Source organism: Nerophis ophidion, linkage group LG16, assembly GCF_033978795.1.
Source record: "Nerophis ophidion isolate RoL-2023_Sa linkage group LG16, RoL_Noph_v1.0, whole genome shotgun sequence".
NCBI classification, from domain to species: domain Eukaryota; kingdom Metazoa; phylum Chordata; class Actinopteri; order Syngnathiformes; family Syngnathidae; genus Nerophis; species Nerophis ophidion.
In genome coordinates this window covers 15494726-15638904 of record NC_084626.1, presented here as the reverse complement: position 1 = coordinate 15638904, position 144179 = coordinate 15494726, and the positions used below count along the sequence as shown (strand labels likewise).

The following is a 144179-nucleotide window of genomic DNA, read 5'->3' as shown; positions in this document are numbered from 1 at the left end:
ACCCGACCTCTATGGCCCCTGCTATGGGTGGTGAGCCCATTGGAGGGGTGACCCACGTTGCCTCTTCGGGCTGTGCCCGGCCGGGCCCCATGGGAACAGGCCCGGCCACCAGGCGCTCGCCATCGTGCCCCAACTCCGGGCCTGGCTCCAGAGGGGGGCCCCGGTGACCCGCGTCCGGGCGAGGGAAATCTGGGTCCATGCTTTTTTTTCGTCATAAAGGTCTTCGAGCTGCTCTTTGTCTGATCCCTCACCTAGAACCTGTTTGCCTTGGGAGACCCTACCAGGGACAACATAGCTCCTAGGATCATTGGGACACGCAAACTCCTCTACCACGATAAGGTTGCAGCTCAGAGAGGAGATATCTGCTTACTTTCTCTTTTAACAGGTTCTAGCTACACTTCTGTTAAAATGTAATAATCAATTGTTCTTCTTTTGTTTGATACTTTACATTAGTTTTGGATGATACCACAATTTTAGGTATCAATCCGATACCAAGTAGTTACAGGATCATAAATTGGTCATATTCAAAGTCTTCATGTGTCCAGGGACATATTTCCTGAGTTTATAAACATGATATAAATTAAAAAAAACAAACGAAAAAAGATTGTGTGATGTTAAAAAATATCGATGTAATCATAGTAGCATCGACTAGATAAGCTCTTGTACTTGGTATCATTACTGTGGATGTTAAGTGTAGATCCACCAATGGCGTTTGTTTACATTCAGGTATGGCGTAATTAGCGGTGATACCGGTGAGCTACGGTGTGTAGTGAAGCATGTTTAGCTATTCCTCGTCCTGCAGGGATGATACTTGCAAAAAACTCACTTTATTTGTCTCCATGGAGGTGAGGATTAGTGATTTAAAAGTAGCTACAACACTGCAAACTGTCTTAAAGCACCTCTTCCTGAGGGCGTTTCAGTGTCATAACTTCACCTTCAACTTCACCCAATTTTATTTACTATTGCGGTACCATACTGTACAGATGAAAAGAAGTTTACAAGCTAAAAGGGGGGGATGTACAGATGTTAAGTACAATATCACATAGCGTCCAGAATGGGCACCGTGGAGTAGATTGTGTGGATTAAGAGGTGGAGGAAGAAGAACGAGTAAAGGGAGCTGTTTGAAGTTTACATGAAGTCTCTGGAGTCTGCTTTCATGCATATAAACACTACCACAACACATACTAACACCGGTTTAGCGTACAACCCTCCATGACGCAAAACAATAATCATCTGAAATTTAAAATTTCTTAAATCAAGAAAAATAAATTGTGGTAGTCGGTAACGGCTTAACTTTTAGATCAAGCAGAGTAAAACAATCACTCAATTTTGAGAAAAAAAAGTATGGTATCACCCTGTAAAATGTAATTTCCAAAGCTAACCCCTGCGTCTGATTAAATATGTTCATTAGCCTGCAGGTAAAAAAGAACTGTTGACACTTTGGAGGCTGTTGCACCAAGTGGATTGAAATGAATCATGGTTCCCTCACAAGAAATGTCAATTAAAGGATTATCAAACTTCTCCAAGAAGGTGAATCATTGCACGTCTTGCAAAAGATGTTGATTGTTCACAGTCAGTTGTGTCTAGAATCTGGATCAAGTACAAACAACATGGGAAGGTTGTAAAATGCTAGCATAGTTGTAGACCAAGGAAAACATCCAAAAACTTTAAGGATTTTGTCTTGAAAACAGAAAATGTACAGCAAAACAAATGAAGAACTCAAGTGCGTACACTGGAGTCATCGTCTGTGAGCGAACTGTGAAAAAAAATGAAAGAAAGTGGGATTTAAATACAGAAAAACCAAACCAAATCCAGCATTAACATCTAAAAATAAGAAATATTGTTAGGATGGGCGAAGGAAAAGCAATCGTATGACAAGCTGAAAGTCATACTCAGTGGTGAATCTTCAATCTGCATTGAGCAAAGTGAAGACGTTGGAACTTCTAGTGAGACTTCCGAAGACGACTGCCTGAAGAAAACTTGAACATTTCCACAGTCATTGATGATATAGGGGCTGCATGTCAGGTAATGGTTTGACATTTTTGACACGTCTCTTATTCCATCAATGGAAAAGATGTTAGGGGGTGATGATATCATTTTTCAAAATGACAATGCATCTTGCCATAGAGCTAAAACTGTAAAAAAAAAAAAAAAAAAAAAAAAAAAAAAGACCTAGACTTAGACAAACTTTAGTGATCCACAAGGGAAATTGTTTCACACAGTAGCTCAGTAATAAAGGATGGAAAGGATAATGCACTAGTGTGCACAAAAAGAGGGCGAAAACATACATAAGGTCAATATTATGACCGGAAAATAGCCCGAATTTTAATTCAATGTGAAATGTGTGATCAAAATAGAAGAAAATGGTCCATGACGAGACTCCAACCTGTAAAACTGATCTGACAATAGAAATCAGAGAAAGTTAAATCAAGATTAATAAAAAGTAGTGTTTTTCCCCCATTGTCCATGCCTCAGAGACTGTTAGCAGTTATAAAAGCTAGAGGTGGTGCAACAAAGGGCCATTGCTTTTTGGAGTGGTTGCTGTTTCTTTTTCATGATTCCATTGTTCATTTCCTGAAAGTTGAGTGATTCAACAAATTTTTCACTCAGCTTGATTTAAAAATGGAAACCGTTACCGACCACCCTAATTCATTTTCCTGATGTATCTATGTTATCTATGTTTCTTAAAGGCATAAAGTTGCCCTTTGACATTATTATAGTTTTGTGTCATGTTTATCTGCTTTTTTTTCTACAACATTTAACAAATACGTTTGTAAATGCAAATCCTCCAAATCGGCTGATTTCCTCATTTTTGACCAAAGAGTTGTACATACATTACACTGCACCCTTCCTGTCAGAGCGCACGCCGATGATTGCACAAATTGAAATGTAAAGTGTGTCGGGATAAAGACTTCATACTTTAAGACCAAGAGGCTGAGGTGTTAGCTCAGCGTATGCATGCTGGGAAAGTGATCCATCATGAATAACACAGGAGGAGAAAGTGAGGCTTAAAGTTACGTCCGAAGGGCATGTACCTCCTGTCAATCAAAGAATGACACTCACACAGCATTCCTCCAGACCCCCCCTTTCCCCCCCAGTGAGGACACCATATTAAATTTTAGCAAACAATGTTTGCTTTGGCATCACACCACGCTCACTGAAAGGTTACGTCTACAGCAAGAGCAGCAGGGAAGACACGTTATTGTGTGTGTGTGTGTGTGTGTGTGTGTGTGTGTGTGTGTGTGTGTGTGTGTGTGTTCTGGCAATGCTTACTTAATGGGGACACCGCTCTGTTTAGGGGACCTCTGACGGTATGGGGACAAAAAAACAGGTCCCCCAAAGCAGTGGTCCCCAACCACCGGGCCGCGGCCCGATACCAGGCCGTGGCCTGATTGGTACCGGGCCGCAGAAGAATTTTTTTATTAATTTTTATTTTAAAAAAAATATATATATATATTTTATTTTTTTTATTTTTTATTAAATCAACATAAAATACACAATATACACCTACAATTAGTGCACCAACCACAAAAACGTCCCTTTTTCATGACAAAGAAAAAAAAAAAAAGGACACCCCCCCACCCGGTCCGCGGGACAAATTATTAAGCGTTGACCGGTCCGCGGATACAAAAAGGTTGGGGACCACTGCCCTAAAGGAAAACCTTTTTAAATGTTAGTCAGATCCATTCTGAAGAGGCCTAAGTGATTTTTAAGCTTTAGACCATAAAACATATTTACTGGTTGGTTTGAGTGTGAGACATTTAAACAGCAGCCCTCTCATCAGGCTGTAGCTGGTACTGCACTCGCTGCTGTGATTCACATACAGAATGTTCCATCCTTTTATATATGGAAGTTGGAGTTATTCTATTTCCATCCATCCATCCATTTTCTACCGCTTATTCCCTTTCGGGGTCGCGGGGGGCGCTGGCGCCTATCTCAGCTACAATCGGGCGGAAGGCAGGGTACACCCTGGACAAGTCGCCACCTCATCGCAGGGCCAACACAGATAGACAGACAACATTCACACTCACATTCACACACTAGGGCCAATTTAGTGTTGCCAATCAACCTATCCCCAGGTGCATGTCTTTGGAGGTTATTCTATTTCGTTCTAATAAAAACCGGACAAATACTGAGCACTGCCAAATCAACATCAATGGGCAGGAAATACAGAGAGTATACTCCACAAAATTCTTGGGTCATCATTGACGAATACCTCAATTTCAAATGTCACATTAGCCATCTGTTAAACAAATTATCCAAATATGTTGGCCTGTTCTTTCACCTTGGTCATTATCTTCCTCTTTATGCTCTACTTACCTTGTACAAAACTTTCTTTGAACCACATCTAAACTACTGTAATATCATCTGGTGTAACACCTTCCCTACCTACCTTCACAAATTAAAATCCATGCAAAAGAAAATTATACGGGCCCTGTCATGGTCCAAGTTTAATGCCCCCACTTGACATCTATTTCATAAATATCATCTCTTAAGACTGACAGAGTTCAATATTTATCAAAATGCTTGTTTAACCTATCAAGTCATTTACAAGCTGAATCTTAGGTCCTGTAGTTTGGTTCCTATCTACCATCCCCAGCATGCCCACCACACTTGTAACTTAGATCTGATAACAGGTAAACATCGTTAACTGGCTTGCACCGCTCACAGTGTCGTATGCAGGGGACCAAAGATTTGGAACCAGCTTAATGAGAGCCTCAAGATGCTGTATCCATTCTCCAACTTCAAATAGAAACTGAAAAATTACCTATTAACCACATATCTTTAAAGGGGAACATTATCACAATTTCAAAAGGGTTAAAAACAGTAAAAAATAAGTTCCCAGTGGCTTGTTTTATTTTTCGAAGTTTTTTTCAAAATTTTACACCTCCCGGCATATCCCTAAAAAAAGTTTTAAAGTTCGTGATTTTCGCTATTTGCGGTGCGACTGTCCATTTCCCTGTGACGTCATACAGGGCTGCCAATACAAACAAGATGGCGGTTACCACAGCAAGATATAGCGACATTAGCTCGGATTCAGACTCAGATTTCAGCGGTTTAAGCGATTCAACAGATTACGCATGTATTGAAACAGATGGTCGGAGTAAGGTGGCAGATAGCGAAAACAAAATTGAAGAGGAAATTGAAGCTATTGAGCGAATAGCTATTGACGCTATTCGGCCATAGCATAGGTGTACCTAATGAAGTGGCCCATAGCATCGCCGGTAAAATGTGCAGACCAAACGATCAGGACTTTCGCATCTTGTGACACTGGAGCAACTTAAATCTGTTGATTGGTAAGTGTTTGTTTTGCATTAAATGTGGGTATCTAGTTTCAAATGTACATACAGTTAGCGTAAATAGCATGTTAGCATCGATTAGCATAGCATGTTAGCATCGATTAGCTGGCAGTCATGCCGTGACCAAATATGTCTGATTAGCACATAAGTCAACAACATCAACAAAACTCTCCTTTGTGATTTCGTTGACTTAATCGTTGCAAATGCATCTGCAGGTTATCCATACATCTCTGTGCCATGTCTGTCTTAGCATCGCCGGTAAAATGTGCAGACACTCTGGCTATTCAATGGGGGTCTGGCGGCAGATTTCTTGCCAGTGGTGCAACTTGAATCCCTCCCTGTTAGTGTTGTTACACCCTCCGACAACACACCGACAAGGCATGATGTCTCCAAGGTTCCAAAAAAATGTCAAAAAATTGGAAAATAACAAGAGCTGAGACCCGGTGTTTGTAATGTGAAAATGAAAATGGCGGGTGTGTTACCTCGGTGACGTCACGTTCTGACGTCATCGTTAAAAGACCGATAAACAGAAAGATGTTTAATTTGCCAAAATTCACCCATTTAGAGTTCTGAAATCGGTTAAAAAAATACGTGGTCTTTTTTCTGCAACATCAAGGTATATATTGACGCTTGCATAGGTTTGGTGATAATGTTCCCCTTTAATGACTCATGTGGGGTAGACTACTGTTGGGTTTTGCATGGTCGAATGAATGTATGTATGTATGTGTATGCTTGCTTTAGTACTATTATCTTGTGTTTATCATATAGCGTTGTTGTTGTTTTGTTTTTGTTTTTTGTTGTTGTGCTTGCTACCATGTTTGATCTTTCTATGTAAATATTGTCCTTTGGACCTCCTGTCAAAAGCTTCTTCTATCTTATTTGGGGGACCCTTTCACGTACCAACATTTTTAAATGATGATATTCACCACTATTGTAAATGTTGTATGGTATTGTGAATAAACTTGTAACTTGTGAAAAAGAATGTTGTTTCAACGTTGGATTTGTGTTGTGGAATATTGGTTGGGAAAATGACCAAAATTCATTGGTCAAATCAATGTCACAACCTGACATTAAATAAATAAACATCTTCAAAAACTTCATTACTGCTAAATGGCAGTTTTCAGTCATGTCACAGAAGATGCAGGATTTGCTTGAACATTTAAGTGGTGAAACTTCCTATAAGCGGACAGCTTTAGTGCTGTATTCTGAGGATTATGTCATATATAATTTAAACTTTTTTTTTTTTTTAAATGGTCCTCAGTAGTCATGTACAAATTTGTGTGAATTATGCAATTGTGGAGAGACGCAGCCGACGAGCCGACAGCAGGTTGGGACAAACGGTGGTCCTGCCCAAGATGGCGGCCAGGAGGCGGAGCATGCAGCATAGCACAGAGGCGGGGCACGCCTGGATTGACACTGCAGCCGTCAGAGTCAGGTGCGTAGTTCACACACTTGCTCTCAATCCCTACATCTTCTTCTGCAGCATAAAAGTGGAGAAGGAGGAACAATCGGGGCAGAAGTAGGAGAGGAACCACCCGAGAAGGAAGACCACGAACGCGACGAAAGAGACCCGGAGTGAGATGAGCCCCCGCGGACGACGCAGCCACCGGCCACCGAAAGGTGCGCCGCGACGAGCAGGAAGAAACGGCGCGCTAGAAATTGGCGCGACCGACTGGCAAGAAACTTTGTTTATTGAAACAATAAACCTGAGTCAAACCTGCTACGATGCGTCCTGTATCAATTGTCACTGCAATTCACACGATGACGGCTGGAGACCTGTCACAGCAATATCATTTAAATTTGGTCCCCGTGAACGATATTAACTATTTTTTTCCCCAGGGTCTTTAATAAGAATGATCAGCACATTACTTCATCAATCCAGAGATTTAAGACATGTATGCGCTAACTGGGTAGTGGCCATTTGACCAAATTTTTTTTTTATGCCTCCACAACCTGTAGAAAGGGTGGTTCCCACAAGTGATGATCAAATACTTGGTCCCCATTCCAAATGATAACCAGTGTGTGTGTAAGCGTGTGTGTGTGTGTGTGTGTGTGTTTGTTTGACATTTGAGGCTGCCTAAACATAGAAGTAGACAGATATTCCCACTGACGTGTCAATCAATCAATTAGTTGCCACATCTTGAACACTCAAAACATGACCTCATTGATAATGAATTAAATGTATTCAATGAGATATTTTATGCTCGTCTGGCAATGTCAGTAGAAAGACAGGAAAAAGGGCCTGATGTATTAAAATCTAAGTAACACAGTCTTGCGATTTACCAAGACTGTGTGCTATTGTGAAGTAGTGCAGATCACTTTAATCAATGAGGAAATGGAATCACCACGGAAAAGACTCATTAATCTTGTCATGCTGCTACTTGTGGCATTTTGTTTTGTTTTTAAATATGCGGGTGCCATGTACTACTTTTTGTGGGAATTTTAAAAGCAGTCCAAAGTGCATCCACAACAGAACCCATTTTTTTTCCTCTCAGTATTTCAGACCCCAACACGTGCTCATCGAAGATAGGCTGCATTTACTTGTGCTCGAGACGCAAAGAAATGCATACTTAAATAAGTTATTTTAATAATATTCTATGTGAAATAAAAAAAACATTGACAAAATAAATACACCAAAACGCATCAATTTAATTTGTTTTAATCAGCCTTTTACGTTCTTGAGCAACTACAAAAGTATAAAATGTTGTTGATGAATAGACAATATGTCTAATATTTTTAATTATTATTTTATTTTATTTTTTGTCCTGTCCAGCTTCTCAGGCAAATTGTATACAAACATTTGTAGTTGATGTAGATGCCCATATCGGCTGTACAGATTTTCTTTACAAAAGAGAAGTGTGGGATACTTCTCCTGTTGCCCTATTTGCATTTGACTTTATTAAATGTTTATATATTATTATTTGGTGCAGCCGGGCCAGAGTAGGATGGGATAGAAAAAGAAAAAAAGAAGAAGACAGAGGGGGAAATTGTGGGGACAGGAGGGGGATTAAACAGAGAGACAAAAACAACATCAGCAAGCTCAACAACAAACCCCGGCCGAGTCATAAAACGACTATAAAAATGGGACCTATTACCTCTCTGCTTGACACTCAGCATCAAGGGTTGGAATTGGGGGTTCAATCTCCAAAAATGATAACCAAACGCGGCCACTGGTGCTGCTCCCTGCTCCCCTGACCTTCCAGGGGTTATAAAGGGCGGTGGGTCAAATGCAGAGGGTAATTTCACCACACCTAGTGTTACGAGTGGGGGGGTCGCAGCTTGCTGCGAGGTTTGTTCCACCGGGATGCAAACGGACGACTCCGGGCGAAAGCATGAGGTAGAAACATGATTCAATCTTCAAAACACGTATCAAAAACAGAAAATAAGTTGAAGGGAAAAGGTTCGAATCGCATGTGAAGCTAAGGTACAAACTAGCACCGGAAGCATAAATTAAAGCCAAGAAAAATCAACCTGTAAAATATATATCTATATATATATATATCTATATATATATATATATATATATATATATATATATATATGTATATAGTGTAGTAGATCTTGTTTTGTTTTTTGGCTGAGACCAGGGATCGAAAAGGCTGGTGACCACTGCTTTAGTAAATCAGGTCCATTATAAAGACACCCATGCTATTTTGTTAAAAAAACATGTCTCTACCAGTCGAAGAAAACACGTTTTTTGCAGTAAGAAATAACTGCTGCCCACTGGTGCCTGAAAATCACATTGTGTTGTAACAAGTGGGACTAAAGCCTTAGAAGCAGGGGTCCAGCGTGAACGCTAACAGCATGACACATTTATGTTCGTCCTCACGCATGATCAGCTTGTTTTAACAACCGTTACAATCAATCAATCAAAACAAATTAAACAACAAGCATGTTTTTTTCCCTTTGCTTATCACCTCCTAAAGTGTTTGAGAGCCATTTTGCCGGATCGCGGCCATTTTACTTGGTTTAAAGCCCTCAAAATACACATAAATATATTTAGTATTTTGACTCTAAACCTGACAACAAACATATTGAACAGTGATGTTTTTTTACATTTGAAAATATGAGCTGTCTCTCAACTTGAAGTTGCGAGCATGAATTTGACCTACAGGTATGTTGCGTGATGGAGGAAGAAAAATAAAAAAGAAGAAAAACAAGCAAAACAAAAAAGGGAAAAGAAAAATAAGACGGAAAAGAAGAAGAAAAAGAGAAAAAATTAGAAAGAAAAAAGAAGAATATTAGAAAAAAGAAAATCAAAAGATAAAGAAAAAAGAAGAAAGGAAAAGGTGGAGGGTAAAGGGGAAAAGAGGGAGAAGGACAGAGGAAAATAAGAAGAAAGGGGGGGACCTGCTGAAGAAGGAGAAGCAGAAGTAGAAGAAGAATTTAAAAGGGTCATATTGTGTGTTCTTCTATAGAACTGAAAATAAGAAGCAGAAGAAGAAGGAATACCAGAAGGAAATGGAAAAGGTTAAGAAATAGAAGAAAAAAGTGGAAGAAAAAGAGTAGGAAAGAGTGTAAGAAGAAGAAGAAGAAGAAGTGGAAAAAAAGAAGAATTAAGAAAAAGAAGAAGAAGAAGAAGTAAGAAGAAGAAAAAAAGAAGAGGAAGAAGAAGAAAGAACAGAATGAAATGGATAAGGATAAGAGGTGGAAGAAGAAGTGGAATAAAAAGTGGAAGAAAAAGAAGAAGAAGAAGAGAAGAAAAAAAATTATGATAATAATAATAATAGTAAAAAGAAGAAGAAGAAGAAGAAGAAGTAGAAGAAGAACTAGAAGAAGAAGACGAAGTTGGGAGAGTGACCGTGCCGGCAACCTGAGGGTTCCTGGTTCAATCCCCTTATTTGAGTTGTTTTAACTCAACATTTTTGGTTAATTTTTTCAACCCAACTTGTGCGTTGAATTATTTAACCAACAAGTTGAGTTATGATAACTTAATGTTGGGTTATTCCCAACAAAATTATTGGGTTAAATATTCAACCCAAAAGTTGAGTTATGCTAACTCAATGTTGGTTGAACTATTGGGTTGAATTTATTCAAAATAAAAGCTGAGTTGTGCTCACTACAATTTTGGGTTATTCCCAACCAAACTATTGGGTTGCGCAATTTAGCGCTCCTTGACCCAATAATTGGTTTAAAATTATACATTATACTGCTGGTTTGTCCTATTCCTTGCTAACTACTGATCAAAATTATTGTTGTTCCATTAAAATCTACTCAAAAGCAAGATATGAGTGATATTTTTTTTTACAAGAATTGCCGTGTATGGTCATAGTCACGGTCGCATTTTACTGCGTGAATTGTTCTCCCAGGATGCAGACGGGACTCCGGAGGCAAGGCGCAGGTAAGGAAATGATTTATTGTCCATAAATCATGCGGGATACAAACAAAAGAGCACCAGTGTGCCGATAGCACGGAAAGCTAACAGAATAGCGAACGAGAAAAGCTTAGCATGTAAACAGGCAAACAAAAAGGCGAAGCTTAGCTCAGGAATCAGATTAGTAGCCGTCGTAACAATTCCGTGGAAGCAAATAAGAAAGCCCGACTGAATGTGGTGAAAGGCAGGGAATAAGTAGCTCTCTGATTCGTACCCAAGAGCAGGTGAGCGTCCCGAACACTAATCAGAGGCAGGTGAAAACATTTGCAGCCCTGGCAACTAAAACACAAACTCAGGTGTGCTCAAAACAGGAACTGAGGGAGTCAAAAACTACACAAACATGATCTGGGCAGTGGGTCATGACAATAGTAGTCCTATACACCAAGCTCAAATATGTTCATGTACATAAGATAAGTGATTGTAAATAATCAATCAATGTTTATTTATATAGCCCTAAATCACAAGTGTCTCAAAGGGCTGCACAAGCCACGACATCCGCGGTACAGAACGCACATACTGGCAAGGATGTTGTGAATGTGTGTGTGAATGGGTGAATGTGGAAATACTGTCAAAGCGCTTTGGGCTCCTTAAAAAGGGGTAGAAAAGCGATATACAAGTACAAACCATTTACCAATTACCATGATATAATGCTATTTCTTCTCATGCCCCGCGTACTCCTATTTTTTACCTTATATTTCTTACTATTTGGGAAGCACTGGCATAGCATCATGTCTACTTACGTACATTACACTTATATTCAACTTTCTGTTTACTACCTACTAACCTATACCTTACGACTAACCTACCGACTTAATTGTGCACTACACTGCAGATTACATCACATCATACACTACATTGACAAAAGTATTTGGTCACCCACCCAAATGATGAGAATCAGGTGTCTTAATCACTTGGCCCGGTGTATAAAATTAAAAACTCAGGCATGGAGATTGTTTCTACAAACATTTGTGAAAGAACGGGCCGCTCTCAGTGATTTCCAGCGTGAAACTATCATAGGATACCACCTGTGCAACAAATCCAGTCGTTACATTTCTTTGCTCCTAAATATTCCAAAGTCAACTTTAATATAAGAAAAGTGAAAAGTTTGGGAACAACAGCAAGTCAGCCACCAAGTGGTCGGCCACGTAAACTGAGGGGTCGGCGGATGCTGAAGCACATAGTGCGAAGACTTTCTGCACAGTCAGTTGCTACAGAGCTTTAAACTTCATGTGACCTTCCAATTAGCCCACGTACAGTACGCAGAGAGCTTCATGGAATTGGTTTACATGGCCGAGCAGTTGCATCTAAGCCAGGGGTCTCAAACTCAATTTACCTGGGGGCCACTGGACGCAGAGTCTGGATGAGGCTGGGTCGCAGGAAAGATTTCTTAAAAAAATGTTGAAAACTCCTCAGCAGGTCTAGTTGAATAATGACGTTTCAAATTGTATTCCTTGTGCACCGCAACTTTCTCTGTGCAAATAAGATACGGCGGAGTGCCCCTGTGCTCAACAAAGAAATATTGCATCTCCCACTTTTCCTGGAATTGTGTTTGCTCATCACTAACCTTTCTCTTCAGTGCAGGCTTTGAAAATGACATGTTTGGGGTTGTGGAATATATTTGTAATTAGCCGACGCACGGACAATAATGTTATTTCCGCAATGTTTGTTGTTCTGCTTTTCCTCCCTACAGCAACACGGCGGTCGGCGGATAATAGCCGGGAAAGAACCGGGATAGCGAGCGCCAAAAAGTGACGACTCCCGGAATGTTATCCGGCCTGATATAGAAACATATGCATGTGAGGCAATGCAAATTAAACAATAAAAAAAACAAATAATGGTTTGAATTGGTCCAGGTTATCAGGTTATTACTGTGTCACGGTGTGACTGCAGCCAGGCACAAAGTAAAACCCTCGTCTCCATGGCAACGTCTCGGTCGCTTTCACTCATTTGCCGCTTTTCCACTAACGCAGGGTTAGGCAACCCAGAACGTTGAAAGAGCCATTTTGGACCAAAATAACACAACGCTGTCAAGCGCCATTTATATAAAACTTGCGGGCCGCACTAACATTAAATTTTATTATTAATGTGGGGGCCATAAAATAACGTCTCGAGGGGCGCATGTCTGAGGCCCCGGATCTAAGCCATACATCACCAAGTCCAATGCAAAGTGTCGGATGCAGTGGTGTAAAGCAGTGGTTTTCAAATGGGGGTACGCGTACCTCTGGGGGTACTTGAAGGTATGCCAGGGGTTACGTGAGATTTTTTTTTAAATATTCTAAAAATAGCAACAATTCAAAAATCCTTTTATATTTATTAAATAATACTTCAACAAAATATGAATGTAAGTTCATAAACTGTGAAAAAAAATACAACAATGCAATATTCAGTGTTGACAGCTAGATTTTTTTTGTGTACATGTTCCATAAATATTGATGTTTAAGATTTCTTGTTTTGTGAAGAAATGTGTAGAATTAAGTGCATGAATCCAGATGGATGTCTATTACAATCCCCAAAGAGGGCAGTTTAAGGTGATGATTACTTCTATGTGTAGAAATATGTATTTATAATTGAATCAATTGTTCATTTTTCAACCAGTTTTTAGTTACTTTTATATCTTTTTTTTCTCCAAATAGTTAAAGAAAGACTACTACAAATGAGCAATATTTTGCACTGTTATACAATTTAATAAATCAGAAACTGATGACATTGAGCTGTATGTTACTTCTTTATCTCTTTTTTTCAACCAAAAATGCTTTGCTCTGATTAGGGGGTACTTGAATTAAAAAATATTTCACAGGGGGTACATCAATGAAAAAAGGTTGAGAACCACTGGTGTAAAGCACGTTGCCACTGGACTCTAGAGTAGTGGAGACGTTTTCTCTGGACTGATGAATCACGCTTTTCCATCTGGAGGTTGCCAGGAGAACGCTATATTTTGGACTGCATTGTGCGCAGTGTGGAATTTGGTGGAGGAGGAATTATGGTGTGGGGTAGGCTTGTCCCCTTCGTTCCAGTGAAAGGGACTTTGAATGCTCCAGGATGTCAAAATATTTTGGACAAATCCATGGGGTGGCACTTCAAGTTCATATGTGAGTAAAGGCAGGTGGCCAAATACTTTTGGCAATATAGTGTTTGGGCTGGACAAAAATTCCTAAACAATTGTGGTTGAAATAAATATACAATATAAAAAAGACACTGTCTCTAATAAACACCCTGCAGAGCGGTGCTCTTGTAAGGAATTCCATCTCATTAGGCGTCCACTGCTCAGTCTGCCAAGGACAAAAGAGTGTTGGTGGCGGCTTAAAGGCTTACTGACGCGGCTAAAGGTTGTGAGTTTAAATCTTGAAGTCCACAAGCGGGGGGAAGGTGGTTGGGTGGGGCGGGGCTGGGATCTTTGTGGGAAAAGAGGCCAAATTGTCTCCGAGTGGACACGTGCTCCCGGAGCCATTCGGCCAACCGCATGACACAACTAGTGCACTTTGTCAACATGAACTTTAAGTCATTAGGGTTGTCTTCAATGTCTTCCAGGACCCCCCAAACCGATAGAGAGAAGCAGCACCAATTTTACTTTGGTGTTAAATACCACTTTTAATGGAGCATTGTTCTATGACACATGAAAGTGTTTCAATTTGCGACACCCACAGTGAAAAGGAATGGCAGAATTTAGTACTAAAAAGACACGTTTGTGTCATTACACAACACAAGCGGTGTTTAAAATGAACACGTACAGTGAAAAAGATTGACGCCATTTAGTATTAAATAGACACCTGTGTCGTCAAATGAAACAAATTGGTGTATAAAAGGAACACTTAATAGTGAAAAGGAATAACAAAGATCAGTGTTAGAAATAAACTTAAGTTGAAAAGTCAAAGGCCTATTGAAAAGAGATTTTCTTATTTAAACGGGGATAGCAGGTCCATTCTATGTGTCATACTTGATCATTTCGCGATATTGCCATATTTTTGCTGAAAGGATTTAGTAGAGAACATCGACGATAAAGTTTGCAACTTTTGGTCGCTAATAAAAAAGCCTTACCTGTACCGGAAGTAGAAGCCGATGTGCGCGTGACGTCACCGGTGTGAGGGCTCCTCACATCTGCACATTGATTACAATCATGGCCACCAGCAGCGCGAGCGATTCTGACCGAGAAAGCGACAATTTCCCCATTAATTGGAGCAAGGGTGAACGATTCGTGGATGAGGATAGTGAGAGTGAAGGACTAGAGGAAAAAAAAAAGACGAGGGCATTGGGAGCGATTCAGATGTTAGAAAATCAAAAGAGAAAGAAAAAAGAAGAAAAGAAAAGGTGGAGGGTAAAGGGGAAAATAGGGAGAAGGACGGAGGAAAATAAGGGGATCTACTAAATTGCAATTTAAAATTTTGAGCCGAAGTATCCTGTTGAAAATGTTGCAGTATGATGACGCTTATGTTGGGGTGCTTGTGACGTTTTTTAGCCCAGCACCACTCCCGGCTAAAAGTCGTCCGATTTAATTGCATAATTACACAGTATTCTGGACATCTGTGTTGCTGAATCTTTTGCAATTTGTTCAATTAATAACGGATACTACAAAGAAGAATGCATCTGGTGGAAATGGGTATATTTCGGACGGCTGTAGCAACACTTTCACAGCCGGTGTTTCTTTGTTTGTTGTGAAGCTTTAATATGGAAGAGAGTAGTCAAGCAAACATATTTCTGTACCACATGTCAACCGGCAGGTTTTGGTGAGAAAATTGTGGTAATAGGTCGGCTCTTACTGTAAACATGAGGGAAGCTTTTGTTGTTCTTCCTGCAGCTGTCAAAGAAGCAGCTGCGACTTTCTTGGCTCCTCCATGGCTTCACTCGGAGACACTGGCGGTCACCACACCCCTCCGACTTTCAGGTATGACTTTATAATCTCACTAAAACACTAGTAACACAATAACCAGATAAGGGATTTTCCAGAATTATCCTGGTAAATGTGCCTAATTACATCTGAAACTCTCCCACTGCCGCTGCCTGAAGCCGTCGACTTTTCTTTTTTTTTTAGTGCTCCAATCTGACTTTCCTCATCCACAAATCTTTCATTCTCGCTCAAATTAATGGGGAAATCGAAAGATAAGGAGCGCTCCTGAATAACTTTTTAATCTTTGGGGTTTGGAGAAAGTAGCAAGTCTTGTCAAGTCAAAAGGTTCAAGTTCAAGTGAAGTCACAAGTAATTGATGTTAAAGTCTATGTCAAGTTGCAAGTCTCTTTACATTTTGTCAAGTCGAGTCTAAAGTCATCAAATTCCTGACCCGGGTCCACACTTCTGGTAACTTGCCCTGCTAATAATAATAATAATAAAAATGATAAGAATAAATATAGTTCACATGGCGAATGGCAGCTGCATTCACACTCGCTATCATAAACAGGAGGTCGGCCATATTTGTGGCAGGTGTGTTTATAGGCGACTTTCAAGGACATACTGCTGCCACAGGACGCCGGCTTTCATTGGCTTTACTTTCTGTGTCTTTGTCACCTCGCATCATCAGTGTCATCTGTTGCTGTCCGCCATACCGTCCACGGCATGTGACCGGCCTCTGTCCAACAACAAGGATTGCCGTTTACACACCTTGGCTCTGTTCCTCAATAACAGTCGAGTACGGTTTTCGAGCCACAAGCGGCTCTTTAGCGCCACCCTAATGGCTTCTTGGAGCGTTTTCAAAAATGTGCAAAAATGGAAAAAGATAAGGGAAAAACATAATTTTTTGTACCTTTTGCGGCTACAGACAGTTTTTTCTTTGCATTTTTGGTCTTTCAACATTTTGGGTTGACGATGACTGGTCTAGTAAAACACTATTTAAACCAGGGGTGTCAATTTCATTTTAGACCGGGGGCCACATAGAGAAAAATCTACTGCCAAGTGGCCCATACTGGTAAAATCACGGCACGATAACTTAAAAATAAAGACAACTTCAGATTGTTTTCTGTTTAAAAATACAACGAGCAAATTCTGAAAATGTATAAATCATAATGTTGTTGGGGTTTTTTTTAAACTTCCATATTGCGGTTAATAGTATTGTATCTTTATTTGTCATTATTTTATGTTCAGTCAACTCATTGGTGTTAATATCAAGATAAAACATATCAAAATCAAATTACCGGACACCATATAAAGTTAAAGTACCAATGAGTGTCACACACATACTGGATGTGGCGAAATTATTCTCTGCTTTTGACCCATCACCCTTGATCACCCCCTGGGAGGTGAGGGGAGCAGTGGGCAGCAGCGGTGCCGCGCCCGGGAATCATTTATGGTGATTTAACCCCCAATTCCAACCCTTAATGCTGAGTGCCAAGCAGGGAGGTAATGGGTCCCATTTTTATAGTCTTTGGTATGACTCGGCCGGGATTTGAACTCACGACCTAACGATCTCAAGGGGAAAACTTTAAACACTAGGCCACTAAGTAGGTTATTTTGTATTTATGTTATTTATGTAGTTTGCTCACTTTCCTCGACTAGTGCACTAACATCATGTGTTTTGTTTTGTTACATATGTAGCATCATCTGCAAAGATACAAATAACTGCTGTACTGCTATTGCGACATCTAGTGGAAACATTTAAAACAGCAGTTTGTTTCATTCAAAAATTCCGGCTCATTATTATACTTAGCAAACTCATCCCGCAGGCTGGATAAAACCTTTCCGCGGGCCTGATCCAGCCCTCGGGCCCTACGTTTGACATCCCTGATTCAAACAGATCAGCACAGCAGACGAGCAGAGCTGCAGTGTCCATGCCAGACCAGTAGACGGCCTCATGGATGGAAATAATTATGTTGCGATGTTGTCTAACACGTGCTCCACATAGGAGATACAGGTGATAAAAAAGCAAATGTGCAATAGTCCAACACATGAATGTTGATGTGTGACAGACGTGTGCTGAAGGATTACAATGCAGAGCCTCGCGGGAGACATCAGGGACATTCCTGGCATGGCGTGAATGGTCCTTCATCATGCCAACTATTACACGTCCAGATATATCGCTGACAGAAGTGTCAACGCATTTCCTCGATGACTCGATGCTTGAACACACAATGAAAATAGTGATGGACGCCAAGCAATTCGAGTCATTAAACTGCTGCCACGTGTCTACATCCTAAAATGTGCTGGTGACAGCTGCGACACGCGGCTACATTAGCATAGCTTTCATAGTCCGGCTCAAGTCTTTATTGGGTCAACGTGTATTTGTTGTAGTAAATTTACGGCCTGTGTGTTTGGGTACAGCACTGTAGGTTTGTTGTGGTTATATATCTAGTATCAGACTACGTGTGGGGGTAAATATAGTATACCTTGGCATGTGTTGTGCTCCAAGAGGTCAAGGCAGGTAGGTTGAAGGGAAGAATCACTCGTGATGACTCCATCCTCAGTATCATCATTACAAGTTGTTACAGAGCCTATTGCGCCATCTAGTGTCCAAACAGCAGCAACACACCTCAGTAAAAGAGTCAGAGTAATTATTTAGTGACAAGTATACAACAGTGTTTTAAATGAACACAATATATTGTTATTCAAAAGGTATTTTTTTTATTTGATAAATCAAACAACAAATGAAAGTGGGAACTTTTTTCAGCTTATTGAAAAGAAAAACATATTTAAAAAATGTGTGTAGTAAATAAAACATTACATCACCCACAATTTCAAAAAGCACTAAATTGCCACATTAAAAAAAAAAAAAAAAAACGTTTTCACTGAAAGGTGGTGTGGTCAGCCCACCCGTAGCGGCGGAGCTACAAGGACAACGCCATCCCCTCTGACGAAGAGCATGGGGATGTTTCTTTTGGTGGACTGTAAAAAGACAAAAGGTAGAAAAACACAATGATAAGATAGATAGATAGATAGTACTTTATTGATTCCTTCAGGCAAGTTCCTTCAGGAAAATTAAAATTCCAGCAGCAGTGTACAGAGTTGAGATCAATTTAAATAAAAGTAAAAAGTAAATAATGGGGGTTTAAATGGAAATAAAATAGAGAAATATTACACTAAGAATAAAAAATAAAAAGCAACAATGGGAATAAAAATATAACAGTAAAAAAAGAATATAACAAGACAAAGTAGGCAGTAGTGACCATGTTATGAAAACGTATTGCACTGTTGTTTTGCATCCCCTGTCATCCTTGTACCCTCCGCCCCCCGCCCCAGAGAGGAGTTGTACAGTCTAATGGCGTGTGGGACAAAGGAGTTTTTGAGTCTATTAGTCCTGCACTTGGGATGAAGCAGTCTAGCACTGAACAGGCTCCTCTGGCTACTGATAATGCTATGCAGAGGGTGACTGGCATCATCCAGGATGCTCACTGGTTTAAGATAACAACAGACATTTGACACTGACTTGACTCTTATTTGGAGCTACTGTGTTTTAAACTCAGAGGGTGCACCCTCTGGTGGATGTATTACTAAATGCTCATTCTAATGCAATGGATGCATTGAAGTATAATTGCCACTTTCCTCCATAAAGCAATGGTACTTAGTCAAATTCTATTTATTCATAGAAAATTGTATGCGGAAAAATTCTGCGTATTAAAGTTTAAAGTTCCACTGATAGCCACACACACATTGGGTATGGTGAAATTACCCTCTGCATTTGACATATCTCCTTGTTGCACCCCCCTGAGATGTGAGTGGAGCAGTGAGCAGCAGCGGTGGCCGCACTTGGGAATCCTTTTGGCAATTTAACCCCCATTTCCAACCCTTGATGCTGAGTGCCAAGCAGGGAGGTAATGGGTCCCATTTTTAGTCTTTGGTATGACTCGGCCGGGTTTTGAACTCACAACCTAGGGCGGACACTAACCACAAGGCCAGTGAGCAGGCTTACTTCATACTTGCGTCACATATGAACTGTACTTTGCTGTAAACAACGCAGTCACTTTCATGTAAGTTTGCTGCAAGCAGCAGCCAGCTGACGGAATCCCTTTGGATCCGTTCTAAAAGAATATGTCTTAATTGTGAAATAAATGTTAAAAACATGATTATATTGAGTTTGAAATTAAAGTAATCTTTCCTTTCCTTCATTTTTCTTCCTTTTAGACCACGCTAAGGAGGAGCAGGCAGATGGAAAATAAGCAAATTAAAAGGCGCATTTTGGCATGCAGCGGATCCGAACCTCTGACCAAATGATGACTTCACACTCACTATGATCATGTTTTTCCCATTTAAGTCACAATTAAGACATGTTCTTTAGAACCTTTTCAAAACAAGCGTGTCAGTGGCTGCTCCTTGCAGCCAACTTAAACCACAAGGCAACTGAGCAGGCTATTTTTGTATTCCTACGCACTTTTTGACCATGTATAGAACTTAAGCAAAGTTTTTTGACACGGGAATCAAAAATGAAAAAAAATATTTAGGTCACGATTTGTAAGAATTTTTTTTGTTGTGTATGGATTGTATATTTATTTGTCACAGCCTAAATATCAAAATATAGAGCTGTAATAATTGGACTTGCAGTTATAATTTGGTGAGTATTGAAGTATTGTTTATTTTGATATTTTTTAAATTAAATAGTATAAAAATGCATAAATAGGCCGGGAAGTGTTTTTTTTGTTAGTTTTTTTTTACTTTGTGTGTGGTTACACTGTGGAATATATTTTTAAAGACTAAAGCCCCAAAAAGATTTGTCAACTATTGTCATTCCAATATGACATTACTAAGCCTTAGAAAAATATATTGTTACAGTCACTGCCGTAACAAATACCAAGTGCGCGGTATGTTTTAATAAATCTGATTTGTGTGTGTATGCGAATATACATTACGAGGTTTGTGCTTACGCAATATTTTACGTTCGAATCCACGCCCACGTTTATAAATGAGGACCCTGGACTGGTCACCAGTCAATCACGAGACAGCTGACTAGCAAGAGGAAGTTGTTCACCTTGTAAAGTTCTTCATAAGTCTCCTCATCGATCTCCACCGTGGTCACGGTCTCTTCCACGTCACCGAGTATCATGTTCAAATGCTGATCATATGCCTGGAAAACAAACAAAATACATCAACACAAAAGCCGGAAAATACACAGTTTGTATTGTTTTTCTTACATGCAGTCGTCCACGTAGCTCACGGTCGTTCCTCATCTTGACGTAGATCCTCTCGTCGAGACTGAGTCTGATCAGATCGAGTGGCTCCTCTACTGTGTTGGTGTTTGGTTGCTGCAGTACAACAAACATGGATGTAAGTGTTGGTAGGCCTGGCACTATAGTAAGTCAATATCAAACGATAAATGAAAATGAGCTCGTCAACTTCGCCGACGTTGATGGCTGCTTGCACCCAACTCTCAAAGCTAAGTACTATCTTTCTATCTGTGTGCTTCTAATTGTTTTGCCCTTCTGTAACACATTTAATAGTCTTATTGAACTTACAAAGCACCCACTCTCTCTGTTTCAGCACTTCACTTTCAGCTAGCTAGCTGCTAAGCTAGCCCTGGTCCGAAGCCCCTGCGCTCCAGAGACAGCAAAAACTCTGGCCTTATTCAAATAATAAATGAACCCAAGTATCGCAATGGTATTACGATAGATATAGTCTTTGTCACCACCTCCAAAGTTACGGTACTCCCGTACACTAAAGTAAAGTTCAATCAGTACCTTATAAAATTCTAAGTTTTGACTCGTTGTCAACAAGCTACTAATAACCAATGCTTGAGCAACCGTAACATTAATGCTGCCACAACTAAAACTCTCACTGGCCTACTGCACCTTGGTAATGACACCATTCCTAAATTATATGGGCTTTATCGATAACCTTACTACAGGCATGTGATTTGACCACAATGAAAAAGACTGAAAACATTTCCGGGGGTCAGGGGGTCGAAGGCCCCCAGCCAGGTCCAGGGCACCAATTTAACATGCTAAAATTAACAAAGACAGCACCATTTAAAGAAAATATTTTAGTGTTTAAAGACATGAAAACATCATTAATAGAACATACCCGGAACATCGGGGGTGCTGATTAAAGCTTAAATATTTTGGAAAACAATCAAATTGTGATTTTATTTCCACTACAATATTGCCACTGCGGTTCAATAAACAATTTTTTTTCAATGTCCTCTCCTCATCTATTTTTCAACAAACAACCATTAAATCAGTATATACAATTGGATTTATTGAACATATTTCTTATTCTAAATAATACAATGAAAAATATACTAAATACTTGCAGTGCACGTAATCACCTGCATTTGAACACCAGTAAAACTAAATTGATTGACTTGCGGCGGTCAGTTCAACCACCCACACTGGTGAACATCTAGAGAACAGATATAGAAAGTGGACTCATTTAACCTTCCTCTTGTATTAGCTTTCTGTTACCATCGCTTATGTTAACAGGTCGGTTTTGACCCAAGTCTTAAAACAACTGTAAAATACACTAAAAACAATTATCTATCATCCAATTTGTTTCTCATCTGTTGGTTACCTTGTTAGGATTCCTTATCCATGAAAATATTGGTTTTAATATTTTTGGTGTGGGCCATTGGGCCTTTTTTTTGTCAGTATACCTCTCGATTTCAATTAAAAAAAATGGTAAAACGAACCTCAAGAGAATCGTATAAATAAATACAATGTTGTGTTACCTGAATATTACTGAGGGGTAATAGAACACATCTTTTGATTGATTGATTGATACTTTTATTAGTAGATTGCACAGTACAGTACATATTCCGTACAATTGACCACTAAATGGTAACACCCGAATAAGTTTTTCAACTTGTTTAAGTCGGGGTCCATAAATTTGTTTTATTTATTTTTTCATTCTAATAATTTTAACTATAGTAACATCTATGGTGTTACGGGTCAATTTCGACTCATATATATTTACTTCAAGAAAAAGGCTAAAGAGTATTTTTTTCAGCAACAGAACTTCAACATCAGACAAAAAACAACCAATCAAGCAAATCAAACCAATAGAAATAGATTACTGGTTCCAAAACTAATAAAAAACAAAATCAGAGTAAACGTCTCTGAGTGCAAGAACTTGCATGTGTATGTGTTTACATGCAAGTGTGGCAAAAAGTGACACTTTTAGTGTGTTCTTTGCAGAGATATTTCTTGCAGTTGAAGCACAATACGTTTGTCTTTCTCTCCTTACTGCTTGGGCAGACCTGACATGTCTTTTTTTGAGAATCCGGGGCCTGAGTGGAGTTGTGGCGCTGGCTGTTTTGGTTGGTGTTGAGGCATAGCTGGCTGAGGAGGATGCTGGCATGTAACTCACCAGTCATTACATATACGACAAACACATGGCCATTTCATTCAAGAGATATGTCGCTCGTTAATGCGCATATTATTCCGTGATTATAAAGTGTCGTTAAACTATTTTACCTTGAAGTCAAACACCAGTAATGTTTGCTTGTGGCTTTTTTGCGTTAGCCAACTGGCTAGTTAGCTTAACAGTTAGCATTGAAGCAAAAATACACACACTGCTTCACCGTAATGACCGAGGGCGTTGTTTATCTAACATTATGGAACATTAAATGTCCACATTTCAGGTTGTGGTGTTAACGCCAGCACTGTGATGTCCACCTTACCTCGGCACACAGTTAGGGGACGAGCTATCTATCTCCCAGGTCGTTAAGAGGTTCATGGGCACGGGCATGCCACCAGAGCCCGAGCCCAGGACTATAGCTAAGGATCCGGTCGGGAGCGTTGTCAGTGCTGGTAGTACTTATTTTTCACATGTTTGTCAATTTCTTTTACTCATGAAGCGTCCTTTCTCTCGAGAACCAACATCGTTACATGTGGAAAATGGCGGTAATAAAGTCATCATTCATAACAGATGTCCTAATTGGTCACAAGGAACACAATCAACTACGGCGTAATATGCAAATGGAATGCGACTAAACTCAAGGTTTTCCATCAAGCATGGAGTGATAGTTTAATAACTTATAAACACGCTCTTCTTACCTTAGCTAAAATGAATGCCTCTTATCTCATCTGCCTTATTAACAGGTGCAATATGTAATAATTTAATGTCAAGTCATCATTAAACGGCCCTGATATGTCAAAAGGCATTAATAAATCATGTTATTTTCGAATACCTTTATAACCGTATAGCTGTTATAGCTGTACCAATAATTGATTAACATGGACCCTGATTTAAACAAGGTGAAATCTTATTTGGGTGCTACCTTTTAGTGGTCAATTGTACGGAATATGTACTGTATACTGTGCAATCTACAAATAAAAGTTTCAATCAATCAAACTGATAACAGTAGTTCAGCCAGGATATGCTCATTTCAAATTTAGATTTACAGCCTTGGACTACTGTCATTGTTTTCATTTCTTTGCCCCGCCCTCCACAGTTTGACCAATTAGAAAGTCAGTGAGAGTGTCACATCCAGGTTGCCAGTTACGCACCGCCACCTTCGTCGAGCTACTGCCACTGGTAAACTTACTAAACATGTCAGACCTTAGTGAATCTAAAAGGCGTCGTTACATATTCTCAACTTATTCATGACAAAGCCAGAAAAAAAATTAGGCTTCGTATCAGGGATGCCTTTGAAAAATGGAGACGATTGAAGGCAGAGATTTTTTTTATCTGACACCACACTTGATAATTTTCTCCTTGATATGTAAGTCAGGCATTTACGTTTTAATATTACTTGTAATAAATGGAAATGGACTATATTGTCCAATACAGTCTATGACCTTTTCCAACAAAGCTAGTATCTTCGTGCAAAGAATGCTTAGGAGTGAAGCACCATCCCACTAATGTAATGCTAAGCATGCTAGCCCGGTCAATGACACATCGACATATAGGCTAACGGGGGAAATATATGCTCATTAGCCTGTATGTCGATGTGTCATCCAAATGACAGGGCAAAATATATTTTTGACAAATAAAATCTATGTGGATATGGGTAGTGACAGAGCCTATTTCGTTCTCAATATGCCGACACGCTGAGGAAATGCGCTCCAACATTAGCATGCTAATTGCGGTTTCTGGTACTGTATATGCATCCAACACATATGGGGTGGTATTTGTTTGGCACAATATAATGCATTACATGTAATGATTTTCTACTTTGTGTATTGACAAGGTAGTAGGCTATATAATTTATGCGTAACATGTTTTTGGTGTAACGTGGGTTGGCGCATAGAATTGCACGCTGCACTGAAAGATGGTGATGTGCATACATGGAAGAGAATGCAGTGTCAGGTTGGATGCAACATGGAATTATGCTGAACGAAATGTGGCGGTAATTTTAGTGTTGGCCTTGGTTTGCTATCAAAGTACGCCCATGTGATATATAACATACATCATTATTTCGATGGTGGTCCATGCGGTCAAACTAGACATTTCAGCAGGGTAATAATGCCAACAATCTGTCCTTACTCCCGAAGAAAATATTGCTGCGTAACTTTACAAATACATTTGGCTAATGGACGTTAGTATTACTGTGGCATAATAAATTAGTAAACTATCTTGCAAGAAGTATAAACCAGAGAAACCTACAATGTAGGACTCGTCGATTGACATTTGAAGTTCCTTGGAGTAGAATTTGGCTGCGTATCTGGCAACCTCAGTCAATGAGAGTGGGAGGGGACTACAGAATTTTGACCGTGATTGCAGTACCATTTCTGGCCACATTATTACAACTGGCACCTTTAATAAAAATTATCTTAAATATTTGTTTATACAGTAGCATCACTAACCCAACAAAGGACTTCTCCCAGTAGCTCCACCAACTCTGCTGACGACTTTATGCAATTATTTATTAGGAAAATTGAGCTCTTTAAAAAGGAGGTTAAACATAACATGTCTCAGGTCATTAACGCAGATACGAATGTATGTACTACGGATAATGCGCTCCAAAATAATCTCTCTATTTTTTAAAGAAATAACAGAGGAACTCCTGCGACTCATAATTTGACAAAACAATCATGTTTACTTGACCCACTTCCTGTGAAACTTATCAAGGAGCTGTTTGTAATATTAGGACCAATCTTTGCTAAATATTAACTTATCACTTTGCTCTGGTACTGTTCTCCTTGTATTCAAAGCAGGAGTTATTCATCCTCTGCTCAAAAGACAGAACCTCGATTCTGACCTCGTGGTAAACTACCATTCGGTGTCGTACCACCCCTTTTTGTCACCTGCTGTTATAAAGGTGTGAGAAGGTTCATTCTTTTCATCATTCTCAGCACCTGAGCATTTTGATTCAATAGCAGAATTAAATGAGAGAAGTGAATACTATTGTCATACATTTAAAATGTTTGTGTTTGGGAGTTGAGGCAGGAATGCTAGCTTCCAACAGAACCTAGATAGTCGTCATTGAGAAGAACCACAGCTGTCAACAAAATAATAAAAATTAGGAGGAAAAGGATGATTGTATAGACAAATGTTCCGTTGTGTTAATATTTAAATCAAATAACCAAATGAGCTAAATTAGCCTATCATGGACGAACCAGCAGAGGCAACCAGAAAAAAAAAATTGGGAACAAAAATTGAGAGTCCATTGTATTTTTATGTTTTTTTTACATATTTAGGATAATCAACTTTTCTTGACCTACCAATTACAATGGTAAAACATTCAAATGTATTGAGTTTGAAACGGTCACTTTCAGTATTATTATTATAATAATTACAATGGTGCTTAAATTGGTCTTAAAATGATGCTGAAAGGAACATCGCTTATCGGCAATAACTTGTGTTATCTGCCCACGCCGAAGAATTTTGGATATTATTGGGGCGTATCTTTGATTGATTGAGACTTTTATTAGTAGATTGCACAGTACAGTACATATTCCGTACAATTGACCACTAAATGGTCAAACCCGAATAAGTTTTTCAACTTGTTTAAGTCGGGGTCCACGTTAATCAATTCATGGTAAAAGGAAAAAAATGTATCCATTTGTGCACGCCTTTACAAACTTTTGAAAAATGTTGCACAGGTCGTTCAAAACATCTAGCTCAGATTCATTCGTATTTAAAACAAACGTTTATTGTAACTAGGGCTGGGCGATATATCGATATATTGCGGGTTTGTCTCTATGCAATATAAAAAATTCCTATATCGTAATATTCGATTATGCTTTCTCACGCAGGCCTTTTAGCTGCGGGCATTACACTACAGGCTCTCCTCACTCTTTCCTGTGTCTCCTTCAGACAAGCAGGCGCACATTCTTACATACGTCACAAAATGTCACGTCATACGTCACATACACGCCCTCGCCCAGTAGAGAGGTAGCGGCGGGGCTAACGTTAGCTGCTAATGTAGCCGTACGAGAGAAAGATGGTGCGGATCAGGTAACAAATGAAGGAAGACTTAATTCCCAATAAAAACAGCAGGATTTCCATCGTCTGGCGGTGGTTCGGCTGCAAGTGGGAATATGTCGAACAGAAAACCGTAATTTGTCAAGTGTGGGGGAAAAAGCGTTGCTATAAAAAGTAGCATTATTGCTAATATGTAGCATCATTTGAAAAGTCACTCGCTAGAGAATAAAGAGAATCTCATAACCTTAGTAACATACCACATAGTGAAGGACGAATACTATTTGATTTCCTATTATGCAGCTCATTTTTATTTGACACTTAAAATGTCTCTGACAATCTTACAATTTCTGTTTTGGCAATGACTTGAATGTTTGTGCCATTGCTTAATAACTTTAATAAATACACTTTTGGTCAATTGACTTAGTTGTGATTTCCCTCTCTGCATGAAAGTTTAAAAATAGCATATATTAACGCAGTATGAAGAAGAATGTTTGAATGTATACACATAGAATCATCATACTGCTGTGATTATATGCATCAAGTGTTCATTCAAGGCCAAGGCAAAATATCGTATATCACGATATGGCCTAAAAATATTGCGATATTAAAAAAGGCAATATCGCCCAGCCCTAATTGTAGCTGTTACAAGTCTACTGTTTTAGACTTTGACAAACTTTAATGATCCACAAGGGATTATTGTTCCACACAGTAGCTCAGTTACAAAGGATGGAAAGTGTAAGGATGGAAAGGACAATGCAGGTATAAAATAGACAAAAAATGTACCGTAGTCGCAATATAAAATATAACATATGTAATTTTTACATAATATAAGTACAGTACAGGCAGGACGGTGAAACAAGGGTTCGTGCATGTGCCTCACAATACAAAGATCCTGAGGTCAATCCCGAGCTCGGGATCTTTCTGTGTGGAAGTTTGCATGCTCTCCCCGTGACTGCGTGGGTGCTCTCACGCCAAATTTCTTCCCACCTACAAAAACCTTCCCCCCGTAAGACATTTGGCGTGACAGCCCCTCTAATGCCTGAAAGACCCCAATGAGGGTGGAAGGACCTTATAGCAACCCTCACAGCTGCCTGTTTTAAAAGCATTATAATTGTCTGATTGTCAATGGTGAAAAATAACGGTGAGGAAAAAATATTAGCATTCCAGCATGCTAACCTTTCAAGCTATTTTTGCTTCGCTAATTTTGCAGTTGTAACCCTTAAGAGTCATATAACTTGGTATTATCACACCCTCATTGGGGTCCTTCAGGTATTGGAGGGGCTGTCGCGCCAAATGTCTTCCAGGAGGAAGGTTTATGTAGGGGGGAAGAAATTTGGCGTGACAGTTCCCTCCGGGTTCTCCGGTTTCCTCCCCACCGCCAAAAAACATGAACCTGGGGATAGGCAACACTAAATGGTCCCTAATGTGTGAATGTGAGTGTGATTGTTGTGTCTATCTGTGTTGGCCCTGTGACGAGATGGCGACTTGTCCAGGGTGTATCCCGCCTTCCGCCCTAATACAGCTGAGATAGGCTCCAGCAACCCCCGAGACCCCAAAAGGGACAAGCGATAGAAAATGGACGGTTGTACAGTATATGATATACCGTATTTCCTTAAATAGCCACCGGGCATGTCATATGCGCCTGCCTTGAATTACTGCCGGGTCAAACTAGCTCCCCAAATTTTTTAGCGCATGCTTACTTTTGCCGCCGGGTCAAATTTGTGACGTCGCAGGTGACATTTCCCCTGTCGTAATTTTCAAAATGGCGGAGGAGGTTTTTTTTTTTTACTTTTACTATGTGTAAACCAGGGGTCTTGTTCCACAGCCATACAGATTACACTGATGGTTGTGATATAAAACAACTTTAACACTCTAACTAATATGTGCCACACTCTGTGAACCCACAGCAAACACATTTCGGGAGAACATCAGATCTGTAACACAAACGCAACATAAGAATTACCCACAATGCCATGGATCCATGACTCTTGGCTATATTATACACCCCGCTAGCACCAAACACCCCCCATGTCCCCTCTCCATGCGTCGGTTTAGGTGGGGGGGGAGGGGGTTGGGAGCGCGTGTATAATATAGCCAAGAATCATGGATGGATGGCATTGTGGATAATTCTTATGTTGCGTTTATAATGTGTTACAGAGCTGACGTTCTCCAGAAATGTGTTTGATGTGGGTTCACAGAGTGTGGCACATGTGAGTAAGAGGTAAAAGTGTTAAAGTTGTATATATCACAACCATCAGTGTAAACGGTGTGGCTGTTGACCAAGTATGCATTGCAATCTCGTATGAGAAGCAGCGGAATGCATGCATCCGGCCGGCACGCGGATAGCGTAGTGTAAAGGCGGTCGTGATGACATGTTGTAGAGCAGTGATCCCCAACTACCGGGCCGCGGCTGCAGAAATATTTTTTAATTATTATCACTCAATTTTTTCTTGCATGCCATTGGTTAGCGCGGGGTTGAGAATAGGTTTTAAAATTATTAGCGCCTGCTTACTTTTACCGCATGCCTTGAATATGAGAAGAGGTTTTAAATTAATTAGCGCCCCGGCAGCTATTCAAGGAAATACGGTATACTGATGTATTATATTATATATACATATTATATTTTGTGAGCTGTTAACCCCCCAAAACGAGAAACAAACCTGTTTATCGGTTAAGTAACTTTTAAATGACTTAAAACAATTTAAACATTATTGTCAGAGTACATATTTAGCGTTTGTTACCTTTTATACCTACATAAGAGTGAAATATAACACACATGTACTGACAAGTTAGCACGCCAACCGGCTAATCATGCAGCTAAGCTAGCCTGTTCTGCCTGACCAAGACGAGCACACAATTATAGAAAATGCAAAAAAGAACTGGAAACGACAAGACAACACTGTCGTTGGATAGCGTCCCCGGTGGTACAGCGTCAAGCTACGTTCCACAGTAACCGCAGAAAAGAAAGTCACTAACCTGCTCCACGTCGTCCGCCATTATTTTAAGTAGAAGTACGTTGCTGTGACGTCTCTTACGTTGCCAGGTCAAAAAAAGGCCCGAATATCGCTGATCATTCGTGGTACACCACAGGCTTCATAAAAATCCGATAAATGAAAAAATAAATGTGTATTTTGACTGAATAATAACATGGGGATTTGAATAGTATGATATGTTTTCTCTACTTTGTTCTGCATTGTTGAACGTTAACGTTGACACTGCGCATGCGCGACTCGATGAGACCTGGCAACCTGCTGTACAAGAAGGACCACTGACTGAGTTACTTAGGCTCAGCCTCTTTTCTAGAACTTGCAAGCCATCGTCGGCGGCTGCTCTCCGCCGCTTTCGACGTGAGTACCCAAGCTTTGTGATAACTTCCGTCTCCTCTAGAGTTGTCATTTAAAATGTCATCGTGTGCAGAAATTGATACCAAAAATGCGTGTAACATGTCAACTTCAAACGCTTAATAGCCGAGCCAATTTAACCGTCAACGGTCGTGTTGTTTTATAATACAACAGGTTGGACTACGATGATTAACATTAATGAACTGCAAAATGTTGCCGTTTAATGGTATATCACGTTCTGCGTTTCTTATATTTTTTTATTTTTTTATTACCTTTTTAAGTGATTTAGTATATGCGTGAGTGAACTTCATTGTGATTTAAAAGCCTACTGAAATTCGATTTTCTTATTCAAACGGGGATAGTAGGTCCATTCTATGTGTCATACTTGATCATTTCGCGATATTGCCATATTTTTTCTGAAAGGATTTAGTAGAGAACATCCATGATAAAGTTTGCAACTTTCGGTGCTAAGAGAAATGCTATGCCTCTACCGGAAGTCGCAGACGATGACGTCACAGGTTTGATGGCTCCTCACATATTCACATTGTTTTTACGGACATTTTGCCAAAAATACCGGACAATTCTACAAACTTTATGGCTGGCTCAAATCGTGGTCACTGTGATCACGTACGACCGCCAGACACTTCTGGATGTGGACAGATCGGGCCGTTTTGAAATGATAGACGCGTGTTTGCTAGACCTGCTAACTAGCACGGGAATACTTCGACGGCTACATCCAGCGGCCTGTGAAGCAAGGGAGTATAGTAGCAGCGGGGGCCGTCTACGGAGCAGACGCCAGCGGTGTGATCGGAAACGCGGATGCCGAGCGGGGCTAAAAACAAAGCAGAAGGCTAATCCCCACAGAACACCACTTCCCTCCATCCTGAAGCCGGATTTAAATGGAAGATGCGAGACTACTGGTGTGGGTAAGGAGTCAGTTAAATTAGAACAAGTTTTTTCTGCTTTGATTGTTTCAGAGTTGGACATGCGTTCTACTGAGGTGACTAGCTATGATGAGTGCAGTTTATCAAAGCAACAAACAAACAATCGGAAAATTCCCGTCGTATCAATTCCTAGATATGGTCGTAATTATACTAAATGCACTGGGCATAATAAACACAACATTATTAATATTGCTACTACGGATAATTTGATCAAAAATTCCCTAAAACAGCCCACTACCTATAATATAGGTTTTTTAAACATAAGATCATTGTCTCCCAAAACGTTGTTGGTTAATGATATCATCAGAGACAACAATCTTAACGTCATCGGTCTCAGCGAAACCTGGCTTAAACCAAACAACTTTTTTGCGCTAAATGAGGCATGTCCTCCTAACTTTACACATTCGCATATTGCCCGTCCTCTTAAAAGGGGTGGGGGGGGCCGCGTTAATATACAACGAAAACTCTAACCTTAGTCCTAACATAAATAATAAATATAAATTGTTTGAGGTGCTTACTATGAGGTCTGTCACACCGCTGCCTCTACACCTGGCTGTTATCTACCGCCCCCCAGGGCCCTATTCGAACTTTATCAATGAATTCTCAGAGTTCGTTGCTGATCTAGTGACACACGCCGATAATATAATCATAATGAGGGACTTTAATATCCATATGAATACCTCATCGGACCCACCGTGCGTAGCGCTACAGACTATAATTGATAGCTGTGGTCTCACACAAATAATAAATGAACCCACGCATCGCAACGGTAATACGATAGACCTAGTGCTTGTCAGGGGTAATCACCGTTTCCAAAGTTACGATAACAATCTATGTGAAACCTTTCAATCCGGTTTCAGGGCAAATCACTCCACGGAGACAGCCCTCGCAAAAATGACTAATGATCTATTGCTAATGATGGATTCTGATGCGTCATCTATGTTGCTGCTCCTCGATCTTAGCGCTGCCTTCGATACCGTCGATCATAATATTTTATTAGAATGTATCAAAACACGAATTGGTATGTCAGACTTAGCCCTGTCTTGGTTTAACTCTTATCTTACTGATAGGATGCAGTGCGTCTCCCATAACAATGTGACCTCGGACTACGTTAAGGTAACGTGTGGAGTTCCCCAGGGTTCGGTCCTTGGCCCTGCACTCTTCAGCATTTACATGCTGCCGCTAGGTGACATCATACGCAAATACGGTGTTAGCTTTCACTGTTATGCTGATGACACCCAACTCTACATGCCCCTAAAGCTGACCAACACGCCGGATTGTAGTCAGCTGGAGGCGTGTCTTAATGAAATTAAACAATGGATGTCCGCTAACTTTTTGCAACTCAATGCCAAAAAAACGGAAATGCTGATTATCGGTCCTGCTAGACACCGACCTCTATTTAATAATACAACTCTAACATTTGACAACCAAACAATTAAACAAGGCGACTCGGTAAAGAATCTGGGTATTATCTTTGACCCAACTCTCTCCTTTGAGGCACACATTAAAAGCATTACTAAAACGGCCCTCTTTCATCCCCGTAATATCGCTAAAATTCGCTCCATTCTGTCCACTAAAGACGCTGAGATCATTATCCATGCGTTTGTTACGTCTCGCCTCGATTACTGTAACATATTATTTTCGGGTCTCCCTATGTCTAGCATTAAAAGATTACAGTTGGTACAAAATGCGGCTGCTAGACTTTTGACAAGAACAAGAAAGTTTGATCACATTACGCCTGTACTGGCTCACCTGCACTGGCTTCCTGTGCACTTAAGATGTGACTTTAAGGTTTTACTACTTACGTATAAAATACTACACGGTTTAGCTCCATCCTATCTTGCCGATTGTATTGTACCATATGTCCCGGCAAGAAATCTGCGTTCAAAGGACTCCGGCTTATTAGTGATTCCCAAAGCCCAAAAAAAGTCTGCGGGCTATAGAGCGTTTTCATTTCGGGCTCCAGTACTCTGGAATGCCCTCCCGGTAACAGTTCGAGATGCCACCTCAGTAGAAGCATTTAAGTCTCACCTTAAAACTCTTTTGTATACTCTAGCCTTTAAATAGACTCCCTTTTTAGACCAGTTGATCTGCCGTTTCTTTTCTTTTTCTCCTATGTCCCACTCTCCCTTGTGGAGGGAGTCCGGTCCAATCCGGTGGCCATGTACTGCTTGCCTGTGTATCGGCTGGGGACATCTCTGCGCTGCTGATCCGCCTCCGCTTGGGATGTTTTCCTGCTGGCTCCGCTGTGAACGGGACTCTCGCGGCTGTGTTGGATCCGCTTTGGACTAGACTCTTGCGACTGTTTTGGATCCATCATGGATTGAACTTTCACAGTATCATGTTCGGCCCGCTCGACATCCATTGCTTTCCTCTTCTCCAAGGTTCTCATAGTCATCATTGTCACCGACGTCCCACTGGGTGTGAGTTTTCCTTGCCCTTATGTGGGCCTATCGAGGATGTCGTAGTGGTTTGTGTTGTGGTTTGTGCAGCCCTTTGAGACACTAGTGATTTAGGGCTATATAAGTAAACATTGATTGATTGATTGAATTTGAGCGAGGATAAAGATTCGTGTTTGAGGATATTGATAGCGACGGACCAGAAAGAAAAAAATACGCGATTGCATTGGGACGGATTCCGATGTTTTTAGACACATTTACTAGGTTAATTCTGGGAAATCCCTTATCTTTCTATTGTGTTGCTAGTGTTTTAGTGAGTTTATTACCTGATAGTCGGAAGGGTGTGTCCACGCGCAGTGTCTCAGGGGAGTCGACAGCAGCTATGGACGGCACAAGCTCAGCTTTTCTCCGGTAAGAACTGACTTTTTAACCACAATTTTCTCACCGAAAGCTGCTGGTTGACATTCAGTAGGATCCATGTTCTCTTGACCGCGCTCTGATCTATAGGAAAGTTCACCTCCAGGAATTTTAAACAAGGAATCACCATGTGTTTGTGTGGCTAAAGGCTAAAGCTTCCCAACTCCATCTTTCTACTGTGACGTCTCCAATATTAATTGAACAAATTGCAAATGATTCAGTAACACAGATGTCCAAAAAACTGTATAATTATGCCGTTAAAGCAGACAACATTTAGCTGTGTGTGTGCGCAGCGCTTATACTTCCTAAAAACCCGTGACGTCTTGCGTACACGTCATCATTACACGACGTTTCGAAGACGAAACTCCCGGGAAATTTAGAATTGTAATTTAGTAAACTAAAAAGGCCGTATTGGCATGTGTTGCAATGTTAATATTTCATCATTGATATATAAACTATCAGACTGCGTGGTGGTTAGTAATGGGTTTCAGTAGGCCTTTAAGAGCCTCCAATCCCAGTCCAGTCCAGTCCACCATACTGGTCCTGGTCCTGGTCCTGCCTGGCAGTCAGGAGGCAAATCAGAGCAGTGGTGTTTGCCCATTCCACCTTCAGCCTAACCATGGCTGTGTGCTGGAAGAGAACCCTGCTACATAACGCACAAGTTAAAAATAATTGAAAATATAATTCATTTTTAGTCAATAGTAATCATGTAATCATAAACTCACAAAAGAAGTGACAGGATTCCGCAGGCCTTTTTCATTGCGATGTAAATGCCTGAATTTGCGGCAGCTTTTTGAGAAAGTTGCAGCAAAAGTTTTTTTGAGGCTTTTTTCCCCCCAATCATATGGAATCAACTTATGATTTTATGAGTTTGTTATAGTATTTCTAGTGTTCCTTGGAACGTTAACCTCAAAAGAGAACAGGATTTCAACTAAATGGGAAATCAAGTGCTGTATGTTTTACTTGTTTTACACCAATACAGCAGATGTAATGTATATTTTCTGCTGGATTTACTCTCTATTTAATGTATCCCCATTTTTTTGTTGCAGCTGTTACATAAACTCTAATATTGTACACGGTAATTGGGATTTGTTATATATTGTATATATTATATACACATATAAAAATATATCAGTATATATTTTATACTGTATATATTGTATGTTGCTACTATGGTACATTTTTAGAGTACTTATTGGCTGTTAATCCTACGGAGCTCATGCGGGCCCATCACATCGGGCCCCCGCGCCAATCTGCCCGTCCCAGGACGATGATTGTGAGGTGCCTACAGTACACGGATAGGAATCGCATCCTGAACAAGGTTAGGAAACATCCTCCTCAGCTCACCGGCAACTCCGTGACGCGACGGCCAAGCTGAGACGACCCTGCAATACCTGAATTATTCTTTCCATCCTTACCATCCTTGCCCTTTACATCCTTTGAAATTGAGCTACTGTGTGTAACAATTTCCCTTGTGGCTCAAAAAAATGTGTGTCTAAGTCTAAGATGGCAGTCAAAGCACATTATCAGTGGCCTGTTTACACTGCACACCAAAGCAGATTTTTCTGCCCTCAAATAGATAGTTCTTTATTGATTCCTTCAGGAGAGTTCCCTCAGGAAAATTAAAAATTCCATGACAAATGACACAGATCTGGGGTTTTTTGCCAGTCTAAACACTCCAAAGTGCTTCAAATCCGATCCTTTGGCATCAGATTCAGGCCACATCAGGAGATAGTCCTGACTCTGATCAGAATGTTATCTTTTCAAATGTGACTGCAGTCTAAATGCAATGCGACCTGAACGTGATTTATTTTTTCATCAGCTTTGGGCGAGCTACGTCTGGAGAGACGTAGTACAGTACGCCAGCGGGAATTGATAATTCATCACAACATCTGGTTTCAGATTTTATTTAAGACGACCACATTTTCGCTGCATCACAAGTCAGTAGTGTGCAAATTATAGGCTATATGTAATATATAAATATATATTTTGATTTAGAAGAAATAGCGATATTTGAAAGACCTGAATTGACGCTGTGGTGCATTTTCTTACATGTAAGTTGAAAAATAAAGCTCCTCTGCATCCACGCCGATGTCCGTGTCTACTTAACAGCCATAAAAAGATGACAAACCTCCCAAATATATTACACTTTATACATCCATTCATACATAATATTACTTCAATTTACTTTCACAGAAAAAACAATTTTTTTAGGTGTTGCGGATAATTTGATTTTGTAGTAGTAACGACTTCATCCCGGTCAATTATCTTTTATTTTCATTTTATGGTAGTGCGCATGCAAGTGACATATCGGCCACATAGGGGCCACTTTGGGACCTGTGCACATTTACACTGGAGTCAGATAAAAAACACATTTAACTTGCAGTGTAAACAGTAGTCAGCTGGAAAAAATCAGATCCGAAAAAAATCTGATTTAGGCCACTTTGGCCTGCAGTGTAAACATAAGTGCTGTACAAAGCATAGGTGAACCAACACAACAATTAAACATAAAAGGAATACTCAGAAGTCATTGTCAAATTATTGTACTGTTTTAATAAATTATAACTCATATTAGCAATAATTAATAATAATTACAGAAATAAACACCACCAAAGGCTTCCTTATTTTATTGTCCCTTGTCTATCGTGGCTCTCACCCCCATCATAATGAAGTGCTTTGAGAGGCTGGTAAAGGAACACATTGTCTCCAGACTTAAACCCCGCATTTGACCCGTACTTGTTTGCTTATCGCCCTAACCGCTCCACAGAGGACGCCATCTCCTCTGCACGCCACCTGAGGTTTGGACACATGTGCAGATGTTGTCTCTGGACTTTAGCTCGGCATTCAACACCATAATCCCACAGCACTTGGTAAGCAAACTGGCCCCCCTTGATTTCAGTACGCCCCTATTCAACTGGCTGCTTAATTTCCTCACAGACACCAGTCTGTGAGAGTGGGCGACTACACCTCAAGTGCCATCTTCCTGAGCACTGGCTCCCCCACAGGGCTGTGTCGTGAGTTCGCTGCTGTTCACATTGATGACCCATGACTGCTGCGCCAGGTCCACTACTAACCACATCGTGAAGTATGCAAACGACACAACAGTAGTGGCAACAACAACATGGACTACAGGGAGGAGGTGAAACATCTGGCTGACTGGTGCAGAACAAACAACCTGGTCCTGAACGTCGACAAAACCAAGGAGATCATCGGCGACTTCAGGAGGCACCAGTACAGCCACGCTCCACTCTTCATCAACGGCACAGCAATGGAGATTTTACGCAGCACCAATTACCTGGGGGTGCAGGTAACTGACAATATGACCTGCTTCCTACTCACCGGAGCTCTTCTAAAAAGAATTCAGCAGCACTTTTTGCATCTGATGAAAAGAGCACAACTCTCTCCCTCCATTCTCACCACATTCTACAGAGGCAATATAGAGAGCCTACTGACCAACTGCATCTTTGTCTGGACTGGAGCCTGCAGTGCCTCAGACTGGAAGTCTCTGCAGAGAGTAGGACCCCTCTTCCTCCTATCCAGGAAATCGCAAAAAGCCGCTGCCTGACCAGGGTTCAGAAAATCTGTAGAGACTCCTCCCACCCCCACCAAGGACTGTTTTCACTGCTGGACTCTAGAAAGAGGTTCCGTAGCAAAACCTCATGGTTCAGTAACAGCTTCTTCCCTCAGGCCCTAAGACTCTTGAACGGACCAAAATAATCCCCTGAATTCCCCCCCCAAAACGGATTAAATCGCTGGAATACAAACACAAAACAGACATCCATAAATGTGGATGCATATACAATAAGTGCAATACATTTATCTGTACAGTAATCTATTTATTTATATCTGCACCGTATTGCTCTTTTAGCCTGCACTACAACGAGCTAATGCAACACAATGTTGTCCTTATCCGTACTGTAAAATTCACATTTGAATGACAATAAAAGGAAATCTAAGTCTCTCTCTGCGTCATACTTTCAGACATCCCTCGTGTATTTTTTAAGCTTAGTGTTTGTCCAGCTTAAATATTAATTTATGTTTCAACACATTTACCCCCGCACAGTAAGAGCATTTGCTAACTGCTGATAGCGATCTATTGCGCACATTTTAGTTGGTAAATGAGAGATTATCATCACAAGTCCACATCTCTAACATATAAATGATGCCTCTATGCCAGGAGTGGCAAACTCATTTTAGCTCAGGGGCCGCATGAAGGAAAATCTGAGCACATGCGGGCTGGACAATTAAAATTATGGCATTAAAACTAAAAAATAAAGACAACTTTAGATTGTTTTCTTTGTCTTACTGTGGCCTAAAATAGAACAAACACATTCTGAAAATATCACAATAAAAATATAGAAAAAAATACCGGCAGTGGTAAAGTTTAGATCCATGAAGGAAAGAAGAAAGTGAATGAATGTTTATAACTGAATACATTTACATACTGTAGGCATAAAAATGTGTTTTCTTTTGTGTTATTCTTTTAAATGAATTAAGTAATGTTTATGACAACCTTTTTCCAAAACACATTATAGAATGTGATATATAACAGGATGCATACATTTATAATTTGTTTTCAAAACGGTTACAAAAAAGTGGGACCCCAAAAATATATTGTGGGACCCCATGTTTATGACTTGAAGGGGCCCCCTGGTACCCCATTTTAAAAAATTACTAGCGCCAAAACTGATGGAGTATTGGTGTTTGCAAAACAGCAGCAGGCGGCTGTGGCCGGCGGGCTGGTTATAATACTAATCAAATATCATTCCACTCGCCTGTGTATCGGCTGGGACATCTCTGCGCTGCTGATCTGACGCGGCTTGGAGTGGTTTCCTGCTGGCTCAACTGTGGACTGGACTTTCTCTGCTGTGTTGGATCCACTTTGGACTGGACTCTCACGGTTGTGTTGGATCCACTATGGATTGAACTTTCACAGTATCATGTTAGACCCGCTCGACATCCATTGCTTTTGGTTCCACATATGCGGTCGGTCCTCTCCAAGGTTTCTCATAGTCATCATTGTCACCGATGTCCCACTGGGTGTGAGTTTTCCTTGCCCTTATGTGGGCTCTACCGAGGATGTCGTGGTTTGTGTTGTGGTTTGTGCAGCCCTTTGAGACACTAGTGATTTAGGGCTATATAAATAATCATTGATTGATTGATTGATCCCGGGGGCCATAGATAATGTATTCGCGGGCCGGATCTGGCCCGCTGGCCTAGACTTTGTCACATAGACTCTATGCTATATGTCGGCATTGCAAACGAAAATGTGTTCTCAATTTCCTTACCCTGGATATATAGGTTATCAGTTAGTTTGTCTGCCCTGAGAGTAGGTTGTGTGTTTAAAAATTGGACCCATTACCTCCCTGCTTGGCACTCAGCATCAAGGGTTGGAATTGGGGGTTAAATCACCAAAAATGATTCCCGAGTGCGGCTACCAGTGCTGCTCACTATTCCCCTCACCTTCCAGGGGGTGGAACAAGGGGACAGGTCAAATGCAGAGAGTAGTTTCACCACAACTCGTGTGTGTGTGTGTGTGTGTGTGTGTGTGTGAGTGTGTGTGTGACTTTGAGTGGTACTTTATAGATGTACAAACCCTGTTTCCAAATGAGTTGGGAAATTGTGTTGGATGTAAATATAAACAGAATACAATGATTTGCAAATCCTTTTTAACCCATATTCAGTTGCATGCACTACAAAGACAAGATATTTGATGTTCAAACTCATAAAAATTTTTTTTTGCAAATAATTAACTTAGAATTTCATGGCTGCAACACGTGCCAAAGTAGTTAAGAAAGGGCATGTTCACCACTGTGTTACATCACATTTTCTTTTAACAACACTCAATAAATGTTTGGGAACTGAGGAAACTAATTGTTGAAGCTTTGAAAGTGGAATACTTTACCATTCTTGTTTGATGTACAGCTTAAGTTGTTCAACAGTCCAGGGTCTTGTTGTCGTATTTTACGCTTCATAATGCGCCACACATTTTCGATGGGAGACAGGTCTGGACTGCAGGCGGGCCAGGAAAGTACCCGCACTCTTTTACTACGAAGCCACTCTGTTGTAACACGTGGCTTGGCATTGTTTTGCTGAAATAAGCAGGGGCGTCCATGATAACGTTGCTTGGATGACAACATATGTTGCTCCAAAACCTGTATGGACCATTCAGCATTAATGGTGCCTTCACAGATGTGTGAGTTACCCATGCCTTGGGCACTAATACACCCCCATACCATCACAGATGCTGGCTTTTCAACTTTGCGCCTATAACAATCCGGATGGTTATTTTCCTCTTTGTTCCGGAGGACACCACGTCCCCAGTTCCCAAATATAATTTGAAATGTGGACTCGACAGACCACAGAACACTTTTCCACTTTGCATCAGTCCATCTTAGATGAGCTCGGGCCCAGCCAAGCCGGCGGCGTTCCTTGGTGTTGTTGATAAATGGCTTTCGCTTTGCATAGTAGAGTATTAACTTGCACTTACAGATGTAGCGACCAATTGTAGTTACTGACAGTGGTTTTATGAAGTGTTCCTGAGCCCATGTGGTGATATCCTTTACACACTTATGTCGGTTTTTGATGCAGTACCGCCTGAGGGATCAAAAGTCTGTAATATCATCGCTTACGTGCAGTGATTTCTCCAGATTCTCTGAACCTTTTGATGATTTTACGGGCCGTAGATGGTGAAATCCCTAAATTCCTTGCAATAGCTTCTAGAGAAATGTTGTTCTAAAACTGTTTGACGATTTGCTTACAAATTGTTGACCCACGCCCCATCCTTGTTTGTGAATTACTTAGCATTTCATGGAAGCTGCTTTTTTACCCAGTCATGTAGCCCACATGTTCCCAATTAGCCTGCACACCTGTGGGATGTTCCAAATAAGTGTTTGATGAGCATTCTTCAACTTTATCAGTATTTATTGCCACCTTTCCCAACTTCTTTGTCACGTGTTGCTGGCATCAAATTCTAAAGTTAATGATTATTTGCAAAAAAATAAATGTTTATCAGTTTGAACATCAACTATGTTGTTTGTAGCATATTCAACTGAATATGGGTTGAAAAGTATTTGCAAATTATTGTATTCCGTTTTTATTTACATCTAACACAATTTCCCAACTCATATGGAAACAGGGTTTTTACATGTAAAATGGAAAATACATGTTTATATACTACATTGCCTAGAAGGGTTAGCGGCCTGTTGTGGACAAGAACCAGAAGTAGGTCTGATTTAAAAGTAAAATAAAAATCAAATGATAGCATTAATATATGTTATTTCTTTAACGAGTACATTGCGTAGGTGGAAATAAGTGATGCCTGCTAACTTTTGACCTCTTCTTTCTGTTGCTGTCACATTCCACAGGAGCTGTCAGGGGACATGGCGGCCACAAGATGGTGCCGCAGTATCAGGAACAATGCCACAAGTTGGAGTTAGGTCTTCACAGTGTCCACTTTCTGACAATGTCACTAGTGTACATTTGCATGTTCAGTCGTGTGATGTGATTTTTTTTCAGTTTGTACTGTAAAAAACATTTATTAATTAAAGTCATTTCTAGTATGTGTAATGTTTGTCATTGAAAACTCAAGCATGTCAGCAAATCATTAAATCAATACAGCTGCCATAAGATGATCCAGAGTCATCATAAAGCCCTGACAACATATTTGATATTTATTAACATGTAAAAAAAGTAGTATACTATTGCTATTAAAGACAAGTGCACATATAGAGAACTTTGTTTATTAAATCACAGTTATTGAAATTCAACAATTTGGTACATTTGCTAACAGCTAAAAAAATGTACAAAGCAAACTATAACATGCTACCCAAGAATGTACAACAATTCTTCTCAACAAAAGAGGAGAAATATAACCTAGGAGAAAAATCTAATTCAAAACATGTGTCTGCACGTACAACACTTAAAACCTTGAGCATATCAGTATGTGGAATTACATTAGGTTAGGTAGGTCTTTATTGTCATTGCAACAAGTACAACAAAACTTTGTTTTCAGCACAAACCTGTTCAAGATTAGACAAACAAACAGTGTTCAGGGTTACAGAACAAGAACGCTGATGGGTCGCCATAAGGCGCCCTGTAAAAGATGGGAAAAAGGTAAACGCTGAGGACGGATGAGTAAAAAAATACAATCCAGACTGGGCTCCTAAAGGGGCCCTGTTCGGAGTGAGAAAAAACCTCCATAGCAAAGCACATATACATATTACAACATACATCTCAAGATATCTAGCAACAGAGGGAAGGTAGTTCAAGGTCATGGTGGTAGGTCACAGCTCTCAGGCGCTGACCATCCATTCATCACCCCTATGGGATTGCATCGAGGGCGTTGGATTAGGGGACAGGAGGGTGTATGTGTGGCGTATATATTTTTTTGTGGATGCGTGTGTGTGTGTATAAGCCCATAGTGTGTCTCTGTTCCGCGGCCTTGATGTATTTGCCGTCGCTAGTCCAAAGTTCACAAACACAGGTGTGTGTCCATGAGAGACAAAAAAGGGAGTTCGTTGTGTCTTCCTGCAGTGATCTTTGTGAGAGTCTCGAAGCCAGGGAAATAATCCACGTTAAAATGATTTGAATGCGAATGAAAATAAAATTTGCTTTTCACTCTAAAATTGTCAATGACTGGTCCTCAAAAACTGCGGGGTGGACAGTCCGATGTAATCCACAGTTTTTCCCGCATCCTCCAATCATTTGTGGCAGTTTTGGAGTACTTTGAAGACTGCCAGCAACTTCCAATTTGTCGACAAACCAGAGCAACGCTTGCTCCAATCGGCAAATGTCCTGTTGTCATAATTCCGAATAGGTGGATATCTTCACGTCCTCGACAGAAAAGGGTCGCCAGGCAGGCGGCACTCCTTCTTCTCCAAAGAGTCCGTCGTGTGTCCAGCAACAACCGCTTCGTCACGACAGCAGAGTCCCCCAAACCCAAGATCTTGTCAATTTTTACAGGATGGATTAACCAAATAAAACAAACAAAGCACTAATATGATTCAGTTTAAGAGACTGTTTAAACCAGTGGTCCCCAACCTTTTTGTATCCGCGGACTGGTCAACGCTTAATAATTTGTCCCGCGGCCCGGAGGGGGGGTGTCCTTTTTTTTTCTTTCTTCTTTGTCATGAAAAAGGGAGTTGTTTGTGGTTGGTGCACTATTTGTAAGTGTATATTGTGTTTTTTATGTTGATTTAATCAAAAATAAAAAGCAGTGGTTGGGGACCACTGGTTTAAACTACAAATGTTCAAAAAGTACACAGAACAAGAATTATGATGAACATCTTGAACCCTTTTCTTTTTTTGTTTTTATTGAGACAGAGATTATTTATGTATTCAATATGTGTTTACTTGCTATGGTTTATTATTTATTTGTTCACTGTTCTGTTACAGAGAACACAGAAATTGGATAAAAGTGCTATGGTATGAAAAGGGGTAGGATTAAATAAACTCTCCTTCTTCCTACTCTTTTTCGGACGTGCTGTAATGAAACCACTGCAAATATGTGCTGCATTACATTGTATGCAAGCTCGAAATAAACTGAAACTGAACTCAACTGAACAAAATGGAGTACATTGACAAGTGACAAATGGGGGAGAAACATACATATGTCTAGTGTGTCAAATAAAAAAACATCTGTTTTATTGTCACAGAATGTGTATGCAACAGACAAATACGATACTATAAAAAACGGAGAAATGATCTGAAGGTTCCGGAAGGAGTAAAGTGTGTAATAATGTAATGTGTGTACCTGTCAACCCGGCCTGAAATAACCCGGGCGGTCATTAACATTGTCAAGTTGCCGTGGTGACTGACACAGTGATTTATGTGCATTCAATTATGGATGAGACTGTTGCACTGACTGTTGCAGCGATGAAGTGATGCATGTGCACATTACACACATTACATTTCCATATCTCAAACTAGCACAGGACAAACTAAAAGCACCTTGGCTTTTTTTTTTGTCATTCTATGAAGTGCACATTTGTCTCCTCCTTTGTAATAACGTCTTTGTTGACTTGCTTTTGTGTTTGGACTCCATGATGCTTTCTGGATGATGTAAATCAAACCTAGACTTGAACACAAAGGCCATCTGTTGAGAAATGATTGATTGATTCCATTACCTGATGAAGCTGCACTGCGTGTTGACGTCATCATCACATGCCCTCCATGGTGACGTCACTAATAGTAGAAGGAGAGCGCGCACATTTATCTACATACCAATTTAAGCCAATGCTCAAGGAATTGGACACTGGTCAGGATAGATCCAGACTAGTGTGATGTTAACGGCCATAAATACAGATATCGACATCAAGGGGGTAGGATTGGATTGATACTAGAGTGACGAGTCAATCAAAATATCGATAGCAAGAAGTTGACTCACTATTTCATCAATACTAGCGTAAAGGGATCGATCGATATCGTTAATACCAAAGGGGTAAAACTTGTATATGGCTGGTCAGTATAGAATTGAGACTCTTGTAATGTTAACAGCCATAAATACTGATAATATCGGCATCAAGGGGGTAGGATTGGATCAATACTAGAGTGATGAGTCAATCAAAATATCGATAGCAAGGTGTTGACTCACTATTTTATCAATACTAGCGTAGTGGGATCAATCGATATCGTTGATACCAAAGGGGTAAAACTAGTACATGGCTGGTCAGTATAGAATCGAGACTGATAATATCGGCATCAAGGGGGGAGGATTGGATCGATACTGGAGTGATGAGTCTGCGATGAGGTGGCGACATGTCCACCGCCTTCTGCCCGCATGCAGCTGAGATAGGCTCCAGCGACCACGAACGGGACAAGCGGTAGAAAATAGATGGATGGATAGAGTGATGAGTCAATCAAAATATGGATAGCAAGGTGTTGACTCAGCAAGGTAATGACTCACTATTTTATCAATACCAGCATAATGGGATCGATCAATATCGTTGATACCAAAGGGGTAAAACTAGTATATGGCTGGTCGGTATAGAATCCAGACTATTGTAATGTTAACGGCCATAAATACTAATATCGACATCAAAGGCGTAGGATTGGATCGATTCTAGAGTGACGAGTCCATCAAAATATCGATAGCAAGGTGTTGACTCACTATTTTATCAATACTAGCGTAATGGGATCAATCGATATCATTGATACCAAGGGGGTAGAACTAGTATATGGCTGAGTATTATAAATCCAAGACTATTGTAATGTTATCGGCCATAAATATTGATAATATCGACATCAAGGAGGTAGGATTGGATCGATACCAGAGTGATGAGTCAATCAAAATATCGATAGCTCACTATTTTATCAATACCAGCATAATGAGATCGATCAATATCGTTGATACCAAAGGGGTAACACTTGTATATGGCTGGTCAGTATAGAATTGGGACAATTGTAATGTTAACAGCCATAAATACTGATAATATCGACATCAAAGGCGTAGGATTGTATCGATACTGGAGTGACGAGTCAATCAAAATATCGATAGCAAGGTGTTGACTCACTATTTTATCACTACTAGCGTTATGGGATCGATCAATATCATTGATATCAAGGGGGTAGAACTAATAGATGGCTCTGCAGTATAAAACCAAGACTATTGTAATGTTAACGGCCATAAATACTGAGACCAACATGTAGGGGGTAGGATTGGATTTATACTAGAATGATAAGTCAATCAAAATATCGACAGCTCACTATTTCATCAATACTAGCGTAATGGGATCGATGGATATTTTAATTATTAATGTAAAATATTAACAATATTAATACATTAAAAAATAGTTAATTTATAATCTTTGTCGTGAGTTTCATTTTGATTTATACTCAACAACCATATCATTATTAACAATTTTCGCCAATACTGGCCTGTATTGACTTGGTATCAGATCGATATAAACTTTTTCGTATCGCCCATCGGTCTTGGAACCGCCATGATGCATAAAATCACAATGACAACGTTCAGGTGCATCTTAAAGCATTTGGAAGAGCTACAAGGCTGAAAAGTGAATGCTCAGATGTCATGATATTTCATATTCTCTTATTGGAGCAGTGGATGTGTGTAACAGCGCCCCCCACTGGCCCACTGAGAACTGACTCTTATACAAGCAGGTCTGAGTAGCCATGAGGTCATGAGACAAATGTTCTCTTCACGTCATCAGCCTGTGAATACAATATTCCATCTGTATTTATTTAGATGTGTGTGTGTGTGTGTGTGTGTGTGTGTGTGTGTGTGTGTTTGGTAATGAGATCTGGCGTCTTCTTCAGGCACACACACACACACACACACACACACACACACACACACACACACACACACACACACACACACACACACACACACACATTGCACATAGCGACACACACGTCATGGTGACGCTTTTTCCAGCTCTGAATGGGCAATCATTCCTTTGTTTTGATTGTATCTGCAACATTGCGGAATTCATTAATTACGAATGACATAGCTGAGATAGGCTCCAGCGACCCCCCCGTGACCCCGAAAGGGACAAGCGGTAGAAAAATGGATGGATGGATAAAGCAACAATGTCTCAGCTTCGTTGATGTCGTGTTGCCGCATCCACACTACCATGTACAATATACGTATATATGTATATATAAATATATACTTGTCCAGAGTGTACAAGCGGTAGAAAATGGATGGATGGATGGATATATAAATATATGTTTATATGTACAAAATGTATGTATGCATATATACATATATATATATATATATATATATATCAATTATTGGGGTCGCGATTCGATTATAAATCGATTTTTTCGATTCAACGCGATTCTCGATTCAAAAAGATATTTTTACGATTCAAAACGATTCTGTATTCATTCAATACATAGGATTTCAGCAGGATCTACCCCAGTCTGCTGACATGCTAGCAGAGTAGTAGATTTTTTTTAAAAACCTTTTATAATTGTAAAGGACAATGTTTCATCAACTGATTGCAATAATGTAAATTTGTTTTAAGTATTAAACGAACCAAAAATATGACTTATTTTATCTTTGTGAAAACATTGGACACAGTGTGTTGTCAAGCTTATGAGATGCGATAAAGGTGTAAGCCACTGTGACACTATTGTTCTTTTTTTTTTTTTTTATAAATGTCTAATGATAATGTCAAAGAATGATTTTTAATCACTGCTATGCTGAAATTATAACTAATATTGATACTGTTGTTGATAATATTCATTTTTGTTTCACTACTTTTGGTTTGTTTTGTGTCGTGTTTGTGTCTCCTCTCAATTGCTCTGTTTATTGCAGTTCTGAGTGTTGCTGGGTCAGGTTTGGTTTTGGAATTGGATTGCATTGTTATGGTATTGCTGTGTATTGTTTCGTTGGATTGATGAAAACATAAAATAAAGAAAAATCCCCCCCAAAAAATCAATTAAAAAAAAAAGGAGAATCAATTCTGAATCGCACAACCTGAGAATTGCGATTGAAATTTGAATAGATTTTTTTCCCACACCCCTAATATATATATATATATATATACATATATATATATATATATATATATATATATATATATATATATATATATATATATATATATATATTTATATAGACATTTACCATTTTTTATGGGCATTTTAGAAGCAGTGTAGTGTATCTACTTTGACACCATTTTTGTTTTCTTTCTTTTTTTTTACAGCTGAAGGTGCATGGGAGAGAGTTTGCACTTACTCCGCTCTATAGGCAAAATGCATACTTCGAGAAGGGTTATTTTTCATACGAGGAATATTTTACTGATACATATTCAATGTGAAAAAAACAACCGTCATTAAAAAAATACTAAAAGACACCACCTGAATTTGTTTTAATAAGCGACCATCCAACAACTTTGACACACACACACACAAGTATTACGGAGGACTCTCATCTGTATCTGTCCATCGGGATTCTGAGCAGCACGAGCACTGATCCTGCAGCCAAGTGTGGAACTGTCAGTTTATGCATGTGCTAAATAGAACACAAAAAAGTGCTGGCAAAACCTTGATGATGTTACGTGTGCAGGAGGAGGAGATGTCACAGACAAGGAGGGATGTCGTTTAGCTCTATTTATTTATATAAACTCACAATATATATAAATAATCAAATGAAGTGTGTAATAAATCCAAAATGTGTGTGTGTGTGCGACTATGTGTGTGAATTAACTCTTATGTGTTACCGGGAGTGTTGAGCGAGAGGTGGAAGTCCCGGAGGGGAAAGACAGGCTCGTGGATCCGTGAACAGGCAGGAAGTCTGGGCTATAGCTGTGTGTCCAGTCGGGAGGTCAAGAACCATGAAGCAGTTAGGGAACCAGAGAGGGACATAGGGGAGACGAGACACACAGCTCGGAGGTTTGCTGCTGGAACGACACGACTGTACAGGACAGGTAGCTACGTTCCGGCGCAGGATAATATGTTGTGCAGGATTAGGACGACAGGTCCTCTGATCAGCACAGGTGCGCTGATTGCTGGTGATTGATTGCAGCCGCTTGCTGCTGCCGAACTTACACGCGCCGAACTTACACGCACCTGGCATATGAATGCGCCTCAGCCCGTGACAGATGATTGCTTGTGATAAATAATTATATTTGCATGTTTTACTCCCAATATTGTGGGCGTTTTGTGTTAAAAAATTGTATGGAATTATCAAAAACTTTCCACTCTGAGTTTCCAGTGAACAGATGAGACCTGTCTTTGTTGCACCAAGCAAAGTCTTGGAAAATTCCGCTGTATACGTTGGAATAAACACCTGCCGAAGCTGAATCTAGGGCGAGCCCAAGCCTGAGGCATCTTCTTTTGTCGTCAATGTGACCAAAAACAAAGACTGTTTACATACTCCCCATTCCTGTTGTGACATGTGTTGTTGCGTAAACATTGAATATCTAAATAAAAGAGGAGACGTAAAACATTTTCGTCAGAGCGTGGTACAGAACTGTACAGAGAATACAGTGGCCATGTCTCTCCTCGGATCTGAGTGTAAATTGAATTCTGTCCGTCTGATTCCTTGCCTTTTGTCTTGTTTAATAGATGTCATCAGTGTTTGAACCTGACATTTTGATGATCAGCGTGTATGTACTTTGCATATTAGGAAGACAGACGCAAAAAGGATTGCACGCCTTTTCCTGCTTACTTATAAATGAGCCAATCCACTTTGCACACGTTTCGTAGATCTTATTTTGCGTGAGCTATCAAGTTTGCACATGGGAGTAGTTTGCTGCTTTTTACATTTCTGTAATGGTTAAGAATGTTCATATTTAAGAGCATCACCCCACATTTAACAAAGAGCTCATTATGGAAACTGTTTGACTATTTCTATCACCATCTTGATCTGGTTTTACGTTTCGCATGCTTCACTGGAACTGATTGTCTATTTCCAACATTCATTCGCAATCAAAGCAAAAGAAATCGTTTGAATTATTACATGACGCAAACGCAAACATTTTATTGACATTGTAGCTGCTTTTGGGATTTGACTGTTTTTTTTCTCATCCGGCTCTGCAACTGTTTGCCATCATTTCTGTCGCCTGTGTCCCATTTCCCAAACTGTGATATCGTACAACACACACACGCACACACACACGCACACACGCATACGTACATTACTGGCTGCGTAGTGCCAGCCGTGTCTATTTCTGTGTGTGCTGTGCAGGGGGTGGGAACATACATGTGAGGAAGCTTCTGGCATAGGATGTGGAACACGTACGTACATGCACGGTCTCACACACACACACACACACACACACACACACACACACACACACACACACACACACACACATTGGCATGCTAGAAACAGGAACTGGCTTGGACCCTGTTGGATATTTTAGATGATACAAATATTTAGTGGAGCATTTGAGAGGAAAACACACACAAACACTCACACAAAACACACACAAAACACAATCGACACTGTTAATTACAATGATAAAAGGTACCAAAAAAACATGTTTTCTATGCGTGTTAAAGGCCTACTGAAATGAGATTTTCTTATTTAAACGGGGATAGCAGGTCCTTTCTATGTGTCATACTTGATTATTTCGCGATATTGCCATATTTTTGCTGAAAGGATTTAGTAGAGAACATCCACGATAAAGTTCGCAATTTTCGGTGTTAAGAGAAAAGCCCTGCCTCTACCGGAAGTCACAGACGATGACGTCACAAGTGTGGGGGCTCCTCACATAATCACATTGTTTTTAATGGGAGCCTCCAACAAAAAGATCTATTAGGACCGAGAAAAAGACAATTTCCCCATTAATTTGAGCGAGGATGAAAGATTTGTGTTTGATGATACTGATAGCGATTAAAGATTAAAAAAAATAAATAAAAAAAACAAAAACGCGATTGCATTGGGACGGATTCCGATGTTATTAGACACATTTACGAGGATAATTCTGGGAAATCCCTTATCTTTCTATTGTGTTGCTAGTGTTTTAGTGAGTTGAATAGTACCTGATAATCGGAGGTGTGTGTCCACGGGTGTCTTGACGTGCAGTGTCTCAGGGGAGTCGACGGCAGCTTTATGGACGGCACGAGCTCAGCTTTTCTCCAGTAAGAAGCAACTTTTTACCACAATTTTCTCACCGAAACCCGCTGGTTGACATTCTGTCGTGATTCATGTTTGCTTGACCGCGCTCTGATCCATAGTAAAGTTTCACCTCAAAAAATTTTAAACAAGGAATCACCGTGTGTTTGTGTGGCTAAAGGCTAAAGCTTCCCAACTCCATCTTTCTACTTTGACTTCTCCAATATTAATTGAACAAATTGCAATTATGCTGTTAAAGCGGACGACTTTTAGCTGTGATTGCGCGCAGCGCTCGTACTTCCTTAAAACCCGTGACGTCTTGCATACACGTCATCATTACACGACGTTTTCAAGACGAAACTCCCGGGAAATTTAAAATTTTAATTTAGTAAACTAAAAAGGGCGTATTGGCATGTGTTGCAATATTAATATTTCATCATTGATATATAAACTATCAGACTGCGTGGTGGGTAGTAGTGGGTTTCAGTAGGCCTTTAACACAATGATTCTAACATGTGACAACTAATGACGCCTTGCAGTTACAGTTACTGTATAATCTAATTGAATATATAATTACAAAACCCAAAACCAGTGAAGCTGGTAAGTTGTGTAAACTGTAAATAAAAACAGAATACACTGATTTGCAAATCATTTTCAACTTATATTCAATTGGGTAGACTGCAAAGACAAGATACTTAACGTTCGAACTGGAAAACTTTGTTATCTTTTGCAAATATGAGCTCATTTGGAAATTGATGCCTGCAACATGTTTCAAAAAAGCTGGCAAAAGTGGCAAAAAAGACTAAAAAAGTTGAGGAATGCTCATTTAAAACATATTTGTAACATCTCACAGGTGAACAGGCTAATTGGGAACAGGTGGGTGTCATGATTGGGTATAAAATCAGCTTCCATGAAATGCTCAGTCATTCACAAACAAGGATGGGGCGAGGGTGACCACTTTGTGAAAAAATGCATGAGAAAATTGTCCAACAGTTTAAGAACATTTCTCAACAAGCTATTGTAAGGAATTTAGGGATTTCAGCATAAATATGATCCATAATATGATCCATAATATCATCAAAAGCTTTAGAGAATCTGGAGAAATCACTGCACATAAGCGGCGAGGTTGAAAACCAACATTGAATGCCCCATGACCTTGGATCCGTAAGGCGGTACTGCATAAAAAAGCGACATCAGTGTGTGAAGGATATCACCGCATAGGCTCAGGGACACTTCAGAAAACCACTGTCAGTAACTACAGTTTGTTGTTACATCTGTAAGTGCAAGTTAAAGCTGTACTATGCAAAGACAACAGCCAGAAACGCCGCCAGCCTTTTGGAAACCTGGACGTCGTGTCCTCCGGACCAGAGGTGAAAATAATCATCCGTACTGTTCTAGGCGCAAAGTTAAAAAGCCAGCATCTGTGATGGTATGGGGGTGTATTAGTGCCCAAGGCATGGGTAACTTACACATCTGTGGAGGCACCATTAATGCTGAAAGGTACATACAGGTTTTGGAGCAACATATGTTGCCATCCAAGCATGGACACCCTTGCTTATTTCAGCAAGACAATGCCAAGCCACATTCTGCAAGTGTTACAACAGCGTGGTTTCATTGTAAAAGAGTGCAGGACTAGACTGGCCTGCCTGTAGTTCCAGACCTGCCTCCCATTGAAAATATGTGGCACATTATGAAGCCTGAAATACCACAATGGAGACCCCAAACTGTTGAACAACTTAAAATGTACATCAAGCAAGAATGGGAAAGAATTCTACCTGAAAAGCTTAAAAAATTGGTCTCCTCAGTTCACAAACGTTTGAGTTGTTAAAAGGAAAGGCCAAGTAACACAGTGGTAAAATGCCCCTGTGCCAACTTTTCTGCAATGTTAAAAGTTAAAATACCAATGATTGCCACACCCACACATTGTTTTCTGAATTTGATCCATCCCCTTGTCCACCTACTGGGAGGTGAGGGGAGCAGTGAGCAGGAGCGGTGGCCACAACCGGGAATCATTTTTGGTGATTTAACTCCCAAGTGCCAAGCAGGGAGGTAATGGGACCCATTTTTATAGTCTTTGGTATGACTCGGCCGGGGTTTGAACTCACGACTTACCGATCTCAGGGCGGACACTCTAACCACTAGGCCACTGAGTAGGTGTGTTGTTGCCATTAAATTCTAAGTTAATGATTATTTGCAAAAAAAGACAAAGTTTCTCAGTTTGAACATTAAATATCTTGTCTTTGCAGACTATTGAATGGAATATACCATACCATTTTTTCATAAAGCCCTTCAAAAACAACCACAGTTGCAAAACAAAGGGCTGTTGAAAAGGATTTGCAAGTCATTGTATATAGTTTTTATTTACGATTTACAGGACGCGCCAACTTCACTGGTTTTGGTTTTTTTAGTATACATTACAAATAGAGCTGCCGTTTGGTGCATAAGCACAAACAACAGTCAGGACCCGTCCCCCCCCACCCGAAGGCGGAGGGAAGCTACCCTCTTGTCCACTGGGTTGAACTCCAACGTGCAGGCTTTGAGCCGGGGGGCAACAAGAAATGCCACCTCAGCCCACCGCCTCTCACTGCTGGTAACGGCAGTGTGGAAGTGAGTCCAGCCCCTCTCAAGAGAACTGGTTCCAGAGCCCTTGCTGTACGTCGAAGTGAGTTCGACTATATCCAGCCGGAACTTCTCCATTTCGCGCACCAGCTCAGGCTCCTTCCCCCCCCAGCCAGGTGACGTTCCACGTGCGAAAAGAGCTAGCTTATGTAGCCGAGGATTGGACCGCCAAGTTCCCTGCCTTCGGCTGCCGCCCAGCTCACATTGCACCCGACCTCTATGGCCCCTGCTATGGGTAGTGAGCCCATTGGAGGGGGGACCCACGCTGCTTCTCTCGGCTGTGCCCGGCCGGGCCCCATGGGAACAGGCCCGGCCACCAGGCGCTCGCCATCGTGCCCCACCTCCCGGGCTTGTGAAGGCACCATTAATGCTGAAAGGTACATACAGGTTTTGGAACAACATATGCTGCCATCTAAGCACCGTCTTTTTCATGGACGCCCCTGCTTATTTCAGCGAGACAATGCCAAGCCAAATTCAGCACGTGTTACAACAGCGTGGCTTTGTAAAAAAAGAGTGCGGGTACTTTCCTGGCCCGCCTGCGGTCCAGACCTGTCTCCCATGGAAAATGTGTGGCGCATTATGTAGCGTAAAATACGACAGCAATCGCTCAGAAGGGCGGGGCGATGTCCTACGTTGCCCCCGGTCGAACGAAAGGGAGTCGGGTTCAGACCCTCGGACCTGGACAGGCGGAGATCGGCGCCGCGTGGCGCCCAGTGCGGTGACGCAAACGATCCCGGAGAAGCTGGCGGGAGCCCCGCGGAGAGTTTTCTTTTCCCGGACTGTTGAATGACTGAAGCTCGACATAAAACAAGAATGGGAAAGATTTCCACTTTCAAAGCTTCAACAATTAGTTTCCTCAGTTCCCAAACGTTTATTGATTGTTGTTAAAAGAAAAGGTGATGTAACACAGTGGTGAACATGCCCTTTCCCAACAACTTTGGCACGTGTTGCAGCCATGAAATTCTAAGTTAATTATTATTTGCAAAAAAAAAATAAAGTTTATGAGTTTGAACATCAAATATCTTGTCATTGTAGTGCATTCAATTGAATATGGGTTGAAAAGGATTTGCAAATCATTGTATTCTGTTCATATTTACATCTAACACAATTTCCCAACTCATATGGAAACGGGGTTTGTATATTAAAATCAATAAACTGAAATGCATTTAATTATTTTAATTCATATTCATCGATCCTTGACAAATGAAATTCAACTATATATATATATATATATATATATATATATATATATATATATGTGTGTGTGTGTTTTAACACTTTAATACAACATAGTTATACACAATATTAATTGAATCACTGAAATAATAAATAAATGAAGAATAAGTAATTAAAAATATTTAAAATCTCTTTAATTAAGAAATAACACTAAAACATATATTTAATGTAGAATAATATTGATAAAAATGTAATAAATTCATAAAATTATTTTAAAAAATCATTATTGATATTATATACATAATAAATCAAAGGTTTTGTATAATATTAAAATATTAGCATACTGTTTTATTGAGATCGCTGCCGAGTGTGAAGCGACCGGGATGAGAATCAGCACCTCCAAGTCCGAGTCCATGGTTCTCGCCCGGAAAAGGGTGGAGTGCCATCTCCGGGTTTGGGGAGGAGACCCTGCCCCAAGTGGAGGAGTTCAAGTACCTCGGAGTCTTGTTCACGAGTGAGGGAAGAGTGGATCGTGAGATTGACAGGCGGATTGGTGCGGTGACTTCAGTAATGCGGATGCTGTATCGATCCGTTGTGGTGAAGAAGGAGCTGAGCCGGTTGGCAAAGCTCTCAATTTACCGGTCGATCTACCTTCCCATCCTCACCTATGGTCATGATCTTTAGGTCATGACCGAAAGGACAAGATCACGGGTACAAGAGGCCGAAATGAGTTTCTTCCACCGGTTGGCGGGGCTCTCCCTTAGAGATAGGGTGAGAAGCTCTGCCATCCGGGAGGAGCTCAAAGTAAAGCCGCTGCTCTTCCACATCGAGAGGAGCCAGATGAGGTGGTTCGGGCATCTGGTCAGGATGACACCCGAACGCCTCCCGATGGAAGTGTTTAAGGCACGTCCAACAGGTAGGAGGCCACGGGGGAAACCCAGGACACATTAGGAAGACTATGTCTCCCGGCTGGCCTGGAAACGCCTCGGGATCCCCCGGGAAGAGCTGGACGAAGTGGCTGGGGAGAGGGAAGTCTGGGCTTCCCTGCTTAGGCTGCTGCCTCCGCGACCCGTCCTCGGATAAGCGGAAGAAGATTGATGGATGGATGTTTTATTCAGCCCATATGCAAGGCTAGTGTTTACGAAGCACACACACATTTAGTCATACTTGCAAAGACATGCAGACACAATATTTGCTGGGATGACCAACAATATAAAAATACCCACACACACAAAGACTGAATAATGTGTGTGTGGGTATTTTTATATTGTTGGTCATCCCAGCAAATATTGTGTCTGCATGTCTTTGCACCCATCATTTACTGTATGTGTGTGTGAGGTCACAGAGGGTCTAAAAATGTTGGACACCTGTTGAGTGATCCCACTGGGAGAAATTTCACCCCACTCATGTGTGCGTGTGTGTGCATGAACTGGAGGCTTCATGTAAGCCCCACCTTCCCGTGACATCACTTCCTGTGCCGTTCTATTTAAAGGGACTTCAGTCGGAGCCAAAGCGACTTGAGTGACGATCCCGAAGGCTTTGGGCGTTCTTGTGAGGCTCGACCTTTCTTGTGCCACTAGTCAACCTTAGGTGTTCCCCGGACTTAGCGGAAGCTTTCCCACTTGGATTCGGTCTTCTGGCACGATGAGCGACAGCGGGACGAGCGCCGTGCCGCCTCAGGCCTTCAAACGGGCCGCGAGGAAGATCAAATGTGCCGCCATGGTGACCAGCCTGGCCAGGAGCTGGCAGGGCTGGGCCACTGAGCACGCAGACAAGCAGGACTCCATCCCCCCTGGCTGGATCCCTTCCTCCGTGGACCAGGGGGATAAAAAAGAACCGACCCATGTGGTCAAACTAAACATTACGCCCCGTGTGGTGGCCGTAGATGCCAGCAACGCCGCTAGTGCCATCAGAACCGGCTCGGTGACCAAGACGGTGCAGCCCAAACGCAGCGAGTGCAGCGGCGGCGATGTGATCAGTGCCATCCGGGGACTGATGGAGTCCGGCCCCGAGAAGAGTAAGCCGTTCTTCGGCAACGAGTCGCCGACGCGGCGCCGCCACTTGAGGGCGCTGCAAGGCGCTGGAGGAGGCGTCATCCATGACAGGAAGTTGATGCTGCAGGACAGGAAGTTGGGCTCCAGGAGCAGCAGCCTGGACACAGAGGACAGCGGGCTGGGGGACGAAACGGCGCTCGACGACAACGGCAGCGACACGAAAACAGAAACGACTGACGTCAGCCTGAAAAAAACAGCCAGCAGGCCTAAGGTAGACCCAAGAGGCACCCCTCATGTGTGTGTGGGCGGGGTCAGCGTGACGTAAACAGTGTGACATCTAGGGTTGTACGGTATACCGGTATTAGAATAGTACCGCGATTCCAACGAATCATATTTGGTACTATACCGCCTCGGAAAAGTACCGATCGACACCCCCCGTGCCCCCGTAATCGTCATGTTGTGTCATTGCTGGTTTACGACCAGACGAGCATGTTCGGCACTGCAAAATCACGGAGTACTTACAAGCAGACACAGTGTGTAGACAGAAAAGGGAGAACAGACGCATTTTGGCTTAAAAACTAAAGATAGAGGTGAAGTTATAACACTGAAACGCCCTCAGGAAGAGGTGCTTTAAGACATGGCTAGGTAGCTATCGGCTTAAGTCCAGCCGCAGTTGGCAGTGTTGTAGCTACTTCTAAATCACTAATCTTCGCCTTGATGGCACAAATAAAGTAAGTTTCTTACAAGAATCATCCCTGCAGGACGAGGAATAGCTAAACATGCTTCACTACACACCGTAGCTCAACGTCATCAAAATGTAAACAAACGCCATTTGTGGATTTACACCTCACATCCACTGTAATGATACCAAGTACAGGAGCGATGCTACTATGATTACCTCGATATTTTTTGCCATTACATGTCTTTCGCTTTTTTATTTATTTATATTATTTTTATAAACTCAGGAAATATGTCCCTGGACACATGAGGACTTTGAATATGAACAATAAATGATCCTGTAACGACTTGGTATCGGATTGATACCCAAATTTGTGGTATCATCCAAAACTAATGTAAAGTATCAAACAACAGAAGAATAAGTGATTATTGCATTTTAACAGAAGTGAAGATAGAACATGTTAAAAAGGGAAGGTAAGCAGATCCATCCATTTTCTACCGCTTATTCCCTTTCGGGGTCGCGGGGGGCGCTGGCGCCTATCTCAGCTACAATCGGGCGGAAGGCGGGGTACACCCTGGACAAGTCGCCACCTCATCGCAGATATTAACAGTAAATTAACAAGTAGGTTATTAATTATTTTGTACTACTTGTCCTTAATAATTTTGACAAAATAATAGAATGGAAAATGACAATATGTTATATGTCAGCAGACTAATTAGGAGCCTTTGTTTGTTTGCTTACTACTAAAAGACAAGTTAAGTTGTCTTGTATGTTTACTATTTTATTTAAGGACAAAATTGCAATAAGAAACATATGTTTAGTGTACCCGAAAATTGTTTGTTAAAATAAATTAAACAATGCAGTTTTTTGTGGTCCCCTTTATTTAGAAACATACCAAAAAGTGCCGATAAGTAGTGAAATAATTGAAATCGAGACAACACTAGTGACATCGTGGTGTGGTCTTGCTCAATGGTGACTCAACTCTTTTAGTATTTTTCCCAAAAATTCCAGTGAAATTCTAAATTGTCCAACCTAAGTGGTGTTCAACTTCCACAATATTTGTACCAAAAAGCCCATTTTGTTTTATTCCTCTACGATGCACTGGAGTCAACACATCACAGTCGGCCTTCAGGTACTAAAAAGTAGTACTCAGTGTCCCTTAAGACTGAACATATAACAATAATGACTTATTATTAATCATTATTGACAACTACTCATGATTTAATTCGGTTCCGATTTTTGGTGTGACAATTTGAGTCAAACCAATTCTCACAATATGTTATTTGGTAAATGAATAATTCACAAAAGCTGACGTAAGATGCATACACGCAGCAAGTAAGCGCGCAGATGGCCTAAAAAATGCCTTTTAAAAAAATCAATCCTAAAGCTAAACCCATTGTAGTAAATATAAATCGCGATTGGGATGTGAATTGATTTTTTCCCCCAAAACTCCTAAGAAAAAACAATACACACATTCACAAACAAAAAAATGTTTAACTATTAACTAATGATTCATCATATATTTAATTATTTAAAAAAACAAATAAAAGTTGTATTTTATTTTATAAATAATGCATGTATATCTTGATACAAGTAAAGTAAATATTAAAATGAAAATAATAAAAATTTAAGTAAATACAATTTAAAGAAGATATCATTTATGTCCCCTTAGTCAAAAAGCAGGCACAAATAATAACAATAATACAATTAAATTTAGATTATGATTATTTTGATTATTTGTATTATATTGACAGCATTATTATAGTTAAAATATATAAAAAAAATATACAAAATACAGTTTTAATAATTTATGTTTTTAATATATTATATTAATATTAGTTGATTATTTAAAATATTATTTAATATTTCAATATACTTTTGAAATGTATTGTATACATTTTTTAATACATTTGATGTATGTTTTAAATAATTGGTTATACAATGTATTTTTTTTAATGTATAAATTGTATGTTATAAGTTTACACTAAAAACACTAAGAAAATTAAAGGATGTATATATAATATACATATATATATATATATATATATAATATACATATATATATACATATAAATATATATATATATATATATATATATATATATATATATATATATATATATATATATATATATAAAAAATTTTATTTTTCTAAAGGAAACAACAGCCAACATTTCAGTGTGTTCTCATTTCATTACAGTTGTTTGCTCTTTTATTCCACTTTTAAGTGTTTTTTTTTGTAATAGTATTTTTAGAAGGTGTCACAGGTCGTTAAAAAAACCCCAAATGGCAACAAAAGATTGGACACCCCTGGTGTATTTTATATGTTCTGACTTTACAGACAACATGTACTGTATATATTGAATTAAAAAAAAATGCATTATTATTATATATATTTGCATATTATAAATGTTGGCCTCAGTCATTTTACCCTGAAAATCCAAGAAGCTTTTTGCCCGAGAGTCACGCAGGACAGTGCAAAACTAAAAAGTGTTCTGAGTGGTCTGCCGGAACATTCCAGCACAAACCACTGCAGTCACTTTGACATCTCTTGGAGAAATCCAACTCCAAACGCAAATGCGTCACTAAAATGTGCCCTATAAAAGGCGCTGCCGGCCCCTCAAAGTGTGAGTCGTTAAAACGGGGGCTGGCCTGCAGCGCCATGGAAGACACGTTAATGAACGTGCTGACCTTCAGGTGCAGCAGCAACAAGGGTGGAGGCTTCCTTGAGTGACAGCTGACAGGTGAGTGATTTTGAAAAGATGTCGTACACCAAATTCACAAGTCAACCAAAAAAAAAGATGCAAAACTGGAATAAAAAGCTTTAATGTGACGAGAATAGGTACCCAGGTTAATAACACACAGAGAGAAGGTGTGTCTTTAAAAAATTATATATATATATATATATATATATATATATATATATATATATATATATATATATATATATATATATATATACTGTATTTCCTTGAATTTCCGCTGGGGCGCTAATTAATTTAAAACCTATTCTCACTCCTGCGCTTACCAACGATTAGATTAGATAGTACTTTATTTATTCCGTCAGGAGAGTTCATTCAGGAAAATTAAAATTTTCAGCACAATCCTATTCAACATCAGACAAACATTACAGGGGGACAGAACAGGATAGCTGACGGGTTTGCCGGCTTCCAGCGCCCCTTACAAAAAAGATGAGATACAGGTAAACAAGGTGGGGTGGGGTGGGGAGGGGGGGGTAATGGGAGAAAAAAATAGAAGATAAAAATAAAATAAAAAAATCGGTCTTAGCCTGGGCCCTGGAGAGGGGGTGCAGACTGAGGCCAAAGGAAAAAAAACAACCCATAGCCATAGAACACAAGAGGGAAACCTCAAACATCAAAGAACACAGAGGACATTAAAGACATTAAAGCAGCAGATACAACCAGACACTTCTGGTTGTAAAGTCAAGCGGTAAAAGTAAGCATGCGCTAATTATTTTAAAACCTCTTCTCACTCCGGCACTTACCAAAGGTATGCAGTTAAAATCTGAGTGTGATGTAAGCTTGGACCTTAAATCCTACTAAATAGCTCTTAATCTTTTCCCTTTATGCGATTTCAAATTACCGGTATTGAAATCAGCCTCCTCCATTTTGAAAATGATGACAAGGGAAGTGTCACTCGTGACGTCACGAGTTTGACCAGGCGGTAATACTAAGCATGCGCAAATTATTTTGGGAAGCGAGTTTGACCCGGCAGTAATTAAAAGCAGGCGCATACTATATGCCCTGTGGCATATATTTGTATCCATCCATTTTCTTCCGCTTATTCACTTTGGAGTCGCGGGGGGTGCTGGAGCCTATCTCAGCTACAATCGGGTGGAAGGCGTTTACACCCTGGACAATTCGCCAACTCATCGCAGGGCCAACACAGAACATTCACACTCACATTCACACACTAGGGCCAATTTAGTGTTGCCAATCAACCTATCCCCAGGTGCATGTCTTTGGAAGTGGGAGGAAGCCGGGGTACCCGGAGGGAACCCACGCATTCACGGGGAGGACATGCAAACTCCACACAGAAAGCTCCCTAGCCCGGGATTGAACCCTGACTACTCAGGACCTTCGTATTGTGAGGCAGACGTACTAACCCCTCTGCCACCGTGAAGCCCATATATGTATATACATATGTAGGTGTGGGAAAAAACACAAGACTACTTCATCTCTACAGAACTGTTTCATGAGGGGTTCCCTCAATCATCAGATACACGGTATCGAGCACTATTCTCTGGATAATCCAATCAAGACATATATATATATATATATATATATATATATATATATATATATATATATATATATATATATATATATATATATATATATATATATATATAGGGGTGGGCAACAGTGACCAATACATCCATCCATCCATCCATTTTCTACCGCTTATTCCCTTTCGGGGTCGCGGGGGGCGCTGTTACCTATCTCAGCTACAATACAAAGACTTCTAAGATAATATTCAGAGGAGGCCCGCCCACAAGATTGAAGTTGAGTCGCAACCAGAAAAGAAAGATTTGCAACCAAAGTTTTTTGTTAGAAAATATTCATTTATTTATACATAATTTATTTATATCTAATTCCATTATTTTTGTTGGATTGCATAATAGAGACACATTTCTCTCCATAACACCAATAACAATGCTTTGTAACACAAAGATGATACACAGACCTCACAAAACAACCATGTAACTCCTCCCCAGATGAAGATTTCCGCCACAGGCGACATCAAGAGCCGTTGGCAGCAGTGGTCCGAGCAGCACACGGAGAGCCAGAAGCTCAACCCGTTCAGCGAGGACTTCGACCACGACTACGCCATGAGCCTGCGGCTGCGTAAGGGCGAGAGCGGCTACGGACGCCCCAAAGAGGGCTCCAGGACGGCCGAGCGAGGTGACCGGGCCCACAGGCACATCCACAGGGAGATGGAAGAGATGGTGTGGATCATCAGAGAAATGGGCCTCCAGGACAGAGACGGCCGGCCGGCGGTCACCTTCGGACGCCTCTTCGACCGATACGTGAAGATCTCGGACAAGGTGGTGGGCATCTTGCTACGCTGCCGCAAACACAAGATGGTGCGCTTTGAGGGCGAGATGCTGTGGAAAGGACAGGACGACCACGTTGTCATCACGCTGACCGACTGACCCTTAACCTTCTCAGCGGACCACGGGAAACTTTAGCTACTTTACCTCTGAGGTCTTTTTATTTGACCCAAAAAACTTGATGAACCTTAACACCGTGTTAGGGTTAGTCTGGATAGGACTTGGTTAGACAGTATGAGGTAAAGAAAGATTACACACTAAAAAATTCTGGGTTATTTTAATAACCCAAATTATGAGTTGCTAGTGTTGGGTTACATTTTGGAGGTTTTTTTTATGAATAGCAGTCCTTTTTGTGGGCTATAAGGGTATTATTTTAACTCAATTTCTGGGTTTTCAAAATTTTGAACCATTTTTGGGTTGTTTTTCAATGAGTAACACATTTTTGGGTAAAAAGGCTTTTTTTTTTTAAATAAAAAGTAAAATTTTTTCTTGGAGGGAATTTATTATGGATTAATATCATTGACATTATTTACAATCACACATTGTTCGTACATGAAAATATATGAGCATGCTGTATAGGACTATGACCATACACGGCAATTCTTGTAGAAAAATGTAATTCATATCTTGCTTTTGAGTATATTTTAATGGAATAAAAATAATTTTGACCAGTAGTTGGGAAGGAGTAGGACAAACCAGTACTAAAATGTATAATTTTTAACCAACTATTGGGTCGAGGAGCGCTAAATTGCGCAACCCTGTTACGTGCATTGGTCGCAGCTTGCTGCAAGGTCTGTTCGCCCGGGATGCAAATGGACCACTCTGGACAGGACGTGCAGGTAGGAACATGATTTACTTGTAGAACTCAAACAAGTACCAAAAACTGAAAATAGCCCAGGGGAAAAAGTGTGCCGATCGCACTCGGAGCAAAAGACAAGGAATACTCACGTAACAGTAGCATAAGCAAACAAAGAAGCCAGAAAGAGTGACCGGCAAAGGCAGGCTTAAATCATGCCTCTGATTAGTACTCGGGGAACAGGTGAGTGTCCCGAACACCAATCAGAGGCAGGTGATAATAATAAGTAGCCAAGGTAACTAAACAAATTCAAGAGTGCACAAACACTGGAACTAAAGGATTCCAAAACTAACAACAAATAACAAAAACATGATCCGGGCCACAGATCATGACAAATCCAATAGTTGGGTTGGGAATAACCCAACATTGTAGTGAGCATAACTCAGCTTTTGTGTTAAATAAATTAAACCCAATAGTTGGGTTATGAATCAACCCACATTGAGTTAGCGCAACTCCATTTTTGGGTTAGATAATTCAACCCATTAGTTTGGTTGGGAATAACCCAACATTGAGTTATCATAATTCAAGTTTTTGGTTAAATAATTCAACACAAAAGTCTGGTTGAAAAAATGTACCCAAAATGTTGAGTTAAAATAACTCAAATAAGGGGTTTAACCTTTTCTGAACCAGCAGTTGGGTTAATATTGGTTTATTTTTTTAACCCAACATGTTTTTATGTGTAGGGTTAGGTACACACTAAAAATGCCGGGTTATTTTGATAACCCAATTTATGAGTTGCTAGTGTTGGGTAAAATTTTTGAGTTATTTTTATGAACAACAATCCATTTTGGCGGTTATAGGCGTATTTGTGGAGGGGGGCGTGGCGGAATGGGGTGTGCCAGGACCGGCCTCGAAGACAGTGACAGGTGCGTAAATGGCCCAGGTGGGCCTTGTTATCTAAACCCCATGTCGCTCTGTATAAGCAGCAGTCGGGAGGAGAGAGTTGGTTGGAGCTGTAGCTGGAGCTGGAGCGAGAGTGACACGGACACAAACTCAGCGAATCAGACTTTATGCTGAAAAGTAGAAGGATGGAAAACATAGAAAAAAAAACAGTATTACATCCTGAAACCAGGGCTCTCATGTCGATATGTGGTGGTCTGAAGAATCCCCTGGAGGGCAACTTCCACAGTATTATTTTAACTACATTTCTGGGTTTTCAAAATGAATAACCATTTTTGGGCTGTTTTTCAACGAGTAACACTTTTTTGGGTAAAAGGCTTTTTTTTTTTAAAGTAAAAAGTTAATTTTTTGTTTAACTAAATTTTTAGTTTGGATTAATCTCATGAACATTATTTACAATCACTCAACATTGGGTTACCATAACTTTTGGGTTAAATAATTCAACCCAATAGTGTGGGTTAACTCAACTTTTTGGTTAAACAATTTAACACAAAAATGTTGAGTTAAAATAACGCAAATAAGGGGTTTGTCCTTTTCTGAACCAGCAGTTGGTTTAAAATTGTTTTTTGTTTAACTCAACATTTTTTAGTGTGCAATGATGGGTCAAATGATACTGAAACATTGATGCATTATGAAACACAAGGACTGATACTGTCTCCTTCAATGTGTCACTTTAAAGTACCAGTACAGTGGAAAAGCCAGTTGCCTCCACATTGAACATATTATCATTTATATCTGATTGATGACACCAAAAGACGTACACAGTAAATCGATACGATGAAAATGGTATCAATCTCAAGGAGCGTCCGAACCATTTTTAGAGTTAAAGAGCAAGCCAGTCATGTGATCAGTGACGTAGAGGTGGGAACCACAGATCCCGTCCCCATCAACAACAATGCAAATCATGCAGACTTTGTGAGAGCCAACAAGGATTATGATCAAGAAACTTATATTTTTGAGCCTGAATGTAAGGAGGGTGAGCTACAAGTTGTACAGGCTGTGTGCTAAGCAGATCCAGCTTTAGTGAAACACCATAGCATCATGTGGCATATTAAAGGATTAATACAAACTACAAACATAATAAAACAATCACTTACTGGACAGCTCTCACTGCAATGACGACTGATTGAATGTAAAAATCTTCCCATTTAGATAAAGAATTAATCATGACTTTATAAGTTGAAAAACTTATTTGGGTGTTACCATTTAGTGGTCAATTGTACGGTATATATATTGTACTGTACTGTGCAATCTACCAATAAAAGTTTCAATCAATCAATCAATCAATGATCCACATGAAGGGTTAAAAGGAAAAGTTGCTACCTGCAGACAACATAAATGATATAATAAATGGGTTGTACTTGTATAGCGCTTTTCTACCTTCAAGGTACTCAAAGCGCTTTGACACTACTTCCACATTTACCCATTCACACACACACTGATGGAGGGAGCTGCCATGCAAGGCGCCAACCAGCACCCATCAGGAGCAAGGGTGAAGTGTCTTGCTCAGGACACAACGGACGTGACGAGGATGGTTCTAGGTGGGATTTGAACCAGTGACCCTCGGGTTGCGCACGGCCACTCTTCCACTGCGCCACGCCGTCCCCCATCTTCGTTTGTGTGTCATAGTCTCCATCCACGGGTATAAATTGAATGTCACAGATGAACAACTTCTCGAGTCATGGCTAAAGCCTCCTAATATCCGAATGAGAGGCATGATTTATAATTAAAGATGTCAGATAATATCGGACTGACGATATTACCAGTCTATAAATGCTTTAAAATGTAATATCAGTAATGATCGGTATCGGTTCCAAAATTATCGGTGTCGGTTTCAAAAATTAAAATTTAAAACTTTTTAAAACGTCGCTGTGTACACGGACATAGGGTGAAGTAGAGAGCGCCAATAAACCTTAAAGTAAATTGAAGTGAAGTGAATTATATTTATATAGCGCTTTTCTCTAGTGACGCAAAGCGCTTTACATTGTGAAACCCGATATCTAAGTTACATTTTTAAACCAGCGTGGGTGGCACTGGGAGCAGGTGGGTAAAGTGTCTTGCCCTAAGACGCAACGGTGGTGACTAGGTTGGCAGAAGAGGGGATCAAACCTGGAACCCTCAAGTTGCTGGTACGGCCACTCTACCAACTGAGCTATACTGCCCCAAGGGCACTGTCTTTAATATCTACGGCTTTTCACACACACACAAGTGAATGCAACGCATAATTGGTCAACAGCCATACAAGTCACACTGAGGGTGGCCGTAAAAACAACTCTAACACTGTTACAAATATGCGCCATACTGTGAACCCACACCAAACAAGAATGACAAGCACATTTCCGGACAACATCCGCACCGTAACACATCATAAACACAACAAAACAAATACCCAGAACCCCTTGCAGCACTAACTCTTCCGGGACGCTACAATATCCACCCCCAATACCCCAAACCACTCCCCACCCACCTCAAACCCACCCCCCCAACCCCACCCACCTCAACCTCCTCGTGCTCTCTCAGGGAGAGCATGTCCCAAATTCCAAGCAACTGTTTTGAGGCATGTTAAAAGAAAAAATGCACTTTGTGACTTCAATAATAAATATGCCAGAGCCATGTTGGCAGTTTTTTCCATAACTTGAGTTGATTTATTTTGGAAAACCTTGTTACATTGTTTAATGCATCCGGCGGGGCATCACAACAAAATTAGGCATAATAATGTGTTATTTCCACGACCGTATCGGTTGATATCGATATCGATAATTAAGAGTTGGAATATATCAGAATATTGGATATCGGCAAAAAAGCCATTATCGGACATCCCTATTTATAATGTAGAATAATTTTGACGAGCCGAGCTGACAGTAAAGCAACAAAGGGCTACTTAGCTGTCTGTTATCAATGCACCAATAAAAAAAATAATTTGTCTGCGTTAGCACTTATAATAATAACATCGCTAATATTTGGTTAATATTCAGGTCACGTTATGTAAATAGAGTCAGTGTTTTGGATGGTTATTTAGAAGGCTGTGTGGGCAGAATAAATAGCCCTCATTCACTCAATTGTTAGCTGACTTTTTATTTATTTATAACTTACAATGCATAACAAAATACAAAAGTGAACACATGTTCATGTCTTATAAAAGGATTGTGAACAAAAGACAGCACATCTCTTTCTAATTGTTTCCGGAACGACTGATGTACTTACCATGAATTGATTAACGTGGAACCTGACTTAAACAAGTTGAAAAACTTAATCGGATGTTACCATTTAGTGGTCAATTGTACGGAATATGTACTGTACTGTGCAATATACTCATAAAAGTTTCAATCAATCAGTCAATCAATCTACTGATGTGGTCAGAGTGCACAAGCCATTCCATTGCGGCGAATCTACGGAAATTCATGAAGACATTCGGAGCGGAATATTCAAAATGGCTGTCTAAAATTGTGGTATTTTGTGATGTTCAGAAGGTGTTTTCACAAACTGCGGATTGTATATAGCAGGGGCGCTCACACTTTTTCTGCAGGCGAGCTACTTTCCAATTGACCAAGTCGAGGAGATCTACCTCATTCCTATTTATAATTTATATTTATTTATTTATGAAATATACATTTTTGTTAACAAGTTAATGGTGTTTAATGATAATACAAGCATGTTTAACACAAATAGATTTTTTTCTTTCATGAAGACAAGAATATAAGTTGGTGTATTTGATTCTGATGACTTGCATTGATTGGAATTAGACAGTGGTGCTGATAACGTCCGCATTTTCAAATGGAGGAAAAAAAAAGTCCTCCTTTCTGTCCAATACCACATGAAAGTTGTTGGATTTGGCATCTCATTTGTCCAACTTGCATACTCGTTTTTAAACACTTTGTTATGAGAGTAGCATATGTGTGTGGCCCTTTAATGTCTGGCAGCAGGTGAGTGACGTCAGTGAGTGTGCGGGTGGGCAAGCAAGTGAGAAAGCGGTCGCTGAGGGCGGGGGAGAAATACATTGGCATCAAACTCCGTAGCTTGCTAGCTTGTGCACGCTAGCTTTCTGAGACTCTTATTTTGTTAGCACGGGCAGGTCTTTTATGGTGAAGACAGGAACTGTGCAGTCGGTCTTTAGAGTTTTGACAGTAGGTACGGAGTCTCTAGAAATAAAATGTGTTTCTCTGTGTCCGCCCTGTTAGTGATTTTTTTCATAAATATGAGCTTGCAGCAGCCAGCTGTCATCTCACAAGATCCTCGGGTGCCGAGAATGTCAAACAACTGACGAAAGTGAAGTCTTGGTATGATTGATGATTGCTCATTTTTATGTATATTTTTTAATGCCTGGCTTGAGATCGACTGACACACCCTCCGAGATCGACCAGTCGATCGCGATCGACGTAATGGGGACCCCTGGTATATACAATTGAATATGGTTTAATGGATACTATGAAACACAATTAAACACAAAGTGAACTTGTTTTTCCACTCTACTGGTACTAGATTAATAAAAACAAACAGCTGTGTCATGATAAGTTGCCCAGGTCATGTTTAGTTTGATATTTCCTTACTTGTTTAGTTCTGTTTCAGCACCCTTGTTTTTTCCCTTTGTTGCCATGGGTGCTGATTTTTGTCACCTGCTTCGGATTATTGGTCAGGACGCTCACCTGCTCCCGGTCACTAATCAGAGAGCTACCGTATTTTTCGGACTATAAGACGCAGATTTTTTCATAGTTTGACCGGGGGTGCGACTCATACTCAGGAGCGGCTTATGTGTGAAATTATTAACACATTACCGTAAAATATCAAATAATATAATTTAGCTCATTCACGTAAGAGACTAGACGTATAAGATTTCATGGGATTTAGCGATTAGGAGTGACGGATTGTTTGGTAAACGTATAGCATGTTCTATATGTTATAGTTATTTGAATGACTCTTACCCTAATATGTTACGTTAACATACCAGGCACCTTCTCAGTTGGTTATTTATGCGTCTTATAACGTACACTTATTCAGCCTGTTGTTCACTATTCTTTATTTATTTTAAATTGCCTTTCAAATGTCTATTCTTGGTGTTGGGTTTTATCAAATACATTTCCCCCAAAATTGCGACTTATAGTCCAGTGCAACTTTTTTTTTTTTCTTCTTTATTATGCATTTTTGGCAGGTGCAACTTATACCCCGCAGCGACTTATACGTCCAAAAAATCTGATATTTATTTCTGCCTTGCAATCTATTTCGCAACATGTGACAGTTACTTGGGATTTATTTGCTTCTTGCTCTTTTTTTGTTAGCTAGTCTTTTTACTAAACCTTTGCAGTAGCTTTATGTTTGCATTTTGACTCGATTACTGGAATAAATATTTTTTCTTACCTGCACGCTGTTTCCAGACGTCCTTCTGCATTTTGGGGAAACGACTACCTCAAAATCGCATGATTTTGAGGTAGTCGACGTGACAATTTGATCAATACAACTGCTAAGTCATTTGTATGCGATACTCCAAGCAGTTTATCAGGAGGCACTCCCTCTATTAGCTGGCCGGCGACTAGCATGCTAATTGCTAGCAGGAAGCCAGCATGCAGCTAATGTGCTATTCACTGGCTGGCAACTAACATGCTCATCGCCAGCTCGCTAATCACTAGCTATCGTAAATGCTATCATGAATAAAATGAAGTAATTATGTATTTGTTTTTATTTTATAACCTGCAAGGCACCATGAGTAGGGTGGCTATGTTAGTGTATTTCCATCCATCCATCCATTTTCTACCGATTGTCCCATTTGGGGTCGCGGGGGTCGCTGGAGACTATCTCAGCTGCATTCGGGCGGAGGGCGGGGTACACCATGGACAAGTCGCCACCGCATCGCAGGGCTGTTAGTGTATTTAAGGACATTTTAAGTATATATATATATATATATATATATATATATATATATATATATATATATAGAAATATACAGCTATATTATATGTATAATGTATGATATATCTTATATATATATTATATAATATATTATATATATATAATATATGGTATATAATTATATATATAGATATATATATATTATATACATATATATATATGTATATATATATATATATTATATATATAATATGTATAAATATATATATATATATATATATATATAAATATATATATCAATCAATCAATCAATGTTTACTTATATAGCCCTAAATCACTAGTGTCTCAAAGGGCTGCACAAACCACCACGACATCCTCGGTAGGCCCACATAAGGGCAAGGAAAACTCACACCCAGTGGGACATCGGTGATAATAATGATCCAGTGGGACGTCTGTGACAATAATGATTATGAGAACCTTAGAGAGGAGGAAAGCAATGGATGTCGAGCGGGTCTAACATGATACTGTGAAAGTTCAATCCACAATGGATCCAACACAGTCGCGAGAGTCCAGTCCAAAGCGGTTCCAACTCAGCAGCGAGAGTCCCGTTCACAGCGGAGCCAGCAGGAAACCATCCCAAGCGGAGGCGGATCAGCAGCGCAGAGATGTCGAGGCGGATCAGCAGCGCAGAGATGTCCCCAGCCGATACACAGCCGATACACAGGCAAGCAGTACATGGCCACCGGATCGGACCGGACCCCCTCCACAGGGGAGAGTGGGACATAGAAGAAAAAGAAAAGAAACAGCAGATCAACTGGTCTAAAAAGGGAGTCTATTTAAAGGCTACAGTATACAAATGAGTTTTAAGGTGAGACTTAAATGCTTCTACTGAGGTGGCATCTCGAACTGTTACCGGGAGGGCATTCCAGAGTACTGGAGCCCGAACGGAAAACGCTCTATAGCCCGCAGACTTTTTTTGGGTTGGCGGCGCCCGGACGGGCTGCGACACTGCGGTGCTCTTGCTAAAGATGGAACATTTGGCGGAAATGCCGGACAGTTCTGCAGACTTCATGGCTGGCTCGCATCGTGGTCACTCCGTGATCACGTACGACCGCCAGACACTTCTGGATATGGACATATTGGGCCGTTTTGGACTGATAGACGCGGGCGTGCTAAACATGCTAACTAGCATGGGGATTCGTCGGCGGCTACGTCCAGCGGCCTGTGAAGCAGCGGAGTCTAGTAGCAGCGGGGGCCGTCTACGGAGCAGACGCCAGCGGTGTGATCGGAAACGCGGATGTCGAGCGGGGCTAAAAACAAAGCAGAAGGCTAATCCCCACAGAACACCACTTTCCTCCATCCCGAAGACGGATTTAGATGGAAAATGCGAGACTACTGGTCTGGGTAAGGAGTCTGTTAAATTAGAACAAGTTTTTTCTGCTTTGAGTGTTTCAGAGTTGGACATGTGTTTTACTGAGGTGGCTAACTATGATGCGTGCAGTTTATCAAAGCAACAAACAAACAATCGGAAAATCCCCGTTACTGAGGTGGCTAACCATGATGCGTGCAGTTTATCAAAGCAACAAACAAACAATCGGATCATTCCCGTCGTATCAATTCCTAGATATGGTCGTAATTATACTGAATGCACTGGGCATAATAAACACAACATTATTAATATTGCTACTACGGATAATTTGATCAAAAATTCCCTAAAACAGCCCACTACCTATAATATAGGTTTTTTAAACATAAGATCATTGTCTCCTAAAACGTTGTTAGTTAATGATATTATCAGAGACAACAATCTTAACGTCATCGGTCTCAGTGAAACCTGGCTTAAACCAAACGACTTTTTTGCGCTAAATGAGGCATGTCCTCCTAACTTTACACATGCGCATATTGCCCGTCCGCTTAAAAGGGGTGGGGGGGTCGCACTAATATACAACGAAAACTTTAACCTTAGTCCTAACATAAATAATAAATATAAATCATTTGAGGTGCTTACTATGAGGTCTGTCACACCGCTGCCTCTACACCTGGCTGTTATCTACCGCCCCCCAGGGCCCTGTTCGGACTTTATCAATGAATTCTCAGAGTTCGTTGCTGATCTAGTGACACACGCCGATAATATAATCATAATGGGGGACTTTAATATCCATATGAATGCCCCATCGGACCCACCGTGCGTAGCGCTCCAGACTATAATTGATAGCTGTGGTCTCACACAAATAATAAATGAACCCACGCATCGCAACGGTAATACGATAGACCTAGTGCTTGTCAGGGGTATCACCGCTTCCAAAGTTACGATACTCCCGTATACTAAAGTATTGTCCGATCATTACCTTATAAAATTCGAGGTTCAGACGCATGTTCGTCAAACTAATAATAATAATAACTGCTATAGCAGCCGCAACATTAATACGGCCACAACGACAACTCTTGCTGACCTACTGCCCTCGGTAATGGCACCATTCCCAAAGTATGTGGGCTCTATTGATAACCTCACTAACAACTTTAACGACGCCCTGCGCGAAACCATTGATAACATAGCACCGCTAAAGTTAAAAAAGGCTCCAAAAAAGCGCACCCCGTGGTTTACAGAAGAAACTAGAGCTCAGAAATTATTATGCAGAAAGCTGGAACGCAAATGGCGCACGACTAAACTTGAGGTGCACCATCAAGCATTTAGTGATGGTTTAATAACTTATAAACGCATGCTTACCTTAGCTAAAGCTAATTATTACTCAAATCTCATCCACCGTAATAAAAACGATCCTAAATTTTTGTTTAGTACGGTAGCATCGCTTACCCAACAAGGGACTCCTTCCAGTAGCTCCACCCACTCAGCTGATGACTTTATGCAATTCTTTAGTAAGAAAATTGAAGTCATTAGAAAGGAGATTAAAGACAATGCGTCCCAGCTACAACGGGGTTCTATTAACACTGACACGATTGTATATACGGCGGATACTGCCCTCCAAAATAGTTTCTCTCGTTTTGAGGAAATAACATTAGAGGAATTGTTACAACGTGTAAATGGAATAAAACAAACAACATGTTTACTTGACCCTCTTCCTGGGAAACTGATCAAGGAGCTCTTTGTATTATTAGGTCCATCAGTGCTAAATATTATAAACTTATCACTTTCCTCGGGCACTGTTCCCCTAGCATTCAAAAAAGCGGTTATTCATCCTCTTCTTAAAAGACCTAACCTCGATCCTGACCTCATGGTAAACTACCGACCGGTGTCTCACCTTCCCTTTATTTCAAAAATCCTCGAAAAAATTGTTGCGGAGCAGTTAAATGAACACTTAGCGTCTAACAATCTATGTGAAACCTTTCAATCCGGTTTCAGGGCAAATCACTCGACGGAGACAGCCCTCGCAAAAATGACTAATGATCTATTGCTAACGATGGATTCTGATGCGTCATCTATGTTGCTGCTCCTCGATCTTAGCGCTGCTTTCGATACCATCGATCATAATATTTTATTAGAACGTATCAAAACACGAATTGGTATGTCAGACTTAGCCCTGTCTTGGTTTAACTCTTATCTTACTGATAGGATGCAGTGTGTCTCCCATAACAATGTGACCTCGGACTACGTTAAGGTAACGTATGGAGTTCCCCAGGGTTCGGTCCTTGGCCCTGCACTCTTCAGCATCTACATGCTGCCGCTAGGTGACATCATACGCAAATACGGTGTTAGCTTTCACTGTTATGCTGATGACACCCAACTCTACATGCCCCTAAAGCTGACCAACACGCCGGATTGTAGTCAGCTGGAGGCGTGTCTTAATGAAATTAAACAATGGATGTCCGCTAACTTTTTGCAACTCAATGCCAAAAAAACGGAAATGCTGATTATCGGTCCTGCTAGACACCGAACTCTATTTAATAATACAACTCTAACATTTGACAACCAAACAATTAAACAAGGCGACACGGTAAAGAATCTGGGTATTATCTTCGACCCAACTCTCTCCTTTGAGGCACACATTAAAAGCGTTACTAAAACGGCCTTCTTTCATCTCCGTAATATCGCTAAAATTCGCTCCATTCTGTCCACTAAGGACGCTGAGATCATTATCCATGCGTTTGTTACGTCTCGCCTCGACTACTGTAACGTATTATTTTCGGGTCTCCCCATGTCTAGCATTAAAAGATTACAGTTGGTACAAAATGCGGCTGCTAGACTTTTGACAAGAACAAGAAAGTTTGATCACATTACGCCTGTACTGGCTCACCTGCACTGGCTTCCTGTGCACTTAAGATGTGACTTTAAGGTTTTACTACTTACGTATAAAATACTACACGGTCTAGCTCCATCCTATCTTGCCGATTGTATTGTACCATATGTCCCGGCAAGAAATCTGCGTTCAAAGGATTCCGGCTTGTTAGTGATTCCCAAAGCCCAAAAAAAGTCTGCGGGCTATATAATTATATACTATATATGTATAGAATATATATTATACATATAATATAGATATATATATATATTTATATATGTTCATATATATATATATATATATATATATATTATATAAAATATGTATAAATATATATATATGCATATATATACACATATATATATATTATATATAATATGTATAAATATATATATATACATATATATACATATATATAAATATATATATCTATATTATGTGTATAATATATAATATATTATATATATATATAATATAGTATAACCTTATATATATATATATTATATACATACATACATATATATATATATATATATATATATATATATATATATATATATATATATATATATATATATATATATATATATATATATATATAAAAAGTCCATTCAACAAGAAATTTCAAGAAATTTCTGCGGTACATATCCGCTTGTTGAAAACTTCCGATCTAAATGGTACTAAGAAAATAAATCTTAAAGTGCCAAATATGGTACATTTTCTTCTATTCCTGTTTACTATTCAGCGCATTGACCAGAGTTTCATTTTGGATATACCTTTGAAAAAATAAACATTTAATATTGGCTAACAATTAATTTCATACGCAGGTCAAACATAGTGACTTTTTTTTAAATCCAGCAGGAGGCACCATTATGAAATAGCAATAGACTATCAACACATTGTCAATACAGCCAGTAAGTGTGCCACACACTCACTGATTTACCCGTCAAGACAGTTTGGGTTAAGGCTTAGAGGAAGGTTAGGGTTTTAAAGGATGAATGTGATGACAAACTTAGAACTGAATGCATTTGAGATAGGCTCCACAGTGTGTTTGTGTGGCTAAAGGCTAAAGTTTCCCACCTCCATCTTTCTACTTTGACTTCTCCATTATTAATTGAACAAATTGCAAAAGATTCAGCAACACGGATGTCCAGAATACTGTTTAATTGTGCGATGAAAAGAGCAGCCAGCTAATAAGTGGTGCTGGCTAATACGTCCCCTCCAACCAATAACGTCACAAACACGCGTCATCATACGAAGCATCATTCCGCGACGTTTTCAACAGGAAACTCCGGTGGAAATTTTAAATTGTAATTTAGTAAACTAAAAAGGCCGCATTGGCATGTGTTGCAATGTTAATATTTCATCATTGATATGTAAACTATCAGACTGCGTGGTCGGTAGTAGTGGGTTTCAGTAGGCCTTTAATACTTCTTTTTACACTTGTATGGCAGTCGGGAAGTTGCTTTAAACTTTGTCTGCACGGTAAATAGCAGTTGCAAAGTGGTGAGACGGCAAGAGTGAATGAAAAGGAAAGTCATAAATGAAGTAAATAATAGTCAAATAAGACAAACAAAGTGTCACATTTTATATATTTGATCATTTTCCTTTGTACTTTATTTAGTCCAAGTCACAAAGTGTTATCATGTGCATTCAAACAACAGAGACAAAACAAACAGGAGCGCAGGTTGAAGAAATACGACTTGTAAGAAAAAAAAAAAAAAAAAGTGTTAGAATCACTACTTGGTTTTTTTCAATCCAGGAAGTTGATGAATCAAACACTGACTAATGTTAGTCCTTGTGGTGCGTTTAAGGCCTCTGCTTACTTCCAGCTGAGCGAAGCAAACAGGAGCAGACCTCCGCCAAGGCCGCCACATTTTGTCATGTGACCAGGAAGTTCCTTAGAATCACATGTTGTATATTTCAATATTTTCTTATTTATTTCAATGTTCAAAAATAAGGTCAGGTTAAAACATGTCAGCCTTAAAGTAATCTGACATTGTTCTTTGTTCAAGTTAAAAACACACCATGTGTATTCATCTGTGCACTTCCGTACTGACACTTAAGATTTTTAAGTACACACTATGTGCATTCACTCTGAGTACAACAAAATGCAGTGCACGGTCATCGCTTAACTCTGCTGCACTATGTACTAGTTTCTGAGTGTACACATGTTGAAGATGTAGTGTGTCGTTCCTCCTCTTCCGCTACACGTCCATCACTGCACACTCACCATTTTCACTGCAACATCCAGGTTCATACAGTGCACTACAAGCAGGAAGTTGCTTATTGCAAGTGTGGAAGTGTGTATATTGAAAACTACTTTTTCTTTTGAGACATAGTTACAGTACACTTATTAAAGTGTAGTGACTAAAATATTCCATTTGACACAAGGTCACAGTGTACTTATTAATGTGGACTGACGGAAGTATTCGGTTTGAGACAGAGTATACGTTTTGAAGTGTACTGACTGAAGTATTTTATTTGAGACAAAGTATACTTAATAAAGTGTACTGACTGAAGTTTTCCATTTGAGACACAGTGTACTTATTGAAGTGTACTGACTGAAGTAATTTATTTGGAGATACAGTATACTTATTGAAGTTTACTGACTGAAGTCATCTATTTGAGACACAGTATACTTATTGAAGTGTACTGACTGAAGTTTTCTATTTGAGACACAGTATATTTATTAAAGAGTACTGACTGAAGTATTCTATTTGAGAAAGTGAATACTTATCGAAGTATACTGACTGAAGTAATTTATTTGAAACACAATATACTTAATAAATTGTACTGAATGAAGTATTCTATTTGAGACACTGTATACTTATTGAAGTGTACTGACTGAAGTCATTTATTTGAGACACAATATACTTATTGAAGTGTACTGACTGAAGTATTCTATTTGAGGCACAGTATACTTATTGAAGTGTACTGACCGAAGTAATTTATTTTAGACACAATATACTTAATAAAGTGTACTGACTGAAGTTTTCCATTTGAGACACAGTATACTTATCAAAGTGTACTGACGGAAGTATTCTATTTGAGACACAGTATACTTAATACAATGTACTGACTGAAGTTTTCCATTTGAGTACAATATACTTAATAAAGTGTACTGACTCAAGTTTTCCATTTGAGACACAGCATACTTCTTGAAGTGTACTGACTGAAGTATTGTATTTGAGACACAGTATACTTAAAGTGTACTGACTGAAGTTTTCCATTTGAGTACAATATACTTAATAAAGTGTACTGACTCAAGTTTTCCATTTGAGACACAGCATACTTCTTGAAGTGTACTGACTGAAGTATTGTATTTGAGACACAGTATACTTAAAGTGTACTGACTGAAGGTTTCCATTTGAGACACAGTATACTTGATAAAGTGTACTGACTGAAGTTTTCCATTTGAGACATAGTATACTTCCTGAAGTGTACTGACTGAAGTATTGAATTAGAGACACAACATACTTTTTGAAGTGTACTGACTGAAGTATTGTATTTGAGACACAGTATACTTAAAGTGTACTGACTGAAGTTGTCCATTTGAGACACAGTATACTTTATAAAGTGTACTGACTGAAGTTTTCCATTTGAGACAGTATACTTCTTGAAGTGTACTGACTGAAGTATTGTATTAGAGACACAGTACACTTCTTGAAGTGTACTGACTGAAGTATTGTATTAGAGACACAGCTACACATTAAAGAGTGTGTATTGTTCCCAAATAGCTACACAAAGTTCTTCTTCTGCAGTTGGTAAACTCAGTGATTCTCTCATTAAGCCCCGCAAACAATATTTTTGGCACCACAATAGAACAAAAAACACATTCAGAAAGAAAAGGGCACAAAACCTCCGCTGCTTGGTTTGTATTAAATATTAAATATTTATACAATAGCTTCTATCTTGTATTTGTTTGCGTTTCTTGAAAGCAGACACTCGCTCTCCAAGCAGCCACCTAAAGACATCCTAATGGAACATCATTTGAATACATATGTTCTATCCCATTATAATACATCTGCAGTGTTCAGCAGTGACCAGGACTCCATGTAACAATGTGTTTATTCAACTGTTTCTAATATTTTGGTGACCTTATTAAGGAGCTACACGAGAGGGTCCAAATATTAGCAACAGTTGTCACACAGCATGTGATATAAGGACAGGAATAAACAACGGAAAAAAAAAAAAAATGTCTTGGTTAGTTTTCGCAAAAAGTTAGGTCCGAGGTCAACATTTGACGAGCTGTTCTCAATGGTGGATGTTGAAGATTTTTTTCTTTTTTTTTTAAACTGCCCTGACTGCAGCTTTGTGTTTATTGCTTGACACAATGTAGCTTTGTAGAAAATAGAAACCGTAACAATAATAACAATTATTTAATTCCCTGCAGTGCTGCTACTGGCAAACCTGAGGCCTGAACGCAGTCAAATAAAATTGTGTGGTTCCATATCGATGTGTCCTCGTCTCAAAATTCAACAGGATTATTAAAAAATATTGTTTTTTTTTGTCTGAATGCTAAAAGTGGAACGCTACGTGGTGTTTCTCATTTAGCTCATCGCATGCAGCTGGGCGCTCATGTTAGGCCTGGTATCATCGGGCATGCAGATGCTAGCGCTGAGGCTACAAACTCCTACGTCCATCAGAACTGAGCCAGGGGTGTCCACACTGTTTCAGCGTTAGACCACAATTTTGAAACGCGGCGGCCACGTTAAATGCATTTTTGTGCATTAAAGTTGCTAACACCGAGCCAATTTATGCTAAGCTACATGAACAAAACATGCAGAGTTTAGCTCTTGTGTTATAAGTTACAAATGAAATGAGTGCAATAGCTAACAATATATCCGTTAATAACACACCTGAGCTAAAACCTTTAGCTGAAGATTTGAATATTTACACAAAAGAAAATACTTTAGGAATCAAGAATTGTCCCGCTTCTTTCCCCGTGCTAATATGTAGCCTGCTAACGGCTAGCTGTGTTTACATTCTTCCACATGACGACAGCGTTGTGTTGAAGTGATGACATAGGAGGACAAGGACACTCGCTGGTCAAAATTGGCACATTAGCAACCGTTAGCGGTTAGCCAGAGCTTACAGAAGAAGTGTACAAATACTTGACACAGATCGGACACAGACGTTGGTGTTAGCATTACAACACGGGACATAAGTAAAGCAAACAACACGACCACGTTAAATGTCGTACTTTAAGATCCACATTGTTGCGTCACATTGATTGACAGACCCGACGACGTTAGGGGTGGTGTTTTAGGAGGCGGGGCCAACAAAGAGGAAATAAGAACACTTATTCTAACACTTACTATAACACAATCGCCATGTTTTTTTTCCTCGAAAAGATTACACTTAGTTAGCTGAAGTGCATTTGCAAAAGTGACATTCAGAGGTTAGTTTTATCAGACAAAAGCTGTGATAGTTTTAGAGAAAAGTTGAAGAAAAGTGCTGAAAAATTTGTAGCAGTGGAAATGTTGCGAGGGAAAAGTGTAACTTAGCTATATCATCCCTACAAGCCTGTTTCGCAGGTTTCCCTTTTTATAAAATCCCCTGACGAGCAGGGAAACTTCCGAAACAGGCTTGTAGGGATGATATAGCCTGTGTTTTTTCCTGATCTAACGCATATTCCGCTCTACCCCAGCATTGAGGATTGTACGTATAAACCACAGAAACCTCCACTAAAATATATATATATATATATATATATATATATATATATATATATATATATATATACATATATATATACATATAAATATATATATATATATATACATATATATATATATACACACATATATTTATGTGTATATATATATACACATATATATACATATATACACACATATATATATATATATATATATATATATATATATATATATATATATATATATATATATATATATATACATACATACATACATACATATATATATATATACACATATACACATATATATATATACACACACATATATATATATATATATATATATATATATATATATATATATATATATATATATATATATATATATATATATATATATATATATATATATATATATATATATATATATATATATATATATATATATATATATATATATACATATATATATATATTTAAAATACAGTCTAAAAGTTTGGACACACCTTCTCATTCAATTAGTTTCTTTATTTTTATGACTATTTACATTGTTGATTTTCACTAAAAGCATCAAAACCCAAAACTAGGAATGAACACATGTGTTCATTCATAGTTTCTGTTTTTATCAGTTTAATATTTGATATGTCTCCTATCTGGGGACCATATATTCAATTGATTTTAGGAACAGGGAGCTGGAATAGGGGTTTTGAATGAACTATGAATGAACATGTGTTCATTCATAGTTTTGATGCCTTCAGTGACAATCTACAATGTAAATAGTCATGAAAATAAAGAAAACACATTAAATAAGAAGTATATATATATATATATATATATATATATATATATATATATATATATATATATATATATATATATATATATATATATATATATATATATTATATATACACATATATATATATGTATATGTATATAATATATATGAATAATATGAATTTTGATTTAAAGTTATGTTATGGCTTTACTCTCGCAATAATATCAATTTTTTCTTGTTGTAGACATTTTCGCAATTATTTTTATTTAGTAATTTTTGGCAGGGGGCAAAAATGTTTTATACAGCAAAAAAAAAAAAATATTACCATAATCCCTCGCTACGTTGCACTTCAAAGTTCGCCAATTCCCTCGATTGTTTATTTAGTTGTTTTTAAGCATATTGTACGTATTTTGGGGCGTAATTAGGCATTGGTATGCATAAAAATGGCTAAACTAAGCAAAAATACCAACACTCCAGTATTATTGAACACAAGATGAGGACAATCCAATCACAGCACACTGTTCAGTATCGTGGCAACTGATTGGCTCAGCCTCAGACAACATGGTTATATTGACTTGAGTGTGAAGGTGACTGTGTGGGGGTTACATGACGTCTATATTGGTCTCATTATGTAAAATAATATTTATTCATAAGGTCAAACCATTTTTTAATGCTCTAGCTATAAAATATAAATGAACAATTCCTGTTAGCGGAAATTAACACAGATAAACAAGGGATTACTGTACCGCCTCAGTCAGAGGGATGTCCAACATAGAGATCCAAAGAGCCAGCCACCTCTGCAGTGGACATATACAAAAAGATATACAAGAACACTTCCAGAAATATTTTAGTTCTGATAAAATAAATCAACTAAAAACAAATGCCCAGCGCAGAGGACACTGGTCATCAGGAGGACTCTTCACATTTGTATTGACTAGACACTCTAAAACAGGGACGTCAAACTCATTTTAGACCGGGGGCCACATGGAGAACAATCTACTCCCAAGTGGGCCGGACTGGTAAAATCATGGCACGATAACTTAAAAATAAAGACAACTTCATATTGTTTCGTTAAGTTTAAAAAATAGAATAAACACATTCTGAAAATGTACAAATCATAAAGTTTTTTTTTTTTTACACTTACATGTTGCAGTTAATAGTATTCTATCTTTACTTGACGTTATTTATACTTTCTGATAAAATTAAGTGATAATGTTCATCAGTCAACTCATTGGTGTTAATTTAAAAGTTAAAGTTAAAGTACCACTGATAGTCACACACACACTAGGTGTGGTGAAATTACCTTCTGCATCTGACGCATCCCCTTGTTCCACCCCCTGGAAGGGGAGAGGATGTAAGGAGAGCAGTGAGCAGCAGCGGTGGCCGGGCTCGGGAATCATTTTGGTGATTTAAACCCCATTTCAAACCCTTGAGTAGGTAATGGGTCCCATTTTTATAGTCTTTGGTATGACTTGGCCGGAGTTTGAACTCACGACCTACCGATCCCAGGGCGGACACTCAGACCACAAGGCCACTGAGCAGGTAATTTTCAATCTATCAAGATAAAACAATTATATCAAAATCCAATTACAGGATGTTATTTATGTAATTTGCTCATTTTCCTCAACTGGTGCACTAACATCATGTGGTCTATTTTATTTTTTTACATATGTAACATCATCTACATCTTGCTATTGCGAAATCTAGTGGACACATGTAGAACAGCAGTTTCTTTCATTTAAAGATTTAGGCTCATTTTTACTTAGTAAGCTTATCCTGCCGGCCGGATAAAACCTGTGGGCCATACGTTTGACACCCCTGCTCGAAAATCCTTGAGTTAATATTATTTTGGGATCTAAAAAGCTTTTCAAAATCTTGTAAGCATGTGTTGTTATCCTATAGAGAAAACCTGCTCAGGAAGTGAGAAATACTCTCCACCAACCAGTGTGTGACTGACAGGAAGTCAGTTGCACTGATATCATTAAAGATCACATGCTGTATCAGACATTTTGGTTTGGAGGTACAATTCTTAAGGGATTGTGGACTTTTTCCTTTGTTTTAATACAGAATATGCCACAGGCAAATAAAAGTCAAGCTCCAGGCCACACGTTGGACACCCCGGGACTAAGGGCATAACATTTTGCAACCCTCCACAATAAATTATGCTAATTTTGTGAGCTTTTTCGGGGGGTTTGAGGGACAAAGGACATAACATGTAGCGATACGTGCTTTCCATTGCAAAGAGAAGATGTCCTTTAGTGCTGTGAGGATGCTGCTACATAGCTACCTTGGTCCGACACTGAAACATTCTGTGGTTTGAAAGGGCAGAAAAAACCTTGGTCTCGTGTCAACACGCACGTAACATGAAAGCGAGAAGACCAAACCAGGTGTCCCAGGTGGTCCTGAAGGACGTGATGAAGCAGACCTGAGCCGGCAGCGTTCTGTTGGTCCAAACAGCGTCCTCATCAAAGTGGTCCCCGGGAGAGAAAATCACGTTCAAAAGTTCGGCCTCTGACGGCTCTTAGGTCCCAGATGTGTCCACGAGCCGTCTACTTGAGAGACGGAGCGGTGCGGACGCAGGATGACCCCGTTGGGCGAAAAGTGCGACGCTAGAGTCGCCAACCTCAGGGGCGCTCGCAGCAGGGCGCCATGGCGCTCTCCAGGGACATCTGTGACGAGTGGCGGATGAGCGGCGCCATGGTGGGCTCCACCATGGACGAGGTAGGGAAGAGCTTGTACCAGCCAATCACCATGGAGCTCAGGTCCAGCTCCTCCAGGAGGATGCGAGCCACGCCCATGAAGCATTTGCGCTCCATGCGTCCGTAGTTGCCCCAAACTATCAGCTGTCACACGCAAACAAGACAACAACCTGCATTTATTTGGACGACAACGCAGTTTGAACAGATATTGAAACTGTGGACACAAATATGGGGACGACAGCTGAACTTGCAGTGCATCAAGAGATCCAGCAGATGGAGATGTGGTGAACAAAGCTTGCTTTGTGATGAGCATTACTGCCACCAGTAGGTGCTGTATTATGTTGCCATGGCGATGAAGAAAACATGAAGATACATCTATTAAGGAGTTGGTGAACTGTCCATTAGGGTGCATGACATGCATTAGAGCAGTCATTATCAATCTGTGATACGCAGGCTCCTTCTAGTGGTACGCCTAATAATCACTAAATTAAACACATTGTTACTGTTCAAACTGTGTATAATGTTACAATGGCCAAACATATAAAACAAATTGTTAAATGGGGGTGTCATCTTCTTACCACTCCCTTTCAGGCAAAACTGGACCATCATGTTTAATACTTAATACATTTTGTATTATATGAATTTATATTATTATGTGTTGTGTACTTTGTACTCATTTTAATGTAATTGCCTGAAATAAATGAATAAATGGAAAAAAAAACAACCTCTGCCTTATTTTTAATGAATATTTAGGCCTATTACGCTACAGTATTTTAATGTTGATCATTAAGGTGGTACTTGGTGAGCCATGCATTTTCAGAGGTGGTATTTGGTAAAAAAAAAAAAAAAAGGTTTGAGAACCACTGCATTAAAAAATAAATTTTTCAATTAGTAACAAAAGATTTTGAAAAAAAAAGGGTGGTTTTCATGATCTGTAACAATGTCTTTTAACACATTTTAAGATATTCCAATACAATCAAATATACTGCTAAAACATTGAGCGTCCTGACATCAAAAGTAACTTTTCTGATGATAGACAAAATATGGCTGCATTCTAATACACATTAAATAATATACACACATTGATTTGCAGCCAAACAATGCTGCAGATGCACACGCCAGACAATACACAGCCAATGATGCTACTTAGTGGACACATGATCGATCACATTTAGGGATGTAACAATATGAAAACGTCAATATTTGTAAGGGACAACTGTTAAATGTTGTTTAGTAAATGTATTCCTGTTTTGTTATGTAATATATGACTGTTATTTTGCAGGATGTGCAAGCGGATCTGCTTTTATTGTGTTAAGGAACTCACGAATGAAAACAGAAAAGGCACTATGGTAAAGAATATATGTAAAGGTGAAATACGAAACTAACAGTTAAAAGGATTCCAGTGCCAGTTGAAAGGGAAACAACGTAAATTGTTGCAGTTGTGGAATTAGTTTTAAATGTACATATGTTGAATGCTTAAGTACAAAGTATTCTAATGTAGCATTTATCTTGTATGCTTGCTCATTAGCTCTTACGTTGGTCATTGGGCACATGGTGAAGGATGTAAAATAAAGGACCATTTGACCATCAGTTCCAGACATGGCTTTTAGACCACCAGTCCTGCTCACATCAGCAATACCAGGCAGGTAGTTGACCATCAGATGATATACCCTGGCGGGAGTAGTCTGATGGCCACCAGAGTACCATTCCAATCTTGTAACATCGCATACTTTTTTATGTATGCAATATCAACGGGGTACATAGCTATTGAATGATAACCTTATGGGTATCATCTAATGGCTACTGCACTGTATGTGGACTTTGATAAAAAAACTGCTGCTATTTACATACTTCTACACTTTAAATGAAGCTGCTAAAAGACTTTAACTCGACCGCCCACTGATTTGTAACTCACATACCTTCTATGTATTGTACTTGTATTTTAAATTGATTATCATTATGTAATTTTAATATTGTGTATTTTGGATCCTGTGTAATTTTATTGTGGATGTTAGATGCACCATAAAAGGACTACAGATGGAAATTAGCATAGTGCTAAATCTGGTGCAGCCATCTTCTAAATGTAACTGCACATTGTCCTACAAACACAAATACATTAATTTCGACTGAGCCACTACATTATTACTGTATTGTTGAATGTGATCAAAACATACCTGTATACACACTAAATTATTTTAAAGTTTTATTTAAAAAAAATAATTGCACACAATTAACTTTTTTGGCAGAAAAATTATTAAACATGATTTTAAATATGTTTATCTCCTTTCGTATTAATTTGTGAAGGTTTTGGAGTGTTTTTTAGTGACAAAGCAAAACAAGAGCTGCATGGTCGTTTATGGTAGCATTTAAACTAACAAGCCTGCCATTAGAGTCTCCAGTAAAGAGCACTATCCCCTGTTTTTGAGTTTATCGAGATGTGTTTATCAATCATAGTTTTAAGATCATCTTAATTTAAAACGAGTCAAAACTGAAAGAAAAAAAAAATTCTCAATTTCTCTTTGGGGATTAATAAAGTATTTCTGATTCTGATACTAACTGTCAAGAGATTTTCCCCAGCCTATCATTAATATGGTTTATCATTACATCCCCAAGGACAATTTCCAAAATTCACAAAAGATTTGTGGGAAAATTACTTTACACCTTAGTTGTTTCTTGATGGAATGGGCAGATATTTATCCCCTGCTTTGCACGTATGCGCCTGTTTTTGAGACGTTGTTTTTTTATTGCAATTACAAAAAAGCTGACCAATGGGTGGCAAAATATAATAGGGTCCAACTGAGGTGCCACTTTGACATGCATAGAGGAGAAAAAAGCTGTCCACTGTAGTGACCATGAAGCATGAAAGGGTTTAAGACAAACAAGTGAAAGGAAGTTTCCTCATCCGGCTACGGGGGCGGCGAGACAGACAGCGGCTAATTAAGGGGGTGTGGCTTAGCGGGCTAATTGTAGAGCGCAAGCAGCTGCTGGATTGTAGTGTTATTTTCGCCCACTGAGAGGAAAGTGACTGGAATAAAACCAAACACAAAAGGCCGTCACGAGGACAGGGATAAAGAAAAGTTCTTACCTGGACCACCTTCCCCTGAGGGCTTTCAGAGAAGACTAGGACCTGGTTGTAGAGAGGGTCCAGAGACTTCCTCACAGACTTGGTCTTCTTCTTGGCCACGCACATGCCGTTCTCCAGGAGGTAGACTTTGATGTAAGCCGCTGCAAGGAAAGCAGGAAGGACATCAATGGGATTCTTACCTCTAACTTTGGCCATCTGACTTACAGTCAGAATAAGAGTTTGTTATCCTCTTAAATCTATTCCCTCTGCATTTTGTTTGTGCTCCCGTTTGGCCGCGGGTGCTTTGTTCTTATGCAATTACGGAGATGGCTGCTTCCACATTATGCAAGCACACAGCAGAAGTGCAGTTTCAATTGGAATATTTTGCCGTTACCCAATTCAGCCAGCGTTTAAAACCTTTTAACTCCGACTACACACACTATAATCGTCCTCTCAGCACAAGGTTGATGAAAGAGGTGAATATGGCCTTTAATGGATGGCGCAGATGAACAGTGGAGAAAATAAGTACAGTGGAACCTTGATTTGCCTTTATTTGAAAATCAAAGTGCCTTTATTTGCAAATCAACGTTCATATCAGTTTATGAACGTTTACATGGCGCCAAATATGCCTCCGTGTGCAGACCATGTCTCAGCATAATAACGCTTCATTCATTCATTTGTCATTCATTCATTCATTTTGCATGCTGATTGGTGGCTGTCATTTGGATGATATTACTTCCTTGTACACGAAGCAGGGCACTCTACGCCACATCCTGTACACACGGGCACGATCTCACCGAAACTTGCTGGTTGACATTCCGTCGTGATTCATGCTCGCTTGACTGCGCTCTGATCCTTAGTAAATTTTCACCTCCGGGAATTTTAAACAAGGAATCACCGTGTGTTTGTGTGGCTAAAGGCTAAAGCTTCCCAACTCCATCTTTCTACTGTGACTATTCACAGTATTCAATATTAATTGAAAAAATTGCAAAAGATTCAGCAACACTGTTCTCCAAAATACTGTGTAATTATGCAGTTAAAGCAGACGACATTTAGCTGTGTGTGTGCGCAGCGCTCATACTTCCTAAAAACCCGTGACGTCTTCCGTACACGTCATCATTACACAACGTTTCCAGTACGAAACTCCCGGGAAATTTAAAATTGTAATTTAGTAAACTAAAAAGGCTGTATTGGCATGTGTTGCAATGTTAATATTTCATCATCGATATATAAACTATCAGACTGTGTGGTGGGTAGTAGTGGGTTTCAGTAGGCTTTTAATTCTGATGAGACAGAAAAAGGTGCCACTGTGGACCTTAGTAACAGCAAAAGAGAAGGCACTACAAGGGCACAAACTGAGGAAGAATTGCCTCACAATGCAAATTTTTGTTAACGCTAGCGGTAACTACGTGAAGCCACCACTCTTTTATTACTCTAAAACTCCAAGAGTGTTAAAAAATGCCACAAATATTCCCAGAATCCAAGTAAAAATTATTTTCCTTTTTTGGTTTTGTAGAGCACGAGACGTGTTTGTGTGTGTTGACTTTTAAGCTTACTGTAACGTTGTTGTGTTTTTTCCGATTTTTTTTTTTTCTTTTGTCATGAAAAAGGGACGTTTTTGTCATGAAAAAGGGAGGTTTTTGGGGTTGGTACACTAATTGAAAGTGTATATTGTGTTTTTTATGTTGATTTAATAAAAAATAAAAAAAACATATATATATTTTTTTTAAATAAAAATTAATACAAAATTATTCCGCGGCCCGGTGGTTGGGGACCACTGAGCTTGACGACACACTGTGTCCAATATTTTCACAATGATAAAATAAATCATATTATTGGTTCGTTTAATAGTTAAAACAAATTTACATTATTGCAGTCAGTTGATAAAACATTGTCCTTTACAATCATAAAAGCTTTTTTTTAATTAAAAATCTACTACTTTGCTTGCATGTCAGCAGACTGGGGTAGATCCTGCTGAAATCCTACGTATTGAATGAATACAGAATCGTTTTGAATCGGGAAAAATATCGTTTTTGACTCAAGAATCGAATCGAATAAAAAAAAAAATCGATATATTATCGAATCGCGACCCCAAGCATCGATATTGAATCGAATCGTGGGACACCCAAAGATTCACAGCCCTAATGAGTGGGCTCCATGGTAAACACATTTCTCAACAACTTACATTTAATACAAAATTTTTAAAATATAAAAATAAAATAAATATATTTCTTATAGGTTCCTGCCACACCCGTGACTCCGAGAGGGACAAGCGGTTCAAAATGGATCGAGGGATGGAAAAAAAAAACTAAATGCTGCTTAACTTCTGGTTGGTTGTTGATGTTGCCCGGTGGACAAAAAAAAAAAAAAAAAACAGTCAGTTTCCACTGGTTTTGTCGTCACTGATATTTTTATTGACCGCTATTTGCAGCATGCATTATCTTGGGCAATAGATGGCAAAACATGCAGTGCGCTTTGTAGTCATAATTGTTGACCTTTTCCAGCCACTTATTTTCCTTACAGTTGTACCTCGATGAATGAGTATTGTGTATTATCCAGCTTTTTTTCGGGTTTACAAGCAGTCTCTTGGCTGATTGTTATGCTTTAATAGGGTTTTCTCTCGACTGGCAAGATACCTGTGGTAGTGGGCTTTTTGTCCGTCTGTATCAACATGTCGAGTTTATCGATCACTTTGTGCAAAAACAGTACATCCTTTATATTTAATGTGAATACTGTAAGTAGCTCAGTTGTTTAAACAGCAATGTGTTTATACAAGTTTAGATTGGGGAATGACATTTCATAGTGGGGAAAGACATTCATTTCTGTTGTTTACAAGATATCATTTAAACAAGCTAGCAAGCTAGCCTCAGTCCGTCACTATAACTGTGCAGTTATGATTGGCGGTTTTACAGCTGTTAAGATTACTACAGTTTATTTGTAGGTCAAACGCCCGCAGCCGCAGAAACCGATACAGGCCAGGCCTGCACTGTGTGATGCTGCTAGTGGGCCCAGTGGGGTTGCTTTTCCGCACAAAGCATCAAGACACTTAATGAAGGACAAGATAATTCACCTTCTTTTCATTCCGCTATGGCACAAATGCGCGCAGTTCCTGAAACCATTGACAAGCGTGAATGCTCTTGAAGCATACACATGCCGATTTATGGACCTTGGAAAACTTACCGATTTAATTTTCATTTATCGTCGGTTAATTGACTTATTTAGTATCGGCCCAGGCCTACTCATGTTCAGAGACTATATATACAAGAATACTTGTGTGTATATACACACACACAACACATGTATATATATATATATATATATATATATATATATATATATATATATATATATATACACACACACACACATATATATATATATATATCTGTGTTGGAATGGCGGTCACATATATATATATATATATATATATATATATATATACACACACACACACACACACACACACACACACACACACACAGGTGCTGTTCATATTATTAGAATATCATGAAAAAGTTGATTTATTTCAGTAATTATATTCAGAATGTGAAACTTACATATTATATCAATTCATTACACACATAGTGATATATTTGAAATGTTTATTTCTTTAAATTTTGATGATTAGTACTGACAATTACTGAAAATCCCAAATTCAGTACCTCAGACAATTAGAATATTAGTTACGACTAGTACCAAAATATATTTTTTAGAAATGTGGGCCAACTGAAAAGTATGAACATGGAAAGTTTCAGCATGTACGGCAATCAATACTTAGTTGCAGCTCCTTTTGCCTGAATTGCTGCAGCAATACGGTGTGGCATGGAGTCGACCAGTCTGTTGCACTCCTCAGGTGTTATGAGAGCCCAGGTTGCTTTAATAGTGGCCTTCAGCTCTTCAGCATTGTTGGGTCTGGCATCTCGCATCTTTCGCTTCACAATACCACATAGGTTTTCTATGGGGTTAAGGTCAGGTGAGTTTGCAGGCCAATCAAGAACAGGGATACCATGGTCCTTAAACCAGGTACTGGTAGATTTGGCACTGTGTGCAGGTGCCAAGTCATGTTGGAAAATGAAATCTTAACCTCCATGAAATTGGTCCGCGGCAGGCAGCATAAAGTGTTCTAAAACTTCCTGGTAGACTTCTGCATTGACCCTAGACCTCAGGAAACACAGTGGACCAACACCAGCAGATGACATGGCACCCCAGACCATTACCGATTGTGGAAATTTGACACTGGACTTCAGGCAACGTGGATTCTGTGCCTCTCCTGTCTTCCTCCAGACTCTGGGACCTTGATTTCCAAAGGAGATACAAAATTTACTTTAATCTGAAAACATAACTTTGGACGACTCAGCAGCAGTCCAGTCCTTTTTGTCTTGAGCCCAGGCGAGACGCTTTTGACGTTGTCTCTTATTCAAGAGTGGCTTTACACAAGGAATGCGACAGCTGAAGCCCATATCTTGCATACATCGGTGCATGGTGGTTCTTGAAGCACTGACTCCAGCTGCAGTCCACTCTTTGTGGATCTCCCCCACATTTTTGAATCGGTTTTGTTTGACAATCCTCTCCAGGGCGCGGTTATCCCTCTTGCTTGTACACTTTTTTTCTACCAAATCTTTGTCTTCCCTTCACCTCTCTATTAATGTGCTTGGACACAGAGCTCTGGGAATATCCAACCTCTTTGGCAATGACCTTTTGTGTCTTGCCCTCCTTCTTTAAAGTATCAATGGTCATCTTTTGGACAGTTGTCAAGTCAGCAGTCTTCCCCATGATTGTGTGTCATACAGAATCAAAACGAGAGATCATTTAAAGGCTTTTCCAGGTGTTTTGAGTTAGTTAGCTAATTAGAGTGTGGCACCAGGTGTCCTCAATATCTGACCTTTTCACCATATTCTAATTTTCTGAGATGTTGAATTTAGGGTTTTCCTTGGTTGACAGTTATAATCATCTCCTTTTTGGCAAAAAACACTTGAAATGTATCAGTCTGTTTGGAATGAATGTATACATTCTACAAGTTTGACTTTCTAAATGGAATTAATGAAATAAATCAACTTTTTCATGATATTCTAATAATATGACCAGCACCTGTATATATATATATATATATATATATATATATATATATATATATATATATATATATATATATATCTGTGTTGGCCCTGCAATGAAGTGGCGACTTGTCCAAGGTGTACCCCGCCTTCTGTCCAAGTGCAGCTGTGATAAGCTTTCATCTTTCATACAATATTTGAGATGTTAAAGTTAGTTTTTTGTTCAAATGTTGCCGTGTTGGTGGGGGCCAAGCACAGATTAAATTGACTTCAATTCAATTTAATGGCGGTTTTAAATACAAGTTTTTCAATGTATGAGCTGCGTCACAGAACCAATTAAAATTGTATCTTGAGGTACCACAGTATTACTAATCTCAAATTGGTATGTGGATAAGAAACACCTGTCAAAGAAGCAGTCTCTTCCATTAAAACTTCTTCACCAACATGGGAAAGACCAAATAGCTGTCAAAAGACCACAGGAACAATATTGTAGACCAGTACAAGAGTTAAATAGACTACATGAACATCAGCAAGAAGCTTGATGGGGAAAAAAAGCACTATCGGTGCAATAATTAATAAATGGAAGAAATACAAGATAACTGCCAGTTGGTCTCACTCTGGGAATTCATGCAAGACTTCAGCAGGTGGGGTAAGGATGATTGTGAGAAAGGGAGAATGGGATTAATGATGGCAAGGGAGTTTGGATCACAGTCTCTAAGTACCGAATTAGCAACACACTTTGATGTAATGGATTGAGATCCTGCAGTGAAGGATCAAATATGTATTTGTAATTGGGCTGGGCGATATGGCCTTTTATTAGTATCTTGATATTTTTAGACCATGTCACAATACACGATATATATCTCGATATTTCGCCTTAGCTTTGAATTAACACTTGATGCATATAATCACAGCAGTATGATGATTCTATGTGTCTAAATTAAAACATTCTTGTTCATACTGCATTAATATATGCTCATTTTAAACTTTCATGCAGAGAATGAAATCACAACTTTGTCAATTGACCAAAACTGTTTTTATTAAACATCATGTCATTTCTAAAACGGAAAGTGCAAGATTGTCAGAGACATTTTAAAACAAGCTATTAGTGCACTTTTGTGAAAGATGTCACGAAGATGACTTATCAAAACAACACTACATTAAAGTGTACTTTTTGTATAAAACACTGCTACAATAGTTAAAAACAAATAAAGTGAACCTTTGTGCACGATGCCACTCAAGATATTTCAAAAAGTGTCAATAAAAATGAACTGCATATCAAATAGTATAAGTCCTTCTCTATGTGGTAGGTTCCTGCGGAAGTTATCTCCTTCTGTTGTTGATTCTTTTTTTCATACGGTGTTGATCTGGAAATAGTTGCTTCGGCATTTTGTTGGTGGCACCGAACGGAGATGTTTATATGCAGAGTTTCAAGCACTCTTCATTCTCTAGTGGGTGACTTTTCAAATGATGCTACATTAGCAGTGCTGCTACTTTTTGTAGCAATGCTTTTGCCGCATAAATGTTGAACATTTTCCCGCTTGAAACCAAACCACCGCCAGACGATGGATCCTGTGCTGTTTTTCTTGGGAATTAATTATTCCCCTATTTGTTACCAGATTCGCACCTTCTCTCTCTCGTATTACCACTCGCAGCACTCCGATAGCATCACAGCTAGTGTTACCATGTCGATACTTGTCTGCTCCACCGGAGCGTGTAACGTTGCACAAGTGACAGTATGTGACGTGTGTAAGAAGGTGCGCATGTTTTAAATCTCTGTGAGAAGGAGAGACAAGAAAGAGTGGGAAACGCATGCAGTGTAATACCCGCAGCTAAAAGCAACTGCGTGAGAACATATACTCAAATATCACGATACAGTCACTTTCTATATCGCAGAGAGACAAACCCGCGATATATAGAGTACATCGATATATGCCCAGCCCTAATTTGTAATAATCATTATTATGTATTAAAGATATACATACATTAGGAGTTTGATTTTTTTATTTTAAGAAATGAGGCATGTAAAGCAAAGTCATTCTTGTGTTGTTTGAGTGGGTGTCAAGGGCTCACCTGGAGGTCCTTTGGACCCGGCTTTCATTGTGAGTCCTCTGGCCTGCACCACCTCCACCTCCAAACCGCCATTCCTCTCCATCAGGCCAATCTCCACGTCACCTAAACGCACGACAGCCTGGTGTCAAGAGACTCATTCACTCAATCAACCAACCAATAAATAAATACATCTGGACGTTTATGTGCACATAGGAACCAGGGATTGGCGATATGGCCTAAAATCTATTATTTATAGGGAATTATTTTCTAATATTGGCTCTGATTTAAATCCTTTGGTATTTGCCCCTAAATCCCACCTGTGTCTACGGACAATTATTCTATAATTTGAAAACATGAGTATTTATAGTACCACCAAAACTCCACTTAAAATATAGTTGAAAACAACTAATTGGATATGATTAAGTAACAAATAAATAACAAGCAAAAATAATAATAGTAGCAATAACAAACACATTTAAATAACAATAGCAATATAAAAACGCCATAATTCAGTTTTTCTGTGTTGTTTTAATTCAGTTTTTTTTTTCCTTTTACACTTATTTTACCACCATAGAGTGTGTGCTTTTTGTGTAAAATAAAATGTCATAAAGTATTTGTTAATTAAATGCAAAAATCCGCACACTTATTGATGCACTACATCAAATTTGACTGGTATTTTAGATCAAAGTATAATTTTTTAAACGTATCAATAAGTGCTTTAAGTACAGTAAGGCACTTTTTATTTTATTTTTACTTTGTTAGCACAGATGTAGCGGATGTAAAGCACCAAGCTATTATTGTGAAGGGGGAAGTGTGCTGTGCTGTTGTTCTCATCTAGACGAGTAAAGAGGCTGTTAAAAAAAAAGTGAGCGGCTCTGAAGTTGTGACCACTGTTTGTACAGTGATGTTACATAGATGATGTCGTTCACAACAACACAAGCAGATGGTATATGTTGTGGTTGTATGGATTTTTCTTGTTAGCTTTAGCTCCGTAGTTTAGTCGCTGTTTAAAGTTGCCGTTTCGACATTGTTTAGTCCAGGACGGGGCGGTTGAGTGTTCCGGGAATACATATTCCTTTCCTCACAATGACAACATTACACTTACATTATTGTCAATTTCCCTGATATTATTTTGTGGGTATCAGCGGATTTCGTTTTATTGGCCAATTATGTAAATGGTAAATGGTAAATGGGTTGTACTTGTTTAGCGTTTTTCTACCCCATTTTAAGGAGCCCAAAGCGCTTGGACCATATTTCCACATTCGCCCATTCACAAACACATTCACACACACATTCACACACTGAAGGCGGGAGCTGCCATGCAAGGCGCTCACCATGACCCATCAGGAGCAAGGGTGAAGTGTCTTGCTCAAGGACACAACGGATGTAAATAGGATGGTAGAAGGTGGGGATTGAACCAATAACCCTCAGATTGCTGGCACAGCCACTCTACTACATCTGCGGTTTTGTGATCATATGTCTTAAATTTTTTGTTGAGTTTAGTGATTATTTAATAGGCGTAATGGCATTGTGTCACATGAAATGACTCATTCGCAAGCTCAGGAATTGGCATGCACGTACATTTTTTTTAATTCAGATTATTATTTTTTAATGATTGCAAAAAACATCATCAAAATCAAAATTAAAAATGCTAATAATTGTCCAGCCCTACAGTTAATAAAGTAGACGTGACTGGTATAGGCATTTCTCACTCATGGATGATCACTATCAGCATAAAACCTCCATTGCAAACATCCCTACTTGATACAGCTCTCCATCTGTAAGTGTTGACATGCTGCAATAAATCAGCTTATGCGTGTGACTACAGTAATTCTATTTGTTAGGATTTCAGTGACTGAATCTCTAATTTACTCTACAGTACATGTCCAGTGTCTATACATAAACGTGATGTCTTCTAAGCTCACATAAACCGAGAAAAAGGGACTGCGATGTACTTTGCTAGTCCCAAAATAAAACATGTTTCATTCCGTTTTCGGACATTATTATAGCCAAAATGACCTGCAGGCTATTAGAGGTTCTCTGATTTTACATAAAAGTGGACTGGACCGGGTTCTATCAGTATTGATCAGCCAAGGACACTGACTGTCTGCCGGGGAAAAGAGTGACCCACTTACAGTCTGTCCTTGAGAACGCTAGCAGAAAACACAAAAGTACTTCATGTTAATGGGAGTAACACCTACAGGATAGAACACAATGTGTGACTTTTTTTTTTTCCGTAGATCTTGGTGTGAACACACTTATGCGCCCAAAAAACAATGGCTCAATTTGGCCACTTCGGCACTTACACTTGGAAGTAATTGAGACACAACACATGACCTACAGTGTAGACCAGGGGTAGGGAACCTATGGCTCGCGAGCCAGATGTGGATCTTTTGATGACTGCATCTGGCTCTCGGATCAATCTGAGCTGACACTGCTTAACACAATAAGTAATGAATAATTCCACTTGTAATCAAAGTGTTAAAAATAACGCTCAAAATATAAAACATGCTCATGCATTTCAATCCATCCATCCTTTTTCTTCCGCATTTGTTCAAGAAGTTGCATTAAGAGTAAGAAGAGATGTATTTATTATTGGTTAGTTTAGGGCTTGCCCTCCTGGGGGTTCTTCAGACCATCAAGCACGACATGAGAGCCTGTTTCCAGGTTACAATATCTTTTTATTTTTCAGTAAGTCTCTCAGTTGCTTTCCAGCAATTGTCTTTTTCTCTTTCGTTCTCGCTCGCACTCTGGCTCCAGCCCCAACCCTGTCTCTCCTCCTAGCTGCTGCTTATAAACAGAGCGACAGGTGAATAGATAACAAGGCCCAGGTGGGCCATTTACGCACCTGTCGCTGATTTCAAGGCCAGTCCTGGCAACACCCTGCTTCGCTGCAGGCCACGCCCCCTCCACAGTTAGCTTCAGAATAACAATGTTATTACAAAGAATAAGATACCTATTATACTCTAGAAATGTTGGTCTTACTTAAAAATGCACGCGTTTAGTTGTGTTCGCTGTTGAAAAAAATATTATATGGCTCTTACAGAAATACATTTTAAAATATTTGGATTCTTGGCTCTCTCAGCCTAAAAGGTTCCCGACCCCTGGTGTAGACAAACTAGCTGTCAGTAGACTAAAAGCTCATTTGGTCTCCTACCCATTGATGTTGTTGCGAGCGTCTGTCGGCCGACAAACTGGGCCGGCCCCATACCGTCTAGGAAGTCGCTAAACTGGGCGTCGGATGCCAGACACACGCCACTGTAGTTGAGACTGCAGAGAGACACAAAAAACAGATGGTCACACATTGTTGTACGTAGATCCACACCACAGCGTGTGCATTGTCCATCCATCCATCCATTTTCTACCGCTTAACCCTTTCGTGGTAGCGGGGGGTGCTTGAGCCTACCTCAACTGCATTCAGGCAGAAGGCGGTGTACACCCTGGACAAGTCGTCACCTCATCCCAGAGCCAACACAGATAGACAGACAACATTCACACTCACATTCACCCACTAGGGCCAATTTAGTGTTGCCGATCAACCTATCCCCAGGTGCATGTCTTTGGAGGTGGGAGGAAGCCGGCGTACCCATAGGGAACCCACGCATTCACGGGGAGAACATGCAAACGCCACAGAGAAAGATCACGAGCCCGGGATTTAATCAAGGACTACTCAGGAGCTTCGTATCGTGAGGCACATGCACTAACCCCTGTCCCATCGTGCTGCATGGCCTGATTTACCAAAATCCAAATTCCAAGTGCTGAACAGCGTGTGCATAATATAAAGTTGCGTGTGGGGGTACTATTAGTGGGCGTGTTTCATGTGATCTACTAAGACTGTGTGTACATTTTGAAAAGTGGTGCAGACCGCCTTAATGAAATGAGGTTTTTGTGTGTACTACTGGCTGTGGCCATGGAAACACTCACTTCCCTTCACATTCAGGTAATTATGCTAATCATCCTGTGTGCAATATTGTTGAACGAGTAGCACACATTTATAATCTGTAACACCTTTTCTGCAATATAGAATCACAATGGAGACAACAAAAACTACTTTTGTTGCTGACACGCGCTCTGCAGGAAGGCTTTGAACCATCACAAAATTCATGTGTCTGGATTAATCCAAACGCCAAAAAAAATGCTTTTTGTATGACATTTTTCAAATCAAAAACATATTATAATAACACATTTCCTGAATGAAAATGTGACCGCATCTAAAAAAAAAAATTCCAGCAGACATCAAAATGCATCAACTTCTTAAGTCATCTAACAGCTATAAAATCATAAAAAATATTTGCCGAATAGACGATATGTCTAATATTTTTTAATTCCATCCATCCTTCCATCCATTTTCTACCGCTTGTCCCTTTTGGGGTCGCAGGATTTGTTAAGTCCAACAGTCCAATTATGCTGACACACACGTAGGACTAAGGATACTTCGTCCATCTTCTGCCTTTGCAGCGAGATCTCCTCCTTGCTTACAGACACACGGCTGTGTGTGTCTGTGTCGGTGTCAGTTTGCACATATACAAAACCCAAAACCAGTGAAGTTGGCAAGTTGTGTAAATAGTAAATAAAAACAGAATACAATAATCTAAAAATCATTTTGAACCTATATTCAATTGAATAGACTGCAAAGACAAGATATTTAACGCAAACTTAGTTTTTTGGGAAATATTAGCTATTTTGGAATTTGATGCCTGCAACGTGTTTCAAAAAATCTGGCACAAGTGCCTAAAACGACTGAAAAAGTTGAACAATGCTCATCAAACACTTATTTGGAACATCCCACAGGTGAACAGGCTAATTGAGAACAGGTGGGTGCCATGATAGGGTATAAAAGCAGCTTCCATGAAATGCTCAGTCATTCTCAAAAAAGGATGGGGCGACGGTCACCACTTTGTGAAAAAATGCCTGGGCAAATTGTTTAAGAACAACATTTCTCAACCAGCTATTGCAAGGAATTTAGGGATTTCACCATTTATGGTCTGTAATATCATCAAAAGGTTGAGAATCTGGAAAAATCACTGCACATAAGCAGCAAAGCTGCCTGCCTGTGACCTTGGATCCTTCAGGCCGTATTGCATCAAAACCAACATCGGTGTGTGAAGGATATCACCACATGGGCTCAGGAACACTTCAGAAAACCACTGTCAGTAACTACAGTTTGTCGCTACATGTGTAAGTAAAAGTCAAAACTACTATGCAAAGCGAAAGCCATTTATCAACGACACCCAGAAACGCCGGGCCCGACCTCATCTAAGATGGACTGATGCAAAGTGTAAACGTGTTCCGTGGTCTGACGAGTCCACATTTCAAATAGTTTTGGACAACTGTGGACGTTGTGTCCTCCGTAACAAGGAGGAAAAGAACCATCCAGATTGTTATAGGTGCAAAGTTCAAAGGCCAGCATCTGTGATGGTATGGGGGTGTATTAGTGCCCAAGGCATGGGTAACTTACACATCTGTGAAGGCACCGTTAATGCTGAAAGTTACAAACAGGTTTTAGAGCAAAATATGTTGCCATCCAAGCAACATTATCACAGACGCCCCTGCTCAGACAATGCCATGCCACTTTTTTTTACAACAGCGTGGCTTTATAGTAAAAGTGTGCGGGTACTAGACTGGCCTCCCTGTAGCCCAAACCTGTCTCTTATTGTAAATGTATGGCGCAATATGGCCTAAAATACTACAACTGAGACCCGGACCGTTGAACAACTTAAGCTGTACATCAAGCAAGAATGGAAAATAATTCCACCTGGAAACCTTAAAAAATTGGTCTCCTCAGTTCCCAAACGTTTACTAAGTGTTGTTAAAAGGAAAGGCCATGTAACACAGTGGTAAAAACTTTTTTTTGCAAAGTGTTGCTCCCATTAAATTCTAAGTTAATGATTTTTTTGCAAGAAAAAAAATTGGTTTCTCAGTTTGAACATTAAGTATATTGTAGTTTACAGTTTATTCAATTGAATATAAGTTGAAAAAGATTTGCAAATCATGGTTTTCTGTTTTTCTTTACGAATTACACAAGGTGCCAACTTCACTGGCTTTGTATTTTGTATTTCAGACGTATTCAATTTCAAAATGGCTTCGCAGAGCAGTTTTAGCCATGATAGATCACACTACAAGTGCTGAAAAATTATATTTGCATCTTTTCCTCCCAATATTGTAGCCGTTCTGATGATGAGCATGTATTATGCCTATTGGTGAAGACAAATACACTAAATGGATTGTGCTCCTTATTCCTATGATTTAAGCCACTGGTTCTCAAATGGGGGTACGCGTATCCCTGGGGGTACTTGAAGGTATGCCAAGGGGTACGTGAGATCTTTTAAAAATACTCTAAAAATGGCAACAATTCAAAAAACCTTTATAAATATATTTATTGAATAATACTTCAACAAAATATGAATGTAAGTTCATAAACTGTGAAAAGAAATGCAACAATGCAATATTTAGTGTTGACGGCTGGATTTTTTTGTGGTCATGTTCCATAAATATTGATGTTAAAGATTTCTTTTTTTGTGAAGAAATGTTTAGAATTAAGTTCATGAATCCAGATGGATCTCTATTACAATGCCGAAAGAGGGCACTTTAGGTTGATGATTACTTCTATGTGCAAAAATCTTTATTTTTAATTAAATCACTTGTTTATTTTTCAACAAGTTTTTATTTATCTTTATTTATTTTTTTCCAAATAGTTCAAGAAAGACCACTACAAATGAGCAATATTTTGCACTGTTATACAATTTAATAAATCAGAAAGTGATGACATAGTGCTGTATTTTACTTCTTTATCTTTTTTTTTCAACAAAAAATGCTTTGCTCTGATTGGGGGGTACTTGAATTAAAAAAAAAAATGTAAACAGGGGGTACATCACTGAAAAAAGGTTGAGAACCACTGATTTAAGCGACACAATCTTCAGCGAACCAGTTCAGTAGATCAGCTTTGCGTGCGCTATCAAGTTTGCACAGGTTTTATTAAGTGCATACCTTCGGTAGATCGGACTCTAAACCTCTACATTTTAATCACCCAGGTTCCGTGCTGAACGAAGGGAAAATGTTTTGGAATATTTACGAGACTATTCCAACGGTCACAGGCACTCCGACTGGCACTTAATTAAGCGCAGAGCGGTTTGGCAGTCATTAGTGAATAATTTACAGTCTCTGCACACAAAACCACTTAGCGAAGATTAGTAGTTCATGCAAAGATTAGCATCTTTTCTCAGGTCACTTTAATATGCATTCATTTGCTTTGTTACATCATGTGCTCTGCAGCCCGCATGAGGCATGTAGTGCACGTCAATGACATTAATTCCAGCAAGTTCTAATGAGGTCAGAGTGTATGTGCTATATATTTACCCAAATGTGTGTGTGTAATATTGCAACATTAGCCCCGTGGGTATTACAGGGTGATAAAATGTTGGGTTTTAGATTAGAACGCAGCTGTCGGGATTACGCTGCAGTTTCACAGAAAAATAATGCCGGACGTACAGTAAACCGGCGATTAATCACGCATCTCTAAGGTCACACTTTATCCACTTTTTTACGATTATTTCCTGCAACCAGGACACTACACTTAAACTGAGCAAGTGGGCGTTCGTCAAAAAATTTACATTTTGAGTGCACATCCAAGAAGATTCTGACTGTTTTTTGTTTTTTGCGACACTTGAAGGCAGATCAGTTTAAATATGAACACTCAAAATGGATATTTGATTGCAATCCATTAACTACTGGAACAATGAAGGGTCAATTGGTCAGTTCCTTGTCATAGATATGCTGTGTACAAAATTAAACATTTTATGTATATCAATTAGTATTGACCAAAAATAACTCGGACCAAATTGGGCCCAACATTTGTTGTGTTTTTTCTTCTTCAAAATACAAATTAATGTCAAAGATGTGTGATGTAACATACTTTATGCTACTTATTGAATTTTGAATGTAACTCAGCATGATTTGTGCTTAGTACCACAAATTTATTTTGAATGGAACCAAATAACTTTCCTCCAGAAGGTCTTTTCTTTGTTCATTTGATGTCAGATGAAACAACATATGTTACCCAGCAATATGTTTGGAGGAGAAAAGGTGAGGCCTTTAATCCCAGGAACACCATGCCGACCGTCAAGCATGGTGGTGGTAGTATTATGCTCTGGGCCTGTTTTGCTGCCAATGGAACTGGTGCTTTACAGAGAGTAAATGGGACACTGAAAAAGGTGGATTACCTACAAATTCTTCAGGACAATCTAAAATCATTAGCTCGGATGTTGGGTCTTCAAATCAAATCAACTTTATTTATAAAGCACATTTAAAATGTACCACAGGGGTAGCCAAAGTGCTGTACAATGGGCAGGTTAAAAGATAATAGGTGTTGTGATCCGGCTTCCGGATAACACATCTCTAGCATGTTTATGTCCTTATTGTATTGTCCTATGTTTTGATCATGTTTTGCACTCTGCCGATCCCGTTGCTAACACTTCCTTGTTTTGTATTGTTACCATGGCAACCTAATTACGCCTCTTGCACGGACTCACTACACACACCTGTTTTGAATTGTTTGTGTTGTATTTAAGACCACCTGCTACCTTAGTTATTCCTGGTCGGTTCGTTTGCTCTATGCAACAGTTGCGTTGTTTGTTCATTTTTTGCATTCAGCCTGCTAATTCGTAGCTTACCCTCCGTGCGCTCAGCTTGCGCTTCTGTACCTGGGACTTTGAACTCTGCCTGTTGCTAGTCTTAGCATTTAGCTTTCCGTGTGTTGGCAAACCTTTTCTTTCCGTTTGTACAAGTGTTACTTTGGTTATTGAAATTAAAACTTGCTCCTACCTCCATTCCTGCCTGCTCCAGTCTTTAGCATCGAGAGGGGAAACTCCTCGCGCATCCAAGATGCGTCCACAACGTAACAATACGAAGACCGAGCAAACAACACAACACAAACAGAACATGATAAAAAAATAAAAAAATAAAACATAAAAACAGGTTCACAGCAGGTGAATAATGGGGCACCATTTCAGGATGGATATCACTTAGAGTTAAAAGCCAAGAAATAAAAGTATGTTTTTAAGATATATTTAAAAACAGGAAGAGAGGAGGCTTGTCTAACACTCAGAGGTAGGTCGTTCCAGAGCTTGAAAGCAGCAGCAGCGAAAGCTCTGTCACCTCTAAGCTTCAGCTTTGTCTCAGGGACCCTCAGTAGAAGTTGATCGGCTGATCTTAGGGATCGAGTAGGGCAGTAAGGCTGAAGGAGGTCGGAGAGATATGTTGGCGCGAGGTTGTTTAGACATTTAAAAGCAAATAGAAGTTTTAAAATTGATTCGATAACGCACAGGGAGCCAGTGAAGGGCCGCTAATATCGGGGTGATGTGCTCACGTCTGCGGGTCTGTGTTACCAGACGAGCAGCAGAGTTCTGCGCGAGCTGCAGGCGGGTGAGGGAGGCCCGGCTAATGCCTACATACAGGGCATTGCAGTAGTCTAAACGATTCGAGATAAAGGCGTGAATTAATTTATCGAGATCATGTCCTGATAGAAGCGGTTTCACTTTCGCTATTTGGCGTAATTGATAAAAGCTTTTTTTAAAAACGCTGCTGATTTGTTTTTCAAATTTAAAATCTGAGTCGAACTTTACCACCAGGTTTGTGACACAGTCGCTGAGATACGGGGTCAGAGTGCCGAGGTCAACGTTGAGGGATGGAGAGCGACTTGGACCGCACAACATGACTTCTGTTTTGTCTTCATTTAGACTCAGGAAGTTAGCTGAAAGCCAGGCTTTGATGTCGTGCAGGCAGTCAATGAGACGAACTGTGTTATTTTGTGCCATGGGAAAATAGATCTGGCAATCATCGGCATAAAAATGAAATGCAATACCATACTTCCTAAAAATAGAACCAAGGGGGAGAGGTAAGACGCAAAGAGGGTTGGGGCAAGGATTGACCCATTGGGCATCCTGTGTGGTAGAGGAGCTGCAGAAGACATAAAACTGTCTATTTTTACACAAAAACTCCTGTTTTGGGCGCAGTTGGGTGTTCCAACAGGACAATGACCCCAAACACGTCAAAAGTGGTAAAAGAATGGCTAAATCAGGCTAGAATAAAGGTTTTACAATGGCCTTCCGAAAGTCTTGACTTAAACGTGTGGACAATGCTGAAGAAACAATTCCATGTCAGAGAACCAACACATTTAGTCAAGAGGAGTGGTCAGAATTTCAACCAGAAGCTTGTGGATGGCTACCAAAAGCGCCTTATTGCAGTGAAACTTGCCAAGGGACATGTAACCAAATATTAACATTGCTGTATGTATACTTTTGACTTAGCAGATTTGGTCACAATTTCAGTAGACTCATAATAAATTCATAAAAGAACCTAACTTCATGAAGGTTTTTTGTGACCAACAAGTATGTGCTGCAATCAATATCACAAAAAAATAAGACTTGTAGAAATTATTGGAAATTTAAGACAGCCATGACATTATGTTCGCTGCAAGTGTATGTAAACTTTTGACCACGACTGTATATATACTTATAAATAAGTAAAAGTTATTGAAAAGCTTTTTATAAGTGTTTGACAGGCTTTCCATAGACATTTTAAGGCTAAATGTATATTTTTGCGAGCACAGAAAGATAAACAGGTTGTCTATAAAGACTCCAGTTGAGGTCATTTTAAAAGTTCATACTTCAAGCTCTGCAAAACTGGACAAACAAAGAAAATTATGTCCATAAAACTTACATTAGATACAAAATAATGTACCGTTAAAACTCCAAATGAAAAGAAATGCATTAAAACAAATGCAGTTGCTTGACGCTAATTTACATTGGATTAGCCTTGAGCTAATATTCAGCATAGACAATTTTATAGGGCGGATTAAACACAACCTAATTGGACAATCAAATACACAAGTAAGATGTACATTAAAAACAAACAGATAGTAATGTTATAAGTATAATACTTACAGCCAAACATTTTGCAGTGCTCAACAGACACCAAGATTGACACATTCCGATAAATGGCAGTAGACTACTTCCTGACTACAACAACATAATTAGTACCAATTTAACTGAATGCAAATGAGACACAAAAGTGCAAAAATACAAACTATAATAACGAGATAGCACACTAAAAGCCTGATAGTAATATTTTCCAGATTTTTTTCTACCATAAGAACATTAGAATTGTAATAAAACTATTAAAGCACTAGATTAGTAAATGGGTTCAAAAGTGTGCTTACTGACCTAATGGGCTCATTTTAGGACATTTGAAGTATTAATGAATTTATAAAAGGTTAGACAAAATAAAAAAAATGGAAAGAAGCATTTAAACGCTGAGCGGGTGTAGATGGAGGCCAAGATGGCCGTTATGTGAGCACAACAACACCTTCTTGTTCCTGTTAAAAGACAAGGATTCTGTGGCATAAACTAACAAACAGGCAAGCGCTTTCCTCCTACATGGAGTCAGTCACAAATGTGCGTCAGTGAACACTTGCGTCTTTATCTCGGGCAGGGAAAAAAATGTATTTGGGAACGTAGGCAGATGTCAAAAATGAACTGGCTTATGTTCACTTGGAGGATGGTCACGTCTAACGTCTTGAGCCCTTCAGTCTTAAAGAACAAAAATAAAAGTACCCTATGCATCTACATTTGCATCTAAAGATCGACATGAATGATTTTGATGTATTTGTAGGGCTGGGCCATGAGGCCAAAAAATTATCACGATTCATTTTTTCGTATTGTTCGATCTCGATTAATTTCTTTTTTTTTTTCATTTTTTATAAAAAATTATATTTACTGTACTTTTGAAGCCCTACTGTCTATTGTTGCAGCATCTTATAACATACATTTCTGCCATGTTTGATAAAGGTTACATGCTAACAGCTGACAACTGTCCTTTTGTTCATATCTATGATTGACCATTTAACAGGGAGTACCCCAGACAGAACAGGTAACCCACGCTACGGTCTGTACCTCGGTTTTAAGGCCACGGTTTCGCTTCTTTTAGGTGGTTAAGAAAACAACTTTTTTTTTTCTCAAAGTTTTTTTGTTATTTGCTTGTCATCACAAACTTAATTCAGCAGCAGACAAAGTATCATTGGTGTTCTAAATATCACAAAACTTTTATCTTAAGTTAACATTTACCAAACAGCACTTTCAAATCGTCATTTATTATTTGTATTCTTTAATGACTTATTACATCAGTGTTTCTCACCAGTGCTTTGGCAAACGACAAGCGATGACGCAGATTGTGGAGTTTTTTAAATCTCAAATCTCTTATGGTTAAAAAAGAAACATAAGAAGCAGTTAGAATTTTAAGTACTGTAAAATAATGTGTACTAACACAGAAAATGAATATTTCAGGAAGAAAATATTTTCATCCATCGATCCGTCCATCCATTTCTACCACATATTCCCTTTGGGATGACGGGGGGCGCTGGTGCCTATCTCAGCTACAATCGAGCGGAAGGCGGTGTACAACCTGGAAAAGTCGCCACCTCATCGCAGGGCCAACACAGATAGACAGACAACATTCACACTCACATTCACACACTAGGGCCAATTTAGTGTTGCCAATCAACCTATCCCCAGGTGCATGTCTTTGGAAGTGGGAGGAAGCCGGAGTACCCGGAGGGAACCCACGCATTCACGGGGAGGACATGCAAACTCCACACAGAAAGATCCCGAGCCCGGGATTTAATCAAGGACTACTCAGGAGCTTCGTATCGTGAGACACATGCACTAACCCCTCTGCCACCGTGAAGCCCTATATACGTATATATGCCAGGCTTGGACTTGGTCTTGGGTTTTTTTCCCGAGGTGCGAAGCGAATGGAGTGGAAACGGCGTGAAGGTAGGTACATATTTAATTTATTTACTCAAAAACTAAAAACAGGAACAAACAAAAAGCGCTCACAATGGAGGTACAAAACTTGGGCTATGAAACAAAAGACTAGCACAAAGGCTATAAACTATAAACATGAAACAAAACACTTGTGCTATGGCATGAATGACAAAAACTTACGTGGTCAAAATGAACAGCATAGCAAGGCATGAAGCAGATAATCGAGGTTGTGAAGGAGGTGATGTCGCCAGACTGACTACCTGGTAACTGTGGGTTAAATAATGAACATGATAAGTGAAAACAGGTGTGAGACAAGACAGGTGAACTGATTGGTTGTCATGGTAACAAAAGAGGGAGTGAAAAAAAAAGGAACTTAGAGTCCAAAGATCCCGGTATTCCTAGGCAGTCTCCCATCCAAGTACTAACCAGGCCAGACACTGCTTAACTTTGAGACTGATGAGATTGGGGATGCTCAGGGCAGTATGGCCATACAAAACTCATGATCAGACATGACAGATGAAAACTAAATCAGTTGGCATGGTAACAAAACAAACAAGGAAATGCAAAATAGAACTAAATGTCCAAAAAACTAAACATAGCATGACCAAAACCAAACATGAACCATAGGCGTGACAATATATATATACATATATACATATATATATATATATATATATATATATATATATATATATATATATAGATATTTATATATATATATATATATATATATATATATATATATATATATATATATATATATATATATATATATATAAATCAAAATGCGGCCCCCGAGTCAAAAAGTTTGGGGACCCCTGGACTAGTGTTTCCTGCTGTTTTTAAATGCTTTGAACTGGACGTGCAAATACTGTTCCGTCTTCTAATCGTCCATAGCGTTCAAACTTGTGTGGATTCTTCATTCATCACTCCAAGCAATGTTTGTAAGTTTTACAATATAAATAAAACAATTCTTACTAACCAAACTGTCCGATATGTGATGTCTGTTGGAGTGTTTTCATGCATGTTTGTACGTGCTATCATAATGTAATGAAGCTAGCCGAGTGAATAGCCTGGAGAGCTAAAGTACTCAGGAGTAATTAAGTATCAGGGGTGCGCGCAGGTGGCTCTGCCCCGTGACCCAAAAACCAGGTACAGCAACAAAAAGAACACAGGCGACAGCAGAGCTGCCAGATCATGACACACCACTTTCTCACCCTTCTGCGCTGCGGCGGAAACACACGTTTGTGACACTAAAAAAGGTCAGTCTTTGTTTTCTTATTTTGTTTTGTTCAAAGAGAAATTACAATTATTCTTCAGTGCTTGTCCCAAGCCGCACCTTTCCCGCCCTAAGCCTGCATGTAGAATAAAGTATTCATCACACTTCCTCCTTCCTTGTTTTCCAAATGAAATCTGTAAGTGCCGATTCGTAAATAAAATATCTCAGCTGTGCATGGAGAGAAGAAGATGAATATGGGTACAAAACACAGTGTGCGTGTGTATGTGTGTGTGTGTGTGCGTGTGTGTGTGCGTGTGATGCAATCATCCTCTTCTGATTTTGGCCCCCCTCTGTGAGATTTTAAAGCCTCCCAGCACCCATCAGCAGCTCTGCTCCGTCTTGTTACGTAACTGCAGGACTTCGCTGGTCGCCAGGTTGGCAAATGTTCCGATCGAGTGTGTGTGCGTGTGTGTGCGTGTCATAGTACTATACTAGTTTTGCTGATGGCATAAGCTCTTTGCCTCTTTGTGTGTGGATGGCTCTGGAGATGTCGCCGCTACAGAGAGTGTAACCTTTCATGTATTTGTACGGAAATTTTTCAGTTTGGTGGCAGAGGTATCAAACCATGATTACGGCATGTGGTTAAACCCCTAATCGCAAAAAAAAATAAAAAAATACCAAACTAAACAATACTGTCCGCGACACTCACTTGCCCTCCGAGCCATAGCTGTTCACGCTGTCCTCGATGGACTCGTGACTGGCCTGGCGGACCGTCTTGCTGGGCATCTCTACGGCCAGACCTGTCTCCGTGCTCCTCTGGATGGCGCCTTTCAGCTTCCGGCCCTCGTTATCCACTGAAAGTACAGAAAAGTCCTCTATAACTGGGCTGACCTTGAAAAGATTTAAAACGTCATTTTTATGCCGCTGTAAATCAAGTGAAGTTTCCGGAGGAGACTAAATATGCAGATGAAAATGCAGAGCAAAGTTTTTTCGTCAGGGATGATATTTGCTTCTGGCCAGACTTGAATTTGGTATCAATAAATTATTAATTTGTAATTCACACAAATATGTGCGTTAATCCGCACCAAAATGTCACCCCATTGTTGTCGCTCAACTACTCAGCTGATTCTGAGCACATCAAAATGTTCAGCTCTTCCTGGACATCAATCTGTTTTTTACATAAATGCATTGGAATGCCACAAATAAATGTAGACCCCCACAAATAGACTCACCTGTGCACCTTTGCTCATAAACACATTAAAATGGAACTGTTAGGAATGGTTCACAAAATCCAAGGCTTGGATTTTAGTACATTTTTGTGACATGGTTTTCACTTCAGTTCATACATCCATCCATTTTCTACCGCTTGTGACTTTCGGGTCTAAGGGGCTGCATTCGGGCAGAGATCTGGGTACACCCTGGACAAGTCGCCACTTCATCGCAAGGCCAACACAGATAGACAGACAACATTCACACTCACATTCACAGACTACGGCCAATTTAGTTTTGCCAATCAACCTATCCCGAGGTGCATGTCTTTGGAGGTGGGACGAAGCCGGAGTACACGGAGGGAACCCCTGTGCCACCGTGCTTGCCCCTTTGGTTCAGTTCAGGGTAAATTGTTGTTCAATGGTCCACTATCACCATTTATGTTGTGGTTCGTAAAGGGGAGCTGTGATGAAATTTGTCTATTACGAATTAATAATGTTAATACAATGTTAGATACTTGTCTTAAACAATGCTAAAGTATCAAATCATGTGGTTCATGCATTGAGTGTAAGCTTGCATGCAGTTTTTGAGGCCTCTGTTCACATGGTTTTGAAGTGTGGCTACTTTGTGGCATCACAGCGAGGAGGACGTATTTATTTAGATTGTAAGTAAAGTGCTTAGTCGGAGTTGTAGTAGCTTCTCCCCATCTTCCTTAGGCTATAAGGAAACACAAAAACAGGTAGGATAAAGTATTATTTTTAAGCAGGTGTACCTACTGAGAAACTGATCAGGCGGGCCGGTTCTACAATGGGAATGAGACTGGACTCACTGGTGACGGTGGCAGAGAAGAGGACTGTGGACAAACTAGTGAGCATCCTGGATGATGCCAGTCACCCTCTGCATAGCGTTATCAGTAGCCAGAAGAGCCTGTTCAGTGCTAGACTGCTTCATCCCAAGTGCAGGACTAATAGACTCAGAAACTCCTTTGTCCCACACGCCATTAGACTGTACAACTCCTCTCTAGGGCGGGGGGTGGGGGGTACAAGGATGACAGGGGATGCAAAACAATAACAGTGCAATATGTTTTCATAACATGGTCACTACTGCCTACTTTCTCTTGTTATATTCTTATTTTACTGTTATAAGTTTATTCCCATTGTTGCTTTTTATTTTTCATTCTTATTGTAATATTTCTCTATTTTGTTTCCATTTAAACCCCCATTATTTACTTTTTACTTTTTTTTTTTTTTTTTAAATTGATCTCAACTCTGTACACTGCTGCTGGAATTTTAATTTTCCTGAAGTAACTCTCCTGAAGGAATCAATAAAGTACTATCTATCCATCTATCTATCTATCTATCTATCTATCTATCTATCTATCTATCTATCTATCTATCTATCTATCTATCTATCTATCTATCTATCTATCTATCTATCTACTGTTGTGGCCGGGTGAATATACAGTATATACCAGTAACAAATTTTATTTTTGACTGTGTTTGGGAAAAAAAAAGCGGTGACAACTTCAAGAAATGTATATATTTAAATATTTTCAAAATATAAATGATGATACTTTTGGAGAGGGTGGGACGTGGTTTCATTTGAAACTTGGGAACTCCTCCAAAAACGAATATCTTGCATACAGACTCAAAAAACTAGTGGCTGTGGAACCAAGTCTAAACCAACGCATGTCAAATAAGTATTATTTAGAGCAGTGATTAGAGCCACCACAAAGTACCTGTTTCTCAGCTGTGGTTTGTATGGGCCGCAGCGGTCTTTAGTTGTAATACACGTTTCCTCTACTTTTGGCATTAGTGACAAAAACAAACAAACTAAAGTCAGAGAGAAATGTCTTAAGCGCAAACATGATGATTAAAGTGGTGAAACTGTATTTTTAATTGCACTTTAGTTTTTTTGACAGTTTAGTTATTCACATTCATTATTTATTTTAGTTTATGTATTTCAGCACAATATTGAATAAGTCCCTGTAGTTTTTTTGAGTCTCTTCTTATGCAATATATTTGGTTAGCACTTTTTTTTTTTGCTTAAGGCTTATGTATTAAATACATTTTAATCTTTGTGATTAACACCTGGTTTCATATAATTTGACAAGGTTGAAAACGGCAAGACGGTTAGATTTAATTATTGATTATGATTAAAATCAAGAGTAAGATTACAAATTCAGTGTTAATATTTGAGTGTGTCCCAGGCCCCTCTGTAGTGGAAAAGTTGGGCCCCGAGGTCAAAAAGGTTCTTAACCTATGCCACAAGGATATGATTTAAACATACATTAAATTATAATAGGTCCCCTTTTAGTCATCTGCAAATACATTTTTTTTTATAAAATAAAACTTTTAAAATAAGAAAGATTTTTTTTTTTAATACAATGGCCCTGACAGTGTTTGTTCAGAAAAATGATGTCCCTTAAAACCTCTTAAGGCCAAAGATGTTTGTTGACATGCTTTTTTTATTTCTCTTCGCTATTTAGGCTTATTGGACCCTAATTAGAATAAAAACTAAAAATCATGTTTTAATATGATGTACTTTTAGTCCATAAGTATACAGACATGTACTTCATGTGTAGTGACATGCAAATTTTTATTTTGACACTTTTTTTTTCCAAATTCCATTGTATGTTATACTCTTCTGACCCCACCAGATAGCAGTATAAGTGTCCATGTCGGCATAAGACCCCCAATTCAGTAGTGTACACAATTTGGAAAATGAGAGCTAAAAGGTTCTGTCGACGCATGTGGCCACTAAGGCCTTTAGAGGTTTTAAAGAAATACCCTCTAAAAAAACATATAAAAAATAAATTAATAAATACATTCTTCCAAAGATAACAACAGCCCGCTTTGATTGACACTGTCAAAGAGCTATTGGTTTGCCCATATGTTTATCATTGTACTGTATACTATTACCAACTTTCTCTCATATTTTGGTACCATTATTTAGCAACGCGATTGGACCAATCAATAAAAAATGTGTCATCTTTGCTGCATCAATTTCATGTCCAGGGAGTGTATTAGCTGTGCATTCAATCAATCCATCAATCAATTTTTATATAGCCCTAAATCACTAGTGTCTCAAAGGACTGCACAAACCACAACGACATCCTCGGTAGAGCCCACATAAGGGCAAGGAAAAGTCACACCCAGTGGGACGTTGGTGACAATGATGACTATGAGAAACCTCATTGAAAAAAAACAACTTTCTAATTTTTGTACTTGGCAAACTTATCACGCGGGCCGAAAAAACCTGTTTGCGGGCCTATTGCAACCCGCGGGCTGTACGTTTGACATCCCTGATTTAGATATATAAGATTTATACTTGCATTACATGGAAGGCACTTGTTAAAGTTGATATTTATATTAGCTTTGTCTTTTATTAGGGGTTGTGGTTTATTTTATATATATAATACTACTTATTAGTGGTAACATTTATCAGTTCAGTTGCTTTAATAAACCCTGTTCAAATAAAGAAAATTGCAATTAATTTATTTCTAATTATACTTAGACAAACTTTACAGATCCGAAAGGGAAATTGTTCCACACAGTAACTCAGTTACAAAGGATGGAAATGACAAGGATGGAAAGGATAATGCACACATTTGCACACAAAGAGGGCAAAAACAAAAGGTACAAAGTAGACTAAAATGTACTATAGTAGCAATATAAAATATAACATATATGTAATATTTACATATTATATCTACAGTATATCATTTATACTGGCATATTATATTATTATAATATATATTAATATATTTTTTTTGCAGCATACATGAATGTCTTTTTGATATTAGCAATATTTGTCAGTCAGCCAATCAGTGAGATCATGCCACACAATTACATTTTCTTCCAAATGACAACATAGCATAAATACATGCTGGAATTCAAATGTGTAAATAAATAAATAGACATGAAGATTTCTGTTACCCACGCAGACTTGTCTGACCTAGAAGTGGTCTATTTGCATCGTACGCATGGGATGAGACACTGGCAGATTCAGGTTACTGCTTGTGCGTTTGACAGCGTCAATCATCATGTATGTGCTGATGTCATTGGGCCACATGGTCTTAGTGTATAACCACATATCAATGACATCTAGAGGAATACATGTGGAATACATATGGAATATATAAGTGAACTGCATTAAACCTAAGAGAAACATACCAGAACACCAGAAGAGCAACTCATATACTGAACTCCATTCCTGCAGGTTTGGAGTAATGAGCATGACAAAGACAAGTGGGGATGTGTCTTGAATGAAAAACTTCAGTCAGTACTCTTCAAAATGCATAGTGTGAATGGCATGCACTTTGTTTCTGAGTGCAATAAATGTGTTTACTAGTGGAAATGACAATTGTAATACTTAACCACCTCTTGTTAAAAGCCACAGTTTGTATATTAATACTAGCGAGTTGTTTGCCGAAAAACACCCCTCCTCCTATTAAAACCTTTTCAAATGTGGATTTGTTTAATTGTTTCATACATTGTCACTCCATGTGTCGTACTTTATCAGAGTATAATTAGGTTGTGACTATCAGTGTTACTTTATCTTTGACTTTAAACATGGTGCAATTGTGGTGATTTCAAGGATTTTGTGCAATCAAAGTCAACATTTTCTGAACCGTATTCCTGCGCATAAAACATTAAGAAAAAAAGCAAGTATTTTAGCTCTCACAGTTTGTGGGACATTGGCTTCGATGTCTAGTCCAAAGAGCAGGTGGGCGAGCAGTCGCAGACAGGAGTGGTGAAACATTGACGTGAGTTCCTTTGATGATGTATTGGTCGAATAAATGAGACTCGATCGTTAACACATACAAAAGAGGCCAAGGTCGTATTTGAAAAAAGTCGGAATTTTTCACCTTGACATTAAAAATTTGGAATTGACCTGCAATGTGAAGAAGGCCCAATTGATGTAAATGTTGATCGGAAATTGGAGAAGACGTTCGCAGAGGCGTTACGTGTATCCGAACGAATTGTATGCAAATAGGAAATGGAAAATTAGGCCAATTTGGTGTTTTTTTTAGACAGACAATAACTACTTTACTCACTGAGGAACTGGCAACACTGCTATCACCACTTAGTCCCAATACAAGCGGACTGTAGCAACCAAAAGTGGAAATAAAGTCCTAACTCTGCAGCCAAATACAATAACAACCCTGACTAATTTTGTGGTTTAGGCCATATCATAACACATAGCTACAGTAACATAAATACATGCAACTCGGAGAACAATATATAATGAATGATATGAAGTGATATGCAGTGTGTCATATCGTAACATGTGTGCAGAAGCTAACTCCAGCTGACTGTCTAAAAGTAGACCGAGTAGTGCACGTCATGCACAGGTGTGGTGAGTCAGTGAATCAGTCAAAAAATATCCCCAAAGATCGTTGTTCCCTTTACTGCGTAAATCTTTGAGGAAACATCTATTTTTATTTTTGCCGTCTTCACAAGGAACAAAGCCACGCTGCCACCTGCTGACAAGTGGCGCACGACTTCATCCAAAGAAGTGTAAAGACGACAGCGGGAGGGAGAGACTTGTTAGCAGTCACAGACTGTTTCTTTTTGGGAACTTTGAAAGTCTATCATCACACACACACGCACGCACGCACACACACACACACACACGCGCACTTCTATTTGTTACTTTCTTGAGACCTCCAAAGAATGCCTTTCTCTTGAGGACCACCCTTTCTGGATATATAAAAATTTGTATTTACAACATTAATTATATATACACTCTATGGAAATATAAAAAGGCAAGCTTCTAGTATTTTTTTATTTATACATTTTTTTGTTTGTAATTGGTTTTTAATCTTCAACACTTCAAGTTATAATAGTATGTCTCTATATACATATTTTAATAAATTTTGGCCAAAAGGGGCACATTTCAATTTCTTATGAGTGTGAATGTTGTCTGTTTATCTGATGAGGTGGCGACTTGTTCAGGCTGTAGTCCGCCTTCCGCCCGAATGCAGCTGAGATAGGCTCCAGCACCCCCCACGACCTCAAAAGGGACAAGCGGTAGAAAATGGATGGATGTACACACACTTGTTATTTCATATGTTGACCAGAGGGGCAGCACTTTTAAAACCGACACACAGTCAATTTGAAAAAATCCCTCGTTTTTGGGACCACCCTTATTTTGATAGATTTCACCACCAGTGGTGCTAATGAGACATTTTTTATTATCTATGACTATGTCTTAATTGGCTCACTTCTAATTGAGATCGATTAAGTAATAATGTTGCACGCAAAGCGGCCAAAATACGTGCTAAAAGTTAGGAATACACGATTTTAAGAAAACGCATAATTGCAATTTTTTTCTCCAAAAACTGCAATCATGATTTGATTTGCCATTTTTATATTTATATTTGTATACCAATATGCAATAATTTACTTTCAAAAATGTTTGGCTATACGCAGACTCAGAGCTTTTGTCTCCATAATCCTCTTAAACAAAAAAAAATCATAATCATAATATACAATCTATAATGCATGTAACCATTTAAAAGGATATACATTTCTATTTTTCATTACTTTAGTTTTTTTTAAATAATTTTAAATGTAATTGGAAGGTAAATAAATTGGTTATCCTAAATAAAAAAACACAAAAATTAAATGGGCTCTTGTTTCTGTAAGCAAAAATTGTATTCGAACAAACATTGAAAATGTTTTTCCCAGTTGGAAAAATTAGATCAGGTGTCGTGTTTTTGTTTATTGCATCACATAAACACAGCATTATCGCTCGTCCGTCCGTATAGATGGGCTCATATTGCCCATTCGATTCAAAGCTGATATATTACCTCAATGGAACATTAGGCTGTATAATTATATTTTCTTCCTCCTATTGTAACGATTGCTGGACATGGTGATCCCGGATTTGTTCTTTCGTGGATGCAGTTGGGCCCGAACACAGCGTGGAAGTAAGAAATAATGATTTATTAGTACGAACAACAGGCTAAGAAACGGAACACTTGTACTAGGCACAAAAAGCAAAACAAAAAACTACTAGCATGGGAGCTAGAGGTAAACAAGCATAGCGCGAAAGCTAGCAAGTAGAAACATGATAAAGGAGTCGTCACTTGTTGCGTGTAAAGCAAATTAGGATGCGAAAAAGAATGAACAAAGAGGGCAGGCCTAAATAAGGACAGTGATTAGCGAAAAACAGGTGTGAGTCAAAAGCTAGGGACAGGTGAAACTAATAAACTACTATGGAAATAGACTAAACAAGGAACTAAGGCAAACATTGGCAGACTATAATACAAAAACGGAACAAAACCAGAATATGAGATGATCATAACACCTATTTTTGTTACTTTGCGAAACTTTTCAGTTTCGAGTCGCAAGGCTCTCTGTTCATGCTTCCTGTGTGGGCGGTCACACTGAGTCACTCTCTGCTCACCAAGACAAATATTGTGAATGATTGAAAAGAGGGTTCATGCGTTCTATTAATTCCACTGTTAATTCAACGCGCTCAGGTGCTGAGAGCAATGCACTGAGTGAGATGTTTCCCTGTTTAAAATCAGACACAAATTAACGCAATGCTCAGAAATTCCTTGTCTGTCATTCAAATGCTGGTGACGGCGGAGAAATAAAAAAATCTGTGCCTCTCGCAGTTATGTAAGCAGACTAGTTAAAGTGTCGGTGTCGATTCGATGTTTAATAATCGTGCAGTCCTACCACAAAAAATAGTCAAAATGGTGAAAGGAGAGGCACTACCAAACTGACAGCAATGGCACGATTCCCACCACATTTGAAGCAATGATCTTAAATGTAATTTTTTTTAAAATATTGCACAATCGAAAAGTTGGAATAGTTGGCATAAATTTTATCGGGCGATCTAAATGCTGGCAATAATGCTCCATCAAGTGGTTGCAATTCACAATTACAAGAACAAAAAAGTTTGATCACATTACGCCTGTACTGGCTCACCTGCACTGGCTTCCTGTGCACTTAAGATGTGACTTTAAGGTTTTACTACTTACGTATAAAATACTACACGGTCTAGCTCCAGCCTATCTTGCCGACTGTATTGTACCATATGTCCCGGCAAGAAATCTGCGTTCAAAAGACTCCGGCTTATTAGTGATTCCTAGAGCCCAAAAAAAGTCTGCGGGCTATAGAGCGTTTTCCGTTCGGGCTCCAGTACTCTGGAATGCCCTCCCGGTAACAGTTCGAGATGCTACCTCAGTAGAAGCATTTAAGTCTCACCTTAAAACTCATCTGTATACTCTAGCCTTTAAATAGACCTCCTTTTTAGACCAGTTGATCTGCCGCTTCTTTTCTTCCTCCTATGCCCCCCTCTCCCTTGTGGAGGGGGTCCGGTCCGATGACCATGGATGAAGTACTGGCTGTCCAGAGTCGAGACCCAGGATGGACCGCTCGTCGGGACCCAGGATGGACCGCTCGCCTGTTTCGGTTGGAGACATCTCTACGCTGCTGATCCGCCTCCGCTTGAGATGGTTTCCTGTGGACGGGACTCTCGCTGCTGTCTTGGATCCGCTTGAACTTAACTCTCGCGGCTGTGTTGGAGCCACTATGGATTGAACTTTCACAGTATCATGTTAGACCCGCTCGACATCCATTGCTTTCGGTCCCCTAGAGGGGGGGGGGGGGTTGCCCACATCTGAGGTCCTCTCCAAGGTTTCTCATAGTCAGCATTGTCACTGGCGTCCCACTGGATGTGAATTCTCCCTGCCCACTGGGTGTGAGTTTTCCTTGCCCTTTTGTGGGTTCTTCCGAGGATGTTGTAGTCGTAATGATTTGTGCAGTCCTTTGAGACATTTGTGATTTGGGGCTATATAAATAAACATTGATTGATTGAACTAAAAAGGAGGGAAGAAGGGCCAAGGCTCAAGCAGTCAAATTACTCTGATCGGACTCGCTAGGTATTGTTACAATTTTCCATGTCAACAAGGCAAGAAAAAGGCACCCAAAAGTACAGAAAGTAATTGTGAAGAAAAACCTTTCAATGCTAATTTAAGTTGGATTTGTTATAGACATGCTAGCATCAGTGATTTTACTTGGAGATTTCAACACCTCAAAGTTTGGCAGTAAACTACAACTGAGATCCATGTTACAATCAAACAATTTGGAATTGCACTTGCATACAAAGTCTACTACAATATATAATACAGTACAGCACTTGCAAATGAGACGGATAAGTGTAAGAAAACAAGATATCTTGACAGCACACCTCAGTGTTAAATGTTGAAAAATTTTAAACAACAATTGAACAGAAACAAAATTACTGAACATTGGTACCTTTGAATAACAGTATCGATACCCAGGTAGCAGGTGAAAGGCACCCATCCATATGGTATAGGACAGAATTGTTGAGTAACACTTTAATGTCGCACTAAACCTAAATAAGGGCGAGAGTGACGTGTGAGTGTGCGTCAGGATGAACAACAGTCAGCGGGCACTTCTTATTTATTCATCATCCTCATCATCATTATCCACAGTTAATGCAACGCCTGAGGAAAAGGTGAGGATTCCGACAGGATGAAGCAGTAGAAGATAATGGAGCAGTGAGGGGGAGAGAAAAAGTGGATTGAAATTTAAAACATACATTCTGCTTTGCCACCTTTGTCTCCGTTCGGCTTGGCCCGTTTTCTCAGTGAGACGAATGACGAACAAAGCCGCTTCAGGCCGACGTCAAAAATGTGACTTATGGAGAAGCAACAGAAGCAGAGTCGGGACGGAGGCGGGGGGGGGGATAGGGGAGAGGAAGCGCCTCTTTGCTGGAGAAACGACCCAGAAAAGTCCGGGGTAAAAAATGGGCTGTCAGGAAAGGAGGTCTGCTCCACTGGGATGAAAGAAAAATGGGTGGTGGAGGGGCTGAAGCTGCAGATCAAAGACTTTATTGCCGCATCAAAAATTAAATTTTTACACAGAATAGGTAGAATTAAGAGTGAATGCTTTAAATACATTAATTAAGAAGAATACTTTGTCAGTACATTTAAATAAATGTGCTGTGTGCACTTAGTTCCTGGGGACTTGATAAAAATGACAGAAAAAGTTCAAGAAACATCTGAGAGACTGCCACTCTTATTAGGCGCTTTCTTTTGGCCACCTGACACAAGTAAGAGACACACTGACATTGACATTTGACAGCATCAATATGTACTTGATTCTAAATCAACCACTGTAACCAACATTGGAAATATCAGACAGCTTTTAGTCAACCACTTCTCTATTGTGCAACAATTACCTCCACGAGGAGTGTGTGTAATTGTTCACATTGTTTTGCCTGTCATTTAGTTATCATGATATAGTGGTACCTCAACTTACAAGTTTAAATGGTTCTGTGACGGTCCGCTGAACTCACTCAGTACACATGTATACTAACTCAACGTCTCCCAGTGAACTTATTTGAAACCAATTTATTGGTGCTTTCCCCCTGCCCAAAACAGCACCATTAAAACACCTAACATGTCTTTTAAGAAGAAAAACTAAGTTTTAAACTAAGTTTTACATAATAACTATTGTATAACAATAATACGGTGGAATGTAAAGCTGGGCGATATATCGAGTTTGCAAGATATATCTGTCAGGTTAAAAGCCGGAGTATAACTATGAAACAGACAAAGAGGCAAGGAATTAAACAGAGATAGGATTCAATGTACAAACCCCGTTTTCATATGAGTTGGGAAATTGTGTTAGATGTAAATATAAACGGAATACAATGATTTGCAAATGATTTGCAACCCATATTCAGTTGAATATGCTACAAAGACAACATATTTGATGTTCAAACTGATAAACATTTTTTTTTTTTTGCAAATAATCATTAACTTTAGAATTTGATGCCAGCAACACGTGACAAAGAAGTTGGGAAAGGTGGTAATAAATACTGATTAAGTTGAGGAATGCTCATCAAACACTTATATGGAACATTCCACAGGCGTGAAATGCTAAGTAATTCACAAACAAGGATGGGGCGAGGGTCACCACTTTGTAAGCAAATTGTCAAACAGTTTTAGAACAACATTTCTCAACGAGCTATTGCAAGGAATTTAGGGATTTTACCATCTACGGTCCGTAAAATCATCAAAAACTTCAGAGAATCTGGAGAAATCACTGCACATAAGTGATGATATTACGGACTTTTGATCCCTCGGGCAGTACTGCCTCAAAAACCGACATCAGTGTGTAAAGGATATCACCACATGGGCTCAGGAACATTTCATAAAACCACTGTCAGTAACTACAGTTGGTCGCTACATCTGTAAGTGCAAGTTAAAACTCTACTATGCAAAGCCAAACCAATTTATCAACAATATCCTGAAACGCCGCCGGCTTGGCTGGGCCCGAGCTCACCTAAGATGGACTGATGCAAAGTGGAAAGGTGTTCTGTGGTCTGACGAGTCCACATTTCAAATTATATTTGGAAACAGAGGACGTGGTGTCCTCCAGAACAAAGAGATAAATAACCATTTGGATGGTTCAAAAGTTCAAAGTTCAAAAGCCCGCATCTGTGATGGTATGGGGGTGTATTAGTGCCCAAGGCATGGGTAACTTACACATATGTGAAGGCACCATTAATGCTGAAAGGTCCATACAGGTTTTGGAGCAACATATGTTGTCATCCAAGCAACGTTATCATGGACGCCCCTGCTTCTTTCAGCAAGACAAGTGTTACAGCAGCGTGGTTTCTAGTCCAGACCGGCCTCCCATGGAAAATGTGTGGCAGATTATGAAGCATAAAATACGATTGTGGAGACCCCGGACTGTTGAATGACTGATGCTCTACATAAAACAAGAATGGGAAAGTATTGCACTTTCAAAGCTTCAACAATTAGTTTCCTCAGTTCCCAATCGTTTATTAAGTGTTGTTAAAAGAAAAAGTGATGTAACACAGTGGTGAACATGTCCTTTCCCAACTACTTTGGCACGTGTTGCAGCAATGAAATTCTAAGGTACTTATTATTTGCAAAAACAAAATAAAGTTTATGAGTTTGAACAACAAATATCTTGTCTTTGTAGTGCATTCAACTGAATATGGGTTGAAAAGGATTTGCAAATAATTGTATTCTGTTTATATTTACATCTAACACAATTTACTTACTCATATGGAAAAAGGGTTTGTAGCTCAATTGAGGAGAAACGTCTGGGCTGTACTCTTGTAAAGTCTCCCACCACGCTCTGACGAAAGATTGTACGCCTCCTCTTTTATTTGGACTTTCCCTGATTACATGGCAACAGCTGTTTCTAAAGGAAGAGAGTTGTAAAAAAAGCCACTGCTTTTGGTCACAAAACAGTTCAAAGGAAAGGTGCCGCTTTGTAGATCTCAGGTCAAGACAAAATCTGTAATCCTGTGGATTACAATACATCAAAAAAAACGATACCTGCATGTCACTTCCCATCTTACACAGTGGAGTTTTACAAGACTTTTGCTAGGCAAGATCAAAGACAGCTTTCGTCTGGTCGCCGGCAATTCATTGAAACACAAAGTTTTGTGATATTTTAGATTAATTATTCTGACAATATCGATATATTTTTAAACAACATATGAATTAAGAAAATATCATAATATCGATATCATTTATTTCCTTTATGACCAAACAACCGCATATTTGTTGTGTTCCTTGTTCTACCGCGCTTACCACTTCTCAAAACTCCATGGACTACAAAAGCCCTCCCCTTTCTCCTTTCATGGCGTGCTTGCAGGTGTAAGAACATCCATGATTAGTTGGTTGTTTACTATGATGAGTCACGATTGGTTAAGACTAGGGCAAAACATTAGAGACAGACCAATCAGAGGCCATACATGGCAGGTCATGGAACCAGGAAGGGAAATCCCAACAGACAAGCACATACCAAATGACAACGAGAGTCAGAAGAGAGGAAAGGGAATAATCCAGAGGGTGATTTATATATTTAAAAAACTAGTGGAAGAGGGCAGAGGGATTCCCTTCCTTAGATTTTTTTTTTTAGCGATGTAGACGACATCCAGGAAACCCATAATGCGTCCACTTTTATGTGTTTTATATTGCATGATTGCGCCAAGAAAAATTACTAGTTTGTGAACCCGTTCTCAAACAATGGCAATAAAAACTATTCTGATTCTGATTCTGACCTTGCCACATCTGGATAAAACATTCATTTGAGTTGTTTACAATGTAAGCCCAAATCAAAACTGTTCTTGAGTTGCCAAGCCGGGCATATTTCGCATGAGAAAGGAAGATCATAGCCGCACAATTAAGTCAAGTCACTTACTTGGCACTGACCAGAACAGTACGTGTGTGACGGACCATTACATCGTCGACTGGGAATTAAAAAGTGCCTGTCAGCAAATCATTTTTTATCTGGGTTTGATACATTTTGTATTATTTGCACAGATATGTTATTTATTTCACGTAGACATATTTTAGTATTTTATTTATGCTATGTAATTCTGTTCTTCTTATACAGTTTATTTTTTGTGCTGTTAAAACCCATCTTGACTAATAATAATAATGGATTAGATTTTATATAGTGCTAATCTATTACTAGATACTCAAAGTGCTCACATAGAAGTGAGAACCTATCATTCATTCACATCTGGTGGTGGTAAACTACATTTGTAGACACAGCTGCCCTGGGGTAGACTGACAGAAACGGATGCCAGTTTGCGCCTCCGGCCCCTCCGACCACCACCTATCATTCATTCACCAGTGTGAGCGGCACCGGGGTTGAAGTGTCCTGCCCAAGGAAACAACAGCAGCGATTTGGGTGTTATGAGGCGGGAAGTGAACCTGCAACCCTCAGGTCTTTTGCACGGCAGCTCTACCCACTATGCCAGTGGTTCTCAACCTTTTTTAGTGATGTACCCCCTGCGAACATGATTTTAATTCAAGTACCCCTTAATCAGAGCAAAGCATTTTTGGTTGTAAAAAGAGATAAAAAAGTAAAATACAGCACTATGTCATCAGTTTCTGATTTATTAAATTGTATAACAGTGCAAAATATTGCTAATTTATAGTGGTGTTTCTTGAACTATTTGAAAAATAAAAAATAAAAATATCTAAAAACTTGTTCAAAAATAAACAAGTGATTCAATTATAAATAAAGATTTCTACACATAGAAGTATTTATCAACTTAAAGTGGCCTCTTTGGGGATTGTAATAGAGATCCATCTGGATTCATGAACTTAATTCTAAACATTTCTTCACAAAAAAACAAATCTTTAACATCAATATTTATGGAACATGTCCACAAAAAAATCTAGCTGTCAACACTAACTATTGCATTGTTATATTTTTTTCACAGTTTATAAACTGACATTCATATTTTGTTGAAGTATTATTCAATAAATATAATTATAAAGGATTTTTGAACTTTTGCTTTTTCTAGAATATTTGTAAAAAAAATCTTACGTACCCCTTGGCATACCTTCAAGTACCCCCAGGGGTACGCGTACCCCCATTTAAGAACCACTGCACGACGCCATTTCGCCCCAGACTAACGGGGTTAATAAAAGGACCACTGACTGTTTACAGGACAGTTGTCATTCACTTCAATTTCAGTGAATCTCGCTCAAAAATTAATATCTTTAAATGCATGCTTTCACCGGAAAATATATTGAGATATATATCGAATATTGAGTTTAAGTGAAAATATATTTAGAAATAGTTTTTCGTCCATATTGCCCAGCTCTAATAGAATGTAGTAAAAACAATGACAGTAGTTTTATTAAGTACTTTAATAATAAATATTAATAAGAGCGGACTTCTTTGGTACTTCCTTCTAGCTCAGGGCTATTCAACTGACACCATACAAACGCTTATACAGCAATTTCCTAAAAGGAACTTGGACCACACATTGGCAGGTCCTTTAACCTTGTTAGCAAACATGGAACACTGGGGTGCAAACTTATGATTTACATAACTGAGGCATTCCTCAAGGCACCCCTTTAAGCCATCTCCTTTTTTTACAAAATGTTTTATGTAATGTGTTGCAGCAGATTTTTTTATTTAAACTCAGATACACTCAGTTATAGTCTTCTTTAAAGGCCTACTGAAATTTGATGTTCTTATTTAAACGGGGATAGCAGGGCCATTCTATGTGTCATATTTGATCATTTCGCGATATTGCTATATTTTTGCTGAAAGGATTTAGTCGAGAACATCGACAATAAAGTTCGCAACTTTTGGTCGCTAATAAAAAAAGCCTTGCCTTTACCGGAAGTAGCAGACGATGTGCGCGTGACGTCACAAGTTGTAGGGCTCCTCACATCCTCACATTGTTTATAATCATAGCCTCCAGCAGCAAGAGCTATTCGGATCGAGAAAGCGACAATTTCCCTATTAATTTGAGCGAGAATGAAAGATTTGTGGATGAAGAAATTTAGAGTGAAGGACTAGAAAAAAAAAAAGGAAAAAAAAGGTAATTGCAGTGGGAGCGATTCAGATGTTATTAGACACCTTTACTTGGGGAAAATTCTGGAAAATCCCTTATCTTTCTATTGTGTTGCTAGTGTTTTAGTGAGATTAAATAGTACCTGAAAGTCAGAGGGGTGTGGCCACGGGTGTGTTGACAGCCAGTGTCTCCGAGGGAAGTCAGGAGGAGGCTGCGGCGGCGGTGATGACCAAGAAGAACGCGGAGTTGGAATATAATTACAACACTTTATGTACATATTTATATACATATTTATATACTATTTACATATTTATATAATTTGTAACTACAAGCTCCATTCACAGACAGAGTCCCATTGCTTTTATGAGCGGTCGAGCGAGTCAAAAGACGGAGGGGAAAAAAATAAAAAAATAAAAATAATTACCTTTTTATTTCTTTAATTTTATTTATTTATTTGTTTTTATTTGTGGCGGCCGTAATTCTTTCGTGGCGGGCCGCCACAAACAAATGAATGTGGGGGAAACCCTGTAACAAAACAAATGTCTACTATAGAGGACACAGTTTCTAATGAATATACAAAAAACAGACTAATACTGAAGGGAGAAGTCAGGCCCTTTGGTCCTTAGCTTTCCTTAGTTGAATGTGCCTGTTCTAGCTGCTTCAACATCAATCACATCATCAGCAGCTTCTCCGTATTTTCCTGAGTAGATGTCCACCATTTATATATTATTTCATCATCCTTGGTTGGCGTTATCGACTCATTCTGCTTCAGTATGGTGCAGACAGGCAATGGTAAATGGGTTGTACTTGTATAGTGCTTTTCTACCCCTTTTTAAGGAGCCAAAGAACTTTGACAGTATTTCCAGATTCGCCCATTCACACACAAATTCACACACTGATGGCGGGAACTGCCATGCAAAGCGCTCACCAGGACCCATCAGGAGCAAGGGTGAAGTGTCTTTCCCAAAGACACAATGGATGTGACTAGGATGGTAGAAGGTGGGGATTGAACCAGTAACCCCTCAGATTGCTGGCACAGCCACTCTACTAACTTCGCCACGCCGTCCCCAATGCAATGATGCACTAAAATGTATTTTCCAAGTTGGGGACATACTCTGTCATGATTTTGATGATTTACTTATTTAATACTATGAATATCATTCTCTTCTTCTTCTCAGCACTGTCCTTCACACTAACTTTCTTTATTTCTATGCTTGAAAAAACACAGTTATGTTCACCTTTAGCTATAAGCTGATGAGCAAGTGAGCATGACCGGATGTTTTGCTCCGAGCTTACGGGTTCACTGTGGCATTTACTAAACCGACTGATGGCCGGGAGGCATGTAACTAAAATTTTTGCTTGCAACTTTAAGGCATAACAACTAGCCAAGAGACAGCTAATACCTCAAAACACTCTTAAGTTGCGGTATCGCTGTAACTAAAACAAATACATTCGGATTTTCATGAAGCTTTCAGGAAATGTCTTAAATGGGAAAAGGAACAACCGATAAGATTTTGGGTCAGTTTCGGATCATTTCTATGTTACCTCACGTTTACACTTCTGTGCGTGTGTATTATACTAGTAGCCCCGCACAAACAAAGACGTTACTGTATGTTTACATAATGAGCCTCAATTTATGTGTGTATGTATGCCAGCGGTCACGCCTTCACCCACAGAGACAAAGACAGTGCATGACTGACAAGAGACTTCACTCTGTTTTTGTCATTCCCCTATATACAGGCGGATTTTCATCTATCTTTCAGAAAATGTTAGAAATGGGATAAGAAACAAGTGATTATATTCGGATCACTGTCTGAAGTCAAAACTTATTTAGCTTTGCTAGTTAAGGATGAGACAGTCTGACTTTCTTCTTGCTTGGTATACCGGCTTGCTACTAATAGATAGATAGATAGATAGTACTTTATTGATTCCTTCAGGAGAGTTCCTTCAGGAAAATTAAAATTCCAGCAGCAGTGTACAGAGTTGAGATCAATTTAAAAAAAAAAAAAAAAAGTAAAAAGTAAATAATGGGGGTTTAAATGGAAACAAAATAGAGAAATATTACAATAAGAATAAAAAATAAAAAGCAACAGTGGGAATAAAATTATAACAGTAAAATAAGAATATAACAAGACAAAGTAGGCAGTAGTGACCATGTTATGAAAACGTATTGCACTGTTATTGTTTTGCATCTCCTGTCATCCTAGTACCCCCGCCCCCCGCCCCAGAGAGGAGTTGTACAGTCTAATGGCGTGTGGGACAAAGGAGTTTTTGAGTCTATTAGTCCTGCACTTGGGATGAAGCAGTCTAGCACTGAACAGGCTCCTCTGGCTACTGATAACGCTATGCAGAGGGTGACTGGCATCATCCAGGATGCTCACTAGTTTGTCAACAGTCCTCTTCTCTGCCACCGTCACCAGTGAGTCCAGTTTCATTCCCATTGTAGAACCGGCCCGCCTGATCAGTTTCTCAAGTCTGGAGCTGTCCTTCTTAGATGTACTGCCCCCCCAGCACACTACCATGTAGAAGAGAACACTGGCAACCACAGACTGGTAGTACATCCACAGGAGTTTTCTACAAATGTTGAAGGAGTCGACGGTCTGGACGGAGATTATGCCGGCACCTGTTTGGTAGTCCTTCCCCTTCAACTATGTTGCTAAGCGTCTTCTAGCTGTCATCTTTGTTGTAGCGTTGTAGCGTGCAAGGACGAGGGTGGAAGAACTGTCAAAAGATGGAGCTGACTGTTTTAATGACATTCAAACTTTACTTAAATCAATAACGGAGCAGCATCTCCTCATCCTGAAACAAAAATGCCGGAAATGTGTCCCGTGAAAAACCGTCTGACCGGAACTCTAATAACTAAATTTCCCTGGGTAAGTAATTTAACTCACTACGCTAGTATGTTTTAGCGCTTCATGGCGGGTTTACTGCCAGATATAAGTAAGAACTTTACACTACTTTATATTAGAAATGGCAACAGCGGAGGATGAATGTCCCATAACAAGATAGAGAAAAAGAAGAAGCTTATCGGCTATGGTGTCGTCAAGGACTACAAAGGCGGACAAGCGCAATTTTTCAGGATTTTGCAGATCCCAAATACAGATCAGCAGGTGTCAGAAGGTAAGAAAAGTTGCTTTTGCATAATGGTGCGAAACAAAATACGAGATAATATGTCTTATCTTATACACACACCACAACGGGGTTCTATTAACACTGACACGATTGTATATACGGCGGATACTGCCCTCCAAAATAGTTTCTCTCGTTTTGAGGAAATAACATTAGAGGAATTGTTACAACGTGTAAATGGAATAAAACAAACAACATGTTTACTTGACCCTCTTCCTGGGAAACTGATCAAGGAGCTCTTTGTATTATTAGGTCCATCAGTGCTAAATATTATAAACTTATCACTTTCCTCGGGCACTGTTCCCCTAGCATTCAAAAAAGCGGTTATTCATCCTCTTCTTAAAAGACCTAACCTCGATCCTGACCTCATGGTAAACTACCGACCGGTGTCTCACCTTCCCTTTATTTCAAAAATCCTCGAAAAAATTGTCTAACAATCTATGTGAAACCTTTCAATCCTGTTTCAGGGCAAATCACTCGACGGAGACAGCCCTCGCAAAAATGACTAATGATCTATTGCTAACGATGGATTCTGATGCGTCATCTATGTTGCTGCTCCTCGATCTTAGCGCTGCTTTCGATACCGTCGATCATAATATTTTATTAGAACGTATCAAAACACGAATTGGTATGTCAGACTTAGCCCTGTCTTGGTTTAACTCTTATCTTACTGATAGGATGCAGTGTGTCTCCCATAACAATGTGACCTCGGACTACGTTAAGGTAACGTGTGGAGTTCCCCAGGGTTCGGTCCTTGGCCCTGCACTCTTCAGCATCTACATGCTGCCGCTAGGTGACATCATACGCAAATACGGTGTTAGCTTTCACTGTTATGCTGATGACACCCAACTCTACATGCCCCTAAAGCTGACCAACACGCCGGATTGTAGTCAGCTGGAGGCGTGTCTTAATGAAATTAAACAATGGATGTCCGCTAACTTTTTGCAACTCAATGCCAAAAAAACGGAAATGCTGATTATCGGTCCTGCTAGACACCGAACTCTATTTAATAATACAACTCTAACATTTGACAACCAAACAATTAAACAAGGCGACACGGTAAAGAATCTGGGTATTATCTTCGACCCAACTCTCTCCTTTGAGGCACACATTAAAAGCGTTACTAAAACGGCCTTCTTTCATCTCCGTAATATCGCTAAAATTCGCTCCATTCTGTCCACTAAGGACGCTGAGATCATTATCCATGCGTTTGTTACGTCTCGCCTCGACTACTGTAACGTATTATTTTCGGGTCTCCCCATGTCTAGCATTAAAAGATTACAGTTGGTACAAAATGCGGCTGCTAGACTTTTGACAAGAACAAGAAAGTTTGATCACATTACGCCTGTACTGGCTCACCTGCACTGGCTTCCTGTGCACTTAAGATGTGACTTTAAGGTTTTACTACTTACGTATAAAATACTACACGGTCTAGCTCCATCCTATCTTGCCGATTGTATTGTACCATATGTCCCGGCAAGAAATCTGCGTTCAAAGGATTCCGGCTTGTTAGTGATTCCCAAAGCCCAAAAAAAGTCTGCGGGCTATAGAGCGTTTTCCGTTCGGGCTCCAGTACTCTGGAATGCCCTCCCGGTAACAGTTCGAGATGCCACCTCAGTAGAAGCATTTAAGTCTCACCTTAAAACTCATTTGTATACTGTAGCCTTTAAATAGACTCCCTTTTTAGACCAGTTGATCTGCTGTTTCTTTTCTTTTTCTTCTATGTCCCACTCTCCCCTGTGGAGGGGGTCCGGTCCGATCCGGTGGCCATGTACTGCTCGCCTGTGTATCGGCTGGGGACATCTCTGCGCTGCTGATCCGCCTCGACATCTCTGCGCTGCTGATCCGCCTCCGCTTGGGATGGTTTCCTGCTGGCTCCGCTGTGAACGGGACTCTCGCTGCTGAGTTGGACCCGCTTTGGACTGGACTCTCGCGACTGTGTTGGATCCATTGTGGATTGAACTTTCACAGTATCATGTTGGACCCGCTCGACATCCGTTGCTTTCCTCCTCTCTAGGGTTCTCATAATCATTATTGTCACAGACGTCCCACTGGATCATTATTGTCGCCGATGTCCCACTGGGTGTGAGTTTTCCTTGCCCTTGTGTGGGCCTGCCGAGGATGTCGTGGTGGTTTGTGCAGCCCTTTGAGACACTAGTGATTTAGGGCTATATAAGTAAACATTGATTGATTGATAATAATACTGGTATGTTTAATGCGGCAACAATCCACCAAGCGGTGTGGCTTTATAGCTTACCAAAATCGTACTAAAACATTATGATAGATTTTTGAGAGCCGTGTGTAATGTTCTATATTTTAAATGGAATATACAAAATGTTGGTGTTGTTTACTTGAGTGATATTGCAATAATATTGCAGCCTACATGTATCTCTTATGTTTGACTGACATCTACTGGTCACACTTATTATTACACCATGTACCAAATAAAATTGCTTCGAAGTCAATGAGCAAAACCAGTATCATTCCGTACATTAGGCGCACCGGGTTATTAGGCGCAGTGTTGAGTTTTGAGAAGAAAAAAAAGGATTTTAAGTGTGCCTTATAGTCCGGAAAATACGGTACTCATGTTGGCCAAATGAGATGCAGTGCACATTCTGCCTATTCCTTATATGCATCATAAACAACCACAATGCATCCCAATTAGAGATGGGTACCAAATTCGGTACTTTTATAGGCACAGACTGAATTACATCGGTACTACCAGGTATCAGTTCACGTATAATCATATTTTGATACCTACCAACCGTCATGTCGGTTGCAGACTAAACACCAGCTCATGTAAACCATCACTCAAGCAGCCCTCAGGGTGGCCTCAGCCAAACTTCCAATGAGTAATGTTGCAAATTTCAACACCAACAAAAAAGCAAGAATGCTTCGTACATAAAGGTAAGGTTTCGCTCTTCCAAAATGCGCTAGCTCGATGCTACATTGAATTTGCCATAGAAAGGCTACTCTTAGCATTACTGATTTTACATGGTGATTTGAACACCTCCAAATTGGTTAATGAAAACTGCACCCACGATGAATATTACAACAAAACAGCTGGTGTGTAATAAGCACAATACTTACAGCGTAAAGACTTTGTGGCGCGCAACATAACACATTCAGCTTCTTGAAGAAAGCTACTTTCTAGTTAGACAACATCCCATTGAATTCTCATACAGTGCTACCATCTAATGTCTTAGAAGTGCAACCTGACAATAAAATGTTGTCAAACAATTAATATCTATTAGCACACACAAAAGTACAGAGAATTGGTACTGATGATTACCCTTACCGGTAGGGGTGTAACGGTACGTGTGTTTGTATCGAACCGTTTCGGTAAGGGGGTTTCGGTTCGGCACGCGGGCGTACCGAACAAGTTCGGAAGCAGAAGTCTTCACAAGCTGCGCTGCTTTCTGCCTCTGTCTCTGCCTCATTGTCCTGCCCACACAACTATCTGATTGGTTACATACAAAGCCAATCAGCAGTGCGTATTCAGAGCGATGTAACAGCCAATCAGCATTGCGTATTCAGACTTCAGAACGATGTAGTCAATGCTTTAGCGTCGAGCAGATATTCGTCTAGCAGGGGAGGAGCGGACTCTACCCAAATTATACTAAACACTTCCCAGTCACAACAATTACAAACATCACTATGAGCCCGTTGACCTTCTAGAAACTTAAACTGCAGCTCAGCTCGCTCACAGTATAGGCTTGAGATGAAGGCTAATTAGCTATTAGCGTAACGTTAGCTCATTTTTCTGTGTGTGTGTGTGTGTGTGTGTGAGTGTGTGTGTGTGTGTGTGCGGGCGTGCGTGTGCGTGTTTTAGGGGCAGCAAAGCCCTGTCTGTCTGTATTTCATTGAACTCCATTGTGTTTAGGGATGAATAGTCTCTCCTATTGCAATTGTACTATTTTTCAGCTATAGTTACATGAATCATTAGTAATGTAGCAGCCTAGTTTTGAATAGCAGGGTCACTGCTATCACATGTTGATACAAATACAACATTTACAAAATAAAAGTCAACTACAGGCTTCCCAAATGCTGTACTAAATTAAGCATGATGAGTTGACATTCAATGGAAACTGTTTAATGTTAAACTTTTTATATGTAGAAGAAAGGTTTTTAAATTGTATTTAATCAAAGCAACAACTTGAGGCAGTTGAATGTGGATTAACATGGGCATAATTATTATAGTGTTCCCAATGTTAAAAGGATACAGCCATTGTTTACAAATTTGGTAAATAAATAACCAAAAAATGTATATTTTATTGATTTCTTACTGTACCGAAAATGAACCGAACCGTGACCTCTAAACCGAGGTACGTACCGAACCGACATTTTTGTGTACCGCTACACCCCTAGTTACCGGTAATTGGCCCCATGTTGGTAAAAAATATGAACGTAACCTATCCCTAATCGTAAAGGGTTTCCTCCAATAGATCAATTATCATTATTTTTTGAGCAGGCATGGACCAAAAAGGAGGCTATTCAATGTTGGTGCACGTCCAGATCCAAGAACCATTCCATTTGTATCAACTCTGATTCCATTTGAAATGGTCAACGTGTCCTCTCACTTTCCTCCTTTTTTTGCAGCCACATTTCAACGTACACTAAACTCAGGTTTATTGCACAATGCAACTGACTTTTTGGGCGTTAACATTGAAAAGACGACTTGAGAAATTTGAAGGTTGATGTCACCTACTTACTTACTTAATTGACATAATATTTACATCAACGGCATGCTCGCTTGAATATTAATAGGCTGACAGCATCACTGAAGCTTTCCTTTGACAACATGCCATCATGTCTTGAGTTAACCATACCCACATCTTGTTTGAGGAGACACAACTCATGGTTTCTTATTGCAGCTTTAAGAGCAAAAAATATTCAGTTCACTTGAATGGAAGTACACGATGTCCATGAAATGACCGCCTGTGTTATGTAGCAATGACAGTGGAGCTCAGCCAAATGAATGACATCATCACAGGTCCCGGTGGTTCTGGCAGACCGTCTAACATAATGTGTGTGTGCGTGTCTGTGTGTGTGTTCTTTCTCGTTCTGTTTCTTTACTTCCACAATTTTATAAAATGATTGAAAAACTGTTTAACAAGAGATTAGACAAGTTTATAAAAATTACAAATAAAAACAGAAGAAATGTACAAATTAAAAATATGATTTGACAAAAACAGAGTATCTTTGAATCTCAGTAAAACTAAAATAATGCTATATGGTAACAGTAGAAGAGAAAGTCAAACACAAATACAAATAGACGGAGTAAATATTGTAAGGGTAAAAGAAAACACATTTTTGGGTGTAATAAAAGATGACAAAATGAACTGGAACCATCATGTAAAAAATATACAACATAAAGTAGCAAGAAACACGTCAATACTGAATAAAGCAAAATATGTTCTAGACCAAAAATCACTCCATATTCTCTACTGCTCACTAGTGTTACCATATCTGAGTTATTGTGCAGAAATATGGGGAAACAACTACAAATATGTGCTCCATTCATTAATGGTGTTCCAAAAAATATTAATTAAAATAATACATAATGTTGGATATAGAGGACATACACACCCTTTGAGGACATACACACCCTTTATTTATTGAATCACAAATATTGAAATTCAATTTTAACCAAAATTATTTTTACACTTGTGTGACAGTTGATCGTTTTGAAATGTGACTTCAAACATTGCCTACGCACCAAATAAATCTTCGAGGATTGCCATAGTTTGACCCTGGAACAGATTTGTCCTATTCACATTATTATCTCAAATTCTTTTACACTTGTGTGACAAGAATGTTGAAACGTGACCTTAAACATTGCCCGTACACTAGATAATGGCCACAGTTTAACCCTGAAACCGACTATTTCTATTTACATTTTTATCTTAACTTCTTTTTACACTTGCGTGCCAGTTAGGATTGTTAAAATATGACTTAATTATTTCCTGTGCACCTCATAATGGCCATAGTTTGGCCCTGGAACGGATTATTTTATTTACAGTATTATCAACACTGGTTAAATACTTGTCACACTTGTGTGACGGTTAAAAATAGGAAATTGTGACTTGAAACACTGTATGCACACCTAATGAAATGGATTGCCCCACTTTGACCCTGGAACTATAATATTACTTTAACTTCTTATTACACTTGTATGACAGTTGCCCATTCACCTATCAATGACCCATGCTTGACCCGGGAACTGATCTTTTCTATTTGCGTTATTATTAACAGTTGAGTTGAATTGAGTTTGTGTTTATTTCTAACATGCATGCATAAAACATGATAAATCACAATTTCCAGTTTTTCTATTCAACATGTTCGAAAAGGATTAGGAAGAAACAGAGTTTATTTAATCCTCACCCTTTTCATTTACATAGCACTTAGTAAATAATAAATAAATAGTAATTCGTCAACTAAATTATATTTCATATGATGAGATAAGTAAGATTATCTAGAAAATTAATGGATGGATGAAATCAGTTAAGAACGGTTATCATAGTTCTTCTTCTTTCTACTTTGGAAACACTTTAAGTTTGAAGAGTTTCTTGAAGTGTATTAAATTAGTACATTGTTTGATTTCTTTGCTTAATCTATTCTATAATTTAATTCCACATACTGATATAGTGAAGGTCTTAAGTGTTGTACTTGCATAAAAATGTTTTAAATAACATTTTTCTCGAAGATTGTATTTCGGCTCCTTTGTTGAGAAGAATTGTTGTATTTTATTAAGTAGCAGACTGTAGTTTCCTTTGTGCATAATATTAGCTGTTTGCAAGTTCACCGTGTCGTGTCGTGGAATTTCAGTATTTTGGATTCAATGAGTAAGGAGTGTGTATGTTCTCTATTTCCAACATGATGTATTATTGTAACTGATCTTTTTTGTAAGATCGTTAATGAATGAAGTGTACTTTTGTAGTTATCTCCCCATATTTCTCCACAATAACTCAGATATGGTAGCACTAGCAAGCAGTGGAGAATATGAAGTGATTTTTGGTCTAGAACATGCCATTGATAATTTTTAATTATTATTATTTAAAACTCAATTTTGCATGTCACCATAAAGTTATATAAGCCTTGCTTGGTCAATATTCAAAGCAAAACTTGTTAGGGTCCCTATTAAAGGATTAAATTGTTCAACCTCGGCCCGCAGCTTTGTTCAGTTTTAAATTTTGGCCCACTCTGTATTTGAGTTTGCCACCCCCTGGTCTAGAACATGTTTTGCTTTATTCATTATTGACGTGTTTCTTGCTACAGTACTTTATGTTGTATATGTTTTACATGAGATTTCCAGTTCAATTTATCATCATGAAATTGTGACCTAAAACATTGCTTGCGCACTTAATGAAGATTGGTTGCCCCAGTTTGACCCTGGAACTATAATATTATTTTTAAATTCTTTTTACACTGTATGACAGTTAAGAATGTTGAAATTTGACCTTAAACATTGCCCATTCACATAATAATGGCTCAAGCTTGACCCTAGAACATATCTTTTTTGTTTGCATGATTATTAACATTGATTTACTTATTTTAAACACTTGTGTGACAGCTAAAAATGTTGGAATGTGACCTTAAACATTGCCCATATACCTAATAATGGCCCAGGCTTGACGCTGGAAAATATATGTTCTATTTATATAATTTTTAACAGTGGTTAACTTATTTTTACACTTGTGTGATGGTTAAAAATAGAAAATTGTGATTTGAAACATTGCTTGCACACTTAATAAAAATGGGTTTTCCCATTTTGACCCTGGAACATTTTAGTTTAATTGTTCTTATAGTATATTATTTTAACGTCTTTATGACAGTTAAAGAATGTTGAAATGTGACCTTAAACATTGGCCATAAACCTAATAACGGCCCAAGCTTGACCCTGGAACAGATATTTTGTATTTGCAATATTATTAACAGTGGTTAACTTATTTTTACACTTGTGTGACCATAAACATTACCTGTGCAGTTAATAATAGCCAAAGTCTGACCCTGGAACAGATTATTTCTATTTACATTGTTATCAACAGTGGTTAAATACTTGTTACACTCGTGTGACAGTTAAGAATGTTAAAATGTGATGTTAAACATTGTCCATACACCTAATAATGGCCCAAACTTGACCCTGGAGCAGATTTTTTCTATTTGCATTATTATTAACGGCGGTTAACTTATTTTTACACCTGGATGACAGCTAATAAAGTTTAAATGTGACCATAAACATTACCCATGCAGTTAATAATAGCCAAAGTTTGACCCTGGAACAGAGTATTTCTACAAACCCCGTTTCCATATGAGTTGGGAAATTGTGTTAGATGTAAATATAAACAGAATACAGTGATTTGCAAATCCTTTTCAACCCATATTCAGTTGAATATGCTACAAAGACAACATAGTTGATGTTCAAAATGATAAACTTTTTTTTTTTGTGCAAATAACCATTAACTTTAGAGTAAGTGAGGCTATTACGGACCGTTGATCCCTCAGGCGGTACTGCATCAAAAACAGACATCAGTGTGTAAAGGATGTCACCACATGGGCTCAGGAACATTTCATAAAACCACTGTCAGTAACTACAGTTGGTCGCTACATCTGTAAGTGCAAGTTAAAACTCTACTATGCAAAGCGAAAGCCATTTATCAACAACACCCAGGAACGCTGCCGGCTTTGCTGGGCCCGAGCTCACCTAAGATGGAATGATGCAAAGTGGAAAGGTGTTCTGTGGTTTGACGCGTCCACATTTCAGATTATATTTGGAAACTGTGGACGTGGTTTCCTCCGGAACAAAGAGGAAAATAACCATCCGGATTGTTATAGGCACAAAGTTCAAAAGCCAGCATCTGTGATGGTATGGGGGTGTATTAGTGCCCAAGGCATGGGTAACTTACACATCTGTGAAGGCCCCATTAATGCTGAATGGTCCATACAGGTTTTGGAGCAACATATGTTGTCGTCCAATCAACGTTATCATGGACGCCCCTGCTTATTTCAGCAAGACAATGCCAAGACACGTGTTACAACAGCCTGGTTTTGTAGTAAAATAGTGCGAGTACTTTCCTGGCCCGCCTGCAGTCCAGACCTGTCTCCCATCGAAAATGTGTGGCGCATTATAAAGCGTAAAATACAACAGCGGAAACCCCGGACTGTTGAACGACTGAAGCTCTACATAAAACAAGAATGAGAAAAAAATCTACTTTCAAAGCTTCAACAATTAGTTTCCTCAGTTCACAAATGTTTATTGAGTGTTTTTAAAAGAAAAGGTGATGTAAATCAGTTGTGAACATGCCCTTACCCAACTACTTTGACACGTGTTACAGCAATGAAATTCTAAGTTAATTATTATTTGCAAAAAAAAAAATAAAGTTTATGGGTTTGAACATCAAATATATTGTCTTTGTAGTGCATTCAACTGAATATGGGTTGAAAAGGATTTGCAAATCATTGTATTCCGTTTATATTTACATCTAACACGATGTCCCAACTCATATGGAAACGGGGTTTGTAATTACATTGATATCAACAGTGGTTAAATACTTGTTACACTCACGCGACAGTTAAGAATGTTAAAATGTGACCTTAAACATTTTCCATAAACCTCATAATGGCCCAAGCTTGAACCTGGAACAGATATTTTTTATTTGCATTATTATTAACATTGGTTAACTTCTTTTTACACTTGTGTGACAGCTAAAAAAGTTTAAATGTGACCATAAACATTACCCGTGCAGTTAGTAAGAGCCAAAGTTTGACTCTGGAACAGATATTTTCAATTTGCAATATTAATAACAGTGGTTAACTTGTTTTTACACTTGTGTGTGTTGTGTCAAAAACACTCTGCGCTTCCCGTTGCTGCTAGTGCACGCAGAGGCTCCGCTGTCAACTCCAGACACACCACCACGCTCATCAAGCGGACAACGCCCACTCTCCGGCGCAGCCGGCGACAGTCCTCTCCTGACACACCTGACGTTGATGAAGGAGGGCAGTATAAAGATGGCCGACGCTGACTCCTCAATGTCGGGACGTAAACTACCGTTGTAAGCTGCGTGTCTCCGACTTCCTCCTGAAATATCTAGTGACAACTTCCTTGTGCCCTTGTGTTTTTCCTGATCCTGTTTCTCCTACTCTTCCACAGTGTTCGTGTCATCTCCGCTGCTTCCCTCCTGAGCCCACTTTGCCTTCCTGGATCCCTCGACCTCGTTTTGTACTTTGGACTCGCTCTCCTGCCTCTGGCCCCTCGCTTGGACTTTGGACTCCCTCTGGCTTGCTCCCTCTCGGATTTGGACACCCCTTTTCATCCAACACGCATCTCAACAAACCTCACGGTATCTACATTTGATAAATTTCACACATAGTTTCTCATGTAAACACATAGTAGCATACACACTCCACGTAATCATCAAGTCTGCAAATAAACCTGTTGAACTTGACATTCCTTCGCTGAGCCGTCTCCTTCCCCAGTAGTAAACACAACAGTGTGACAGCTAAAAAAGTTGAAATATGACCCTAAACATTACCCGTGCAGTTAGTAATAGCCAAAGTTTGATCCTGGAACAGATTATTTCTATTCACATTGTTATCAACAGTGGTTAAATACTTGTTACACTTGTGTGAGAGTAAAGAATGTTAAAATGTGACCTTAAACATTGTCCATAAACCTAATAATGGCCCAAGCTTGACCCCGGAACAGATCGTTCATATTTGCATTATTATTAACAGCTGGGGCAGCACAGTGGTAGAGGGGTTAGTGCGTCTGCCTCACAATATGAAGGACCTGAGTAGTCCTGTGTTCAATCCTGAGCTCGGGATCTTTCTGTGGGGAGTTTGCATGTTCTCCCCGTGACTGCGTGGGTTCCCTGCGGGTACTCGGCTTCCTCCCACCTTCAAAGACATGCACCTGGGGATAGGTTGATTGGCAACACTAAATTGGCCCTAGTGTATGAATGTGAGTGTGAATGTTGTCTGTCTATCTGTGTTGGCCTTGCGATGAGGTGGCGACTTGTCCGGGGTGTAACCCGCCTTTCGCCCGATTGTAGCTGAGATAGGCTCCAGCGCCCCCCGCAACCCAAAAGGGAATAAGCAGTAGAAAATGGATGGATATTAACAGCTGTGATGAGGTGGCGACTTGTCCAGGGTGTACCCCGCCTACTGCCCGAATGCAGCTGAGATAGGCTCCAGCGACCCTCCGCGACCCCAAAAGGGACAAGCGGTAGGAAATGGATGGATGGATTCTTATTAGCAGTGGTTAACTTCTTTTTACACCTGTGTGAAAGATATGAAAGATAAAGTTGAAATGTGAAACATTACCCTTGCAGTTAATAATATCCAAAGTTTGACCCTGGAACAGAGTATTTATATTTACATTGTTATCATCCATCCATCCATCCATTTCTACCGCTTATTCCCTTTTTGGGGTCGCGGGGGGGGGCGCTGGTGCCTATCTCAGCTACAATCGGGCGGAAGGCGGGGTACACCCTGGACAAGTCGCCACCTCATCGCAGACATTGTTATCAACAGTGGTTAAATACTTGTTAAACTCACGTGACGGTTAAGAATGTTAAAATGTGACCTTAAACATTGTCCATAAACCAAATAATGGCCCAAGCTTGACCCTGGAACAGATCTTTTATATTTGCATTATTATCAACAGTGGTTAACTTATTTTAACACTTGTGTGACAGCTAAACAAGTTTAAATGTGACCATAAACATTACCTGTGCAGTTAATTATAGTCAAAGTTTGACCCTGGGACGGATCAGTTTTAGTTACATTGTTATCAACAGTTGTTAAATACTTGTTACACTCGCGTGACAGTTAAGAATGTTAAAATGTGACCTTAAACATTGTCCATAAACCTAAAATTGGCCCAAGCTTGACCCTGGAACAGATCTTTTATATTTGCATTATTATTAACAGGGGTTAGTGCGTCTGCCTCACAATACGAAGGTCCTGAGTAGTCCTGGGTTCAATCCCGGGCTCGGGATCTTTATGTGTGGAGTTTGCATGTTCTCCCCGTGAATGCGTGGGTTCCCTCCGGGTACTCCGGCTTCCTCCCACCTCCAAAGACATGCACCTGGGGATAGGTTGATTGGCAACACTAAATCGGCCCCAGTGTGTGAATGTGAGTGTGAATGTTGTCTGTCTATCTGTGTTGGCCTTGCGATGAGTTTGCGACTTGTCCAGGCTGTACGCCGCCTTCCGCCCGATTGTAGCTGAGATAGGCTCCAGCGCCCCCCGCGACCCCAAAGGGAATAAGCGGTAGAAAATGGATGGATGGATGGATATTAACAGCTGTGATGAGGTGGCAACTTGTTCAGGGTGTACCCCGCCTACCGCCCGAATGCAGCTGAGATAGGCTCCAGCGACTCCCCCGCTACTCCAAAAGGGACACTCGGTAGAAGATTTATGGATGGATTATTATTAACAGTGGTTAACTTCTTTTTACACCTGTGTGACAGTTAAGAAAGTTGAAATATGACCATAAACATTACCCGTGCAGTTAATAATCGCCAAAGTTTGACCCTGTAACAGAGTATTTCTATTTACATTGGTATCAACAGTGGTTAAATACTTGTTACAGTTGCGTGACAGTTAATAATGTTAAAATGTGACCTAAAAGATTTGCCGTACACCTGATATTGGCCCCTGTTTGACCCTGGAACAGATTATTTGGTAGTCTATCATCCAAACTGATGCATAAAACAGGTGATTTGCACACTAAACACAGAGAGAGAGAAACACAATTAACGCACTAACTCACCGCCATCGTCTTCGTCGAAGGAGTTCATGCAGGGGAAATAGATGGCGAGCGCCTCGAAGGAGGCGGACAGGCTGATGCGGCTTTGGGACCGCTCCATGTAAAGGCCCGCCGCCGGGCCCGGGTCGGCCGGCTTCGCCAGGCGCGGCTGAGCATTCTTCACGCGGAGTACGGCTCGCGGCGTCTTGGAACGACTGTCGGCTGCCCCCCAAAGGCAGACCCTCGGCAGCCGGAAAAGGCGAGTCAGAGGCCGGCAAGCACCTTCCAGGCGTGGAAGGTGCTCTCATAGAGATGAATGCGGCTTTGGAGGCGGCGGTCCGGTCTTCGCTACCCGCTCATCTTCCTACTGGTCCAGTCCCTCTCTGCTTGGCTCCGCCGGACACATCATGACGAAAGACGGAACTTTGCCAGCCCTCCACTCGGTAGGAGTCGCTGCTGAAAACGGTCGCCTCTCGGTTGGGGTCAGCACCTGAGTGCTGAGTCCAAACACTGCTGATGACTGACAGTGCGCGTCTGACTAGACCCCACCAGGCTGCTCGCGAGGGAGGGGGTTTACTGTTGCTGACAGAGTGGCCAATCACGAGCTGATTGAGTGAGTAAGGGGCGTGGCTTAAGGACACTTGCTTTCTTGCCTCCCTGACTTGTGTTGTCCCGACACAAATATTTTGGTACCGGTACCAAAATTATTTCGATACTTTTCCGTACTTTTCGATACTTTTCTAAATAAAGGGGACTACACAAAATAAATTCATTTTGGCTTTATTTCAACAAAAAATCTCAGGGTACATTAAACATACCGTATTTCCTTGAATTGCCGCAGGGCATACTGTATAGTATGCGCCTGCCTTGAATTACATCACATAACCCTTGGCATACCTTTACATAGCGTTCCATCTATAGGAGAACTTGGTCTACAACTCGTCATTGCGCAAATAACAGAACTAAAGTAACAATTCTAAATCATGTTGTGAGAGACATGTGCAGAACAATGTTAGTGGTTGCAAGACGTACTTACTCAACAGCCATACAGGGCACACTGAGGGTGGCCGTATAAACAACTTTAACACTGTTATAAATATGTGCCACATTTTGAACCCACACCAAACAAGAATGACCAACACATTTTGGGAGAACATCCGCACCCTAACACAACTCAAACACAAGAGAACAAATACCCAGAACACCTTGCAGCCCAAACTCTCCCAGGCTACAATATACACAACCTCAACCGACGCAAGTAGGGAAGGTGGGGGTCTGGGGGGTTGATGATAGCGTGGGTGTGTGTATTGTAGCCCAGAAGAGTCATGGCTGCGCAGGAGATTCTGGGTATTTGTTCTGTTGAGTTTATGTTGTATTACGGTGCGGATGTTCTCCTGAAATGTGTTTGTCCTTCTTGTTTGGTGTGGGTTCACAGTCTGGCACATATTTGTAACTTTGTTAAAGTTTTTTTACGGCCACCCTCAGTGTGCTTTGTGTAGCTGTTGCCCAAATATGTCTTGCAACATCACACATGTGTACTGCTCAGCCTAATGTGACAAACAAATAGGCTTGCACGCTGTCTGTACAGGATTGAGATGGCGTTAAGAACAGTGCCATTGCGGCACCCCCTGAGTATTGTTGATTTGGTAAAATTCGGCAGGGATTACCACAGAATGGATACCCTGATATTAAGAGGACTCCCGTGAAAATTGGGAATGTTGGGAAGTATGACGCGGTCAAGTTCCGTTCATATTAAACTCGCGGGCCGCACATACATTAAATTGTCATATGAAAGTGCAAGCCGCATTTTTGAGACCCCTGCAGTAACATATTGTGTCATTTCTCGTTCTATTGTTTTGTAAAAATTATAAAGGACAAGTGGTAGAAAATTAATTATTCATCTACTTGTTCATTTACTTTTAATATCTGCCTATTTTATCTTTTAACACTTTCTACTTACACTTCTGTTAAAAAGCAATAATCACTTATTCATATGTTTTTTGGATGCTTTGCATTAGTTTTGGATGATACCACAAATTTGGGTGTCAATCCGATACCTAGTCATTACAGGATCATAAATTGGTCATATTCAAAGTCCTCATATGTCCAGGGACGTATTTCCTGAGTTTATGAATATAATATCAATTAAAAAAAACAAAGGCAGATGTTGTGATTCCAAAAAATTTTTACGCAATCATTGGTATCGAGTAGATACGCTCCTGTAATTGGTATCATTACAGTGGATGTCAGGTGTAGATCCACCCATGGCGTTTGTTTACATTTTGACGCCAGGTGAGCAATGGTGTGTTGTGAAGCATTGGGTGGAGGCCCATACTTTTCGGAGACCGAATGGTACCAAATATGAATCATTAGTACCGCGCCCTGATTCTCATGGACATGAAACAAGGTTACAATTATAAATGAATAAAAAGAAAAAAAGAGGTAAAATATTCTAATCTCATCTAGTAAAGTTTTCTGTTTTTATGGGGTCTTCAATGTTTTCCAGGCCTAAGACCCCCAAACGGACTGAAACCCTGACAATACTGTACATCTTGTATGAAATGATGATAGTATTTTACATTAAACTAGTCATAAAAGTGCCTTGTCATTGTGCAACACTACACACTAGAGATGCGCGGTTTGCGGTCTCATCCGCGGAGTCCGTGGATAAACCGCGGGTCGGGCGGTTGACATGACGAAAAAATAGATTTTAATTAGATTCGGGCGGGTGGCGGTTGAACCATCCGGAAATTGTTGATATACATGTTTCTGGGAACGGTATCCTTTGCCATTCAAAGAGCCCTTTAAGACCCGTGACATAAAGCGAAGAAGATAATAGGAGACGCTATTATTCTCTTGAATGACTGCCGGCAGTCACCGAAATAATAAGAATTAGTGCGTGCTATGAAGCCATCGGCTTTGTCGCCTTCTACAACATGTACGATCTGCTTGTCAGTCCAGCATCATGTTGTGTGTGGCTTCCGCAGCAACGTGCACACGACTGCAAGGCATACTGGATGACCCAGAGTACACTAATGGTTGTGATATAAACAATTTTAACACTCTTAGTAATACGCGCCACGCTGTGAAGCCACACCAATTAAGAACGACAAACACAATTCGGGAGAACATCCTCTCAGTAACACAACATAAACGCAACACAACCAGTACCCAGAATCCTTTGTATTCATGACAAATCTTAGCTATTTTATAGACCCCACTAGCAGCAAACCCCGCCAAAAATGGTTCATAGTTTTGAAAACCCAGAAATGTGGCTAAAGTAATACCCATATAACCCAAAAAATGAATTGCTCTTCACAAAAATAACTCCAAAATGTAACCCAACACTCAAAACTCATAAATTGGGTTTTCAAAATAACCCAGAATTTTTTGTGTGTAATTATATTCCAATGTCAGTATTGTGCCAGTAATAGCTAGCTGGCAACAAGCTCTCTAATTGACAGTTGGCAACTAGTGGTGATTGCAAGCTGGCAATTACTGCCCTAATTAATTGCTGGCAACTAGCGTATCAATCCCTAGCTAACAACTAGCAGGCAAATAACTAACTGGAAACTAGAGCGCTAATTGGTCGCTAGTGTGTTAATCACTATCTGACAACTACCCCGATAATCTCTGACAACAGGCGTTTTAATGCCCTAATCGCTGGCTGCCAATCGGCACGTCAATCGCTAGTTGACTTCTAGCATACTAATCGCTAGTTGCCAACTAGGGTGGTGATAACTAGCTGAGAACTTTAGTGTTAATCACTAGGCGACAACTCGAGCTCTAAACATTAGCTGAGAAATAGTGTGCTTATCACGAGCTGGCAAATAGGACGTCAATCGACAGTTGGCCATTAGTGCTAATCGCAAGCTGGCAACGAGCACGCTAATAACAAGCATGCTAATAACTAACTGGTAACTAGAGCGCTAATAGCTAGCAAGTGTGCTAATCACTAGCTGACAACTACCACTCTAATCGCTGACAACTAGTGCTTTAATGCCCTAATCACTGGCTGCCAATTGGCAAGTCAATCGCTAGTTGGCAACTACTGCACTAATTGCTAGCTGGAGAATATGGTGGTAAAGACTAGCTGACAACTCGAGTTAAAAATCACTAGGTAATAAATAAATTAATGATAAATGGGTTGTACTTGTATAGCGCTTTTCTACCTTCAAGGTACTCAAAGCGCTTTGACACTACTTCCACATTTAACCATTCACACACACATTCACACACTGATGGAGGGAGCTGCCACGCAAGGCGCTAACCAGCACCCATCAGGAGCAAGGGTGAAGTGTCTTACTCAGGACAGAACGGACATGACGAGGTTGGTACTGGGTGGGGATTGAACCAAGGACCCTTGGGTTAACCACGGCCACTCTACCACTGCGCCACACCGTCCCAACTACATGTGACAACTACAGCGCTAGCTGACAAATAGCGTGCTTATCACTAGCTGGCAACTAGAGCACTGATCGTCCA

The 144179-nt window shown here is 39.6% G+C and overlaps 3 protein-coding genes across 3 annotated transcripts; 1 reads left to right on the top strand and 2 right to left on the bottom strand.

Moving 5' to 3' along the window:
• Positions 1–18194: 18194 nt before the first annotated feature.
• Positions 18195–30022, bottom strand: lsm3 (LSM3 homolog, U6 small nuclear RNA and mRNA degradation associated). The gene is made up of 4 exons (XM_061874420.1): positions 29864–30022; positions 20719–20829; positions 20556–20651; positions 18195–18478 (listed from the first exon to the last, which is right to left on the bottom strand). Exons 1-4 carry the CDS (start codon positions 29882–29884, stop codon positions 18398–18400), a joined length of 309 nt encoding a protein of 102 aa, XP_061730404.1. The 5' UTR covers positions 29885–30022; the 3' UTR covers positions 18195–18397.
• Positions 30023–55820: 25798 nt separating this feature from the next.
• Positions 55821–65106, top strand: abraa (actin binding Rho activating protein a). The gene is made up of 2 exons (XM_061874419.1): positions 55821–56585; positions 61732–65106. Exons 1-2 carry the CDS (start codon positions 55965–55967, stop codon positions 62167–62169), a joined length of 1059 nt encoding a protein of 352 aa, XP_061730403.1. The 5' UTR covers positions 55821–55964; the 3' UTR covers positions 62170–65106.
• A 15419-nt stretch (positions 65107–80525) lies between these two features.
• On the bottom strand, positions 80526–140219 carry rims4 (regulating synaptic membrane exocytosis 4). Its single transcript, XM_061874418.1, has 6 exons — positions 139719–140219; positions 107958–108102; positions 96369–96481; positions 93233–93334; positions 86127–86266; positions 80526–83185 (listed from the first exon to the last, which is right to left on the bottom strand). The coding sequence occupies exons 1-6, from the start codon at positions 139813–139815 to the stop codon at positions 82967–82969; spliced, it is 816 nt and encodes a 271-aa protein (XP_061730402.1). The 5' UTR covers positions 139816–140219; the 3' UTR covers positions 80526–82966.
• Positions 140220–144179: the final 3960 nt, after the last annotated feature.

What these genes read in the sequence shown, in the direction of transcription:
- rims4 (XM_061874418.1), bottom strand. Translation starts at nt 139,815, where the DNA reads ATGGAGCGGTCCCAAAGCCGCATCAGCCTGTCCGCCTCCTTCGAGGCG. An exon ending in CGGGTCCAAAGGACCTCCAG is followed by an intron (nt 86,267 to 93,232) that starts GTGAGCCCTTGA and finishes CTTTCCTTGCAG; the next exon opens with CGGCTTACATCAAAGTCTAC. An exon ending in CTCAGGGGAAGGTGGTCCAG is followed by an intron (nt 83,186 to 86,126) that starts GTAAGAACTTTT and finishes TGCGTGTGACAG; the next exon opens with CTGATAGTTTGGGGCAACTA.
- abraa (XM_061874419.1), top strand. Translation starts at nt 55,965, where the DNA reads ATGAGCGACAGCGGGACGAGCGCCGTGCCGCCTCAGGCCTTCAAACGG. An exon ending in AAACAGCCAGCAGGCCTAAG is followed by an intron (nt 56,586 to 61,731) that starts GTAGACCCAAGA and finishes ACTCCTCCCCAG; the next exon opens with ATGAAGATTTCCGCCACAGG.
- lsm3 (XM_061874420.1), bottom strand. Translation starts at nt 29,884, where the DNA reads ATGGCGGACGACGTGGAGCAG. An exon ending in AGCTACGTGGACGACTGCAT is followed by an intron (nt 20,652 to 20,718) that starts GTAAGAAAAACA and finishes TTTGTTTTCCAG; the next exon opens with GCATATGATCAGCATTTGAA. An exon ending in CTTATGAAGAACTTTACAAG is followed by an intron (nt 18,479 to 20,555) that starts GTGAACAACTTC and finishes GTCTTTTTACAG; the next exon opens with TCCACCAAAAGAAACATCCC.